This window comes from Oryx dammah, unplaced genomic scaffold (assembly GCF_014754425.2).
Source record: "Oryx dammah isolate SB20612 unplaced genomic scaffold, SCBI_Odam_1.1 HiC_scaffold_18, whole genome shotgun sequence".
Lineage (NCBI taxonomy): Eukaryota > Metazoa > Chordata > Mammalia > Artiodactyla > Bovidae > Oryx > Oryx dammah.
In genome coordinates this window covers 14797787-14941965 of record NW_024070202.1, presented here as the reverse complement: position 1 = coordinate 14941965, position 144179 = coordinate 14797787, and the positions used below count along the sequence as shown (strand labels likewise).

General features: G+C 43.9%; 3 protein-coding genes and 1 long non-coding RNA gene across 5 annotated transcripts in view; 2 read left to right on the top strand and 2 right to left on the bottom strand.

The window, feature by feature from the left end:
• Positions 1–4401, bottom strand: part of SDHAF3 (succinate dehydrogenase complex assembly factor 3) — an 88082-nt gene extending 83681 nt beyond the window's left edge. The window contains exon 1 of one of the 2 annotated variants that reach the window (XM_040260490.1): positions 4156–4401. In XM_040260490.1, the coding sequence (XP_040116424.1) occupies positions 4156–4332 (177 nt within the window). In that variant the 5' untranslated portion in view covers positions 4333–4401. The remainder of the gene's footprint in view (positions 1–4155) is intronic. The other variant, XM_040260489.1, reaches the window with a different exon arrangement.
• A 69620-nt stretch (positions 4402–74021) lies between these two features.
• DLX5 (distal-less homeobox 5) lies at positions 74022–78499 on the top strand. Its single transcript, XM_040260488.1, has 3 exons — positions 74022–74703; positions 76612–76796; positions 77781–78499. Exons 1-3 carry the CDS (start codon positions 74349–74351, stop codon positions 78108–78110), a joined length of 870 nt encoding a protein of 289 aa, XP_040116422.1. The 5' UTR covers positions 74022–74348; the 3' UTR covers positions 78111–78499.
• A 9269-nt stretch (positions 78500–87768) lies between these two features.
• DLX6 (distal-less homeobox 6) lies at positions 87769–92829 on the bottom strand. The gene is made up of 3 exons (XM_040260486.1): positions 92321–92829; positions 90876–91069; positions 87769–89054 (listed from the first exon to the last, which is right to left on the bottom strand). Exons 1-3 carry the CDS (start codon positions 92742–92744, stop codon positions 88803–88805), a joined length of 870 nt encoding a protein of 289 aa, XP_040116420.1. The 5' UTR covers positions 92745–92829; the 3' UTR covers positions 87769–88802.
• A 20762-nt stretch (positions 92830–113591) lies between these two features.
• Positions 113592–129523, top strand: LOC120877976. Its single transcript, XR_005724434.1, has 2 exons — positions 113592–113674; positions 128967–129523. It is a non-coding gene; the product is annotated as an uncharacterized LOC120877976 (long non-coding RNA).
• Positions 129524–144179: the final 14656 nt, after the last annotated feature.

Here is a 144179-nt window from a genome sequence, read left to right as displayed (position 1 = left end):
AATGTTTATAATAATTTAAGATAAATTAAATATTTATATATCATATAAATTATATACTTAAATTAATGTGTTATATTAATATTTATATTGTATTTATACTAATTTATTAATATAAATTAAATGCTTATAAATGTGTTATATATTTATATATTATAACAGTATCTATATAAAATATATAAATGAGTAGTTTATATATAAATATATAGTTACATTAATACATATTATATATATTAGGGTTTATATATATATAAAGTTCTGTAAAACCTTCTTTTTTTTTTTAAATCTTACAGAAAAACTCAAGTGAACTTTTTTCCTACTCATATTTGGGATTACTACATCTCTCCTAAAAGCTCTCCCTGCCTTCAATCTGGCTTAATTCTTCAATCATTCCTTTCTACTCCTGTTGAAATGATCTTTCTAGAATATAATTTGAATCATTTTCATCACCACTGCTTAAAATCTTTCAATGACTCAAAATAAAGACCTAAAATCCTTAGAAAAATATCCTGTTTCTTGTCACCTCTTTAGCTTTAATCACTTTCTAATCTCCCATATAATACACTAAATTCTGATCACTGCAGATCCTGGAAAAACTTTTACTGTTTCTTACCTCAATATCTCTGCATATGTTTTATTTCCACTTTCCCAGGGTCTTTTTCTTGACAAGGCAACTCTGACTTGCCCAAGTGTCCTCTCATACATTACATGTGGCCTCGATTTCCATTCCTTCTTTGGTCCCACAGCATTTTAACAAACACCCTTCCATACTATAAATGTCTATTAACTTGAAACTTGGACACCATAAAAGTGAAATACATACATTATTCATTTTTGTGTCCCACAATGCTAGCACTCTGCCTCTCAGTAAGTGATCAATAACTAAAGAATGTTGAAGAATTTTTGCTTTTTCCAGAAACTTTCACTATCAGCCTTGCCCAGAGACACAGAACAAAGCAGCTACTTAAGGAAAACAACTGAAGCCAGGCAAGAAAGCAATAAGTGGGGCCCAAAAAATGAAAAATTAAATGCACTTTTCAAAGTTGTTCCTGAGAAATGTCTCACATTCTAACACAAACGTGTCATAATTGCTATTTAATTTTCAGTGCTTATTCTGATTTCCAAGAAAATAAGAGGTAAAAAGTTGTTCTCTCTGCAACTGGGTCAGCACAGAAAGAAAAATGGGTAGTATTACCTAAATCAGCTATTCTGCAAAACTGAGCTTAGTTAGAATTTTTAAAGTTCTATAATAAGTAAGAACCCTGCCTGATCCACCCAACCCCAATTCCACTCTATAGAGTTGTCTCTTAAAAGACTTGGGAGTAAGATTACAATGGGTATTTTACTAACCAGTTATCATTCTGTATAGAATCCCAACATATTTTCCTGAACTTAACATTTTTTCTTTTATGGTAAAGAAAACATAAATTCACTACTTTGCAAATATGCATTTACATTTTTATCCTTAAGATAAAATGAAATACTTTCCTCTTACCATCCCTCAAATGGTCCGTGAATAGAAATTTGCCCAGTTGAACTCGCTCTAATATTTATAACAGTTTTTGGGGATCAGAGAAGGGAATAGAGAACTCTCCTCCCAATACTGAACCCCCTAGCATTCCTGACACTCCAGTGTTCTTGCCTGGAGAATCCCAGGGACAGGGGAGCCTGGTGGGCTGCCGTCTATGGGGTCGCACAGAGTCGGACACGACTGAAGTGACTTAGCAGTTAGCAGTAGCATTCCTGATCCTTCCCCTTTCTCTTTTCCAGTAGTACGCACACACAACTTTGCTCTTTCAAGTAAAACAAATTCAAGTTCATAAGTAATTTTAGAAGTGTATGAAAGAATCTCAGAGACCAAACGCCATACAGCACTGGAATATTAAATGTCTATTCTTATTAATGTCTCTACCCTATTATTGGGCTTCCCTGATAGCTCAGTTGGTTAAAAAAATAAACAAAACAAAAAAACATCCACCTGCAATGCAGGGGACCCTGGTTCGATCGCTGGGTTGGGAAGATCTGCTGGACAGGGGAAAGGCTATCAACTCCGGTGCACTGGCCTGGAGAATTCCACAGACTGTATAGTTCATAGGATGGCAAAGAGTGGGACACTTCTGAGCAACTTTCACTTTCAGCCTATGGTATTCTGGGTTCCTATTCTTTCCCTAAAAAGTTTCTGTTTTAGGACCTCCCAAAATGCCCTTATTTCTTTCCAATACAGAGCTAAACTCCTGGTCCTGCCACAAACTGATCTGGCTTAAAAGATGTCACTTATATTTACATACACTAATTTAGAGCTGTGTGAGTGTGTGCTCAGTCGGGTCTCAGTCTTTACAACGCAATGTACAGCCCACCAGGCTCCTCTGTCCACGGCGTTCTCCAGGCAAGAATACTGGAGTGGGTTGCCATTTCCTCCTCTAGGGGATCTTCCCCACCCAGGTATCAAGTTCATCTATCATGCATTGCCTGCACTAGCAGGTGGGTTTTTTTTTTTTTTTTTTAACCACTGAGCCACTTGGGAGGCCCTAATTTAGAGGCGCATATTGTAAATACTGTTATTATTCTGCAGATGAGATAATAAAACTAGGAAAAGCAATATAACATTTACTAAATGCCAGTACTTTAATTTGAATCCAGTTCTTCTGACTTCAAGTTACCATACTAAAATAAAGCAGTCTGCATTTAAAAAGATTCAACTTCCCTGGCTCTAGGCGACCTTATTGCAACTAATAAATATACTTTTTAGGCAAATTCTACATTTCACCCTTGTTCTAAATGTCTCTCTTGAAAGCATCAATGAGGCTTGTACAATAAAAAATTCTGCGACTCAGTTAAAAAGTTCTGTGTTCAACCTTTTGGCATTTTTTTTAAAACAGCCTTCAGTAGTTTCTGTAGTCATCAACTTTTTAGGGTAAGAAATTGCTTAACTCGGTTCTTCAACCAATACTACTACGTGCTTTCAAATACCTGTCCCTTTAATAGTCAATTCCATTCCTTTCCTGCTATTTGCAAATCATATCTGGGGGTAATCCTGCATGGCTCCCAACCCCACGAAATACTCTAAATACTCTGGGGGCTTCCCTGGGGGCTCAGTGGTAAAGAATCCGCCAGCTAATACAGGAGACACGGTTCAATCTCTGATTGGGTAAGACCCCACATGCCAGGGAGCATCTAAGCCCGTGGGCCACAACTACTGAGCCTGTGCTCTAGAGCCCAGGAGCCGGAACTACTGAGCCCACCTGCGGGCAACTACCAAGCCCGCGTGCCTAGTGCCCGAGCTCCGCGACAAGAGAAGCCACGGCAATCAAGCCCACGCACTGCAACTAGAGAGTAGCTCTCGCTGGCCACAACTACACAAACCCCCGCGCAGCAACGAAGACCCAGCATGGCAAAAAAAAAAAAAAATAGTTATTTTAAAACATATACTCTGAATATCTTCTGACTTCAATCAGAAAAAGGAAGGGAAATCAAAGGAGCTAATGCCTCTGTCTGCTTAAGATCTAGTACAATGATGCAAATTTTAAAAAGGTGACTACGTGAAACGAAGTACATGATTACGAAGAAACCAACTTTCACCTAACTTAACTCTGACGAGCATTTTTGCCCACCGCCTGTAATAAACCCCAGGCTTTTCCCATTTCTGTTATCAGTCATGATATAATATGAGAATATTAAGACCCAACAAAGAGCACTGGGATTTCTTAAAATGGTCATTATAGAAACAAGCCTCTAAAACTCTGAAAACTAGTAAGGAGAAAACTATTACCAACAGGCGCTTGCTAAGGGCAAGGCACTGGAGGGGACAAAAAGCTGCCAAACGGGAAGCTCTTTAAAAACTTAACGGTGACTTGGTCAATTTTGTAACCTCCATCCTCACCCCTCCAGCGCCAGGCAAAAGTCAACTGAATTTGACGCGCTGGTGTATGGGATGTGCAGAGGCGAGGACCCGTGGGATAGAGACCGGCTTGGATGTAACTTTGGGAGGTATTGTTTAAACGGCTCTGCGCTGTTCAGTTCAAACGGAACAGGCTGCCGCTCCATCCGAGCTTGCGTGGGACCCGGGAGACCAGCCAGGTCAGGCGGTCTCTCCTAACTACAAACCGGGACACCTCTGAGGGACCCCAAAGGTCTGGGGCGATGAAAACCAGAGTTACTTGCCTCCCATTCCTGCAGGAATCGCTCGGCCTCTTTAGAACCAGCGGTCTTGTGTCTCCTAAATTCGTCCTTCACGTACTGATCGCCAAGGGCTTTGAGGTCTGGGGGCAGAACCCGGTGCAGCAGCAAAATGCGCCGATACAAGGCCCGGACACGCGAGACGTGCAGGGTAGACATAATGCCGCGCGTGGACCCCAGGCCGCGCCTGCGCAGAAGGTCAGCGCCCGCTGGCCTCTTTTTCCAAGCCGGATATAAGTAATCCGAACACAAGCGGAAGAAGGCACGCGACCTTCATCCGGTTTGGTCCGTTCTAATATGAGGACCTTCCTGAAACACGAGCGGGAGCGGCAGGCGGGATACGGGCCGGTCCTCCTTCCAAAGGGGCGTGGCTTTCGCGGAGAGCTTGGGATGCTACCACTCTAGGACTGAGTCCCGGGCCGAAGGGGTCCTCCACCAAGAGTCTGACCTGGACCGCTTGTCAGTTACCTGACCTCAGTTACACTCCATCATCTTGTCCATTAATCTTACCCCTTTCTCTAAAAGCCGTCGTCAAAACCGGGCTCCTCCAGGAAGCCTCCCATGCCTAAGTTCAAGCCGTTTAAGATGTCTTAGAGTGTTCCTGCCTTCAGGCGATGAGATGAATCTCTTCATCCACAAGCCCAACCACCTACGTACCTTGCACAGTGTTGCGCTCCTAATTTGTGCCCCGAAGGAGTGGATTCTTTCCTGTAACTCAAGGGAGACCTGAGCCAGCAAGTAGCAACCCTTAGCTGAAGTCAGGTTGGTTGAAGAAGAATCATTAGGGAACCTTTTAAATGCATGGTTTCCAAGGCCATGATACTGGAGATTATGATTAAATAGTCTGAGAGGAAAATGTAGAATCGGGTCGTACACAAATCTTCACCTTTTACAAAGGCGATAGAGTGTGACCAATGAAAGTTGGCAGCAATTTGGCCTCGTTCTTTCTGTCCCATCACATGTTTGGTCCTTCAACAAACTCCGACGGCTCCCCCAACAAAATGTATGCAGAATTTGATCACTTCTCACTAGTCCCTCCACCACTATCGTCTCTGTTTATTGGATGTGGTAGTAGCTTTTTGTGTTTCTGCTTCTCCCATGATCAACTTTGGTCATCAGTCAGTTCAGTTCAGTTTCTCAGTCATGTCTGACTCTTTGTGACCCCATGGACTGCAGCATGCCAGGCTTCCCTGTCCATCACCAACTCCTGGAGCTTGCTCAAACTCATGTCCATCGAGTTGATGATGCTATCCAACTATCTCATCCTCTGTCATCCCCTTCTCCTCCTGCTTTCAATCTTTCCCAGCATCAGGGTCTTTTGCAATAAGTCAATTCTTTGCATCACATGGCCAAAGTATTGGAGTTTCAGCTTCAGCATCAGTCCTTCCAATAAATATTCAGGACTGATTTCCTTTAGGATTGTCTGGTTGGATCTTTGGTCATAATCCACCTAAATGGTAATGGCCTCTGCTACGGGTAGTACCTGGCTGTCCCTTTCTGGTTCCCATCACTCTGACCACACCTTTTCACACAGCGTTTTATTACATTATTTCTAAGTTAAAGAAAAAAAAATCATGTCACTCCTCTGCTCACCAAAATCCTCTAGTGGCTTCTCATCAGAGTAAAACCTCAAGTCTCTGCATTTCTTAGCTCTCTAAATTTTCTCCTGCTGCTCTCTCCCTAGTCGGCCAATTCCAGCCACACAGTCTTTACGCCTCCAATTCATCTTTGAACAGTCCAGGCATAATTCCAACTGAGTGTCTTGATATTTGCTCTTCCACCTGCTTGGAACGTTCTGCCACAGGTATCTTCTTGGCTAGCACCTTTATTTCATTCAACTTGATAGGCAGGAAGTTAGCTGGGTGCCAGAGAACTGGCGCCTTCAATTAGCAGTCCAATAGCTGCCTAATCAGAGAAGGCAATGGCAGCCCACTCCAGCACTCTTGCCTGGAAAATCCCAGGGACGGAGGAGCCTGGTAGGCTGCAGTCCAGGGGGTCGCTGAGAGTGGGACACACCTGGGTGACTTCACTTTCACGCATTGGAGAAGAAATGGCAACCTACTCCAGGGTTCTTGCCTGGAGAATCCCAGGGACGGGGGAGCCTGGTGGGCTGCTGTCTATGGGGTCGCACAGAATCGTACATGACTGAAGTGACCTCACAGCAGCAGCAGCCGCCTAATCTCACCAAACCATTTATCAGCCTGGCCCCTTCTAGGCCCCCACCAGTACTCAAAAAATAGTCGAGCATCCTAAGTAGCTTCACTGTCCCACTCTTTGTGACCCCACGAACTGTAGCACACCAGGCTCCTTTGTCCGTGGGATTCTCCAGGCAAGAATCCTGGAGTGGGTTGCCATGCCCTCCTTCAGGGGATCTTCCCCACCCAGGGATTGAACCTGCATCTCTTACCTCTCCCGCACTGGCAGGCAGGTTCTTTACCACTCTTGCCACATGAGGGGCCCAGTAGAAAAAAAAAAAAAAAACTCACCAGAGACTGCCGGGACTTTCCCTACTCTGGCACATGCGCTCACCTCACACTATCCTGTACTAAAGTAACCTTTGGCGGCCACTGGACTCTTTAACTGCTCATAAGTATTCCATGAATACATGCATCTAATTATGACCTTTATGGGACGTGCATGGTAGCTAGTGCCTCTTTTTATATAACCTGCAGTTGTCAGTCAAGGCTGTCAATCAATGACCGCCTCTGGATTATGCAAATGACTCTGCCTTAAAAACTGGACTCCAGACCTCTGGGGCCATTTGCCTCCCTTGGTGTGGCCCACCTCTCTCTCGAGTTGTTCTTTCCTTTGAGTGTGCTCAAGTTGCTCAGTTGTATCCAACTCTTTGCCACCTGGTCTTTCTTTCCATATGATTAATAAACTTCCTTGCAACAGGTAAGACCATAGATTCTTCTTTGCATCCCTACCAAGAAGTGAGGTCCACAGGAGAAACGGTCTCTATTGTCTTCTGCTAACAAACTCATTACTTTAGGTCGAGTTCTGATGAGAACCTCCCTGGCAACCATATTTAATATTGCTACCACATCATGCATAAAACTAAGCCCCTCTCAGCTTTATTTTTCTTTATGCTGCTGCTGCTGCTAAGTCGCTTCAGTCGTGTTCAACTGTAGCCCATCAAGCTCCCCTGTCCTTGGGGATTCTCCAGGCAAGAATACTGGAGCGGGTTGCCATGCCCTCCCCTCCAGGGGATCTTCCCGACCCAGGGATCAAACCCCAGTCTCCTGCACTGCAGGCAAATTCGTACCACTGAGCCACTAGGGAAGCCCTATTTTTCTCTATAACACTTACATATTTTACGTGTTTGTTTATTGGCTGCCCTCCCCACTTGCCCCCACTAGATTAAAAATTCCAGGAGGGCAGGGATTTTGTGACTCTACGTGTGTCAGTGACTTAAATGTCCTGCTGGTGATGAAGGAGCAAGAGTGAGGGAATTTATGTGATTCCCTCCCAGATTCCAGACTTTTGTTCATGCAAAGACTTGTGAAAGACAAAAAGACGCACATCTCTCTCCCAAAGGCAAGGGTGTACTCATTTTAGTATTCTTTTCAGGCCCCACACAGCAGCAGTGCCTTACAAATAGTAAGCACTCTAACATTTATTACATTCAATGGACTTTTTCCTTTTGCTGAAATTTTGGAAAAATATTTGTTTAAAAGAGCACAGAAATTTTTTTTAATGGATTTAATTTGGTTTTTTGACAAACCACATTCATGGCAAGGACTGAATGGCAGCATGGTTATTTTACTTCAGGAAATTTTTTCTAACCATACTTCATCTCCTAATATCCCTGTAAATTAAAAATTAATTTATTGTTCCAGTTTACTTTTTTTCTGGTTTCCTTTGGGGTTAAAGTACATGTATAATAAATACTTCTATCAGAGCCAAAGCTCTTATAAAAATGTGGGGGAAATTCTGCCAATAAATTAATAAAAAAAAACAATAAAAGAATTAATTCAGCATAAAGGGAACAGAAAAGGTCCAGAAAGCTTTGGGCAATCAATGCTCAAAAATGGCAAATGATGGGTAAGAGAGAAGCCAAGACGTAATGGTGTGGTTAGGACTTGAGAAAAATCCAGATAACAGTGAGAATAATGGTATATGACCTTTATTTTGTATGGTGGGCTGGACAGTGAGTTATGTTTTGAGGACAAAATTTTCTGTTTCTTTCATCTTCCAGTTTAGGCTGACCAGTTTTCCTTTTGCGGTCAAAATAGCCATGAACTAAAACTAAGATCTGAGTTCTGTTCCTAGCCACTAATCCAGATAAGTACACTTCATGCAAGCCTTTCCTTATCCTTACTCCATGTATTCTGTTTTCCTCTGTGTTATTCGGCAAATCACTCAACCACTCTGAGCCTAGATTTTCTCATGTGTCAAAGTGGGGTTAGGTTAATTCTCAGGTTTCAACTGTTAGTCTAATCACGTTTTGTACCTGGTTCAGTTCAGTTCAGTTGCTCAGTCGTGTCCAACTCTTTGCGACCCCATGAATCATAGCACGCCAGGCCTCCCTGTCCATCACCAACTCCCAGAGTTCACTCAGACTCACGTCCATCGAGTCAGTGATGCCATCCAGCCATCTCATCCTCTGTCGTCCCCTTCTCCTCCTGCCCCCAATCCCTCCCAGCATCAGAGTCTTTTCCAATGAGTCAACTCTTCGCATGAGGTGGCCAAAGTACTGGAGTTTCAGCTTTAGCATCATTCCTTCCAAAGAACATGCAGGACTGATCTCCTTCAAAATGGACTGGTTGGATCTCCTTGCAGTCCAAGGGACTCTCAAGAGTATTCTCCAACACCACAGTTCAAAAGCATCAATTCTTCAGCACTCAGCTTTCTTCACAGTCCAACTCTCACATCCATACATGACTACTGGAAAAACCATAGCCTTTACTAAGCGGACCTTAGTCAGCAAGTAATGTCTGCTTTTGAATATGCTATCTAGGTTGGTCATAACTTTTCTTCCAAGGAGGAAGCGTCTTTTAATTTCATGGCTGCAGTCACCATCTGCAGTGATTTTGGAGCACAAAAAAATAAACTCTGATACTGTTTCCATTGTTTCCCCATCTATTTCCCATGGAGTGATGGGACCAGATGCCATGATCTTCATTTTCTGAATGTTGAGCTTTAAGCCAACTTTTTCACTCTCCTCTTTCACTTTCATCAAGAGGCTTTTCAGTTCCTCTTCACTTTCTGCCATAAGGGTGGTGTCATCTGCATATCTGAGGTTATTGATATTTCTCCCGGCAATCTTGATTCCAGCTTGTGCTTCTTCCAGTCCAGTGTTTCTCATGATGTACTCTGTATATAAGTTAAATAAGCAGGGTGACAATATACAGCCTTGATGTACTCCTTGTTCTATTTGAAATCAGTCTGCTGTTCCATGTCCAGTTCTAACTGTTGCTTCCTGGCCTGCATACAGATTTCTCAAAAGCAGGTCAGGTGGTCTGGTATTCCCATCTCTTTCAGGATTTTCCACAGTTTATTGTGATCCACACAGTCAAAGGCTTTGGCATAGTCAATAAAGCAGAAATAGATGTTTTTCTGGAACTCTCTTGCTTTTTCCATGATCCAGCGGATGTTGGCAATTTGATCTCTGGTTCCTCTGCCTTTTCTAAAACCAGCTTGAACATCAGGAAGTTCACGGTTCATGTATTGCTGAAGCTTGGCTTGGAGAATTTTGAGCATTACTTTACTAGCATGTGAGATGAGTGCACTTGTGCGGTAGTTTGAGCATTCTTTGGCATTGCCTTTCTTTGGGATTGAAATGAAAACTGACCTTTTCCAGTCCTGTGGCCACTGCTGAGTTTTCCAAATTTGCTGGCATATTGAGTGCAGCTCTTTCACAGCATCATCTTTCAGGATTTGAAATAGCTCTACTGGAATTCCATCACCTCCACTAGCTTTGTTCGTAGTGATGCTTCCTAAGGCCCACTTGACTTCACATTCCAGAATTCTGGCTGTAGATGAGTGATCACACCATCGTGATTATCCGGGTCATGAAGATCTTTTTTGTACAGTTCTTCTGTGTATTCTTGCCACCTCTTCTTAATATCTTCTGCTTCTGTTAGGTCCAGACCATTTCTGTCCTTTATTGAGCCCATCTTTGCATGAAATGTTCCCTTGGTATCTCTAATTTTCTTGAAGAGATCTCTAGTCTTACTCATTCTGTTGTTTTCCTCTATTTCTTTGCATTGATCACTGAGGAAGGCATTCTTATCTCTTCTTGCTATTCTTTGGAACTCTGCATTTAGATGCTTATATCTTTCCTTTTCTCCTTTGCTTTTCACTTCTCTTCTTTTCACAGCTATTTGTAAGGCCTCCCCAGACAGCCATTTTGCTTCTTTGCATTTCTTTTCCATGGGGATGGTCTTGATCCCTGTCTCCTATACAATATCACGAACCTCATTCCATAATTCATCAGGCACTCTATCAGATCTAGGCCCTTAAATCTATTTCTCACTTCCACTGTATAATCATAAGGGATTTGATTTAGGTCATACCTGAATGGTCTAGTGGTTTTCCCTACTTTCTTCAATTTGAGTCTGAATTTGGTAATAAGGAGTTCATGATCTGAGCCACAGTCAGCTCCTGGTCTTGTTTTTGTTGACTGTATAGATCTTCTCCATCTTTGGCTGCAAAGAATATAATCAATCTGATTTCAGTGCTGACCATCTGGTGATGTCCATGTGTAGAGTCTTCTCTTGTGTTGTTGGAAGAGGGTGTTTGCTATGACCAGTGCATTTTCTTGGCAAAACTCTATTAGTCTTTGCCCTCCTTCATTCCACATTCCAAGGCCAAATTTGCCTGTTACTCCAGCTGTTTCTTGACTTCCTACTTTAGCATTCCAGTCCCCTATAATGAAAAGGACATCTTTTTGGGGGTGTTAGTTCTAAAAGGTCTTGTAGGTCTTCATAAAACCGTTCAACTTCAGCTTCTTCAGCGTAACTGGTTGGGGCATAGACTTGGATTACCGTGAATGATCTCCCCTCCAAATTTTTTTTGCAAAAGTAGAAGCAGATAGGGCTTCCCTGGTGGCTCAGATGGTAAAGAATCTGCCTGCAATTCGGGAGACCTGGGTTCGATCCTTGGGTCGGAAGATCCCCTGGAGGAAGGCGTGGCAACCCACTCCAGTATTCTTGCCTGGAGAATCCCATGGACAGAAGACCCTGGAGGGCTACAATCCATGGGGTCACAAAGAGTTGGACATGACTGAGTGACTCAGCACACAGAAGCAGATATGTAACCCACTCTGAAATAACTGTGTTGAAAAGATTTTAATTTAAAAACAAAGGGAAAATTCCTCAAAACTTGAATCAAAGAGGTTTCCATATTTTCCTTTGCTACTGCTAAGTCGAGTCAGTCGTGTCCAACTCTGTGCAACCCCCATAGACGGCAGCCCACCAGGCTCCCCCGTCCCTGGGATTCTCCAAGCAAGAACACTGGAGTGGGTTGCCATTTCCTTGTCCAATGCATGAAAGTGAAAAGTGAAAGTGAAGTCGCTCAGTCGTGTCCGACTCTGTGTGACCCCATGGACTGTAGCCTACCAGGCCCCTCTGTCCATGGGATTTCCCAGGCAAGAGTACTGGAGTGGGGTGCCATTGCCTTCTCTGATATTTTCCTTTATGGAGGTGTAACTGACACAGAAAAATCAGGAGGGGAAATTGCTTTTGGAAACACATTTTACTTTAGTCATACTGAGTTTGCAGGGACAGCCTATGTTAAAAGATGCATTGGACAAGTTACCTAATAGTAACGGTGTAACTTACTATTAGGGCTTCCCAGGTGGCTCAGTGGTAAAGACTCTGCCTGCCAGTGCAGGAGATGTGGCTTCAGACCCTGGGTGGGGAAGATCCTCTGCAGCAGGAAATGGCAACCCACTCCAGTATTCTTTCCTGGAAAATCCCATGGACAGAGGAGCCTGGCGGACTACTGTCCAAGAGGTCACAAAGAATCAGACACCACTAAGCAACTAAGCTGCTGCTGCTGCTGCCGCGTAGCTTCAGTCGTGTCCAACTCTGTGCAACCCCATAGACGGCAATCCACCTGGCTCCCCTGTCCCTGGCATTCTCCAGGCAAGAACACTGCAGTGTGCTGCCATTTCCTTCTCCAATGCAGGAAAGTGAAAAGTGAAAGTGAAGTCACTCAGTCATGTCCGACTCTCAGCGACCCCATGGACTGTAGCCCACCAGGCTCCTCCATCCCTGGGATTTTCCAGGCAAGAGTACTGGAGTGGGTTGAGATTGCCTTCTCTGACCAACTAAGCACAGACACACAATTTGCCATTCGTCTAAGCCAGTGGTTCTAACTTTGGCTGTATATTACAATTACTAGGGGAAAATGGTTTTAAAAAATTGATAATGGGGCCCCACTACAAACCACTTGAATCAGAATGTCTGCGAGTGGGGAGAAGCATTGCTTTTGCTTAGAAGCCCCTCCAAATGAGTCTAATGTGCAGCCAGGATTGAGAACCAGTGGTCTAAATTTCCAATTTGGAGACCCTTGGGTTCTAGGAAGAGTATTCAAGATATTAAGACACTGTTAAAAATTGGTTACTAAACATCCAGTGCTTTAATACTAAAGTGTTCCTGCAATAATGGGGATAAAGATTTTGATACAGCTAAAAATATCCTAAAAATAAAATGGAAGTGAAGTCGATCAGTCATGTCCAACTCTTTGCGACCCCGTGGACTGTAGCCCACCAGGCTCCTCCGTCCATGGGATTCTCCAGGCCAGAATACTGGAGTGGGTTGCCATTTCCTTCTCCAGCGGATCTTCCCGACCCAGGGATAGAACCCAGGTCTCCTGCATTGCAGGCAGACGCTTTAACCTCTGAGCCACCAGGGAAGCCCAAAAATAAAATGGAGGCAGCGAGAAACTTGGAAACTGGGATTGATACATACACATTACTATATATAAAATAAAATGTTAATAATAAGGACCTCCTGTATAGCACAGGGAAGTCAATACTCTGTAATAACCTGTATGAGAAAAGAATCTAAAACAGAGTGGATCTATGTATATCTATAAGTGATTCACTTTGCTGTACACCTGAAAATAACACAACATTGTGAGTGAACTATACGCCAACAAAAAATTTTAAAAATATAATCAGAAAGAGAAAGAGGGAGGGGACATACGTATACCTATGGCTGATTTGTGTTGATGTATGGCAGCAACCAACACAGTACTGATACAATTATCCTTTAATTAAAATAAACTTAAAAAAACGATTTAAAGTCATCAGACTCTCTCTTGGGGGGTGGGGTGGGGGGGGAGGAGAGAGAAAGGAAAGACACTAAACGCCTCTGAGAAAGAGAGTGTAAGAGTGAAAAAAGAAACCTGCATACTCCAGGCTGTATGCACGTTTATTGACAGGAGGGGATTAATAACTTAAGGGCCGTCTGAAGAGCTCACGGCAGAGTCATCCTACTTCCCCCATGCCACATCCACAACACTACGGTACTTCCCCAAGGAAATGGTGTAAACTTTCCAAATGAACATTCAAAACACAGCTGTCTAACCCACCGTTGGTGCTCTTAATAAAGATGCACAAAACCTCTGTTCTCTGTACTCTCCTCCAACCCAAGCCTTCCGCTAGAACTCCTGGTTGTATCCCAACTCCTCTGAGAGGGAGCTTCATAATTATCCCTCATTCTTTCTCTCACTGGAATCCTCAGCTATTCCCTTCATCAGATTAGTCCATTCAGCTCATAAACATTCACAAGAATATCTCAACAACAGAAAACACTCCATCTATTCTCCCTCCCCTTCAAACCACCATCCTATCACCCTGCTTCCTTCATTGCAAACTTGAAAAAATATTTCTCCATCTCTCATTCTCATTCGCTGCTGAACCCCTTTCAATCTATTCTGGGCCCCTCTACTCTTTTAAAATCACTTTCTTCAGAGTCACTGGTTATTTGCTTCTGATGGCGCACCTACTCTCCCCTGACCATCAAGAGCCTGTCCATCTTTCAGCTTCCGTAGTTTATATTGTGCAGGTGATCCACTTCTAAGGCCCCCTGGTCTCAGGGTCCTCTGCCACCTGCACTTCTTCCTGCCTCCAAGTGAGAGCACATCCAAAGGCTCAGTCCAAACATCAACGGTCTGTGCCCTTGTCCCGGCCAGCTGTCCTCAGTAATTGCTGAGCCTCTGCTGCCCCCACCTGGCCAACCCCATCCTAACCATTCCGGAGGCCCTCGTAGGACCCTTACCTGGAAAAATGCCAGGGCATCTTAACCATCTCTCTCACACACACCCCTGACATCTCCAGTTTCAACCTTCCTTTTCTGACCACTGAGTAAGTTCAAACTGGATGCTCTGTCAACGTTTCAGAGTCTGTGTCCCAAATTATACTCATCATTTTTCTCCAAAGATGTTTCTCTATCCATTCTTAAATTTACCTAGACTCAAGGCTTACAAAGGACCTGTAATATGTAATATCTTTCACCCTTTTCATATATCTTGTTACTGAGGAACCTCTGTTGAGACTTTTTTTTTAAATCAGTCACTTTTTTTCCATGTCATTTACCCACCTTTCCAGACTCTACCCCTTGTTTAAAAGATTTCAACAGTCTTCTAATTGGATTTCCTTTGTTCAAAATCTTTGCAAGATTTTCCATTGTCCTTTTCTGGGGTAAAATATATGTTCCTAGGATATAAAACTGGATTTTAAAAATCATGTTTCAACCAAAGGCAAGGCTAGTAGCTATTATTAATCCACTTTTTCATTATATTATACATGTATAAAAGTACATTTTTCATTATAATATTGTATATTATCAAATTTTCTTAAAACTGTATAAATTCAGACAGAGATTTCAACTTCATAATGCCATCATATTTTTAACATGCAGAAAGCAAAAGTAAAGTATATAAACAAATGCAAAGAGTAACTGTCCTCCAAGACAAGGCATTCTCCACCACTCCAAACTGGAATAATTTCACAATATGTGTTTTTCATGCTCACAAATTTAAGAGGAAAAAACTCTATATTCATATACAGTTAGGTTCCAGCTTTATTGTTTCTTAACTATGTGGCCTTGAACTAGAGGCTTAAGCTCTCTGGGTCTCGAGTTTCCCTCTTTTAAAATGAGAATAATATCATGTCTCTAAAAATCCTACATGTTTTAGTGATTTGATATGTAAAAGGGATTTAGACTAGCTTGTCTACAGCACATAGAAAGTGCAAAAGGTCTTACGAATAATGATGGTGACATAAAATGACAGCCAGTAAAAACTGTGAATCTTAGTTTAAAAACTATGGTTTTTAAACTTTTTGCCGCTTCAGAATATGAAGCAGCAATATGAAACTTAAATGAACTGAAATGATATAATGCAATTATACTGTGACATCTAAAATTCTGAACCCAAGTGTGTGCCTGAGCTCCTACAAGCATGATGGCTTTCTTTGAGAAACAAGAACAATTGTTCTTGGGGCGAGCATCTCCTGTAAATCTGGGCAGTGTTTACTGATGCAAGATAAATTCCGAGTACCTGTTGTTGTTCAGTCACTAACTCGTGTCTCACTCTTTTCCACTCCATGAACTGCAGCATGGAAGGTTTCTCTGTCCTTCACTGTCTCCCAGAGTTTGCTCAAACTCATGTCCATTGAGTCCACGATCCCATCCAACCATCTCATTCTCTGTCGCCCCCTTCTCCTATCCTCAATGTTTCCCAGCATCAGGGTCTTTTCAAATGAGTGAGCTCTTCACATCAGGTGGCCAAAGTATTGGAGCTTCAGGATCAGTCCTTCCAATGAATATTCAGGGTTGATTTCCTTTAGGGTTGACTGGTTTGATCTCCTTGCTGTCCAAGAGACTCTTCAGAGTCTTCTCCAGCACCACAGTTAAAAAGCATCAATTCTTCGGTGCTTAGCCTTCTTTATGATCCAGCTCTCACATCCATACATGACTACTGGAAAAACCATAGCTTTGACTATATGGACCTTTGTTGGCAAAGTGATTTCTCTGCTTTTTACTATGCTGTCTAGGTTCAAAATAGCTTTTCTTCTAAGGAGCAAGTGTCTTTTCATTTCATGGCTGCAGCCACTATCCACAGTAATTTTGGAGACCAAAAAATAAAATCTGCCACTGTTTCCACTTTTTCCCCATCTATTTGCCATGATCTTAGTTTTCTGAATGTTGAGTTTTAAGCTAGTTTTTCACTCTCCTTTCACCTTCTTCAAGAGGCTCTTGAGTCCCTCTTCACTTTATGCCATTACAGTGGTATCATCTGCGTATCTGAGGTTGCTGATATTTTTCCCAGCAATCTTGATTCCAACTTGTCATTCATCTAGCCTGGCATTTCACATGATGTACTCTGCATAGAAGTTAAATAAGCAGGGTGACAATATACAGCCTTAATGTACTCCTTTCCCAATTTGGAACCAGTCGTTGTTTCATGTCTGGTTCTAACTGTTGCTTCCTGACCTGCATACAGGTTTCTCAGGAGGCAGGTCAGGTGGTCTGGTATTCCCATCTCTTCAAGAATTTTCCACAGTTTGCTGTGATCCACACAGTCAAAGGCTTTAGCGTAGTCATTGAAGCAGAAGTAGATGTTTTTCTGGAATTCCCTTGCTTTCTCTATGATCCAATGGATGTTGGTAATTTGATCTCTGGTTCCTCTGCCTTTTCTAAATCCAGCTTGAACATCTGGAAGTTCTTGGTTCACATACTGCTGAAGCCTAGCTTGAAGAATTTTGAGTGCTACCTTGCTAGCATGTGAAATGAGCACAATTGTATGGTAGTCTGAACATTCTTTGGCATTGCCCTTCTTTGGGACTGGAATGAAAACTGACTTTTTTCCAGTCCTGTGGCAATTGCTGAGTTTTCCAAATTTGTTGGCATATTGAGTGCAGCACTTTAACAGCATCATCTTTTAGGATTTGAAATAGCTCAACTGGAATTCCATCACCTCCACTAGCTTGACTCGTAGTAATGCTTCTAAGGCCCACTTGACTTCACAGTCCAGGATGTCTGGCTCCAGGTGAGTGACCACACCATCCTGGTTATCTGGGTCATTAAGACCTTTTTTGTATACTTCTTCTGTGTATTCTTGCCACTTCTTCTTAATCGCTTCTGCCTCTGTTAGGTCCTTGCCATTTGTCCTTTATTGTGCCCATCCTTGTGTGAAATGTTCCCTTCATATCTTCCATTTTCTTGAAGAGGGCTCTAGCCTTTCCCATTCTATTGTTTTCCTCTATTTCTTTGCATTGTTCATCCAAGAAGGCTTTCTTATCTCTCCTTGCTATTCTCTGGAACTCTGCATTAAGTTGGGTGTATCTTTTCCTTTCTCCTTTGCCTTTCACTTGTCTTCTTTGCTGTTATTTGCAAGGCTTCCTCAGACAACCACTTTGCTTTCTTTGATTTCTTTTTCTTTGAGATGGTTTAGGTCACCACCTTCTGTACAATGTTATGAGTATCTGATAGACCCTTAGCATCAACAATGGGAACAGGACTGTTCAACCTTGTGTTTTGAAATCACTTGAATTGCTATTATTCATGATGGCTATTATTTTTCTGACAAATCAAATGAAAAATAGTGTTTAGTCTCTGCCTACGATTTTGTAGCCATGAGGATAAGGAATGAGGATCACTTATAGAATAAAGAGTGAGGGGCTGGATAATTCTGGAAAATACATAATTCTGAACCAATAACTTCTTAAAAATTAATTTCAAGATTGCAATAAGAATGGTTAAACAAGGAAGCATCTATTCTTCCTGCATAAAACCAGACTTCGGCAGTGAATGGTTATTGTATTTCTTTAAAATGTAACCGCGAATATCATATAGGTGCTAGAATTCAACTCAAATTTTAGAACAAATCATAAATTTGTTTTATTCACTTGTTTAACTGAACCCCAAATGGCCTTTCAGATAGTATAATAATGTTTTTAGGCAGATGAGATTTTTTTTTAATGGACATATGCTGGAATTAGAGCCTCTTTCAAGGTGACACCGTATGCAGTCAGTAATGAAATATCCATTTCAGTTAGGTCAGATAGGGTCTATATTAACATAAATTTTAAGAAGAAAAAGAACACAGGGAGGGGACATGTGTGTACCTATAGCTGATTCATACTGATGTATGGCAAAAAGCATGATATTGTAAAGCAATTATCCTTCCATTAAAAATAAATAAATTTTAAAACCAATGACAACCACAGGAAGTATCAACACCATATTCCAACTGAGGTCCTACTGCTGCTGAAAATCTGAGGGTATGGAAAGCTCAAGAAGGCAAGTTTAAGAGGCAACATGAAGAGGAGACTGGCAAGGAGAAATGAGAGGACACACCCCGCAAAGCAACTCGAGATGAAAGAAAGTCAACATTAAGCGTCAGAGTATGAATCTTAGTCCTTGGATCTGATAAGAAAGTGGCTTAAAATAAATGGGCCTGAAATTGGAGCTTCCAAAACTTATGGTTGGTGGGACATAATCAGAGGAAGGAAAGATGCAACTTTAAAATATGAGAACAGTCTTTTGGACTCTGTGGGAGAGAGAGAGGGTGGGATGATTTGGGAGAATGGCATTGAAATATGTATTATATCATATATGAAACGAATCACCAGTCCAGGTTTGATGCATGATACTGGATATTCGGGGCTGGTGCACTGAGATGACCCAGAAGGATGGTACGGGGAGGGAGGAGGGAGGGGGTTCAGGATAGGGAACACGTGTATACCTGTGGCGGATTCATGTTGTTGTATGGCAAAACCAATACAATACTGTAAAGTAATTAACCTCCAATTAAAATAAATTTATATTAAAAAATAAAATCAATTGTAAAATAAATAAAATTTCACAGTGGAAAAAAAATAAAATAAAAAATAAAATATGAGAACCTATTTGCAGGGCAGAATAAAAACACAGACACAGAAAACGGTCTTGTGGACATGGGAGGGTGGCAGGAGAGAGCGGGACGAATGGAAAGACTAGCATTGATATAGATACACCACCATGTGTAAAACAGAGAGCTAGTGGGAAGAAGCTGTGTAGCACAGGGAGCTCAGCTCGCTGCTCTGTGATGACCTGGACAGGTGGGATTGGGTGTGGGGCTACGAGAGAGGCTCGGAAGAGAGGGGGTTATGTATGCTTAAAGTTGATTCGTGTTGTTGCAGATCAGAAACTAACACAATATGGTAAAGCAATTTTCCTCCAATTAAAAATGAATTTAAAATAAAAAAGACAGGAAAAATGTATACATATATAGCTGATTCACTTTGTTGTACAGCAAAAGCTAATATAACATTGTAAAGCAATTATACTCCAATAAAAAAGTAAAAAAACAAAAAAAATGAAATAAAGGGGAAAATATGAAGAGGGAAAGGATAAAAAAAAGAACATAACACTAGCCTTCCTTTATGGATGTATGATGGAATTATAGCCTTTTTCAAGAACTAAGCAGAATAAAAATTCTACAGAGAATCTACTTTGGTATATACAGGTATATTATACTAAATAAAATGTTTTGCTCACAAGTACTCTATTTAAATATATTCATAAATGCATAGTAAATCAATTTTTAATATACTAATTTCAGTCTAGAACTATTATAAATTAAATTCAGACATAATTAAGGGGGGCACTTAAAACCTTGGGCAGTGATTCTTCATTTTTATTCCATGTAGCACATTTCTAATAAGTCCATAAAAAGGCTATTCAAGATGCCCAAGGAAGAATCTAACCTGAGCGCACAGAACGTTTTCCATAGTCTTCCTGTTGGAGAACCTATATAAAATTTCAAAAGATGGGCCTGAGGGAAGAATGATGTGTCCAGCAGGGAAATTTATCCTAAATGGTTGCTTAAAGTGGTGCCTAAATTGGTGCCTAATTAATAACGTGCCCACTAATCACCTGGGTTTCTTATTAAAGAGCAGACTCTGATTCAGTCAGCCTGGGGATGGCCCTGGGATTCTGCGTCTCCAGCAAGCTTGCAGGGAATGACGCTGATGATGCCCGCTTTAAGAAGCGAAGTCCTAATCCATAATCCATATCACAAGCCAACAGAGAATGACATTTTACTTCCCCAAACTTCATCTTCTTGTTTGGACATATATAATGTGGAGATTTTGGCTGACTTGGAAACATTTTACATTTCTGCAAACTGAAATTCTATTTAGAATATGTTCATTGCCCTCAAAAAGAAGTGGCATGAGAAGCAAAGAGAAAGAAGAATTGCTCTTTTCTTTAAATTTTTTTTTAAGTTAAAATATCATCTGAAAGGATAACATAAATCACTGAGAGCAGAGAAAAGCAAAAAGAAGGCTTGAGTAGGATAACCTTGAGTTAAAGAACCATGGCAGGAGAGTAAAGGGTATTACAAAGGGAGGATGAATCAGTCCAGCCTCAGAGGCATTGCCCTCAGGGGTGGGGCTGGCCCAGCCTCCGTGGGTAACCTTGGTATGGAGCATGGGGAACGGGGGAGATTAAGTCTTAAGTACTTTGGGCTCAAAGTATTCACAGAGGCCTACAGTTGCCTAATCAAATTGCTCTTATGCCTTTGGATCAGCATTACATTACCCCACAGGGAATTTAAACACAACATAAACATGTATTTAAATGAACTTAGAAGAAAGCTTGCTGTCCCGTCTCCCGTTTTAATTAGATATGTCTTATATAAGAAACATATACATGCAGACTCTGTGGTTTTCCTGGCAAGGCTACAGCCCTAAGTAAATCCACTACAGCATTATTTTGTTTGCTTTTTTCCCTTAATTAAGTTTTTAAAGTTTCCTTAGCTCTCTGTGTGGCTGCTTCAGCTTAGGCAGCCGGGTTTGTGGTGAAGGGTTAGGAGAGCACATACCAGCTTCCTCGTATGGCCCTTCCTCCTGTAGAGCTCAATGGGAAAGCAAGAGAAAAAAGAGGGCAAAACCTCCCAACTGTGCGATACATGCCCTTCACAGAACCCCCCCTTATTTCACCTAAGAAAAGCCCATTATTTTCCAACCATATCGACAGAATGGGAGACACTCAAAACCCTTAAAATCAAGTACATGGACAGCCGTCTAAGGCTTACAGAAAACAAGGACAGTGTCCAATTTTCTAGTGCCAATGTACTAGAATATTTCACTGGCCCCGCGCTGTCTTCACCATAGATAGCCTGGAGGCTCCTCTGCAGACCAGTTTCATAGGCGGTAATCACGTCTCAGCAAATGCACAGGACTCTGACCTCTTTCGTTCAAGTCTCAGCCAGGAAGGCAAGGTCTGGCAGATGGTCCCAGGCTGAACAGCTGTTGGATTATTACCAGAAGGCTGAATGGCCTCAAAACGTTGTAAGCTTTTGCGTTTTTGTCGTGGATTTTGAGTTTTAACATTAGACTTGAACCCTGCTAAAACAGAAAGCAAAAATGAACATGTGTATAATATGAATTGTGTGTTGATATAGCAGGCTCCAAACGTGTGATTAAGTGAATGGTGACTCACATCAAATATAGGTATATATTTACATATCATGTTTATGTCTTAAGGATACAGCAGAGAAGAAGACTTAATAAATCTATATGTATGTGTGCGTGCTAAATCACTCCAGTAGTGTCAAACTCTTTGCGACCCCATGGGCCGTGGCCCGCCAGGCTCCTCTGTCCACGGGACTCTCCAGGCAAGAATACTGGAGTGGGTTGCATGCCCTCCTCCAGGAGATCTTCCCAACCCAGGGATTGAACCCGTGCCTCTTACATCTCCTGCACTGACAGGTGATTTCTTTACCACTAGTGCCTCCTGGGAAGCCTGTAAGTCTATACAGTATTATTTAACTTATGCTTCTGTTCTTCAGGTTATGCACTTGGTTTAAACAAATTAGAATTTACACATGAACACAGACGTATATAGAAAAGAAGATGACAAGAAATATGAAAGTGTTAGTCACTCAGTCATGCCCAACTCTTTGTGACCCCATGGACTGTAGCCCACCAGGCTCCTCTGTCCATGGGATTCTCCAGGCAAGAATACTGGAGTGGGTAGCCATTTCCTTTTCCAGGGGATCTACCCAATCCAGGGATCAAATCTAGGTCTCCTGAATTGCAGGCAGATTCTTTACCATCTGAGCCACCAGGGAAGCTCATGGAAGAAATATACTTACATGATAAAGGTGATTACCTTTGAAAGGTAAATTCTTTTCATTATGTGTTTCTTCTCCTTGCCCCCTAAATTTCTGAGCCATTTAAAACAAAAGCAAGCAAACATAAAAGACTATTCCACAAGCAGAAGCATGATTAATGATTTCTCTTATTGATACTTGTTCCACAATTATTTTACATAGATTACTTAATTCAGTCATTCAATACAGTTTATTAGGAATCTCCTATGTCTCAGGTGCTGTGCTTGGCATGAGAATGCACTATTATACATACATGTTTTTATCAAGCAAGTATTAGCCAAATGCTCTTCACTAACCTACGGAGGTGTTAGAAATGCAGGCTCCAACTTACACCTGATCCTCTAGTAAATTTCTCCTTATTCTCCACTATTCTTTATTTTTAAAATTTTTAATTGGAGGATAATTCCTTTACAATTGTTATGTTGGTTTCTCCTGTACAACAATCAGCCATATATGTGTGTGTTTCTGTATATATATATATCCCCTTGCTCTAAAGCCTCCCTCTCCACCATTTCTTAATGTCACTGAGAGCAGACTCACTCTAAGGAAACTTTTTTTTATCACTTTGTTCTGATCTTTAGTGAAAGTAATGTCACTTGATACTGCCAATGTAACTGCCTTTAGCCATGAGAAAACACAAATGTACAGGCCTCGTACAGGCCATCTTTCTGTGGTTTTGTGCCAAGGACCAGTAATGGTACAGCAGTCCCCACACCCCTTTGAGGTAGGGGCATGCTTGCAGAGATGGCCTGTGGACTCCCTGCTCCTCTCCCTTCTGAAGACACTCATATTTAGGAAGCCCCCAACGAAGGCTCTGTGAGACCAGGCTCATCAAACAGGATAAACAAAAACTGATTAAACGCTCAAAGACCAAAGTCTGGAAAAGATGCTTAGCTAGTTAAATATAGATCTTCAAAATGGAACTTTTGTGTATGCCCCAGGTTCCAGAAGAAACCACTGTGATTAACAACTTCCAGCTAACATTTAAATTCTAATGTAGCTAAGTGGTATGCCTTCACTGTCTAGGTGTAGCGTGTTATTTAAAAACATCTGCTGCCAAGCCCACCCTGCTGCTTTCCACAACAGACAGCATATGAAAAAAATTTCTTGAACGGGCATTCATGGTCCTTCATACACTGATGACAACTCTTGTTCCTCACACTCTGTGTCTGCAAAACCTTTCACTCCAGTCAACTGGCATAACTAGCGAGTCTTAGAATATGCCTCTCTCTTCCCCTTGTCTCTTAATCTCAAAAGATTTTTTTTTCTCCATTCTATCCATTCTTCAGGGGACATTTATTTCTTAATGAGGACTTCTTAATGAGAAACTCTCTAAAAGGACTTGAACCTCCAGATTGCCCCCTATCTTTGGACTCCACTGTGCTTCTCTCTATAGAGCTCATGAGGCTATGAGTGGGACTAAGGGGTAAGTGGCTGGGATTGGGTGAGACGGTCAAGTCAGTCCCCAGTCCACACACTCTCACAGCATCTTCTCTCTCCAGCTCTTTACCACTCAGTACTGCTGTTTTTTGGTTTTGCTTATCTTTAGCCTGCATAAGATAGCCCATCTAATAGACAGCTTAGATGGATCTTCAATGGGATGTAGGGTCCTTTTATGTTACAGAGCATGTGACAAGTAACCAAAGAAATGTTAAATAATCATTTATAAACTCATGCCTCTTTAACTTTTCAAGACTGAGTCTACCCATCCAAGTAGACTTCGTGTTCTTTGGAGACAAGTATCATCTCATACTCCTTTTATCTCTCAGGTTCCCAAGGCAACACTCTGCATATTTTTGGTGCTCAACAGATTAGTGCTTCTTGATGTTTTTATTCAATACTATCAATGACAAAATTGTCCCATAGAAATACTCATGACAGTTTTCACAGAACTAGAGCAACTAATCCTAAAGTTTATATGGAACCATGAAAGAGTACGTTTATATGGAACGATGAAACAACAGAATGGGAAAGACTAGAGATCTTGTCAAGAAAATTAGAGATACCAGGGGAACATTTCATGCAAAGATGGGCTCAATAAAGGACAGAATTGGTAGGTACCTAACAGAAGCAGAAGATATTAGGAAGAGGTGACAAGAATACAGAGAACTATACAAAAAAGATCTTACTGACCCAGATAACGATGATGATGTGATCACTAATCTAGAGCCAGACATCCTGGAATGTGAAGTCAAGTGGGCTTTAGGAAGCATCACTACGAACAAAGCTAGTGGAGGTGATGGAATTCCAGTTGAGCTATTTCAAATCCTAAAAGATGATGCTGTAAAAGTGTTGCACTCAATATGCCAGCAAATTTGGAAAACTCAGCAGTGGACACAGGACTGGAAAAGGTCAGTTTTCATTCTAATCCCAAAGAAAGGCAATGCCAAAGAATGTTCAAACTCTGCACAACTGCAATCATTTCACATGCTAGCAAAGTAATGCTCAAAATTCTCCAAGCCAGGCTTCAATAGTACATGAACCGTGAACTTCCAGATGTTCAAGCTGGATTTAGAAAAGGCAGAGGAACCAGAGATCAAATTGCCAACATCTCCTGAATCATCAAAAAAGCAAGAAAGTTCCAGAAAAAATTACTTCTGCTTTATTGACTATGCCAAAGCCTTTGACTATGTGGATCGCAACAAACTGTGGAAAATTCTGAAAGAGATGGGAATACCAGACCACCTGACCTGCCTCTTGAGAAACCTTTATGCAGGTCAGGAAGCAACAGTTAGAACTGGACATGGAACAACAGACTGGTTCCAAATTGGGAAAGGAGTATGTCAAGGCTGTATATTGTCACCCTGCTTATTTAACTTCTATGCAGAGTACATCATGAGAAACGCTGGGCTGGATGAAGCACAAGCTGGAATCAAGATTTCCGGGAGAACTATCAATAACCTCAGATATGCAGATGACACCACCCTTATGGCAGAAAGTGAAGAAGAACTAAAGAGCCTCTTGATGAAAGTGAAAGAGGAGAGTGAAAAAGTTGGCTTAAAGCTCAACATTCATGGAGAAGGAAATGGCAGCCCACTCCAGTGTTCTTGCCTAGAGAATCCCAGGGACCGGGGAGTCTGGTGGGCTACTGTCTATGGGGTCACACAGAGTCGGACACGACTGAAGCGACTTAGCAGCAGCAGCAGCACATTTTAGTTTAATCTGAATAAAATATGCTGTGTTACAGATCCTTTATATGGAGGGCATTAAAATGATACACATTTAAAAAAAAAAAAAGCTCAACATTCAGAAAACTAAGAACATGGCATTTGGTCCCATCACTTCATGGGAAATAGACGGGGAAACAATGAAAACTGTGACAGACTATTTTGGGGGGCCTCCAAAATCACTGCAGATGGTGACTGAAACCATGAAATTAAAAGATGCTTGCTCCTTGAAAGAAAAGCTATGAACAACCTAAACAGCATATTAAAAAGCAGAGATATTACCTTGCCAACAAAAGTCCATCTAGTCAAAGCTATGATTTTTCCAGTAGTTATGTATGGATGTGAGACTTGCACTACAAAGAAATCTGAGCACTGAAGAATTGATGCTTTTGAACTGTGGTGTTGGAGAAGACTCTTGAGAGTCCAAGGGACTCTCAAGGAGAGATCCAACTTTAAGGAGATCCAACCAGTCAGTCCTAAAGCAGATCAGTCCTGGGTGTTCATTGGAAGGACTGATGTTGAAGCTGAAACTCCAATACTTTGGCCACCTCATGCAAAGACTGATTCATTGAAAAAGACCCTGATGCTGGGAAAGATTGAAGGCAGGAGGATACGGGGATGACAGAGGATGAGCTGGCTGAATGGCCTCACCGATTTGATGGACATGAGTTTGAGCAGGCTCCGGGAGTTAGTGACAGACAGGGAAACCTGGCATGCTGCAGTCCATGGGGTTGCAAAGAGTTGGATACGACTGAGGGACTGAACTGATGAAAGACTCAGAATTGCCAAATCCATTCTGAGGACAAAGAACAAAGCAGGAGGCATAACTCTCCCAAACTTCAGACAATACTACAAAGTTACAGCAGTCAAAACAGTGTGGTATTGGCACAAAAACAGACACAGGGATCAATGGGTCAGAATGTAGAGACCAAAAAATAAACTCACACACCTGTGAACAATCAATCTTTGACAAAGGAGGCAAGAATATTTAATGAAGAAAAGACAGTCTTTTTAGCAAGTGATGTTGGGAAAGCTAGAGTGCCACATGTGAATCAATGAGGATAGAACACTTCCTCACATCGTACAGAAAAGTAAATGCAAGATGGCTTAAAGATTTACACATAAGACACGACTCCATAAAACTCCAAGAAGAGACAAAAGGCCAAACATTCTGTGACATAAATCGTACCAATGTTTTCTTAGCTCAGTCTCCCAAAGCAATAGAAATAAAAACAAAAATAAACAAATGTGACATAATCAAACTTATAAGCTTTTGCATAGCAAAGGAGATCATAAACAAAATGAGAAGACCACCTACAGAATGGGAGGAAATACTTGCAAACAATGTGATCAGCAAGGGCTTAATGTCCAAAATATACAAACAGCTCAAACAATTCAATAACCAGAAAAAAAAAATCAAAAAGTGAGCAGAAGACCTACACAGACATTTCTCCAAAGAAGACACACAGGTGGCCAATAAGAAAAGATGTTCATCACTGCTAATCATTAGAGGATTGCAAATCAAAACTACAGTGAGGTATTGCCTCACACCTGTCAGAATGGCCATCATCAAAAAGTCTAATAAATGCTGAAGAGTGTGTGGAGAAAAGGGAGCCCTCTCACACTACTGGTGGGAATGTCAACTGGTGGAGCCACTATGGAAACCAGTAGATAGGTTCCTTGGAAAACTAAAAACAGAATTGCCATATGACCTAGCCATCCTACTCTGGGGCATATATCCAGACAAAACTATAATTCTAAAAGATATAGGCCCCTTTATGCTCATACCAGCATTATTTACAATAGACAAGGCATAGAAACAATCTAAATGTCCATCAACAGATGAATAGATAAAGATGGGGGGGGTATAATGGAATATTACTCAGCCATTAAAAATAATGAAATCATTCCAGTTGCAGCAACATGGATAGACCTAGAGATTTATCATACTAAGCTAAGTAAGTCGGAAAGAGAAAGACAAATACCATGTATCACTTATATGCTGAACCTAAAATATGACACAAATGAACATATATATATAACAAAACAGACTTCTGGTTGCCAAGACGGTTAGGGTCGGGGAGGGAAGGATTGGGAGTTGGGGATTAGCAGATGCGAAGTATTATACACAGAATGGATAAACAACAAGGTTCTACTGTACAGCACAGGGAACTATATTCAATATCCTATGATAAGCCATAATAGAAAAGAATATGTGTGTGTGTGTATAACTGAGTCACTTTGCTGTACAGCAGAAATTAAACACAACATTGTAAATTAATTATACTTCAATACAGTTTTTTTTAAAAAAAGAAATACGACAAAGTAAAAAAAAAAAAATCCCTTGTAAATCTGGAGCTGATCAGCTATCTGGCTTCACTCCTTTTGGACCCTCAGCCAGCCAGACCCCTTTTACAGTCTCAATGCACTCAAATTATACATGGTTGCAGCGGGTCAGGTGAGAATGAAGAGGGCACAGTATCTTCATTGTAAGCATACCTGCTACCAGCATTTCTACGTGGACTCTGCAACTCCATGAAAATTTTGCGGCAGGGACTATTTATTGCCCCTAATTCTATCCTCACTTCTCCCTTTTAGAAATCTCACATTTTAATTGGACACCGAGTTGCCAAGCTGACATCATACTGTCTAGTCCTCCTTACACTTAGGGAGAGGCACATGCCTAGATTCCAGCTGAGATACAATTTCAGATACAGCACCCACCCAGATTGCTGAAACACTTGCACTGAAGCCCTGGGATGCCATGTGAAGAGGTACTACCCTGGGGCAGCCATGCTGTAAAGAAGCCCAAACTAAACCTACACAGTGAGTCCACCTGGAAAGGCCTCCAGGACTATAGCAAGGGACAGATGACTGGTTAGCTTCCAGATGTTCTAATCTTCTACTATTCCAGCTCCAACCACTGTCTAACTACAATCAGATGAGAAATTCTGAGCCAGAAACTACCTAGCTGAGCCCTTCTTGAATTTCTATCCCACAAAACCCACAAAATATTATAAAATATGTTGTTACTTTAAGCCACCAACTTTTGGGGTAGTTTGTTACACAGCATAGATAACTAGAACAGTCATCAAAAGTACAGAGCTCACTACCTAATTCTGCTGGGGCCCTGAGGGAAAGAGATTTTCTGGCCAGAAGCCTTGCAGCCTTGCTGCCTGAGAATTTTCACATACAGACCACAGGGTTTAGAGGTAAGATGCTTAGTCTTTACCCTTTTTTTTGCTCCAACTTGCCTAAAGAGGATGGATTTAAGCAATTCACCTGAATTTTTTGATTGCACATCTACAAAGAGCCTAAGGAGCTTTTAGGAAGGCTGTGAGGATCAACAGGACATAGGAGGAACAATATTCCCAAGGCAAGTGTTCAGTAAATGCCACTGTGGCTTCATAGCCTCATGCCCACTTATCTCGTCAAACAACAGTCTGATGAGCAAACTTCCTGTAGTGCATCTCCACAGACTCAAATAGAGTCAATGGACCCCCGTTCAATTCAATGTCAGTTATCTTCTGATTACAAATGGACAGCACAAGCCCTTCCCATCCTAAAGGCTGCTTCCCATCCTAAATCTCTATTTTGCAACTTCACAGTGGGGCTTCCCCAGTGGCTCAGTGCTGAAGAATCCTGCCAGTGCAGGAGAGATGCGGTCAATCCCTGGCTTGGGAAGACCCCTTGGAGAAGGAAATGGCAACCCACTCCAGTATTCTTGCCTGGAGAATCCCATGGACAGGGGAGTCTGGCAGGCTACAGTCCATGGAGTTGCAAACAGTCAGACACGACTGAAGCCACTAAACAACAACAACAAACTCTACAGCAGCAGGCCCCAGGGGTTTTCAATGGGCAAAACAGCAGAATAAGTCTTCTCTCTAAAAGACCTCTTTTTCTTGGCTTTGCTCTCTGTGAGATATCAGGGAACACACATGGTCAGGATCATTTCTTCCAGCGTCACACCTCTTTTCAAATTTCCTCTTTGGGCAGCCAGCAAGTCTCTTATAATCCCTCTGGAAATAGTTCTTTTTCACTGAGAATAATCACCCTGCCAATGAGGAAGGGAAGGACGCATTACAGTGTCCCAGGAAAGCCTTGTCTGAGGCCATCGTTTAATGCCAGTCCTAGCGTGGTCTGGGGACTACTGAAGGAAAATAGTGCTTTGATATAGAAATCAGGGTCTGTGGCTTCCCAGCATGGGTGGCCAGCCAACCAGGTGGGCAGCAACTGAGGGGACAGTTCTCAATGTAGGTTGCTTCTAATGTTCGATGGTTAAAGGAAAATATTGAAAATTAATTATTTTCACTGTATATTTCAATATTTATCCTGCCCGTACCCAGACAGAAGCAGAACCAGAAATAGCTGCTACCCTAACAGCTAACACTGAGACTCCTTTCTGAAAGATATATGTCTATACTTCTACACATATGCAAAATGAATCATTCAATCATTATAATTTTTGAGTAAAATTCTTGAACAAGCTATTTATTAACAGTAAGGCCAGCCAAGCTCAATATTTTTGAAAAAAGAAAGATGGGCACAGATCATTGATACTGCACTAATTAGGATTCTGGAAAGTTAATTAAAAACTTATGTTGAATCAGAGAAAATGATTTTGATTGCATGAATATAACTGATAACATCCCATAGAAAGATAGAAAGGTAGAAAAACAGGCTGTATTTCATAGGCTATATTTTGAGTAACATTTTCCTCATTTTTAAAATCACTTTCCACAACCCCTTTTTTTTGCCAGAGTAGGAACACAAAGAAATTTTGTTTCTGGCTTCAATTTTTAAAAATCTAATGTGAAGCAAAACTCGATGCTAAAGGCTACTTTGCCTCTCGTTTTTAAAAGTATTAAAAATACTAATTGTTAGACATATGAAAAGATATATGTTTTTGAAAAGATTAATGGATTCAAAGCAATTTTTAATCAGCCTTTTTCCTACGATGATAATTCTTAAGTGTTTCAGGCTTTTTAATGGAAGCTTTCAGAGCTGTAGCCTGAGTCACTTAATTTCTGTTAACAGATCTGTCCTGGCTTCTTATTGGCATTTATTCTTGTGCCACCCACGTAGAACTCCAAATGTGGCTCCAAGGACTGCTGAGCTGTGAACACTCTATTTGTGTAATTCTGCCAATGACCACCCTTAAACCTCAGAAGAATCAAAGGAAAGCAAAGATATGCTGAAATGTTAAAAAAAATTTTTTTTGAGCACACCAGCAAGAATGTGAGTTCTCCTATACTGTACGCTGTCAAAAAGGGCTCCTAAGGGTCAGGACCACCAATGCACAGCTTTTAGCTGTGAGGGCACGATCTGTGGCAAAGTTGTACATGCATCTGTACCAGCCTGCCCAAGGCTCCACACAGAAACCATGACCAACCACAGCTGAGAGAGGAAACCCTCACTTGGTGCACAGAATAGGTGAATTGTGAGCCCTGGGTCCAAATGCCTTTTTTTACCTTTCTCTTCCTTTAATAGGATGTGTGTGTGTGTGTGCGTGTGCGCATGTGTTTGTACCTTAAAGCAGAATAAAAAGACATCAGACAGTAAGGCTTTCCCACTCAGCAACTATGGATTGGGCAAAAGCTAAACAAAAAGAATATAGTAGTCATTTGAACCTTACGTATCAACTTTCTTGCCAACATCACTAACACTAAAAGCTTTGTTTCGTTTTGATTTCAATTTGTAATTTCAGTTTTATTCAGAGCTCTTAAATTAAAGTGAGGGTAACATCAGTTAATTATAAGTTAATTTTGACATAATCTGGAATAAATTAGATGATTGCTTGGTTCACATAAATATATTGTAATCATAAATTGAGACCTTGGACTTTGAAGGGAGCTTTGAAATTATTTCCTATCTAAACCTGTCATTTTAGAGATGAAAAAAACACGGAGGTCCATTGTGATTAAGTGACCTTCCCAAGGTCATACAGCTAATTAGAAGTTGAGTAAGAACTTATGTCTCCAGCTTCCCCATCTGCTGTTTGTTTTTTCCATTACATCCCAACTTTTGATTAGTCCTAGTAAGAGGTAGCAGTGACCTGGATTAAACAAAATAGCAAATCAACTCGGTGTTCCTTTTCCTTGTTCCTGGGCTTCTTCAAATTTTTTTTGGCTACACTGGGTCTTTACTGTGGCCCATGCTTTCTCTAGTTACAGCAAAGGGGGTGCTTCTCTAGTTGTGGCGTGCATGCTTAGTTGCCCCACGGATGTGGAATCTTAGCTCCCCAACCAGGGATCGAACCCATGTCCTCTGCTTTGGAAGGCGGACTCTGAACCACTGGACCACCAGGGAAGTCCCTGGGGTTGTTTTGATTTGTTTGTTTAATTATTTTTATATCCTGTGAAGTATCTAACACAGTACAGGTTTTCAGCAAAAATATGTTCAGTTACATTCACAGGATAATTGGGGGATATAAACTGAGATATCTTTCGAGGTGCAGCAAATTAATGTTAACATTAGCATTATAAATGGTGAAGGAAGGCTGCCAGCCAGATGGAGAATGATGGAAGAAGCTGATCTGGAATTTACATTTTCCATTCCTATACCACAAAGAATATACTTCATGGAGGCCACAGAGATTTAACAGAAAAAATACAGACAGCAGTATTACTTATATTATGCTAACAAGCCATTCCTTTTTCTCATTATCCTTCTCAATAATTGCTCATAAATCACATTCTAACACAAATAACTCTCATAATCTTCTCTTCTTTCTCAGATACACCCTAAGTCATCTCCCCACCGTGTACAGTACAACTAGCTCTGAGCTTCTGAAGATTCAAAGTAGGTTGCTAATTTAACTTGCAGCAGAAGAGGTATCATATATTATAAAAAGCGTCTGAGCTGTAATTTTGAGATGTTTTCTCGTCCTGACCTGTCAATAAGAAGCTGTGTGACTCTATACCAGTAGTGCCAATCCACTGGGATTCCCCATCTTCCTTCCAACTTTAAAATCCTAAGACTCAATAACCTTTCTTAAGGAATCATAAATATTTCTCTGAGACTAGGCTTGAGTTTGGTGTTCTAAAGAAGGGAACTACCTCCTTTGGAGAGAGAAAACTTCAAACACACCATCTTGCCACCACCATACATAGAAGACTCAGGTCACGTGTTCGGCAATGAGGAGGTGATGACAGGCAAGGGGATTACAGAAGTATAAACCAGGGTCTCTGTCCTGCAAGGGGTTAACAAGCCAGCAGGGGAGACAGAACCTTCAGTATAAGAAAATAACAGGTAATATCCACACTGTCTTGAACACCTAAGGGTCTAACTGGTGTCCAGTTGGTTTCACTGGGGCTGTATTTTTTTTAATAAGTACTGAATTAGGTTATAGAATCTTGAATGCCGTAAGCGTACAGAGAGACAGAAACGTGACCCAGGCTGGGACCGCATATCCTGAAACTGGAAGGCTGCGGCAAGATTACCTCGCCCAGGTGCCTCCCGCAAAAATAGTCAAGGCTGTGAAACCAGCGCAGTCACACAGGCCCAGGTGCTGGAAGGGCCCCATAGTTGGGGTTTAACGCTCTGTGGTTGCCGTCTTGAAAGTCTTAGTAATGTTATCTTTGGATGTGGATTTTGTGAGTGAAGTCCGGTGGGGCAACGGAGCATGCGCCAGGATCTTAGCGCCTCAGCTCGAGTGTGATCCCGCCTCCCTGCACCTCCCCAGAACCGGTTCTCAGGCATCTGCTGTTCCCCACCCCCCAACCACACTCCCCTCACTAGGCAGACCCACCTCCCAACTTCGTGCCGCAGGACGGCTGCCACCCTCGCCACTGGCAAAAGCCTGGTGTCAGCAGGGGAGCTGAAGCGATGACGGTGGGCACTGCATCTGCTGGGCAGCGAGCACACCAGAGGGGGTGTCTGGGCACGGGTGAGCCTCTGCTACCCCAGTGCAGATCCGAGGCACATGCCTGTGGTTTAAAGATCTCAGGGGGTCATCCTTCTGCTCTGGCCTCAACTTCCCTAGCGTGCTAAATTGTTCCAGTCATGTTTGACTCTGCGACCCCATGGACTGTAGCCAGCTGGGCTCCTCTGTCCATGGGATTCTCCAGGCAAGAATACTGGAGTGGGTTGCCATTTCCTTCTCCAGGGGATCTTCCCAACCCAGGGATCGAACTTGTGTCTCTTACCTCTCTCGCATTGGCATGTAGGTTCTTTACTACTAGCACCACGTGGGAAGCCCCAGCTTCCCTCGTGAAAGTGAAAGTTGCTCAGTCCAACTCTTTGCGGCCCCATGGACTATTTGTCCATGGCATTCTCCAGGCCAGAATACCGGAGTGGGTAGCCGTTCTCTTCTTCCTGGGATCTTCCCAACCCAGGGACTCAAGCCAGGTCTCCCGCATTGCAGGCAGACTCTTTACCAGCTGAGCCACCGGGGAAGCCCAAGACCCCGCCCCCAACTGCTGCCGCTGGCCTGCGTCCTGGGCTGTCAGGAGCAGAAGGTGATAACTGTCAGGCTTTGGGAGGCGGTGAGGGGCTGCACTCATCCCACAAGTACCCCCAGCTCCTGTTTGGGCGTCCTCTCTTCCTCCTTCCACTCTGCCTGAGTACTGCTGGTATTTATCTCTTCTGGCCCCTAGTAACCAGGAACTATTTCCCCTTCATTTTTATACTGTGCTCTGATGTTTGTATTTAAAATTGGCACTGCACAGTATAAAGGGAGGGCTTCCCCCGTGCCTCAGATGGTAAAGAATCTGCCTGCAATGCAGGTGACGCAGGTTCGATCCCTGGGCCGGGAAGATCCCCTGGAGAAGGGAATGGCAACCTGCTCCAGTATATGTGCCTGGAGAATTCCATGGACAGAGCAGCCTGGTGGGCTACAGTCTGAGGGATCACAAAGAGTGAACACTCACTGAATATAAAGACAAGTGGGAATACTCATTTACTATCTAATTTAATATCTCTTTTGCTCTACTTAGAATGACATTAAAAAGCAAACTAAAAAAAATAAAACACCATGGCAAGGTCAAGAGAGAGGACGGTAAAAAGGAAAATACTTATTGTATACCTGTAAGAGCACTTTTTCACCTGCTTTCCAAACAAGGGCTCCACACTTTTATCATGCTAAGTATGCAGTCTGAAAGAGTTTTTTATCATGTAGGGTATCAGGTATGCATTACGTACAAGGTTTTTTATTATGTGTTACAGGTTACACAGACGGTGACTGCAGCCATGAAATTAAAAGATGCTTTCTCTTTGGAAGGAAAGTTATGACCAACCTAGATAGTATATTCAAAAGCAGAGACATTACTTTGCCAACAAAGGTCCGTCTAGTCAAGGCTATGGTTTTTCCAGTGGTCATGTATGGATGTGAGAGTTGGACTGTGAAGAAAGCTGAGAGCCGAAGAATTGATGCTTTTGATCTGTGGTGTTGGAGGAGACTCTTGAGAGTCCCTTTGACTGCAAGGAGATCCAACCAGTCCATTCTGAAGGAGATCAGCCCTGGGTGTTCTTTGGAAGGAATGATGCTAAAGCCGAGACTCCAGTACTGTGGCCACCTCATGTGAAGAGTTGACTCATTGGAAAAGACTGATGCTGGGAGGGATTGGGGGCAGGAGGAGAAGGGGATGACAGAGGATGAGATGGCTGAATGACACCACCGACTCGATGGACTTGAGTTTGAGTGAACTCTGGGAGTTGGTGATGGACACGGAGGCCTGGTGTGCTGCGATTCATGCAGTCACAAAGAGTCGGACACGACTGAGTGACTGAACTGAACTGAACTGAACAGGTCACACAACCAGAAAGAGCTGTTTTCCCAGAGAGAGAGAAATGCCCTAAAAAATTTTGCTGACTTGCAGTGACATGTCTATGCTTTCAAGAGGTTGACGGATTTCCACCAACCTCTAATCTCCTGATCCTCTTTATTTTTATTTATTACTGCCTCTGCCCATCTCCATGAAGACTCCTTGAGCTTCCGGAAAACTTTAGTTTTAAGATCTGAGGCTTGGGAACAGTTGCTCCACTACTACTAATACACACTTTTGTCATCCATGTTAAGGCAAAGCTATTCCCTAAGTACAAACTGAATGGCAGAAGAGAGACCCTGGAAGAATAAACAGCATCTATGCACAATATGCTGAATGTAGGCAAGCTGAGGCTAGAGGCCTTTGGCCTAAGACTCTGCTAAGTACCACTGGCTGAAACAGCATACCAGAGCTTGGAATAGGCGGGGAAAGATATATATAGTGTACAACAGCTGTTGTTTAATATATATATTTTTTAAGGCAAAATATCATAGAGACAAATTATATTATTTGTTCAGCTGCTAAGTTGTGTTCAACTCTGCAATCCCATGGATGGTAGCAAGCCAGCCTCCTTTGTCCTCCACTATCTCCTGGAGTTGACCCCAATTCATGTCTGTTGAGTCAGCGATGGTCTCTAACCATCTCATATTCTATCATAATATCTCAAATCATATTATAGCAAATCAATTATAACCATAATATGAATGACACTTAGGGACTATGAGAGTACAATTTTTTTTTATTCTGCTTTCTTCACTTGACCTTAAAATGTCAAATGTATCCACTTTAATTTACCTAATACTTTCTTATTTTTGGACAATAGTTGTTTGTGGTTTTGTGCCCCAAATTATTCAATATCTAGAATTATTTTTTTAGAATAGGTTCCCAGTTGTCTGTTGCCAGACAAAGAATATGATACTGACAAAGAATATTAATAAGTATTTTCAATTGTTTTCAAAAAACCATTACAACAGGCATTATGGAAAACAGTGTATGATTCAGCAATTTCACTCCTAGGTATTTATCCAAAGAAAATAACAACACTAATTCAAAAAGACATATGCATCCTATGTTTATTGCAGCATTATTTACAATGGTCAAAATGTGGAAGCAACCTAAGTGTCCATCAACGAATGAATGGATAAAGAAGATGTTATATCTATACAATGGAATATTATGCAATCATAAAAAAGAATGAAATTCTGCCATTTGTGACAACATGGCTGGACCTGGAGACTATTATGTTCAGTGAAGTAAGGTCTTAGAAAGACACACTGTATGATTTCACTTATCTGTAAAATCTACATAACTAAACAGAAATAGAGTCGTAGATACAGAGAACAAACAGGTGGGTCAGAGGGGAAGCTGGGGAGGGGAACAAAATAGATTAGGGAGATTAAGAGGTACAGATTTACAGTTACAAAATAAATGAGTCTTGGGTATGAAAAAAATTACTGAAATTTCTACCTTAAAAGCTTATGTCTCTTTACAAAAATGAATAGACTATGACAGCAAAGATGGGCAATACTAGCTTTAGGCTTACCTCCTACTAGCATAACAGTGCCAGCTCAAAGAGCCTTTCTTTCCCAAACTGACTATCACTGGCCTGGATAGGGTGACAGACACAGAGCCAGTCACCATGGGTAAGGAATAGAGTCGTTGGAGAAGGCGATGGCAACCCACTCCAGTACTCTTGCCTGGAAAATCCCATGGATGGAGGAGCCTGGTGGGCTGCAGTCCATGGGGTCGCTAAGAGTCGGACACGACTGAGCGACTTCACTTTCACTTTTCACTTTCACGCATTGGAGAAGGAAATGGCAACCCACTCCAGTGTTCTTGCCTGGAGAATCCCAGGGACGGCGGAGCCTGGTGGGCTGCCGTCTATGGGGTCGCACAGAGTCGGACACGACTGAAGTGACTTAGCAGCAGCAGTTCATCTGTAAGACCTGGACCATGTGCCAATCATAATGCCAAAGGATGGAGTCAACCCAGCTGAGCAGGGAGCAACGAACATTATAGCCCTGAGCTGGACTAAGGAAAATCACACAGTCCCGAACTCTAGACCTCATGGCACATAGCATAGTATTTCCATGCCTTCAACTGGGTAAATGCTCCTAGGCTAAAGGGAATTGGGGAGCAAATAACCACAAAGTGGTCATTTATAACAGGCAGAATACACTTGCAGGTGATCAATTACCAAGTGCTTTACTGCCCACAGACAAAAACTAATGCTCCCTTTTTAGAACTAGGCAACTGCTAAAAGCAAGCACTGGACTAGATCTATTGTGCACAGTATTCTATGAAAACATCAAGTTGTATCCTTAATGCATGCCCAAACAAACTTCCTTTGACACACCAGTCATTATTATCTTTTCCCCTGAGTGAAATTTGTCTGGCATGAAATTGAACAATAAAAACCTTTGTAAAAAATAATAATGGAAAACTATCTCTTGAAAACAGATACACTTTCCAGCTTACGGGGTTCAGATATATATAAACCATGAGAAGCTGACTGACGTGAATTTGTTCAACAATGCAGGGGAGTATATAATAAAAGAATCCTCTCAAAGTGTAAACAAAAGGACCCTGTTACATAAGATGCGTGCGTGCTCAGTCGTGTCCCACTCTTTGCAACTCCGCAGACTGCAGCCCACCAGGCTCCTCTGTCTATGTAATTCTCCAGGCAGGAATACTGAAGTGGATTGCCATGCCCTCCTCCAGGGGATCTTCCCAACCCAGGGACCGAACCCGGGCTCTCCTGTACCTCCTGCACTGACAGGTGGATTCTTTACCACTGTACCACCTGGGAAACCTTACATACGATGACTTCTTATTTTGTCTGAATAACCACACTTTTTTCAGTTTTGATCACAAACAAACAAGGTACCACCAAGCATCAGTTCAGATTGACTTTTGTTGGCCCTGAAATGTAAGTTAGTATTATATTCTTCCCCTTGATTTTTCACTGCCCCTTTCATTGCTGGGGGGTAAAGTGGGAAAGGGGTACACAAGTTATGCTAAGTAACTTGTCTGAAGTAACACAGACAATCACTAACAGAACCAGAAACCAAAATCCTGTTTCCTCTAGTCTAATCCACTAAATCCTTCCAACAAGCATCACGACCTCAGCAACTGGATCTTTCTGGGTGTGCGTTCCAATGGCAAGCAATCAGGCAAGCTGTAAATGCCACCAGCAAGTGCTAAATATGAACTTGTGAGCACCCAGAGCTGAACCCAAATCCCTGCTCTAAACACTCTGTAGTCAATCCATTTTTCACATATTTCCCTGAGTTCCCCTGGATAGTATTACAGGTCTGGAAAGAGAGTTGGTTGGAAAACTTGGCATCAACTGTGCAAATAAAATGAAATGAATAAGTTTTTCTCTAAAGAGAGTTTATTTCTTCAAAACACCAGCTCAGAAGCTGTGGAAGCAGCCGTATTTAATTAAACGAATGCTAAGAAACCTCATGTTTTCAGCAGAGCAGACATGGGTTTTGCCATCTGTCTTTTTGCAGTTATAGAGTCTCCACATAGTCAATGTGGTAAAAAGAAATCGTGATTTCTTTTCTGACAAACATTTTTCATGAAAATTGTCGTCAACTACTGTCAATAAGAACAAAGTATGACAAACCAGAGGTAAAAGGAGTAGAATTTTCAAGCAGGTTATAGAAAAGGTCCTGATTTCTGCGATATGCTGTCCGTTTCCTCATTCAAAATGTATACGTAGTTGTTATCCATTCCAAAATAAAGAACATTTTTTTAAAAACGGGAGCTTTTGGACAGATAGATGAACATGTGCTGATTCTGAAGACAGCAAGGTACCTGGAAGTGCCTTGAAAACCCTTAATGAAGAAAAATGAGACACCACAGCTGCTATCACACAATATAAAGCAAGCTGAGAATCAACAAGGTGACAGGACTCGTTTTTCATCTTAGATAAAGCACTAAATATGTGCAGATCTTCTCTTTTGCAGAGTTGTAATAATAATAATGTTACTCATACTCAGATGGCTATTTTATGGTATGGGTTAAGAGGATTTTAAAAGCGAATACTGCATAGCATTTCTATAGTCATTTCAGATTCTCACTTCTAAAATTACCTACAATGTAGAATCCTATAAATTCCACATCTCTCTTTTTTTAAAATTGAATTTATTTATTTTACTTGGAGGCTAATTACTTTACAATATTGTGGTGGGTTTTGCCATATATTGACATGAATTAGCCATGGGTGTACATGTGTTCCCCATCCTGACCCCCCTCCCGCCTCCCTCCCCATCCCCTCCCTCAGGGTCATCCCAGTGCACCAGCCCTGAGCACCCTGTCTCATGCATTGAGCCTGGACTAGAGATCTGTTTCACATAAGGTAATATACATGTTTCAGTGCGATTCTCTCAAATCTTCCCACCCTTGCCTTTGCCCAGAGTCCAAAAGACTGTTCTATACATCTGTGTCTCTTTTGCTGTTTCACATATAGAATTTAGAAAGATGGTAATGATGACCACAAACATCTCTTGAATCCACGTTTATCTTCATTTCCATAATCATTACCCTAATTTAAAATGACCTGATCTCACATCAAGACTTTGACACTCTCCAAACTCATATTTCTGTCTTCTTTCTTGCTAAGAGCTGACTCCAGGTCCTGAAAAAGTATGCTTCTGTCTTCCAAATCCATGTAATTTAACTAAAACTGTGCCTTATCTTGGAGAGATAAGTAAACAGATAAACTGTTTCCTTTTTTCTGGTTTTCAAGGTAAGCATGTGACTTGCACGTATGTAAGAATAATGTTGAGACTTCTTGGTGGTTCAGTGGTTAAGAATCTTGCAATGGGGGACGCAGGTTCCATCCCTGGTCAGAGAACTAAAATCCCACATGCCTCAAAGCAACTAAGCCAACACCCCACAACCTCTGAGCCCACGCGCCACAACTGGAGACTTCATGCACCACAACAAAAGATCCTGTGGGCCACAGCTAAGACCTGACACAGCCAAATAAGTAAAAATGTTTAAAAAGAAAAATATCTGATACAGAAGTATCTCTGTGTTTGGGTGTCTGCATTCTGGACCACATTAATCAGAATCTAGAAGTAGGCACTGATGGTTTTTAAAAAAAATGCCATGACAATCATAGCTTCATGGGCCTGAATTTTAATTAAAATTTCATGCTCAAGAATCACTGTGCATGGTACAACAGACATGCTACTCACGTGGCACTCTACATTTTTGCAAGACACAATGCTTTTGAAAAGCACACATCTGTTGTTTTTGCCCACTCAGCACCTACCAACTCTCTGGACGACCAAGTCTCCCTCACTGGCTATGCCCTTGAGAGGACTGAAGTCAAGCAACCCAGCATGTGGCATGTGATCTAGACCAGGCCGACCTGAAGCTTTCCTCCTGGAATCTGAAGCTTTCTTCCTGGAATCTGAATCTCGAGCAAGTAACAAAGGTTAAAATAAATTCAAGTGTATTCATCCTCATGGCAGTGACCTTAAGAACTGTCCACTGACTCCTATGACCTCTCCTCCTGGAGCTGCTCTAATCCCCATTCTTTTAGAGACCAAGCACTTTGAGTTCTGGCAACAATATCCTTCTAATTTCCTTTTTTGTTCAAATTCGTGAGTCGATTTTTGTTACTTGCAACCAAAGAACTCTACTTAAGACAGCTGTCACACTTTTTATATTTAACTACTAATTAATTTACCTAAATAATGCCTAAGTACTACCATCTGCATAATTTCACAAAAAAGAAAATTGTAATAATAATATAATTAAAAAGAAGAAAATCTGTACCAAGTGTGGTTCCAGTCTCCCTTTTCTTTAGTCTTTTCTTTATAGCTAGAAGATGGTGCTAAGAATATTCAAAGTTGTTTTTTTTTTTCAATAAACATACACACACATACACATACCCATGCCCTTTGAGTAGCCACTGAACTTGCTATGAGTCCAAAGTGAGGCAGCTCAAACACACATTTCATGCTGATGTTAAGAGCATCTGTGGGACTTCCCTGGTGGTCGAGTTGTTAAGAATCCACCTTCCAATGCAGGAGACGGGAGTTTGCTCCCTGGCTAGGGAAAGAAGATCTCACTTGCCACAGGGCAACTAAGTCCATGCACTAGAGAAGCCTGTGCGATACAATGAAAGGCAGCTCTCCAAAAAAAAAGAGAGAGACAGAGAGAGAGACAGAGAGAGCATCGACAAATGCGGACTCTTGGCCACTCCCCAGTAGTTCTGGTGTCCTAAGACTCCTTCTCACAACTCTTCCCATAACTAAGGGTCTGAATGCCTCCTGCCAGGTCACCAGAGGAATTTCAGATAGAGAGGGGTAGGGGAGACGGGGGTTCATAAAGCAATGGGGTAGGGAAGACGGGGGTTCATAAAGCAGGGGTCAGGTCCAGCTCAGTTGCTACCCAATCAACCCTCCTTTCATGATTTTCTGAGAGACAAAACTCTTCTAGCTGCACTGCAGACTTACAAGTAAGTACTTTATTTTCCAAATTATTTGTAATATCCAAATTTAGTCATAAAATAGTAAGACTCTGAAAAGTAAGCGGCAAATGCAAACATCCAAAAGAACATTAAAGTAGACACCTTAAGGTTCCATACATTTTGTGATCAGTGCAAAGAAATATTTTTGTAAATCTCATTAGAACCAGTTAGTTTCGTTATCTTTTTGAACACCAAAAGTTCCAGTGCTAACTACTTTTTCTGTCCTAAAATCAAGTTTATCCCCCCAGAATAAAAATACAGTCATTCAAAGGAGGCAAGAATATTCAATGGAGAGAAGACAGTCTCTCTGGGAAAGCTGGACAGTGACGCGCAAATCAATGAGAACAGAACGCTTCCACACACCATACAGGAGAATAAACCCCAAAAGGTTTGAAGACTTGACTCCATAAAACTCCTAGAAGAGAACTTAGGTAAAACATTCTCTGACATATATTGTACCAATGTTTTCTTAGGTCAGTCTCCCAAGGCAATAGAAATAAAGCAAAAATAAACAAATGGGACCAAATCAAATGTACATGCTTTGCACAGGAAAGGAAACCATAAACAAAATGAAAAGACAGCCTACAAACTGACTGACAAGCACTTCATTTCCAAAATATAAAAACATACAATTCAATATAAAAAAAAAAAAAGCTAGCAAGCCAACTAAAAAATGCGCAGAGACCTAAATGGACATTTCTCCAAAGAAGACATACAAGATGGCCAAGAGACACATGAAAAGATGTCATCACTGCTAATAATTAGAGAAAATGCAATTAAAACTGCATCAGAATGGTCATCATTAAAATAGAAAATAATAAATGCTGCAGAGGGTGTGGAGAAAAGGGAATCCTCCTACACTGCTGGTGGGAATGTAAATTGGTGCAGCCACTATGGAAAATACTATGGAGGTTACTCAAAAAACTAAAAATAGAGCTGCCATATGATCCAGCTATTCCACTCCTGGGCATATATCTAGGCAAAACTGTAACTCTAAAAGACACATGCACCCCTATGTTCATAGCAGCACTGTTGACAATAGCCAGGACATGCTGCTGCTGCTGCTGCTAAGTCGCTTCAGTCGTGTCCGACTCTGTGCGACCCCACAGACGGCAGCCCACCAGGCTCCGCCGTCCCTGGGATTCTCCAGGCAAGAACACTGGAGTGGGTTGCCATTTCCTCCTCCAATGCATGAAAGTGAAAAGTGAAAGGGAAGTCGGGACATGGACACAACCTAAATACCCACTGACAAATGAACAGATAAACAGGATGTGGTACATGTGTACAATGGACTACTACTCAGCCATGAAAAAGAGTGAAATAATGCCACGTGCAGCAACACGGATGGACCCAGAGATTCGCATACTAAGTGAGATAAGTCAGAGAGAGAAAGACAAACACCATATGATATGACTTATGTGTGGAATCTGAAGCAGGATACAAATGAACTTATTCACAACACTGACTCACAAACTATGGTTACAAAAGGGGAAAGGGGGTGGGGAGGGATAAATTAGGAGTTTGGAAACAGGTAAACAACAAGGTCCTTCTGTATAGTACAGGGAACTCTATTCAATATCCTATAATAAACCATAGTGGAAAAGGATATGAAATATATATACATGCATAACTGAATCACTTTGCTGTACACCAGAAACTAATACAACATTGAATATCAGTCACACTCAACAACAACAACAATTTGTTTAAAGAATGTGGTCATTTTCCAAAGAATACTCCAAGATTCAGAATGTGTATATAAGATGCCATTCTGTAAAAATATTTACAAATATGTTCAAGACACATTTCTTCCCCCATTTTAATGTAGAAGTGCTTTTTCAATATCCAAAACTTATTATTGAAATAATGGTTTATCATACAATCATTGACATGTGAGAAATGAAAAATATAGATAATACAAATATCCTTAAGTCATAAAAAGAACAAACTAGTGGTTATCACTGGGAGGAGAGAAGTGAGAGGGGAAATACAGAAGCAGGGGATTGAGAGGTACAAACCATTATTGCATAAAATAAGTTACAAAAATATATTGTACAGCACAGGGAACAGAGCCAACACTTTATAATAACTATAAATGGTGTATAACCTTTAAAGGTGAATCACTATATTGTACACCTATAACATATAATATTACATACCAACTATACTTCAGTTTAACTTACATACAGAGTACACCATGCAAAATGCCAGGCTGGATGAATCACAAGCTGGAATCAAGACTGCCAGGAGAAATATCAACCTCAGATATGTAGATGATACCATTCTAATGACAGAAAGTGAAAAGGAACTAAAGAGCCTCTTGATGAGGATGAAAGAGGAGAGTGAAAAAGCTGGCTTGAAACTCAACATTCAAAAAACTAAGATTATAACATTTGGTCCCGTCACTTCACGGCAAATAAAAGAGGAAAATATAGAAACAGTGACAGACTTTATTTTCTTGGGCTCCAAAATCACTGCAGACAGTGACTGCAGCCAAGAAGTTAAAAGACACTTACTTCTTGGAAGGAAAGCTATGACCAACCTAGACAGCATATTAAAAAGCAGAGAATTACTTTGCCAACAAAGTGATGAGTCAAAGCTATGATATTTCCAGTAGTCATGTACAGATGTGAAAGTTGGTCCATAAAGGAGGCTGAGCACCAAAAAATTGATGCTTTTGAATTGTGATGCTGGAGAAGACTCTTGAGAGTCCCTTGGACTGCAAAGAGATCAAACTAGTTAATCCTAAAGGAAATCAACCCTGAATATTCAATGGAAGGACTGTTGCTGAAGCTGAAGCTCCAATACTTTGGCCACCTGATGCCAAGAGCTGACTCACTGAAAAGACCCTGATGCTGTGAAAGAATGAAGGCAAAAGGAGAAGAGTATGGCACAGGATTAGATGGTTAGATAGCATCACTGACTCAATGCACATGAATTTGAGCACACTCCAGGAGATGGTGGAGGACAGAGAAGCCTGAGATATTGCAGTCCATAGAGTTGCAAACAGTCAGACACAACTTAGCAGCTGAACAACAAAAACATACTTTAGTTAAAAAAAATTTTTTAAGTTAATAATGATTTGAAAAAAAAAAAAATCCCCAAGTCTTTCATTCTACTTTAATAGCCCTTTCTAGTAATATCCAAATCAAGTGGCTCAAATTAATTCCCAATTTCTACAGTAGCTATCCCAAGGTAGCTTGGGATTTCTCACAGCCCTTATCATCTTTGGGACCATATGCCTGCTCTGGCTAAGATTTTGATCTACATTCATCATCTCATCCACCCTCCTTTTGTGCCCATCTTCAAGTGTTTCTGCACTGTTAGCCATCTTCATTTCCCAAACATCACTAACACAAAGCCTCACGAGTAAACACATTTTAACTAGGATTTGAGGAAATGGAAAACTATTTCAAGTCAAACAGTAAATAACATTAAATAGAATTTTCTACATCTTAAATATTTTTACCCATCGCAGTCTTTTGGTCATCTGATGTGAACAGCTGACTCATCAGAAAAGACTCTGATGCTGGGAAAGATTGAAGGCTAAAAGAGGAAGGCAGCCGCAGCGGATGAGATGGTTAGATAGTGCGAATTTGGGCAAACTCTGGGAGATAGTGGAGGACAGAGGAGCCTGAGGTGCTGCAGTCCATAGAGCTGCGAAGAGTCAGACACGACTTAGTGACAGAACAACAACAAAATCCCAGTCCTAAGGAATTTCGCAGGGTAGACTTTTCCCCCGGGCCTCACTTTCCATGGGCTTCCCAGGTGGCGCTAGTGGTAAAGAACCCACCTGCCAACGCAGAAGACGTAAGAGACATAGGTCCGATCCCTGGGTGGGGAAGGTCCCCTGGAGATGGCAATCCACTCCAGAATTCTTGCCTGGACAATCCCATGGACAAAGGAGCCTGGTGGGCTACAGCCCACAGGGTCGCACAGAGTCAGACAGGACTGAAATGACTTGGGGGGATCTATTTCTCCTTGGTACATGCATCTTTTTCCAGTTTCCTCCTCTCTTAGGCCTAAGAGGACACCTTAGACCCTCTCTCCCAAGTTGCTAGAGGAAACTCAGTATTTCTAACATATTCTATACAGAATAATCTCTTAACGTTCCCTCCAGGACAGGTACACAAAATATTATTTCATACCAACAAACAAAGCCATGGATTTACTTCAAAACAACTAGGGCATGGTGGCAGGAGTAGGGTACATGCATGAAACAGATTGCACATATATTTATTATCAATGAAACTAGGTGAAGAATTCATAATACTAATAACTCTATACTTATAGATGTAATATACTCATAAAAAGTTTCTAAAAAAGCTAACACTTGTGGGATAAATATAAATATAGGTTGTTGTTGTTTTTTCCCTCAGGGTAGATAGCTCTCTTTTGGAAGTCTGTATGTGTCTTTAAAAAAAAATACCTGTTAAGGCAATTTTGTAAAATACATAAATTCACAATCTATGTGAATTGTGAAGTCTCCCTTTCCTTTCTGAGGTTTTGCACCTGCTAGCCACTTTACCTAGAAGATGGGCCTTGTTGCCTTCCCCTAACATTTACCTGCTAAGCTTTTTTTTTTTTTCTGCTCTCACCTCCTTTGGAGGGCAGTTTTCCCTGGGTTAACTCAGGCTGTCCTGCTCTGCGCTCCCGCAGCCCTCCTGACTGTCCCTTCCCAACACTCATCACACTCTGTGTGTCTCTCTGTCCAGGGCACATGCTCTCCGAGGGCAGGGACAAAACATGTCTCATCCCTGGCTGTAGCCAGGCTGTTCAGCATGGTGCCCAGGATATGGGAGTTACTCAGTGAGTGTCTGCTGAATAAACAATTGAGTGTTTGATTCAGTGAAACTGGGTAAAAACACCATCCCAGTTTCTGGTCAAACAGCAGATACAATCAATACACACATGTTGAGAGAAGGGAGAGACGGAGGAACGGAGATTTAGAATCGGGGCTGTACAGAGAGGAAATGAATTAGTTATGAGTGGAATAAGTGAATACAGAGCACTGAAGCTAGATAACCCTTTCTCAGTAAAGCAGGAGGCTAAGAAAACAGTGAGGAAATGGCAAGTAATAAACAAATCACATGCCAGCAAATTTTGATTATTTTCAGACCTATATATTCTCTTTCCATCACACTGTATTCATGCCTGATTAATCTGTGTTTAAATGTCTAGCAGTCTTACTGTCACTTAGTATTATTATTATATTTAACCCAGGAGCAGACGGCATTAACACTAAATTACTTTAAGATAAGCCTATTTTTATGTGTTCATTCCTTGAAAAGAATGAGAGCCAAGATGATACAGGAATGGATAATTACGTATCTTTTTCATCTGTGAAGTATGTCTCTCTGCATCTTTCTGTGAATCTGTATCAGTTTTTATGACTTTGGGTGAAAATAACCCCCTCACTGGGCTGGTAAGATGAACATTATTTCAATGTTAAAAGTAACATAAAAAAGTATCTGCTTGTTTCCTACCTTAGAATTACTGAGTCGTCAGGGTTTTCTCTGGTGATTTTCTGATATTCCCCCAACCATCATAGCAGGACGGATGTCTTTATCCCTCACTCAGAAAAAGCATTAGGCCTAGCCTTGACATGAAGGTTTTCATCATATTTAATCTCTTTTTTTCTTCTTTTGCAGTAGTTTAAGTCCCATTACCCCCAGTCCTGTCCTTGTTGACTAATGAGGATAATTGATCCCTTTCCTCCTGAAAACATCCTTTTACTTGCTTTGGAGAGTTATTATGGCCCTTCAGCCCTCTCTTCTCTGGGCAGAACCAGCCTGATTCTCTTCACCTTTCCTCACAGGGCTGATTTTCCAAACCTTTGATCATTGTTGTTCTTCCCCTCTGAACCCTCTCCAACTTGTCTGCCTCTGTTAAATGTGGTGCCCAGGAGAGAATTCAATCTTCCCATTGAATCTTAACCAATACGCTACTAATCTGTCCACTGCTAGTGCACGTGTAACCGAATCTTAAATATCACTTATTCAAACTCTGGAGGGAGTTTATTTAAAAAGTAAATTAAAAATGAATAATAAAATAAATAAATAATTCCTCATTTTAGCGTGACAGTCAAGTGCTCCTTAGGTAGACCACGTGAGAGTGTAACACAAGACTTGAAAAGCAACAAGATGTCAAACAACAGTGAACAGAACCTGAGACGGAGATACAGGATTGCAGTTTTAGAGTGGATGGTCTTCCTAAAGGAAAACAAATAGAGATTTTCAGATACTGAGAAAGACCTCTACACGACTCTATGTCGTTGCGCTCGGCTGGTGTAGGGTCAAACGTCTGCAGAATAATTTATCTCATGTTTATGTTTCCTCGAGAATCTCCTGAGAATAAACTTTTATAACAACTCAAGTTGATCTAAGGCTTATTTTACTGATTTGTGTAACAGCTTAACATTATACTACAGGCTATCAATAAAACCTATAGTCTATCAGCTGGTTGAACAAAAGGAAATAGACCTTTGCCACGGAAACGTGAGGAAAGTTTAAGAAATGGTTTAGAAGAGGGTATGTTTCCCTTGGTCTTCCCTGGTGGCTCAGGGGGTAAAGAATCCACCTGCAGTTCAGGAGACTGCCTGCAGGTAGACCCAGGTTCAATCCCTGGGTCAGGAAGATCCCCTGGAGAACGAACTGGCAACCCACTCCAGTGTTGTTGCTTGAGAAATCCCACACACAAAGGAGCCTGCTGGGCTACAGTCCATGGGGTGGCAAGAGTCAGACACGACTTAGCGACTCAGCCACCGCCATGTTTTCCTTATTTTATATCACTAAAAAGCTGACAGTGTACCAAATCATCTACTTAAGTTCCTTTATTTGTACCCATCCTTCAAATAGAGTAATACAGTACTCCTCTCCCCTCAAAGAAAAAAAAAAAAAACCTAAGGAAAATCCAAAAAAACACACTGGACATCAACCATTGCTTTTGCAGGGTTTAAACTCTAGCAAATAAGACAAGATAAAGAAACATGAAATACTAGAAGGGCAGCTTAATGCCAAACAGCGTGGTACTAAGTATAGGTAAAATAGTAATTCAGAGAATGGAGAAACCAGTGTAGATGTAAAAGAAAAGATGGGCGTACACTGAGTCTTGAAAAATAGGAGGCAGTAGAGAAAGGGAGCAAGAACACAGGCGGTAAAGGAGAAATTAATATGCCAGATCTAGATGTCAGCGAGCAAACAGACTTGACTGGAATAGAGAGACGAGTCGGGGAACTGGGAGAAATAGACAAAGTGCACCACTCTGGTGGTTAAAACAGAAAGACAGAGTGGACCACTCTTTGAGAGGTAGGCAGGCATGTATGAATTCAGCGTGATGGGCAGCTGAGGGACTGAGCAGCGTTAGGACGCAGGACGGTTCGTCTGCGGCAGCCTTCTGCGCAGACGGGATGGAGGGGCAGGGACAGTGCGGAAGCCAGCCGGGCACTGCGAGGGTTCCATCCATCACCGAGTGCTTTGGGCTGTCACACTTGTCCTTTTAAATTACTGAGCCCACTTATTCCTCTTTGCTGTGCAGCTTGGTGACTTTCACACAAGGCAAAGAGGTAGAGTAAACCATTTCCGTATTAATCCATCAACACGTGTATTTGAAGCAACTTGGAGACCCAGAAAACCGAGCTGAGTGTGGATAATTAATAGAGAGATTCAACTTTAAACACTTAACTCTGATAACATTGTTTCTTGGGGTGGGGTGGGGAGAAGACAAGAAAGAGAGATCAATATGACCACTAGATGTCACTGTTGTTAGCCTACCTCAAGGTTAAGAAGTCCAGAGGGTTTAAAATGGTTCTCAACACAGAGACAATTGAAAGGTCCTTAATACTTCCAGCCAAAATGTTCCACAACCCAGATCTCCCCCACATCCAATTTCTGCCCAGGAGATAAATTCAAGCTACCTGTCTAAGGGCATACTATAATTTCTAAAATAAGCTGGCTGCCACTGCTGCTTTCTTATTTCTAACACAGCTTTCTTCTCTAGCACCGGGGACTCTGCAGTGCGGTGTGTAGGGCTGGCCTGTCGCTTCTTAAGCAGTATACGCCGCCACACTGACTTAGTGCATTAGTGCTTTTTCAAGTGAGGTTTAAAACCTTTTTAACCACTTAATATCTGACTTGGAGTGTTTCCTTGAGTTACGTGTGTCACAGACCTAGTGCCACAAGCAGAATCTCTGAAGTCTGTGTCACCATTTCATAATGGGGCTTTTAATACGGTGGACAACTTGGAAGCTCAAAGCCACACTTTTTCATGTTGTACACAGTCCTCATTACCAAGCCATTAAAGATATTTGGGATATTTTAGTTATGTTTAGGCTATAGCTTATGTTCTGAACATCACATCTTATAACAATGCTTTGTCTGCCTAATAAAAGCTCTTAAGTAGTACTGTGTATCTCTTTGTAAATAGATGCTATATAAAATACCTTATGAAATATTTAATGACCATCCCCTGTGGGAATTGAATTGTACTTAACCCAAATTCTTGAGTTCTTTTTTCCCTACTTCTCAAAGATATTGTTTAAATTAAGGTGGTGGGAAGCCAGAGACACATTCAAGTGGAAGCAAGGATTCATAAGGCTGCCATCTGAAGCACCCAGGTTCTTTTCCAGCTTGTTTTCTTGGGAGTAAGCAGAAGCATGCAACGCCAGTTCCTGCCTCTATCTCTGACAGTCCTTTCATAAAGGAGCTAAAGATGGGATATCACAAAGTACCATTCAGCTGAGTAAAGGGATTAAAGATGCATAATTGTTCTTCAAATTCATGCGGGTGTCTTTGGTTTTTTTAACTGGAAAGTTAAAAAAAAAATTTTTTTTTTGAAATGTCCAAACCTGATTCTTTTTTAGGAACTCTGGGAGGCATGCACAGCCAAGTCTCCATGCCTTGTAGGATGAATTACCTTTTTTTCCCCCAGGCGTCTGCATCTCTGGAGAACTACTTGGTTACTTCCTCCGCTAGACTCCTAAGAGCACAAAATCAGAGTGATTCATCTCACACGGTGTCCCAGTTCATCTGGCACTGTGATTTCAGCACAGTAGACATTTCAGTTCCAGGGCAAGGTAGAGAATTCAGACGATTCTGAGAGCAAGACCCTCCAGGTTCCAGACATGATGTACCGGTCCAGCAGCGTGCCAGAAGCCAGCTTTCTGAGGGCAGAGCAATAAACAAAAGATGTTCTCTCTCTTCCAACCATCTAATCTAGCTCACTACAAAGACTGAGTCAGGCTGAAAAATTCCTTGAGCAGCATCTTTGCAACGTAGAACTGAACGATCAGAGAAATTTCTCTCTCTAATCTGTACCAAGAAAGTGTGACAAAGTACATTAATCTCTATTTTAAATACCCTATGGATATTTATTGATACTCCTCTAAAACACTATTTGCACTGTGATGAGTTCTTACGTTGATTTTTACACACTGGTTTAATTTCAGCGAATGAACACACATTTCTTTTTGCAAGTAAAAATGGAGACATAAAAAGAAACAGGTATTTATATTGGCAAGGTAATATGAGATATTAAAACAATATGGATAACTTTCTAAAAAAAACTTTTGACACTGGAGAAAATCAGAATTGTTCTGTTTGTCATGAAGTATATACAAATCACACTTATATAAACCACAGGTTTATAAATCTCAAATTAAGCTCATAATCATTCAGTTATCTTCATCGATTCTTTTGTAGCAACAAGCTAGAAAGCTTATGCAATCTGAAAAACACGATAGCATGGAATCTATACTTTATAAAGTAAAACGTTTAACCACAAAGAAAGCTTACATGTTTTTCCATTTGGAATCATGTTAATTCATTGTAGGCCACTTCTGAGCAACAACGACAAAAAGTGACTAATATTCCTCTATTCTATCAGAAGCCATGCAAATTTTCCCTCATAGGATGCAATAATATTTTTAATGTAGATGGTTATTTCCATTTGAGGTCAAAATGTGGTAACAATAGAAAATCAGACAGTTGGCGGAAATCCCAGGTTTTAAGCTTTAAAAAAAAGAACTTTTTGATCACTAGTAACTAGAAAAACAAAACTTTGTGTTTAGTTATGTTAAAATCTGTTTGCGAATTAACCACTTGTTACTGGTTGTGATGTTCTGGGATACTTTAATCTGAACTAAAATTTAGTATTTCAGATGGCACATTCAGATTATCGGGGTGGTGGTGGTGGGGAGTTCAGTTAAAACTCTGGGCAAAAGGTCCCAAGAGATGTGTGTTCTGCGGGATGACTTGTCTGGAGTTCTCTTTGGAAATGCTCTCTGTCCGGATGCTCCCACACTCCAACGTGGGACCCGTGCCAGTTGCACACCACATCCGAGCAAAGAGAAGGGATGTGAAATCAAGAGTTTGGCTCAGCTTTTCCAAACCAAACCCCGCAGTCAGTAAGCGGAGAGAGGGAGCTTGTAGCTGCATAAGGCATGTCTCATAAACTGCTTCAAAGCCTTTAAACTGTATTTTAAATGTGTTCATTTCTACATTCCCAACTCTTTGTCCTTTCAGGTGTTACAGCTTGAGGGTGTACAGCTGGCTGCCACCCCAAAGTCACCCAGACAAAGGTGCTCAGGTGTGAGCAGGTTGGGAGTCGGCCAGGCTCTGGGACCTAAAGGAGGGCGGCTCCTTGCTCTAATTCCAACAAGACCCTCCGTGTGCTCACAGCCGCCTTTCACCCTGTCTGCTGTGCTCCATCCTTTCCAAGGTGCCCCATGCACCTGCAGAGGCAACACTGTATGTTGCCTTGTGTCAATGACAGCAGCTTATTCTGCCCCCACCCCTTCCACAAGTGAGTAACTGAACAACTATGAGATTTCAAGAAATCAGTACATGTTAGAAAGTACATTCTCAGGCTCTGTCCTCACTTGTAAATGTAGACGACTAGAACGAAGGCAAAAACCACAGAGGGGGAAAAAACAGCTGGGCTTTTTAGGTAATAAGAAGCTGGACTAGAAGAACCTCTCCATGAGGCTATGCTTGAAGGAGCCAAAATGCCTGAATAACCACCTAAACACCCCCCCCTCCCCGCGCCACTGACTTCCTGCAGAACATTAACAGTTCATCTCCTCTTTGGTCCAAGTCACATGTTCTTGGGCTTTCCTGGTGGCTCAGTGGTAAAGAATCCGCCTGCCAATGCAGGAGATTGAGGAGACTCAAGTGCAGTCCCTGGGTTGGGAAGATTCCCCTGGAGAACACAGAAACCCACCCCAGTATTCTTATGTGGAGAATGCCATGGACAGAGGAGCCTGGCGGGCTACAGTTCATAGACTCACAAAGAGTCTGACACGACTGAAGTGACTTAGCATGTACACATACAGGTATTCCATAAAGAAATATACTGCTAATTTGAGGCATTAAAACTTCATGGGAAAGGAGATTAGAAAAAGATGTCCATAAATGTCCTTGCAGGTTGACAGAGCAATGACGAAAAATGTTGAGAAACCTTGGATTCAGGCATTTTTCTCAGAAAAGCTCCTTTAAGATTATGCGAGCAGGAACAACACAGAGTCAAATGACTGACCGACAATGTTGAGCAACAATATACGCAGCCTACTTTATCAGGTGTTGTAAGAAAACAAAAGAGACACAAAATTTGACTCCTGTTTTTAAAAGTGTATATAGATGAGCTGGACAGTGAACATTCAGCACAGGATAAATAGATGCTAATGTGGATATCAACCCCTGGATATATAAAGAACTATTTAAAATATTTTAATAATGTGAAACAGTTTATGAAAAGGGCTCAGTAATTACACAAACATAAGGTCAAGTGTAGCTCAAAGGACAGAAAGATGAGGGTGGTGATCTGGGAGGGTTTCATGCATAAAATGAGATGTGAATTGGACCCTAAAAGGTGACGGGGGTTGACACAGTGGACAGGAGATGGGAAAGTTCCCAAAAAAGAATGAAGCTCTGGGCTGAGGACTTGCATCAGAACACAGAGTAAGACTCTCAATTCCAGAAGGAAAACAAAGTCTCCAGGGATCTAGGACAGAGTTTAGAGACCTGTGCCAAGTCCTGGCCAGTTTGAAGGTCTCACTGGGACAGTTTTCAATTTTTTTTCCATTAAAAAAAATTTTTATGATCACTATCTTAGTGCATGTGACGTGGTATCTCACTGTGTGTTTCTTTTAATATTACATTTTTTCCTTTAGTAAAATAAACATAAAAAATTTATCACTTTAACTATTTCAAAATGTACAGTTCATTGGCATTAAATATATTCATATTGTCATGCAACCAACATGACTATTCATGTCCAAAACTTTTTCATCATCCCATACTAAAACTCTATATTCATTAAACAATAATTTCCCAGGAGGACTTCCCTGGTGGTCCAGTGGTAAAGAATCCAATGAAGGGGATGCAGGTTGAATCCCTGGTTGGGGAACCAACACCCCACATGTCATGGGGCAACTAAGCCTATGCATCATAACTAGAGAAGCTTGCGTGCCACAGCGAAGACCCAGCATAGTAAAAAAAAGAAAAAGAAAAACCTTCCCGTCCCCCTCTTCTCCCAATCCCTGCCAATCACTGTTATACATTCTGTCTCTATTTGTTTTCCTAGGTACTTAATATATGTCTAGCTTATTTCATTCAGAATGATGTCTTCAAGTTTCATCTATGTTGCAACGTGTGTCAGACTGTCATACTTTTTAAAGGCTGAATAATGCTCCACTGTACCCAGCTTTTTCTTCTTGTCCCAACTTTCTTGATAATTTAGCTGTGAGACTATAAGTGCAGGCATCCTTTCAAAGGCCTTAGACTACTATAGCCATGGGATGCCATATTATTCCAGGTTGAGCTGTATACATCTGTTTAATATCCTCCCCATCCCAAATATTATCCCTGTTACAGAAATAAAAGAGAAGGGGTCCTCAAGGTTGACTGCAAAGTTTTCCACCTTTGTGATTAGAAGAATTGTGGATTCATCGAAGAGGAGAATCAGAACCATGATGATGAAGTCAATCTGCTTATGTGTGTTCAGCCGCTCAGTCGTGTCCGACTCTGCGACCCCATGAACCGTAGCCCCACCAGGCTCCTCTGTCCATGGGATTTCCCAGGCAAAAATACTGGAGTGGGGTTGCTATTCCCTTCTCCAGGGGATCTTCCTGACCTAGGCATCAAACCTGGGTCTCCTGCATTACAGGCAGATTCTTTACCCTCTGAGCCACCAGGGAAGGCCCCAACCTGCCTGAGTTGGAGGTAATTACGGAATCAACTGAAACGTCCATTGAAGATCCATAACTGGAATTCAAAAGAGAGGCTGGAAACAGAGAAGCAGAACCCAGGCTCGTGGGCATTAAGAGGCTCCTCCGCTGAAAATCTCGGCGCTGAAGGAGCTATCTCGGGAACAGGACACAGACATTCCATGGGTGGGGAAGTCAGAGAGAGGGGTGATTTTAAGTCTGAAGAGTAAGGGAAGACCCAGTTGAGGGCAGGAACCACGCCTTTGTAACTTCTCAGTAGATTGAGGCTGACTTGAGCACTGTGATATAAAGGATTCTGAGGCCAATTCCAGGCTGAGTAAATTCTGTGCTTTAAACTCGCTGTTCACGTGGGATGATGGTGAGGGTGTGCGGAGGCAGAGTACGGCTATGTGAACCACTCATTTACTACCTCTGCAATGTGGGTTAAGGAGGCTTATGACGTAAAAAGATCTGCCATTGACGCTGCATGCTATTTCCCGGAGGAGGAAACATTTGAACTGAGCCTTGAAACAAGTAACTCAAGGTAGAGAAGGGAGAGAGCAGACCTTAGTTTTATGCTCTCTCTATATCTCATATATTTTATGTGTAGGAGAGGTAAGCAAGGACTGGAGTTAAACCATCAACTAGCTCTCTCAAACCCCATCTACTGAACTTATCTGCAGGACAGCAATAGAGATGCAGAGACATAGAAAACAGACTTGTAGTCACAGCAGGGGAAGGAGAGGGAGGGACAAATTAAGAGAGCAGCATGGAAACATATAGATTACCATACGTAAAACAGCCAGCCAGTGGGAATTTGCTGTGCAACACAGGGAGCTCAACCTTGGTGCTCTGTGACAGCCTAGAGCAGTGGGATGGGGTGGGAGGTAGGAGGGAGGTTCAAGAGGGAGGGGACATCTGGCTGACTCATGCTGACGTATGGCAGAAACCAACATGACTCTGTAAAGCAATTATCCTCTAAGTAAAAGAAAAACAAAACTCTGCCCACCGTTTTTCTAGTTTCCTTCATGTACAGGAAGACTCCTTTGCAGCAAGGATTCAGGTTGCAAAGACACACATATTTTTCCATGTAGAAAGCACACATGCAGGAAAGGCCATTTTCATAGCCTTCGGCTCTTTACGCTAGCTACACGGAATGGAAACCAGTCTTTGGGTTTTTTCCCTCCAGCTTCCTTGGTTAAGAGCCAAGTGTCACAGCAGTGATGGCAGCAGCTTTTCATCTCCCGAGACTGTTGTAGAGTTTCTTGAATCAAATCTGTTAGCAGTCTCTATTATGCTCCAGGAGGTGTTTTTGGAGGCCTGGCCTAGACTCTTCCTCCAGACCTTCTGATGCTTTTGTAAGTACCCAACTGTCTGAAATCCCTCACTGCCTAGAACATCTCGAATGACTTCTGCTTTCTACACTGAACCCCATCTGGAATCAGGAGAGTCAAAGATAGTAGGAAAGTATACGCTCTGATTGGGAAACAAGGAGAGCGGCAGCTTGACTGAAGACATGGGATTGTTTGGGGAAACTCAAGATGGAAATATATACTGGATGGATGGGGTCAGAACCAGGCTGTGGAAGCTTTTCATGCCACAGTGTTCAGTTAAGACTTGATCTCAGTTCAGGCTTGATCTCACAGGGAACAGCTATCATTGGTGAGACAGAGTAGAGGTGAGGCTGACAGACTGGAACATGGACAGACTGAAGGCAACTATAATAGCGGGGCTTGAGACAAGGAGGACTTGGGATAACGCAGGAATCAAAAGGGAAGAGTAAATTCAATGGTATAAGCAAAGACTTGAAGTTGTGCATAAAATTAGAAAGATACAATATTTCTGACCTCAAAAGCTCATTTGATTAAAAACATTAGTTTGTCACAAAATAGATATGACTATTAGTAAGTCATATGGACATACATATGGTCCCAGGAGTTATGACTTTATTTAATTAAAGTGAAAATTTGTATTCTTTTCATTTAGTTTTTTCCTTTTATAGGAGGGTGGGGGAAGACTTGGTAAGGTACTAGTCAAAGTTAGACAAACTGGTTCATTGGAAAAAACCCTGATATTGGGAAAGACTGAGGTCAAGAGGAGAAGAGAGGGCGACAGAAGACGAGATGGTTGGATGGCATCACCAACTCAATGGACGTGCAGTCTGAGCAAACTCTGGGAGATGGCGCAGGACAGGGAAGCCTGTCGTGCTGCAGTCCGTGGGGTGACAAAGAGTCGAACACGACTGAGCGGCTGAACAACAACAGCATCTGCTTTCTTCCTTTTACAGGAGGGTGGGGGAAGATTTGGTAAAATAATACTAGTCAAAGTTAGACAAACTGGTTCTGATCCATCTACACAAGTTCATCCACTGACGCTGCTCCCTTTCACTGCTGAATCATTGCAGAGGGTGGCCAAGTAAAATAATAAACCCTGAGATCCTGGAATACTGCCTATCCTGGCAATGTGAACCTAGCAGAAGAAGGGCCAAGAGTGAAGAAATGTCCCCTGAGAAGTCCGGCTCCCCAGCCACTAAAGTTTCTGCCCTAGTTCCCAGGCCAGTCAAGCTCTCTCAAGTTATCCTAATCATTCCTCTTTATTGAGTTATCTACTATGTCCAGATTCTGAGTCAAGAGATTTACCTTTGTCATCTCATTTTACCATCGTGATAATCTTTACAATAAATACTTTTGTAATTATTCAAATTCCAAAACTGGGGCTCAGAAAGCTTATAAAACTTTTGATCAATTCATACAATCAATTTCTTACCAATTCATACAATCAATTTATCACTTTAAAATTAGAAATCATGCGATTAAATAAAAGGCAATCAACCCATCCTCTCCCACCCAGAAAATACTGAGTTTCCCAAATTGGTTAAGGCATTATTACACTTGTGAGATATTTTAGAAAAAAAATATGATGGAAATATTGAGGCTTTTCAATTATCAAAATTTCTATAGCTCCTAAATGGTTTCGATGTCATCCTTCAATCACATGATTTCCTGGTTAGTGGTTAAAAACTAAGGCCTGGTTTTCCCTGGTAGTCCAGTGGTTAAGAATCTGCCTGCTAATGCAGGGGACACAGGGTTCGATCCCTGGCAGGGAAGATCCCACGTGCCATAGGGCAACTGCACCCGTGCACCACAAGTGCTGAGCCTAAGTGCACAGCCACTGAAGCTCGTGTGCCTAGAGCCCCTGCTCTGCCACAGCAACAGCCACTGCAGGGAGAGGCCCGCACAGCTCAGCTGGAGAGCAGCCCCGCTCGCCACGACGAGAGAACGCCTGTGCGCAGCAATGAAGACCCGGCACAGCCAGAAAGAAAGAAAGAAAAATCTTTCTAAAAACTTAGGCCTGAAGAAAAAAGAACAAAGCAGGAGGCAATCCTCCCAGACTTCGGGCCAATCCACTGCAGCTACAAAACTGCAGTAATCAAACTGGCATGGTAATCAAAACAGCACAAAAACAGATACATGGATCAGCGGAACAGAACAGAAGGCCCAGAAATAAACCCACACGCCTGTAGTCAGACAGAATGGAGAAAAGACAGTCTCTTCAGCGAGTGATGTTGGGAAAGCTGGACAGTTGCATGTAAATCAATGAAGCCAGAATACACCCTCACACCATTCACAAAAACAGACTCAAAATTGCTTAAAGACTAAAAGATAAGACACAACACCATAAAACTCCTAGAAGAGAACATAGGCAAAAAGTTCTCTGACATAAATCATACCAATATTTCCTTGGGTTGGTCTCTCAAGGCTAAAAAAGCAAAAACAAACAAATGGGACCTAATTAAACTCACAAGCTCTGGTACAGCAAAGGAAACCATAAACAAATGAAAAACAGTCTACAGACTGGGAGAAAAGTTTTACAAATGATGCAACCAACAAGGGTTTAATCTCCAAAATATTAAAATAGTTCATACAATTCAGTATCAAAAAAAAACAAACAACCCAATCAAAAAATGTGCAGAGATTTAAATAGACATTTCTCCAAAGATGACACACAGATGGTCAACAGGAACATGGAAAGATGCTCATCATTGCTAATTATTAGAGAAATGCAAATCAAAACTACAATGAAGTATCACCTCACACCTGTGAGATGAACATCATTAAAAAGTCTACAAATAACAAATGCTGGAGAAGGTATGGAGAAAAGGGAACCCTTCTACACTTTTGGTGGGAATGTCAATTGGTGCAGCCACCATTGAAAACACTATGGAGGTTCCTCAAAAAACTAAAAACAGAGTTGCCAAAGGATCCAGAAATCCCACCCTGAGCATATATCCAGATAAAACTCTTAATTCTAAAAGATACATGTTCCAATGTTCATTGCAGCACTATTCACAATAGCCAAGACATGGAAGCAACCTAAATGTCCCCTGACAGATGAATGGATAAAGAGGATATAGTATACACACACACACACACACACACACACACACACACAATGGAATACCCCTCAGCCATAAAAAATAATGAAGTAATGCCATTTGCAGCAACATGAATGGACCTAGAGATTATCACACTGAGTGAAGTAAGTCAGAAAGAGAGAGATAAATGCCATATAATATTACGTATATGTGGAATTTGACATATGACACAAACAAACATATTTATGAAACAGAAACAGACTTGTGGTTGACAAGGGGGAGGGAAGATGAGGGCGAGATCAACTGAGAGTTTGGGGTTAGTAGACACAAACTATTATACAGAAAATAGATTTTTTTTTAAAAAAGGTCTTACTATAAAGCACAGGGTACTATAATAAAATACCCTGTAGTAAACCATAATGGAAAAGAACATTACATATACATATAATATGTTATATATAAAATAAGAATTTATATATAATAAGAATGCATATATACATGTATAACTGAATCATTTCATGGTACAGCAGAAATTAACACATTGTAAATCAACTATACTTCAATTAAAATATTAAGGGATTTTTCTCAGATTAACTCAATTCTATTTTCTCAGTATGGATGCTTTCAGTAATTCCAGATTACATATCAACCAGCATTCACAAAACCTGTTATTAACTGCCACGAAAATCACATCAATGGAAAAGAGGTAAAGCAGAATTTCTAGGGGAAATGCAATTTTCTCACATGTCCGGCCTTTAAAGGCAATGACTGGTTACTATAAATCTTCATATCCAACTTTTTTAACTTTAAAAAAGTCGAAGAAGTTTAGGAAAGTTCAGCCAGTGCCTAGTCCTATAATATTGTCTCTTTCCATTAGCCTACTTGGTATAAAAAGAATAGTAAGTTTCACTGGATCCCAGGAGCATTGGGCAAACTAACTAATAGCCATAATATGCTTTCAAATGCAGAACGCTGTATCTGTATGTGCTAACTTTTTTCGCCAGTAATCATGCTAATATCCTATTCACTGCACTGGTAATTGCATAGCGCCATCCCGACAAAGTAATGACGTGCGCCACATGCAAAAGTCAGGTGAGATGATCTAATGATGTTAAGATGAAATGCTGTCAGTGTAAGTCTGTAAAGATAGGATAACACTGTCAAAAATGAAAGGAAATTATGGCACTGTAAGTTCTACTACCATTAAGAGATTCTGGAAGGAAAAGGTTCCACAATCTGGGGCAATGTCTGTTATGACAGATGTGCTCAAGCAACTTAAAAGACAAACTGGCATCCCTCATCTAATTTCCTTTATCCAGAGAGTTTTTATTAAAATTCTCTGTTAATTTCCTACATGCATGTCTTCAAGCCAAGAATAGAACTATGATTCTCAAAAGGAATTTGTGTTTGAAACATTCATTGTTCTTTGGGTCTATGGTCCAACATAATTGCACCAGATAGTCATTTCTTTTGCAAGGGCAATGAGTACATTTTAAAAGTTTTGTGAAAGGTAATAGTCCTCCAAGTTTCACTCTTTGAAGAAACCTTGGCAGGAAGGGAGATATCTTTGTTGCATATGGCACGCCTCACAGAAGAAAAGAAATACAGCCCTTGAATGCATGGTCAGTTTAGGCATAAGCATTTATCCTCTCTATATACCAGATTTTGAAAAGCTTTACGACAGTCTAAGCTTAAAAGAAAACAAAACCTCTCAGTATACTTTTGTGCATTTGGGAGCCTCGGGTTTCAGGCCTCTGCAGTTTTCTATTATGTGGAAGACTCAGATTAAGTGATTTTTTAAATATAGAGGCGTGATTTCTGCCAAGACTATTAAAAAGATAATAATCAAAATGAAAAAAGGGATAGAGTGTCACCACTTCGGAAAAATTGGACAAAAGATGGAATTTTGTTGCACTCGGGGATTCTCCCAGTCTATGTGGCATCTTTGTGTGTCTAGAGACAGATGCACCTTTCCTGGGGCAGACACAGCTCCTCGCTTAGATACATGGCTGGGCAAATATAGTACAGGCAGGACTGGGTTCCCATTCTCCTTTCATCATGGCACCCTTGTGCAGTGCACAACCTCCACAACCTCTGATGATGGTCCCCAACCTCTCAGGTACAGGCCCAGTAGCTCAACCCCAAGGCATCTAGAAAACCTCTGCTCTCCCTACCATGAAAACTCCCATAACGTCAGGCTACTGGATATGACTTCCCAAGGTGGCCTCCTAAAATACTTTGCAGAGTCTCAGAAATATATTCTAAAATTAAGGTTTGGCCAGGAACATTCCAGCTTTTGTCCTAGGGTAATTATTATCATCTTTTAATTTTCAAAAATGTCTGTGTCTGTACACCCGAAACTGACATAACATTGCGTGAATGATACCATACATGGTCGCTACACATAACTTTGGCGCAGTGGTAAAGAATTCGCCTGCCCATGCAGGAGACACAGGAGACCGGGGTTGGGTCCCTGGGTCAGGAAGATTCCCTGAAGGAGAAAATAGCAACCCACTCCACTATTCTTGCCTAGAGAATCCCATGAACAGAGGAGCCTGGTGGGCTCCAGTCCATGAGGTCACAAAGAGTCAGACACGACTGAGCAACTGAGCATACACACATAATCTTGATAAGAAACTGAGATTTTGTTAGAATAGTTTACAGATAGATGCATGAGATGCAAGGCATGGATGTGAAGAGGAGAGGTGTGTGGCGAGCGTGAAGAATGGAGGCAAATGGTAGAATAAGGTCTCCCACTCCGTTTTACATGGACTGTCACTAGTTAGGTCCAGGGACCACTTGCTCATTACCTCAGTTATGAAATTAAGCTTTCCTATTAGAGCAACTTTCCCCTGAATTTTCCTGGTTCCAATCCTGAGGATTGCCGAACACCCAGATCTACATCATATCTCAATTCAACTTCCTAAATTAATACCCACCAATTGTATCCTACTTTTTTAAAAAAATGAGATTCATTAAACGAAAGAAAATTGATGATGCAAACAAACCATTATAGGGACTCCCCTGGTGATCCAGTAGCTAAGACTCTGTGCTTCCACTCCAAAGGACGTGGATTTGACCCCTAGTTGGGGAACTAAGGTCACACACGCCCTGTGGTGTGGCCAAGAAAAAGGATAAAACAAACTATCATAATTAAAAGATGTGTTGAATGTGTCTGAGAATACTAAGAAAAAGAAAAGAAAGAGAAAAGGAACAACAAAAATGTTATCCTGGGGTCTAAAGCCACAATTCTTTGCTCTTATTGGAGGGTGGAGGATTTCCAGCTTTGGAGATGCCCCATGTAATAAACTTGCCAGCTACAGAAGCATAACTAAGACTCTTAACATCTGTCTCACAGTCCCCCATGTGAATGGTGTGAGGAGGTGCCTCCTTGCACGCTGCTATCAAGAAGCGAAAAAATAAACACGAAATAATTATCACACAGTAAATGCCTACTGAATACTGTTATTTTATATATTAAGAGTATCAAATTTGCTTTTGAACAATTTTTTGGTGTGTGTCTACAGACAGCATTTTTTATTGGGGTTAGTTGCTTACAACATTATGTTAGTTTCTGCTGTACAACAAAGTAAATAAGCTATGTGTATACATACATCCTCTCCCTTTTGGGCCTCCCTCCCACTCCACCCCCATCTCACCCCTCTAGGTCCTTAGCACCGAGCTGAGCTCCCTGTGCTATACAGCAGGTTCCCACTAACTATCCATTTTACACATGGTAGTATGTATATGTCAATCCCAATCTCCCAATTTGCACCACCCTCCTCTCCCCCAGTCATGCCCACAGGTCTGTTCTCTACATCTGCGTCTCTATGCTGCCCTGCAAATAAGTTTATCTGCAGCATTTTTCTAGATTCCACATATACGGAAATATGTGGTACATATACAGAATGGAATACTAGCCATTCAAAGGAATAAAGTTGGGTCATTTGTAAAATGGATGTACCTGGAAACCATCATACGGAATGAAGTCAGAAAGAGACAAACAGATATAGACAGCACTTTAACCATGGGAATTTCTGATCAACCTTAGGTAACAGCAGGGTTTCATACAGCATTCGTCCAGTGAGTTAGGAAGTCAGATTCCTCAGTGCTCCGCTTCTCTCTCAAGAGTACTGTGGGGAAAAATATTACAGAGAATTTGCTGAGATTCTTTAATCTCAAAACTCTAAGAAAATTCAAGGTATTATTATTAAAGGAGACTCTTTGGGCCTCAGTTTACTAGTCTGTCAAATAGGTATTTAAGGAATACCTTTTATTCAAAATAAATGTAGTTGAAAGTGGATATTCACTTCCGAGAAAAGAAGTGTTAGTAGCCCAGTCATGTGCGTTGCTCAGTGTTTGTGATCCCATGGGCCACAGCCTGCCAGGCTTCTCTGTCCGTGGAATTCTCCAGGCAAGAATACTGGAGTGGATAGCCTTTCCCTTCTCCAGGGGATCTTCCTGACTCAGGGATTGAACCCAGGTCTCTGCATTGCAGCCACCCAGGAAGCCCATTCATTCCTAAAGAGCTAAACAAATAGAAAGCCCCTAATGGTTCCCACCAGCGCTGCCTCTCTCTGGCCCACCCACTTGGAGTGCAAGGGTCGGGGCAGCGTATCTTTCACAGGCAGACAGCTGAGCTGAGCAGCTCCCTTTCTCAGGTGCTCACTAACCCACAGGAGGCACGGGGTTAGGCAAGCCCAACGCTGAACACGTGGAACAGGGGAAGGCTGCAACGTTGGCAGCAAGAGGCAAAGAGGGATTAGGCCAGGCAGGGGGAGACGGCAGCCCCACATGAGCCAAAATTCCATGCCTGGATGTTCTGAGGCATGAAAGGGGCATTCACTTGGCATTGCTTACACCAAGGCCTGAAACTTTGGTCCCGACAGTAGTGGCTGGCAGGCAATGTCACCACATCATGGCTCAAACCCACCAATAAAGGGTTGGCTAAGAGTGCCAATATGGAATACGAACAAGCTCAAGTTAAAGGAAAGGCAAATATATAAAAGTTGAAGACCACCCATAACAGTCTGACATAGCTACTTCTCAAGGCTACCGTGAAAAGAGAAGTGAATTATACATGAAATCCGTTTGGGAAAAAACCATTTAAAGGCCTATAAAATTTGCAAAAGACAAGCCAAATGTTCACCATCAGACTATGAAGAGGAACGAAACCCAGTAACATACTACAAAACTTAGAGAACATTTTTCTAAACTGTTGAATTTAGGGCCACGTTGAATTTAACGACCCAGCAAAAGAAAGTCACAAAGGCTAGAACTATCATTAGCACCCTCTACCCCATTCATTGCAACCTCTCTGGGAAGTGCTCCCCCCAAAATCAGTCCTTGGGTGGACTCATGTTTTTCCTGAATGCCATCCTCAATGATTGTTCTAATTCCGAAACAGCACAGTGGTCATTTATGCCTGGCAGTTTCCATCCTCATCTTCCATCCTTCTATTTCTCTTCCAATCTTTTTCATTGTTCTTGTAAGATAAGGGGAAATTGCCACACGATTTTAACTACTAAATATCCTCTCGAAAGTTTTACACCCAATTGACTGGCTTCAGGAACGATTCTATAAAAAGTATTATCACTGGAGCAAAGATGAGCTCTTTAGTTCACCTCTTTTTCTCAATGCTAAAGAATTCTCCTTATTCTCCCCAAGTTTACTGTGTAGGTTAAGTACCAGTGACCTAGCACAGCCACTCTATAACATGATCCTGAAAGTGTCTGAAACTCTTAAACAGCCAAGTGTGAAAAAGCTATAAAACAGTACACCCCTGAAGCAGTGACGGACTCAAATAACAAAGGAGGTAAGGGAAAAGTGTAGGGAAAGAATAGCGCATCCATAGTGTATTCTGATGGAGAAGGCAATGGCACCCCACTCCAGTACTCTTGCCTGGAAAATCCCATGGACGGAGGAGCCTGGTGGGCTGCAGTCTGTGGGGTCACACAGAGTCAGACACGACTGAGCGACTTAGCAGCAGCAGCAGCAGCAGCAGCAGTGTATTCTGAATGTTTTCAAAGCTTGTATCAGTTATTCACCAATTTGTTGATTTCCATTTTTACTTTTTTTTTTTTTTTGCTAGGAGAGGATTTAATGCAATACCTGTATATATTCTGTGGGGAGCTTAAGTCCAGAGCTTCAAAAAACGAAGCATCTTTCCCCTCTATAGTTCCAAAGATTCCTAGAACTTGTAAGTAAAATTCCAGAGAGCCCTACACCCCATTTTATTTGTTCTGCTGAGGTATAATTGATACATATATCAGATTCAGGTGTACAACATAATGATTTGATATTTGTATATACAGCAAAGTGATCACCACAATCAGTCCAGTTAACATCAATCACCATACACGTTACACTTTTCCTTGGTATGAGAGCACTTAGGGTCTCCTCTCTTAGCAACTTTCAAACATGCAATAGTGAAAGTGAAGTGAAGTCGCTCAGTCGTGTCCGACTCTTTGCAACCCAGTGGACTGTAGCCCACCAGGTTCCTCCGTCCATGGGATTCTCCAGGCAAGAATACTGGAGTGGGTTGCCATTTCCTTCTCCAGGGGATCTTCCCGACCCAGGGATAGAACCCAGGTCTCCTGCATTGCAGGCAGACGCTTTAACCTCTGAGCCACCAGGGAAGCCCTTCAAACACGCAATACAAAACTATTAACTATAGTCACCATGCTGGACATCACGTCCCTGTGACTTATTTATTTTATAACTTGAATATGTTATCTTCTGGTCTCCTTCACTCATTTCACCCACTCCTCCAACCCAATTTTAAACTAACAATAGTGCAAATTAGTAAATAAATAATGTTTTTTAAAAAGAAAAAACAATAGTGCATGTAGGCAGACAGTATGTTGCCTGCAAAGTGAGCGCTGTTGAAAAGCAGAAGTAGCAACCAAAGTGTTCCCTGATTTCCAAAGTAACCAATTGAAACACATATATCTATTGGGGGTAAAACTGAGAAGATGTTTCAAACCAGGATGCAGAAATAAATGATGTGAATGTATATGTTTATACTACTTCGCTAAATGCATCATCTAAGAGTCTGCTATGCCAACGGAAATTTGCTGTATGACTCAGGGAACTCAAACGGGGGCTCTGTAACAACCTCCCAAGAGTGGGAGGTAGGACGGAGATTCAAGAGGGAGGGGACATATGTATACCTATGGCTAATTCATGATGATGTATGGCAGAAACCAAACCACTATTGTGAAGCAACTATCCTTCAATTAACAATAAATTTATAAAAGCATCTATGTTGAGAAAGAGAAATAAAACTAAGTGTTGCAGAAGCAAAGATCAGCTTAACTGCCCATGGACTATATAAGCTGACTTTACTAAGATCCTGGGTACAAGCAGGGTAATGTATCTTTTCTGTCTACAGTTTTTTGTTGTTTTGTTTTTTGTTTTTTTAAGAAAAGACTCCATTGCTGCGTCAGCTGCACTTCACTTGGAAAGCTATTGACTTTTCCTTTCTGTTGCCTTAATTTTCTTCTGCAGGAGCACAGAGGGATGCAAGTCCAGGTGGGCACTGCGCCTTCCTCTGATTATGCTATGCAACACAGCAGGGAAACCTCTTATCTCAAGCTGAGGGTGCCTGTTTAAGAATCTTTCTCTTTTTAGAAGGTATAAGGTAGTAAACACAGCTGTACAAAAAGGTTTTGAATTTTCTTGCTGTTTGTTTTAAGCTATAAAAATGACATAAATAAGGCAGAGTGCAAAAATGTCTATAAATTTATATTACCTGCCCACATGCATATATTTGTGTGCCAAGTTTTACCCAGCTCAGTGTTTGAATACTCTGAATGGATTTGACTTTAGAAGTGATTTTTTTTTACATCTTTGCATACAGTGTTGTCAGATCATAAAAATACAGTGGCTTAGGATCAATGAACTTTAAAATTCTAAATTGATCTTGGAATTAGAACATTATTAAAAATGACTTAAGCTTCACTCTTGCTATTTCCTTGCCAGAGTTGGATCATTGCTCCAAATCCCTGTCTGCCAATTACTTTTCTTTTAACTCCACAAAGGGTAATTTTTAAATGGGAATATTTATATATCTTTAAGAAGAATAAAGGTTTTGTAAATAGTATCACGGCCAAACCTTTTCAAGAAGATGAAATCTAAGTTTAGAAGGAAGAATATAACTCAATTTCAGTTTGTAAAGACATATAATAATGTAATCCCATTTACTTCCTCCTTAGATGAACTTGAAGTGTTTTCAGCTGTGGTATATTAAATTCATCTCATAGAGAATAGATTTGAGTGGATACTTAAGGCCTTTTCCTAAACAGTTATGTTTAAGTTAAATGAATAAACACATTTTAATGTCTTAATTATAAAAACAAAATGTGCAGAAGTCTATGATCTGCACTATCATTTGGGGAAAAAAAAAACAAAAAATATCTTATTAGGTTGGAATTAAGTGGAAAATAGTTTTCCCCTCTGGGGATTTTTAATTTATTCAGAATACTTATATAATTGCCTGCTAGTGAATCCTTTGAGATGACTTTGTTGGAGATACCCTTTAACTCCAAACACACTTTTCTTGAGAACAGGGGGGCACCGTAATTAATTTCAGCATGGGAGGAATCTTTTTACCTATCCTTCCCATCACTTCATCACACCCCCACTCCCTCACCTCTTCCCCTGGGTAAGCTCACTGTCCATTCAGAGAGGCCAAGCATTTTGGCTTCGGCCTAGTTAGTTCAGCCTCACGAGTGCAAGGGATCACTTAAACCTAGGTGGGGAATTAGACAGTTTTGTCAACCCAGAAAAGGAACCACCTCTGAATGTCAGTTCCAAGCCAGAGTGCCTGGCTCTCTATAGAGAGACCCAAAAGCCACTCAGCTGAGTTGCCAAAACCAATGGCCAACAACCTTTGATACTTTTTAAAGTCTTCACCACTTTTTCAATCATCACTCCTATCTTTTCATCACCTCTAATTCATGGAAATGTGTCTTTTCTAGACAAACATCAAATTTAATATTTGGGGGCTCTAAAGTTACCTTTTAAATTTATTGTTACGCATTTATTTGGCTGTATCCGGTCTTAGTTGCAGCATGTGGGATCTAGCTCCCTGACCAGGATTGAACCCCAGCTCCCTCCACTGGGAGCGTGGAGTCTCAGCCACTGAACCACCACGAAAGTTAAGTCCCTTACCTTAAGTTATTAAATGATCTCTGTGCCCTACCTCAAAGAAAAGTGATGCTCCATTGTAAATAAAATGATCACTCAAATCTATCTCCACAAAACAAACGATATATGTAACCAGCTGCATTTCTGTCTGAGATTCCTGGGATGAAAAGTGCTCTAGATGGATCATGATCATTAAAGACATGGAAACAGTGAACTGCTCTCAGAGCAATTTTCATTGGACAGATGAAGAATAGTAACAGATCAAGCACTGCAAATAAAAACTGAAATAAACCTCAACCCAAGAAAAGGACTTTTCAAAGACAGTTAGCCCACTGATTCAAAAATAATTCCAAAAAGATTCTAGAATAAAGAAGCCTTGTTTATATCAAGTTTTCATGTATAATGCTAGTATCATGCTGTGCGGGCTTCCCCAGCAGCTCAGCGGCCTGCAGTACAAAAGGTGCAGGAGACCCAGGCTCCATCTCTGGGTTGGGAAGATCCCCTGGAGGAGGGCCTGGCAGCCCACTCCAATATTCTTGCCTGGAGAATTCCACGGACAGTGGAGCCTGGCAGGCTATAGTCCATGGGCTTGCCACATTACGGATACAAGTGAAGCAACTGAACACGCACACACGCACATCATGCTATGCGGGTCCTTTATCTACCTGAATTTCGTGCATCCAATTGATGAGTCCCATGTCTTAATTAAATAGTTTACATATTTAAAAGATCTTAAGTTATAAATATTTTCAGGTGCAGTAATTTGAGCTTCAAGCCCAAAGGAAAGGATGTTCTACTTTTGGTACACCTACAAGCAAGCAGACTTCTAGAGGGGCCAGAGGGAGAAAACTGAGTTACCCCTCCTATTAAAATGATCTCCTAGGCTTTCCAAGGCCCTCTCCCTGCAAACTCAAGAGTGGCACCATCTTTCCAGGTCATGGAAGTAGTGAATCTCCCTCAGCATCAAGTACCCCATCCAGTTAGAAAGGAGCCTGCTTCCTCATAACTATCTCCAAAACGAGGCTGCCTCAACTGTTTCTAGTCATCCCAGAGCATGTTATTGTTGCTGTTTAACCGCTTAGTCGTGTCTGACGAAGACACCATAGATTGTCCTCCGCCAGGCTCCTCTGTCCGTAGGCTTTCCCAGACCAGAACAGTGGAGAGGATTGCCATTCCCTTCACCAGGGAATCTTCCCATCCAAGGGATCTTCCGAACTGCAGGTGGATTCTTTAGAGCTGCGCCACCAGGAAAGCCATCAGTTCAGTTCAGTCGCTCAGTCGTGTCCAAATCTTTGCGACCCCATGAACTGCAGCATGCCAAGCCTCCCTGTCCATCACCAACTCCCGGAGTTCACTTAAACTCACGTCCATCAAGTCGGTGATGCCATCCAGCCATCTCATCCTCTGTTGTCTCCCTCTCCTCCTGCCCCCAATCCCTCCCAGTATCAGAGTCTTTTCTAATGAGTCAACTCTTCGCATGACGTGGCCAAAGTACTGGAGTTTCAGCTTTAGCATCATTCCTTCCAAAGAACACCCAGGACCGATCTCCTTTAGGATGGACTGGTTGGATCTCCTTGCAGTCCAAGGGACTCTCAAGAGTCTTCTCCAACACCACAGTTCAAAAGCATCAGTTCTTCAAGGCTCAGCTTTCTTCACAGTCCAACTCTCACAACCATACACGACTACTGGAAAAACCATAGCCTTGACTAGACAGACCTTTGTTGGCAAAGTAATGTCTCTGCTTTTCAATATGCTATCTAGGTTGGTCATAACTTTTCTTCCAAGGAGTAAGCGTCTTTTAATTTCATGGCTGCAGTCACTATCTGCAGTGATTTTGGAGCCCCCCAAAAATAAAGTCTGACACTATTTCCCCATCTATTTCCCATGAAGTGATGGGACCAGATGCTATGATCTTAGTTTTCTGAATGTTGAACTTTAAGCCAACTTTTTCACTCTCCTCTTTCACTTTCATCAAGAGGCTCTTTAGTTACTCTTCACTTTCTGCCATAAGGGTGGTGTCATCTGCGTATCTGAGGTTATAGATATTTCTCCAGGCAATCTTGATTCCAGTTTGTGCTTCTTCCATCCCAGCGTTTCTCATGATGTACTCTGCATATAAGTTAAACAAGCAGGGTGACAATATACAGCCTTGACGTACTCCTTTTCCTATTCGGAACCAGTCTGTTGTTCCATGTCCAGTTCTAACTGTTGCTTCCTGACTTGCATATAGGTTTCTCAGGAGGCAGGTCAGGTGGTCTGGTATTCCCATCTCTTTCAGAATTTTCCACATTCTTGTGATCCACACAGTCAAAGACTTTGGCATAGTCAATAACGCAGAAATAGATATTTTTCTGGAATGGTACTCCCCAAAACTGCTGGGTTTCGTGCTGAAACCCAGAAAAAAAGTGATCTGGTTGGGGGTGAGGGGAAGAGGAAGAGTTTGAATGTATAAGGAGTAACAAGGAAAGGAACGAAGAAGAGAAAAGACCTGCTGAAACAGACGGAAGGAAAGCCACGTGGTAGCCGATTGGAACCCCGGGAGAAACCAGCGTTGTCTAGCCAGGGACGCTGAGTCTGGGAAGCGTTTGCCATTTGCACGCTGTTCCTCGCGGACACTGGGTGGCGCTCGTGGTAAAGACTTGCTCTTCTCTTAGGGTCCGATTCTCCTCCACCCCCTCCCGCCCTTTGCAAATTTCGGCTACTAGGAGATGAAATTACTCACATTCTTCCTACGTGCCACCGCGGGGAGAGCATTTCTGGAGAAGCTGGAAGCCGCGGGGCTGTTTCTCTATGGCTGGGCCGGTCAGTGGGTTTAGAAAGAGGTGACAACGTCCAGCCCGCTCGTCTCCAACCTCTGGGCCTTTGTGTCAGAACCACCACAGTACCAGCAAAAGTTGCTACCCTGTCAGCCAGGCTACCCAAAGCCAGTGTTGCGGGAGGGTGGATCTGAAGCGGCAGCCAGGCTGGGGCCGGGGGGGGGGGGGGGGGGGTGGGGGGGTGGGGGGGGAGGACAGCGGTGCGCAGAGTCACAAAGTACGGGAAATGAAATGGGACCATATCGTGGCCCCTTTTAACTTAGCGCTCCCTCTCCCTCCTGCTTTCTTTAAGGAAAAGAAGGGTACTGGGAAGTGGGGTCAACCTAGAAAAGAACAGGACAAAGCAAGCAAGTCGATGCTCTGGACTCAAGAGACACAACCCAGATTTGGAGGCCTGCAGAGGCCTTTGCAAAAGTGTTTTCCTGTCTGGCATGAAGGCCAACACCTTAGGAATTGAAACAAAGAATTAAATCCTTCCCTTCCGCCCCACTCCTTTTTGTCTTGTGTAAAAACTGTGGGAGAGAATGTCCTGTGTTTTTTTTTTTTTTAATCTGAGGTGAAATTTAGCAAGGTTTAGGGTAACTTGATATTGTAACATTGTGTTGTCAACTGGATTTTGAACTTCTAAATTTTTCCCAAATTCTGCAGCTTCCAATCCATCCAAGTGGGAATCTGCCTTTTCAGCAAGGTCTAAGGACATTGCTAGGAACACTTGATTTAGCATAACCCTATTGCCCTTATTTCCCTCCACATAATAACTTTTAAATCTGTAATAAATAAAAAGTACCAGGGCAGGGCTGTGGCGGTAGAAGGAAGGGGGTGCTGTGGAAGGGTGCCTGCTCCCTGAGTCCCTTGCCTTTGCCAGGAGATGCTTTGAACCGTCCCTAGCATTGCTTTGGGGAAGCGACTCGTGTAATTAAATGGCAGGATGTGTGTAAGGTGACTCAATGGGCACCGACAACTTCTCTGGAGCACAGGCCAGGACTGCAAGCCTGCTGCTGGTGCTAGTATTCCTCCAAAGCCCTGTGGTCCTCCTCAGCCTAAAGCCAGGGGGTGGACAGCCAGGCTGACACCCACAGCATGGGGCGAAGATGGGTGGCCAGCCTTGCCTCTCTTCACGGGGCATCTGTCTCAGAGAAGTCCAAGGCCCAGGGCACTGTGGACCTGGTGACACCTTGCCTTCCTTGTCCACCCCCCACCAGCTGAAGTTGCCCCCCAAGGGCCCAGCGACCACAGCTGTGGTTTCTCCATGCCTAGAAGGCAGAGGCAGGGAGTCAGTGCACACGTGGTTGCTCCTCAGCTTTGGAATTTCAGAGCCAGGCTGGCACCCGGCTGGCATGTGGCTGGCACCCAGGCACGGAGTTCCACACCCGCCCCCACCACTGAGCTCTCCTGCTAGCATGTTTTGAGCCAAAATAGTTCCCCAGTTAAACTAGGACAAGACACAATTAATGGAGGCGTTTTATTCTTCAATTGGCAGTGGGGGGCAGGGAGGAAGCACTAATAAGAGGCCATCCACCCTGGAAGTGGTGTGAAGATCCCAGGCTCCCAATCTCCCGACCCCTGGAGGAAGATGCTGGGAGGGCCCAAATCAGGATCCAGCTCCTGTAGTGAGTGGCCTATTCGAGGGGAGAGGCAGTGGGGAGTGGTAAACTAATATTAAATTTCTAATCTCCCAGCTATATCACTGCTAGAGCAAGAATGACATGTCATGAAAAGCAAACTCTGCATCCCAAACACCAAGGGTTTGATTCCTGAGCCTTTTCTCTCTTTGCAAGGAACCCAGACCTGGGGAAGGAAAAAGCAGGCCCTTGGTTCTACCTCCGTGGAGCCGGGAGAGGGAAATCCATGAGCTTCACCCAACTTCCCTAAAGAGCTTTTATCTCTACTTTCCAATGTTCTAGGCGAGATGAGGTGAGGTGAAGTCGCTCAGTCGTGTCCAACTCTTTGTGACCTCATGGACTACTGCAGCCTACCAGGCTCCTCCGTCCATGGGATTCTCCAGGCAAGAATATTGTTCTAGGGGTTCCCATTAAGTCCCTGAGGACAGGTCATAAGTAGGCCGTTCACTTTTGCAGGAGTCTTTGGCCACTGAACACAGAATTATAGATCCTCTATTCAAATAGTATCCAAATAGACTAGAATATTGAACAAAATGTGGGACTGCCTTCGCCTTTGGGGGACTAGCACTTTGGGAGTCATTAAAGTATTTGTGCTTAAGGCAGTGATTTTTAAAGTCACCATGGGCACCAGGGGTTGCACGAACTCTTCCTGCCATTTATTGTGCATCTTGAGTGCCCTTGTCTCCCCCTCAGAAATAAAACGCATCTCCGGCAAACGAAGTGCTTGCTCCAGATTTGTCTGTCTTTCCCCAAGTCGCAAATTTTCAACACATGTAAATTACAACTTAGCTCCCAGTATCCCACTAAAAGTATTGTTCTCATCAGTTTCTTTTTGCCTTTGTCCCACATCCCCACTGCCACCACTTCACTCTTCAGTGTTCAATTCCACATTCGCCCCTGGTACAGCTGAGAAGCAAGGAGAGACAGTGGTCGACTTCATCCCAAAACATGTGCACTTTCTGAGGCTGCTCATTGGAACACATTGTCTCCAGACAGTACAGAGCTGGGTGCTGGGGCTTCTGCGTCGTCTCTAGAATTCACTGAAAACAGATTGCCTGAGACACCCCTCCTTCCCCCAACAAGCAACAACTCTGTCTCTCTCTCTCTCTCTTCCCCCCACCCCTTCATATTTTTTTCTCCCTCTTTTTTTTTTTTAAGCAATGCTTTGTTGTGCTAAAACTAGTTGGACGAGTTAGGGTGTTGCTGCTGCTCCGGAGGCCCTGGCCAATGGAACCCGATCCACCCCGCTGTGCGTAAGCGCGCAATTAAGGATTTAACCAAGGCTGTGCTGCGCTTCAGCCAGCAGTCAGCCTGCCGGAGACAGAGCCTCCGCGACTCCCAGCCTCCTCCTCGCCGCCTCCGCCGCCGCCTCTCCTCCTCCTCCTCCTCCTCCTCCCTCGCTCCTACAGCCATGTCAGCTTAGACCAGAGCAGCCCCACAGCCAATTCGGGCCGCCGCCGCCAGCGAGCGATGACAGGAGTGTTTGACAGAAGGGTCCCCAGCATCCGATCCGGCGACTTCCAAGCCCCGTTCCAGACGGCCGCAGCTATGCACCACCCGTCTCAGGAATCGCCAACTTTGCCCGAGTCGTCGGCTACCGATTCCGACTACTACAGCGCCCCGGGGGGAGCCCCGCACGGCTACTGCTCTCCTACCTCGGCTTCCTACGGCAAGGCGCTCAACCCTTACCAGTACCAGTACCACGGCGTGAACGGCTCCGCCGGCAGCTACCCCGCCAAAGCTTACGCCGACTACAGCTACGCCAGCCCCTACCACCAGTACGGCGGCGCCTACAACCGCGTTCCGAGCGCCACCAGCCAGCCAGGTACCGGGAGCGGGGGTGGGAGTCAGGATTCGGGGGGAGCCGCGCCATCCACTGCAATGGGGAAGCGCCCGGCGGAAGGGAGTAGGGGCCGAGTTTACAAACGAGAGCGACTCCCGGGCCAGCGTTTTAGAGATTCTTAGCAGAAGCAGCCTGAGGGGGGTGTTCGGACCAGCGTCTCTTCTCTTCGGTCCCTTCAGGCGACCGCTCAGTCGCTGGATTCTCAGCTTGCCCGGTCAGGAAGCCAGCTAAGCTGGAAAAGGCTATTTGTTGGATTTGGGAGCGGGGACGGGGGGAGGGGGTGGGGGTAGGCGAGCTCGATCGGTGGGAGTCGGGATGCACGGCTGCCTCAAAGACTCCGTGGGGAACAGTCTGGGAGCAGCTGCGAGCCAGCGTGGTGTGGGTGCCCGGAGCACACGGGGCAGGGTGGGGGCCCGCGAGCCCTAGCCCGCCAGAGGAAGAGCGCGCCGAGAGCTTTGCGGTTTATCCAAGGCATTTCCAAAAACAAAAAGCCATTTAAAGGTGGAGGAGGTTTGCTGAAGGGTCACGTTATTGGAGCAATATATTTTTTTCTCCATTGGGTGCCTAAAATTTGTTTCTCCTTCCCATCTCCTTTTTCAAGGCGTCTCCTTTTTCGTCTGCCTTGAAACTTAGTTGGAGAGTTTGAGGGTTAGTGAGTTTGGGCGGTAAGAGAGGTATGAGGTCTCCTTGGAGAGGTTTTGCTGGTCAGGTTTGATCTCTTCCCACCAGCACATTAATAATCCTGCTAATATTAGCATCCCCTGCTCTGGCAGAATGGAGACCACAGTCCTCATCCTCCACCCTTCTCCCAGGAGCTCGGCGCGCGCGCACACACACACACACACACACACGCACACGCACACCCCAAGGAGAGGGTCTCCGCCCCTTTCAGAGATGGGCACTTTTGATAAGAAGGTACTTTTGTGAAAGGGGACTTGTGGCCCCAGGGCACGTTTGGAAAACACGCGTTCGGAGAGTCTCCGCTCCGCCCCCACCCCCCACCCCCCGCCAAATCTATACTACCAAGTCTGCTAAATTCGTCCTGACCTGCCGCCCCTTTCCTACGAAAACACCCCACCGCAGATTCTTTTGCAAATTGTAACTCTTGATAAACTTTAAAAGATTTCCAGGGTGGTGGGTGGGTAGATGGGGGCGGGGGGAGGAGAAGTGGGATGTCTTCGTTCCTTTCAGTGGCTCTGTGCTTCGTGCATACATGAAAGATTTTTTTTTCCTTTTGGCCAAGAACTTATTAAGTCTATTTGTAAAAGAAACCAGACACATCTGTGCCCTCGCAGATCTGCAGGGAGATTATGGGGGCTGCATAATCGACCCTCTGTCTGCGGCGGCTCGGACCGCTTGCCTCTGAATTGAAGGAGCAGTTTGCTTGTGGGTCTTTGAACTTTGGAGACCTCGGTTAGCGTCTTCCCTGCCCAAGCGTCTGGCCTCTGCGGGCGCCCGAACAGACGCTGACATAAGGGGGACCACAGTCCGGGCTTCCTCGCTTGAATCCCCGGGAGAGACGGGCCCAGAACTCACCCTAGAGCCGTCGGTGAACACAGGGTGGGATTGAAAACGAATCCGGGTGAAGCAAGAACCGCTGCAAGGGCTAAATCCCGGACGCCGAGAAGGGAGTTCTGCTGTGCCAGACGCTCTGCAAAAAACCAGGAGAACCTGAATAAACAGAGAAGAAAATTAATCAGGCTACCTGGCCTTTTACATGATGAGGGGCCGGGGGGAGGGAGGGGTGCTGTCCCGTGAAGTAAAGGTGGTGATATGGGGAAAAGAGAGTGAAGGCTGCGTGGTAAGAATTTCAAGGACTGTATTCGCAAGTTCTGCAAAAGGGCCATTGTCTGCCAACGAGTTCTAACCGGGTCTGTTTTGATTATTTAGAGAAAGAAGTGGCCGAGCCCGAGGTGAGGATGGTGAACGGCAAACCAAAGAAAGTTCGTAAACCCAGGACTATTTATTCCAGCTTTCAGCTGGCCGCGTTACAGAGAAGGTTTCAGAAGACTCAGTACCTCGCCCTGCCCGAACGCGCCGAGCTGGCCGCCTCGCTGGGACTGACGCAAACACAGGTAAATCCGGCCGCGGCCTGGGCCAGAGCCCCGGTGGGCTGCAAGCCTGGCTGGACCGCGCGGTTCGGTCCCGGCGGGCTGGAGCCGACTCATCAGAGCCCGCGAGAAACTTGCAGACACATAGACACTGACCCCGCGCCCTCCCCTCTAGGCCGGGTGGCGTCGCCGTGAGTGGTGGGGACGGCAGCGAGACGTCGTTCATCCCCAGAAGCAGCCCCCCGCCCTTCGAGTCTACGGGGGCTGAGGGGCCAGTTCCCTAGATTGGGAACAAGGTGGGGGGGTTGTCTCGAGGACACCCTCGCAGCTTTAAGAAACTGTCTAGTGCTCCGCACAGTGCAGAGCAGCGGGGGTGAGCAGGGCCCGGCCCCCGCGCGGGGGTCTCAGGCCGCGCGCTGGCGGCCGGAAGCGGAGGGTCACGCCCTGCGCCTGCGGCGGGTCCGAGGTGGGGGGCGCTGTGGCTCGGGAAAGTCTGCCCTGGATGGGCCCCTTCACTCCCACCGCAACCCCACGGGGGCCGACGGAAGAATAAAGAATGTCCTCGAAACCGAGCAGGAGTGGGAGGGAAAGGAGGCGGTCGGGCAGCGGGGAGACCACTCCTTGGTCCCCCTCCCACCTCGCGCGGACGCGCCCCTGGCGCGCGGCGCTCAGGCGGTTGTTTTGGAGACGTTCGTGGCGCCGCGTTGCGTGCTTCCCGCGCTGGGTTACACGTGCGCTCTCGCGGGCGTGGACACTCGCGCCTCCTCCCCCAGCCCCAACCGAAGACTGAAGCCTGGGGTCCTGCCCCAGCGGCGGCCCCTCTGGGGCCCGTGATCCAGGCTGTGACCTTGGGTCCAGCCCCTTCACCATAGGCCGCCAGCTGCGGGGGGACGCCAGTGTCCGGCCTCCTGGGGGCCGAATTAAGCCTCTGGTCGCCGCCCTGGGGGAGGCGCGCGGGCAAGCACCTGAGCGTCCCGGTAACGTGTGCCTTTGTTCCCCCCCACCCAGGTGAAAATCTGGTTTCAGAACAAAAGATCCAAGATCAAGAAGATCATGAAAAACGGGGAGATGCCCCCGGAGCATAGCCCCAGCTCCAGCGACCCTATGGCGTGTAACTCGCCGCAGTCTCCAGCGGTGTGGGAGCCCCAGGGCTCGTCCCGCTCGCTCAGCCACCACCCTCATGCCCACCCTCCGACCTCCAACCAGTCCCCCGCGTCCAGCTACCTGGAGAACTCAGCTTCCTGGTACCCGAGCGCAGCCAGCTCAATCAATTCCCACCTGCCGCCGCCCGGCTCCTTACAGCACCCGCTGGCGCTGGCCTCCGGGACACTCTATTAGACCGGCCGCTTTCTCTTGCTCTCTTTTTTGGGACTACTGTGTTTCTGCTGTTTTAGAAAATCAACCTTTTTTTTAAAAAAAAGGAATTCATATGGGAAAGTTTGGAAAAAACAGAAACAAAAAAAATTCATGTGTAAAGCTTTTTTTTTGCATGTAAGTTATTGCATTTCAAAGGACCCCATCCCCCCTTTTTTTACAGACGAACATTTTTGCGCAACTGTGGACACTATCAATGGTGCCTTGAAATCTATGACCTCAACTTTTCAAAAGACTTTTTTCAATGTTATTTTAACCATGTAAATAAGTGTAGATAGAAGAATTAAGCTGTATATTCTGGATAAATAAAATTATTTCGACCATGAAAGAAAAATGTTTCTAAAAGATACTCCATTTGCCCCCCTTACAATGCGCTAGTGACATTTTGTGCAGGCTATTAAAGGAAGACAAACTGTAGAGATACAACAAAGCAAAAAGGAAAACAGAAAATGGGGATGCATGCTTACAGAACGGTAGATGTGTGTATGTTGGATGCTGTACTTTATATGTCTTTATACATATGTGGCCTGTTTAGAGTACTGCCATATAATATATATTTAGGTGATTTTTTTGCCTAACCACAAAAACATTTAGATAATTTTAAGTTTAACCCCAAATTGTTTCAGGTAGAAAGTAATGCTGAAATCTAAATACAGCCCTCCCTCTCTGTGTGTAATAAAGAAGCAGAAATCCCTCAATAACCACTCTGAATTCTAAGCTCAAAGCAATTATGGTGGAGCCTACCCACCCCCCCACCTCCATCAGCCTCAGTGTATTGCCAGAGCAATTAGACAAATTACACTCCCTTCAAAGGGAGCTTCCAGAGATGAGAAAATGAAAAAAAGAAAAAGAAAATTCCCCTCCTATTACATTTTTTTTAAAAAATCTGAAATCTTTGCAGTGTGGCAAATGGTAGTGCCTTGGACTCCCTAATGTATGATTATAAATTTATCTGAGTTCTTTCACAAGAGGAAAGGATCACAGGACTTGAAAACAATGATGTACCTAAATCAGTAGGCCACGCAGGGCATGGGGGGGTGGGGGGAGGTGGTGATGGGGGTGGGCGGTGGGGGGGGTTTCTTTCGGCCAGGAAAGGGAATTGTGAGGTGGAGGAAAGGAAGGAAAGCATTGTGGCCCCATGTTGATTTCACTTCGTGTGAGATAATACTCCAAACATAAGTTTATTTCCTTCAGCCTCTTTACCACTCTGGTTTTTTCAGGAAGGAGCTCCCCTGCTTTGCTTTTACATAAAACAGTGGCAAAGCAGGTTCCAATCGTGGGAAGTTGAATCTGTTTGCAGGGATTTCTCTTTTGTGAAGCCTTCTCCGGGGCGGAGAGGACGGACTTGCAGCAACCCTGGCCTCTGTCCCGTCCTTCTCCCCGCACCTCTGCACATGGACGTCAGCAGTATGACCACAGAGAGCTACGGCTCGGGTCTAGAGTTTCGCTCTCAGGCCAGAATTCTAGGTGTCCTTCTGACTGTCCCTTAGTCCGCCTGATTGTTTCCTTGGGACACCAAGGGAAATCATTTGTTGGAAATTACAAGATGCATGAGTTATATTTTACAGCTAGGAAGTCAGCAGTAATAAATTTGACAAAAGAGTCTTCTTGGGGGTGGGGAGTGGAGATTAGAACGTAAAAAATTACATCCTGTCATCTGAGGATTTCTGAGGTTTTTCCAGGGCTGGGAGACTAGACCTGAAAAGGCACGCTGTGTGCCCTGAGGGGAATTTGCCTGTGTGTTCTTTCGCCTCTTTCTCTCTCTTTCCTCTGCTCGTCTCCTTCCTTCTCTTCCTCTTGCCTTTCTAACCTGCCAGTTTGGAAAGGCCTAGAGGGGGGTTCGAAGGTTTGCGTGTCTTGTAGGGACACCCGGCCTGGCTCCAACGCGGCTCGTGGACCGTGGCCAGGGCTGTGGACCACCCCCTCCTCGCCCACCTCCAAAGCGGTTCCCTTTTCGAAGTTGCCTCCGCCTTTGATACCCTCCAGCTAGTCTTTCTCGAAAGAAGGTCCGGGTGGTGACGCGCCTGGGGGAAAGCCATGCGGAGCCCACTTTGTTTTCTGCCCTGGCAGAGAATAGGAGGATGAGAGGGAAAGGTAGAGGGCTCCGTTTCCTGCTTTTCATTCTTGGCTTGTAAGTCTTTCCGGAGTTTCCATTACACCGAAAGCCTGCGTTTTATATCTGGCGGATCCGGCTGGGAGAAATCCCGCGCCCGCGGTTGCCGAGTACCAACTTCCCCCAGCACGGGCGCCCCTGGCAGCCCCAGGGTGCGTGCTCGGGAAGGTTGGAGGGGGCGGGCCCGCTGGTGGCCTGAGGGGGGCAAGAATGTGCCTGGAGCACACTCTTTACTTTTCTACACGTGGAGAGGGCAGATATTTTTCCAGGCGTCCCCATCATCTCCCCTTCTCCTTCCCTGGCTTTGAAAAGGGGATTCCTTCACTACCACCCCACCTCGTCCGTCGTGGTCAAGCAGAGGCACGGGCGAGTTCGGACTCTTCCCGGAAAGAAGAGGGAAGCTCTTCTTTCCTGACCACCCCGCCACCCCCAGCCCTGACACTGCTTGTCGTTAAGGACATCGGAGCCTCGTTGCGATGCGGGCGGGCGGGCGGAGCGCTGCGCGGACAGACTTGGTTTCAGGATTCCTTCCCTTGTGCTAACCTCACTTCTTCCACTCGCAATGGCCTCTTCTCTCGCGCGGTTTTTTTTTTTTTTTAAACTTGGTCTAGGAGTCGTGGACAAAAATATTCTGGCAAACCAGTCTGCAGCGGGTTTTCCCTGGCACCGCGGGGATTCTCCCTGGGGAATTTAACTCCCTGCAGTCCTGCGCCCAAGGATATAAAAATAACATCCTCAGCAAAGACTAAAAATATCCGTGTGATGTTCGCCTTCCTCCCACCCTCCCTTCTTCCTCCATTGTTTATTCCTATATCTGATGTAAACGTGTACCACTCCCCGCTGGCATGGTCCCCAAATGCCCAAGCCCTCTCTCCTGACCTCTGCCTGCCCCTTCCGATCTCCACTTGCCTAGCTGTCAGTCTACTGCTCCGGAGATGTCAAGCTCACCCCCAGATTTCATTTTCCTTCCCGTGGGCTTCTTCACGGCGCCCCTGTACTCCCAAGCCCCTGTGTCTATCTGCAGACCTCCTCACAAAGCCCAGGAGGCCGAGGGCATGCTGCTGGCACGCCTGTATGACTCTTTGGTGCCCTGTCCTCCTCCCGGGCCCTCCTGTAAAAGGTGAGATAAATTGGCCTTTGTTTGAGGCTCGTGTTGGGCTAGGCGGATTTCTGCCCCTTTCCCCCCCTTTTTTCCTGGCGGCCACCTCCTTGTGGAACAGGGGGCGGCCGGGGGAGCTGAGAGAAGCCGCATTCCTGTGGGTGCCAGGCGGCTCCAGTGCTGAGCCACAGGGCCTGAGACACACACACACACAGGAACCCGCAGACCTCGTTGCCCTTGATCTCGCTCTCTCGCTCTCGCTCCCGGTGGGGCACCCACCCGAGAGCCCGTCCACCCACCCTCGGACCCACCCAGGTCTTGGCCTCGGGCAGGAGCGTGTTGACCTGCACACCAACACAGGCACACACCCCCTTCCGACGACACGCAGGCCAGGCCAGGCCAGGCCAGGCTCTCCCCGCCCATGCCAATCCTCTCTCTCCAGCCCCTTATCCCACAATCCCAGACGCGCCGGCTGGCCTCCTTTGGCTTCTTTGATCCCACCGGACGCCCCACGGCTCGCGGCGTCCTGGCCGCGCCGTCCTGGGAGTCGCCCACAGCGCGCCAAGGCCGGGCGGCGCTCGCCTCCTCGCAGCGCGCCCTGCAGTTTCCTCTGGGCTTGACACCATTCGGTCTCCGGAGCTCTCCAGCCCGAAGCGCGAGGGACGTCTCCTGGAACACTACCCCTTGCCCCTCTCCTGCCCCCTCCCCAGAGCTTCTTTTATTCGAAGAGAGGGACCTTTAGGGCTACCCAACCACCACCCCCTCCCCGCCCCATCCCGCAGCCCCCGGGATGGCGCGCCTCCCCCTGGCCACTGGGATCTCTCCAACCCGGAGCGCTCCAGCCCTCCCCTGAGGCACGCCCTGAGGGCAGACGCCCTCCGGCACCTCTGGGAAGCGCGCCACGCCGGCGGATCCGCCTGCGGTCACCCCTCTCCTCCGCCCAGAAGCACCCCCTCCCACAGCAGCTGGGCGGAGGCTTCAGCCTCCGGGGAGTTTGGGGAGGGGGCGCTGCGGCTTGCTCCCGCCCTCCGCGCTCTCCCAGGTTGCCTGCGAGTGTTGCACACTGTACGTGGTTTTTTCAGAGTCATAGCGAACTCTGGGCCTCGAAAACAGCCCCAATAGCGGTAGCACATGTGGGATTGGCTAAATATTTTTCTACGCAGTCCGGTCTCCCACCCCCCGCCCCATCCGTTTTCTTTTGCATCTGACAAGCTTTAGGTTACCGGGTGGTACAGGGCAGAAAGTACACGTAGTGTCGACTGCGGAGGGGCGGGGGGAGACTTCCCTTTCAATCATCCAGGGTTGTCGGCTGTAATGTAATAACCTGTTTTATAGGTCGAGCTCTAACCGTAAAGATAGGAACCGAGGGAATTTACATGAGTCTCTCTCTAAAAGAAAAGAGTCCTGATTTGCAGCAATTAAGTGTCTTTGCTCTTTTGTTCGCTGGAACTTCGTATTTACTTCTGCTTTACCGGGACCCGAAGGAGTCTCTGCCAAAAGCGCACGTATCATTGAGTCTGTTCCACATCCTAAACCAAGATTTATATAAAATAGTGAAATACCACACATTATGACCTTTCGCCACAGGAAGGGGAAAAAAGTGGCTTCATAACATCATTCTACACACACACACACACACACACATGCGCGCCCGCGCGCACACACACCCCCGTCTAAGTTTCAGCCAGGATTCTCTGTCAAACCTCCACCATGCACAGTCTATATATATATATATTTAAGAAGTAGGTGAAGGTGAAAGGCGGTAAACAGTCCAAGCTATGATTTAAAGTTGTGTTTTTTTTTTCCTTGCAAAGGCGAGAAAACCCTGGAAGCTTTGTCATTCAAGGACTATTTCTGCCGTTTGCCATTTGCAAGGTGGGAGAAGAGGGCGGGGCAAGAGGCAGGATATGGACTCAACTTTCATCTGTAAGCAGGGGTCACTAAACAGGGGACATTTCATTATTGCCCTTAAATTCACAGGAGCTAAGGAAGCCTGCTTTCCACCCTGCAGGGTGGGCCTGGCTGGGTAGCTCCAGGGTTTGCTAGGTGGTGGGAGGAGAATCATCACACACTGTCCTAGAGGCTGGAAAAGATGCTTAGGAAATTCTCAGTTCTTATGGTGGGAAAAATGAGCTACTGGGAGTGTACCAGATTTAGGTCTCCCTGACCAGGACGTCCCCACCAGGAACCAGAAATTTCAGCCTGGTCAGGGTTTACCTTCCAGAAGGCAGCAGCTGGAACCCAGTCTGCTCTCACTGTGGAACCAGCACAGTGCTCCAGTGTCTCTCCAGACTCTCTTGCTATAATTCTCTAACTCCCTCTCTCCTCTGTGCCTCCAGTTTAAGGAGACTGACCTTGCCCTTTAACAGCCATATCTGGGGGCAGGGCCAGTTCTTTATCAAAAACACCAGACTTTCTGGAATACAAAAAGAAGTACATCAGTGACTGGTAGCAAAAGAAGCAGCTGGACTGCTTGACATGAGAAGGGGTGGGTTAATTAATAAAAGTTAATGATAGGATTAAAGCCTATAGCCAACCAGGGTGAGTAGAGAAGACGGCTTCCCATCCAGCTTTATTTAATTAGCAGCAATTAATACATTTTCTGCTAATATCCTTTAGGACTCTCAATGACTTGTTCTCAGTGAAAGAGAATGGAGATGAAGCTCAGGAACACTTACAAACACCCAGGGCATTTGGCTCTGATGACAGGAGAGAATGAAAATTCATTTAAGAAAATGTTCATAAACAAGTGACAGGCACTTTCTGAGGCTGCCTTGGTGGAAACAATGATGAAACTGACAAACGTTCTTTGCTTGGGGGAGGGGCACTTTTTTTTTTTTTTTAAGGAAGATAATGCTTTAGGAGAGAAAAGGGGGGGAAAGACAGGTTTAAAAAAAGAAAAGAAAAGTATTTCAGACACCAGGCAGCAGCAGATGTAGAAGCCCTTGCAAACACATCAGCCCTCCACATATTGAAGATTTGGACACGTAATGCTTCAGACCACTGATTTGCTATTTTCTTAATTCCCGCTCTTCTTTTTCCATATGAATCAAACAGTCTTTTGTCCTTCAGGGTTTGATTTGATCGCTACTGTTCACATTTCACTTTTGTATTTTCCTCTTCCTATACCATTACTCATTGAGTGCCCTGTGAAATTACAATCGTACATTTTCAACTCAGCAACCCATTTGCAGTACAAAAATAGGGTCTAAATAATGGCTGAATTAGCCCTACTGGACAGTTTCAGATGTAACACTCTGTAATAATTATATTGCAGGCTGGATTAGGATGCTATTATCATAATCTGGACGTTTACAATTATCTGTAATTTGCAAAGATGCGCCAGGTCTTGATTACAGCAGTTTTTTTTTTTTTTTTTTTTTGTATCACGCTAACCATCACTAAACAGTGACAGTAATAACAGCTAATTTTGCTGGCAATATAAGAGGTGCTGGGGTGTGCAAACAATTTCACACCTGGATGTGCTCACTCAACCAAGAATATAGAGAAAGAGCTTCTGCCCTGAGACTCAGAAAAATATTCTCCTCTGCTTCTGTTCAGTATAGATTTCTAGACCCTGATCATTGCTTAAGAGAGATTCACTGGGGGTAAGTTTTTATTTCTTGCATACTATAAGACACAGCTCATATTTCTATTCTCACACAAAGCTGTATGTATTGCTGTTGTAATTTGTTATGGACTGCAACTTTGCTCTAGAGATGGTTTTCATTTCTGACCTTTTATTCCACTTTAACAGTAAAAGGGTTGTGGTTCTGATGAGTGACAATGATTTGGGTGAGAATGGGATCCTTAAGAAGTTGATTTGTCTTTTTTGCTTTCTGTGCTGTTGATGCTTGGTGCAGCTTGTGACTGGACACTCGGACGTGCAGGAGGTTTCTGTAAGGTATGAAGGGAAGTCTCCTGGAGATTGCAGGCTGAAATATACTTTGAAACATTGTTACTCAAAACTAGTCCTAGACACACCCATGGAGGTCTTACACGTGGTGATGGTTTTAAGTTTGGGGGCGTTGAGTCTGCAAAGGGAGCTCGCTGGGGACAAATGCCCCTTTAGCATCACAGGTATGCGGCCATTAGCAACGGCAGGTGCAGTCTGCATCTTTCCGACTTTCTAGTCCCTTTGACGCCTTCCTATATTGGGGAGAAAGTTTCCGGAATAACTGGCCTCCAAAACCACTGCTTTACAGTGTCTTTGCCTCAAGCTGGGGGCGGGGGAAGGGGGAAGGCGTGGGATGCTGACCGTAGAGCAGTGGCCTGAGAGGCCCCAGTGCCGAGACCTTGGGATTGGAGGCCCGATTGGCTGAGATGCAGAATCGAGCTGTGGAGCCAGGGAACCCGTTTGATTTAGGGACATGCCAAGGAAGACTCTTGCAGACGCGGTGCAGTTCTATCTATAGATGATGCTCCTTCCTGACCCTGTAGACGCTGGAAGCAGCTAGAGAGTTTACGGGTAGGAGCCCTGAGAAATTTTTGTTTCCCTCACCTCAGCACAGAAACAGAAAGGCCTTTCTCCGGAGGAACGTCTGTGCTAAATTATGTCAAAAAATAAATGAGATGCTTATTGGCACCGAGAAGAAATTTCTCCCCTTCACTCTCACTCTTCGTAACCATTGTTCCTTTTTTTTTTTTTAACTTGAAAAATATTGTCAGAACGAGGCTCTAGAACTCGAACTCTGAGAAGTTCGAACGTGGGGAGGCGTAGTAGGTGCTGAGACTTCACCCACGCCCCTCCTACCAATCCCTCTCTGGGGAATCAGTTTACTATGGGGTCAATACCTTCTAAAGAGCAAGAATTATTAACCCTTGCTGTTCAGAGGACCCAGAGGAAGCCCATTTCCAATGCCAGTTCCTGGGAGGACCCCTTGATAGAACTTCCTGTTTAATTAAACTTGTATTAAGAGATAGATCCACACTGGAGCATCATGGTAACATCTCCAATGTGTTAAAATGCATTTTCTGGGTTTCAGAATTCCATGCACTCTCAGTGGTTTGGCATGTGTCTGGTGATTTTTTTTTTAAAGAAAAATCAGTGTTGGTTTCGATGTATGGTAGCTTTCTCTCTAACGTAATTTGAATAATTCAGCAAAGCCCCACTACCAGCTGTACTTCTGCAGCCTCTTCCATTCTTTTCAGCATTATAATTTTGGTTAATTTTCAATTTTAGGTCCTACGTCTCTGCAATTTGTGTATGAATAACAGAATAATTTCCCTCTTTTGTTTCGCCTTTCCTGTTCCTGAATCTAAATAAAGATGGCTTTTTAGTATTAAAAGTGGAAGAAAATTACAGGTAATTATCTTTGACGGTAAAAACGCTGTAATCAGCGGGCTACATGAAAAATTACTCTAATTATGGCTGCATTTAAGAGAATGGAAAAAAACCTTCTTGTGGATAAAAACCTTAAATTGTCCCCAATGTCTGCTTCAAATTGGATGGCACTGCAGCTGGAGGCTTTGTTCAGAATTGATCCTGGGGAGCTACGAACCCAAAGTTTCACAGTAGGAAGGGGGAAAAAAGAAAAGAAAACATTTTTCCTAATGTAACAATACGAATGCTAGAAAATGACAAGACTGATCGGTTTTAAACCATTCTGAAGACTGACTGAGCGTGGAAGTTGCTCAACAAAAAAAGGAACGGGTATATTGGTAAGTAGTCTTTGCTTTGTGTCTAATTATAGTGACTGTCCTTTTGCACGACTGTATGTCGCTGTCATTATATGGAGCACTCTGAGTATCTCTATTGACTTCTGATAAATGGCTCAGTGGTTTCAAGGTTCATAATTTGAAGGATGCCCAGGTCTGTAGCCATTAATTCTCGCAGTATGGGGCTTCCTGCTTGCATGACGAAAGGACTTTTCATTTTCATTATTTCTGTGCTTTCTACAAGATCAGAAGGAAGGATGTATTTCATCCAGGATTGTGTGTTTTCCTATCTAGTTAGCTTGCAAAGGGTTGTAAACGTGAAATAGTCATAACTGTGCATTTAGTTTCTATTTTTTTCCCTCTGATTCTTTCCTTTTTTGTTTGTTTGTTTAAAAAAAAAAAACACAAAAAGCTGCTTCCAAACAAAGACAAATACAGCTGTATTATCTTGGCTGAGGAAAGGGAAAGGAGAATACTCAGTTTCAGCGCTGGAAACTACTGGCTGTCTAGAGGTTAACCTGGGGTTAGATCATTCTAATGATTCTTAAAAATAGATAAATGTGTAGAAATTACAATAAAATAGAATATATAAAGGAAGTTGAGAAAACATCTATGGTTAATGTTAAAGTACTTAAGACAAAGGTTAGTGCTGCAAACTGGTATCTTTGCAGGCACTTGATGTTTATATATAGGGTTTCCCATATTAGGAAATAGGAATTCTTTTAAGAGTGATAGAAAATATACTGGGGGGAGGGAGAAGGGGGTGGTAAGACAGAGACACACAAAGAGAAATATACAGGACACTCTTAGCGTTTTGTGGCTTTTACTCCATATATGAAAGAAGACAAAAACATACAAAGTATATGTACAACTAAAATTCAACAATATATACAGAAATGTTTCTTGATATAAATGTCCCTATTAGCTTAGTGAATGCCACCAATTCACCTAGTAAAGATATCAAAGCAATAGCATGGTGATTTTGGTTGTTTCCTCTGTCTTTCCTGATTCCAGTTCAGGGTTTGGGGGTAGGGGTGGAGGGAAAGTGGTTTTGTTTTGTTTAAATCATCATTCGTGTTCATTGCATTTTGATAAAACATGCAGCATTCCTTTCGTGGCAATGTTCTAATCTTACAGCCGATTTTTCCTTTTTTTTTTTAGAGAAGGGCTGTTAGGGTTTCTTTTTCTTTTCTGTTCTTTTTTTTTTTTTTTTTTTGGTCAGTCTGGGATTGTAAATAAAAATGCAGGAGTCCAAACTGCTTCTTTTTCATCGTGTAATGTCTTAAGCTCATTAAACAAGTAAAAACGCTGCCATGTTTGCACAGATTCTTCTGGTGGGGGAAAATGTCTGCTTTAAAAAGTCGTTTTGATGGATACTCCCAAAGAGTAAAAGAGGCTCAGAGCCTGGATCCCAAGGGGTGAGGGAAAATATCCTTACAGTGAGAGGCTTCAGGAGCACTGGCTTAGAAACCAGTCTCTCTGTTTCTCCTTCTCTCTAAGATTCAAAATCAATTACTGAGGCTGCTCAAGGGAAAAGGCAGATAGAGAAAGGAATTTAAAAAAGAAAAGTGGGAAGGAGGGAGGCAAAAAAAGAAAAAGGAAGAGTGTGAGAGAGAGACCGAGGGGATGGGAGAGGAGAGAGAAGGGAACAAGCGCCCAGTCTGGCCACACATAAGAGTTCTCCCGAGCCTGCTCCTTCGGCTCGGTTTGGCAGATGCAAGCAGGTCCCGGATCCTCCTTGCCTTGTTCAGACGTCTCCCTAGGGTATCTTTTGCCCTTGGATAACTCACATCATCTGTGGTCTCTGCATCGTGTCCTGGTGTGGAGAGGAGTACCAATGCGAGTAGCTGGGCATGTAGCTGTTGGGGGGCATACTGACGCCCTTGGCCGAGGCGGAAACGTCCCACACCGGAGGCAGCGCCGGCGAGCGCGGCGACAGGGCCGCGGAGCCCGGGAGAGGGTCGCTCTCGTGCGGGTTACTGCCCTGCTTCAGCAGTTTCTTAAACTTAGAGCGTTTGTTCTGAAACCATATCTTCACCTAGAAAGAAACGCAGCAGCGATCATTAGGCCCGAAAAACATCGAACCGGTGCCTATAGTGAAAAAAAAAAAAAAAAAGACAACCCGCAAATTCGAAGCCCTCAAGACCCCGCCTTCCTCCCTTCTTTCTGGCCGCTCCCCTCTCCCTGCCACTTCACCCCACCCCACCCTATGCCCCGCCGTTTACTTGGTATCTTGTCCGGATACCTAAAGTCATTGTAACTCCTCAGTTAGATGAAAGCCTAGGTTTGAAACAACAGCATAAGTAAGAATAAAACTAGAATAAAGGCCAAGGAGATAGCCAGGTTCAAACTCTAAAGGAGGATTTTCACACGGTGAATTTTTCAGATTAAAGCTAACTGGATGCACTTCCTCTAACAGTCTGGATGTGCCCTGAGCAAATGACTAAGAACAGATTAAAACTCAAACGCGTTGAATATACACACATAGGCATACACTGCATATGCCACCCACTGTACATGGAGCACCTTTCTTCTGACATAATCCTGCAGCGATGAGGGACTGTGCCTCATTCATTCCCTACTTGGTATGTTGTTTAGTCAAATTGTGGTCATGATTGTTAGGGCAGGCACTGAAAGTCAAAGGGCTCCTGAATATTAAATGTGAACCAGGAGTCTAGGATGGAAGCGTATCCAAGCTAACATCCCAGATCTACTTTACGTGAAGGACCTTCTATGGTACAGCTTCTTTTACCTTTAAAATTACTTAGCCTTAGGAATCTGCTTTTCCAAAAAGAGTACAAGTTACTGAATAGCAGGAATCCCTTCATCTCAAGCCCCAAATATTTCCAGTGGCAACATGGTGAGAGAAAGCAGGCTGAATTGAGAAGAGCGAGCTTAAGGAGCATCTGTGCCGAGACAGCCTCCGTCTCAGCATACAATCAGTCCCCAGCCAGGGTCTCAGAAACCTGACGTCCCCTTGCTGAAGAGCATCCATTTCAGATGAGGCCTACCACCCCATGCAGCCAAGTTAATCGACAGGGACAAAAACCTCAGGTGTCTGCAGCCTGGCTCTATGACAACGGTCCTAATATACCTATCTAAAACCTCTTCCTGTGAAGTCTAAAATGCCCCCTCAAATTAGTAAGACCGGAGAACTTCAACTGTACTTAACGGAGGCTTCACCTGCTATAATTTGGGTACCTTCCTCTTTGATCTCCAGCTCTGCCATTATGCCCAAATTCTGTGAACCAGATTCCTTAGCCTGCACCAGCCAGTCAACCAGGATGATTTAACCAACTGAACTGAGGACAATTTTCAGAAAGACTCACCTCACCCATCCTAGGATGAACAGTTTTCACCTTGGTCACTTTACCAAATCCTATTGGAACCTGTGCATGTCTGGCTAACCCATCCTTTGCACTTCATAATTCTTTCAATGTCAATGAGTTGAAATCCTCATTAAGTCCCAGGGCCCACAAAAGGATCCTTAAGAAACATGGGTCTTATACTACCCTCCTGGTCTGAATATCTTTTCCTCCTTCTCCTACTTGTTTGCTCTCTTTTGTGTTGCTCTACTGGAATAGGACTTGATTAAATAACGAGTTTGATCACCAAAGGACACTAGGCTGGGGCGGGGTCGCTGAGGGTTGTGGGGGAGGATGTGCAAATCCAATCCAGTGTTCAATACCAGGTCATTTATTCCAAACTGTGTTGTCCCAGAAAAGTGCATAACGGGAGCAAAGGCATTTGTCATTAAGCTCCTTCCATCTTTGGTTGACTAGGCCAAGAATTCCTCCTGATGAGCTCCCTGCCCGATCTGCAAGTGAGGGTCAGCATTTCAGGGCTTCTCTGGAATTACCTGTGTTTGTGTCAGTCCTAAGGAAGCTGCCAGTTCAGCTCTCTCGGGAAGGGCCAGGTACTGAGTCTGCTGAAAGCGATGGTTTAAAGCCTGGAGCTGCAGGCTGGAGTAAATGGTCCGAGGCTTCCGAATCTTTTTCCCTTTGCCATTGAACCTGATTTCCCCGTTTTCAATCACTGTGGTTTTTTGTTGATCTGCAAGCAAAGGATACAGAGGAGTGATCACCCGTGAGGCTACTGCTGCAGTCTCCCCGAGCTTGGCCTGGCCTGTGCCGAGACTCATCAAAGCCATGAATAGTTTCCTCGAAGCGTCCCCAAGCCATCCTGACCTCTCCGTGTTCCCAGTGCCCGGGTAATCCCGGCGGCTGCAAAAGCTACTTTCAGACCCTGACTCTGGCTCTAATAATGTGCGGTGGTTGGGTGAAGGGAGCGCCCTGGGCCGAGGGGCAAACAACCTAGCTCCGCCGCAGCGGAGGCGGCGCCGGCCGCTCTCCGGGGTGCGCGGCGCCGCGGGGCGGCTGCTCTCTGCGCCGAGGAGCAGGGCCCCCTCCGTCTGGCTTTACAGTGCCTTCAGGTGTGCTTGAGCCACCCTAGTGATTTTGCGGCCAGTTGGCTGGATGTCACTAGCTCGAAGCCGGGTGCATCAAGATACCTCGGTGTGTTAGAAAATGAGTCTGCCGAGAGGGACCAAAACCCAAACAAAACACTGCCAGGGGCTCAGATCAGCACCGGAGCGGGTTGAGCCTCACGCGGCAACTTTGTCCCCCACGAGTGCTGAGCCCTGGGCTGCACTTCCAGGAACAAAGGAGTAGCCAGCAGCTATCAAAAACCCAAGGGAGGGGGGCCCCGTAAGGGGTGGGGGTGGGAGACATCTCAAAGTCCGCGGGAGAGAGCCCAATTGTCACCAGTTTAACCAGAGCCGGAGGCCATGCCAGCTTCCCCCCGGGTCACCGAAGCGCACCGGGCGCCCCACGCAAAGTAGGCCACCGGCTGCCCAGATTAGGTGGGATAGCAAAACACGCTCCCCAATTCTAGCCCAGAAATGTCCCCGGTCCTGCCAAACGTGGGTCAAAACCCGGAGAGGAGGAGAAAGGCAAAAGGGCGCACAGACCCTGCGGGCTGGAGAGCGCGGTGCGGGCCACTTATTCGAGCGAAGCCTGCGCCGACTCGGAGGCGCGGCCCGAGCGACGCGCCGGAGACGAGGGAACGAGGCGGGTCGAGCCGCAGGGAAGCCTAGGGTCCGGGGCGGCGCGAAGGGGCCCGGCCCGGCGAGGCCGGCAGGCAGGCGCCAGGCAAGCGGGCGCGCACCAGGCCTGGCCGGGGGCGCGCCGGGCCGCCTGGGGGAGGGGGCCGGCGGAGGCCCGGGCATTGAGGAAGTGAGCGGGGCGGGCGGGGTGGGGGGCAGCCGGGAGGCGGGAGAAGCGAGCTGCCCCAGCGGCCTCTCACCTGTGTCGTCCCCTCGCGTCTGGGCGGCCGCGCTGCTGTTGTGGTAGGACTGGAGGTAAGGGCTGTGCTGCGAGTGGCTCATGTAGGGGTAGGCGGCGAGCGAGCGGTGGTTGTAGGAGTTGCCGCCGCCCGACGCGTAGGGCGAGCCGTGGTGGTGGTGCTGGTGGTGGTGGTGGTGCGAGCCGGCCGCCGCCGCCGCCGCCGCCGCCGAGTGCAGGCAGTGCAGAGGGTAGTGCGCGCCTGCCATGGCCGGGGAGCTCTGCTGAGAGTGCGGCGGCGGCGGCGGCGGCGGCGGCGGCGGTTGCTGTTGCTGCTGCTGCTGCTGCTGTTGTTGCTGCTGCTGCTGTTGCCCGAACTCCATGAAGGCGGATTTGGACGAGTCCTGGCCTTCCAAGCCGTCAGCCATCGTAGTCATGGTCATCATCAAAACTTTGGGGGCTGGAGAAAGCCTTCTCCCGGGTTTCCTCCACCCTCCCCCACTTGGCTCGCGCCGCTCTCCCCTCTGCAGCCACCTTAGCTCTTAGGATCCTTGCAAAAAAAAAAAAAAAAAAATTAAAAAAAATTTTTAAAAAGAGAGGGGGCGGAGGTGGTTCTCCCTCTCCCTCGCTCTTCTCTAATATATATATTTTTAATATAAAGAGATATAGTGAGCGGGGCCTTGTTAACTCAAAGGGAGGAGGAAGGGGGAGGGATGGGAGAGGAGAGGGGGGAGGGGGGACTCTGCTCTCCCCCCCTTCTTTTCCCCCCTTGGATTTTTTGGGGGCTGGTGCAGTTTAAGGCAGAGATTTTAAGGTGGATTCTGCGAAAGTTGCGCGTCTGCTTTCAGACTTGATGCAGACGCCACGAGTCGAATGGTTTGTCTCCAAAGGGCAGCGCCTCCCCATTGGTCAGTCGCCCCCTGACGTCACAGGCGCACGGCTTCCACTGGTGTGTGCGCCGCTCGCCGAGTTCTTCGCCTACCTTCGGCAACTCCAATCCCTGCCCCGAGCTGCAGCCGGGGGCCGCGCGGCTCCGCGCACGGGGCCTCCGAGGAGGGAGTTGCCTCGGAGGAGGGAGTTGCCTCCGCCCGGCCGGTCGCCGACGCCTCCCGCCGCAGCTCGCACCCCCAAACCCGGAGCCTCAGTTCTCAATACCGCAGCCTTGGAACTGCCTGGCAGAGGGCTGCTCTCTCGCAGTCCCTTCGCACCCTAGCAGGCTGCCTGTGTTCCGAAGCAGTGCCCTCTGCATTTAAAGCAGGGGTCCCTCCCTTGACCTACCCCCCCCGCCCCCAGTCCCCCTGCAGTCCCGCGGGAGCGCCCTGTCACCGTGGATTTTTCTAGACGTACTTTATTGAAACCACAAAGGAAAGAAAAACCTCACACCTGGTACCGACCCCATGGGTGGGGTGGGATGAGGGGGTAAAGAAGAAGAAAAATTAAACCCTGTTCTGGTGAGGTTCTTGCTGTTTCAGGCTGTATTTCCTATATAGTGAACAAACAAGGGGGATAAATCCTTTTTTCCCCCTCAGAACGCAGCAGCTTCTTCTGAAAGCACGTCGTTGGAGGACTGACAGTAATGCATTTTTTCCTATTGAAAACAGAAGCTACTGTAATGCTTTCAAATATATGCAAATGATACATGCGGTTAGTGGTTTGGCAAATCTTGATTACAATATAAACTACCCAAGTAAAAGTGCCTTCGTCCTAAATTTGTCTCTCGATTACAATTCCAATTGATTTTATTTTATTGTCAACATTGTTAATGATAAAAATAGAGTCGTTTTACAGTTATTTTTACTTTCTGGAAGGAGGCAATTAGAGTTCTAATCAGGAATACACAAAAATCTCCCATGATTAACTGCAGTACTTTGTTCAAATTGCTGCTATAAAATTCAGAACAATTTGCCTGTAATGATTATGGACTGGGTTTATTTTGGGAGGTGGAATAAAAGTGGATATAGCATAAATTATCCTCTAATTATACACCAGTGTCGCCTCAATTATCCTCTTATCAAAATGGTTGTCTAACTGCCGCATTTAGTTTCAATTCTCTCCTTTTTTTCTATAAAAAGAACTTCATACCTTGTTATTATTAATCCATTTATTATTTGCAAGGGGATTTATACCCGCACATCCAGGTGGTAGAACCACTTCTCTTTCAAAGATGGACTGGGGAAAGACATTAAGTTCGGAGCAGCCCAGGGCTGCGGATCTAGCCTCTCTCCCTCTAGTCTCCAGACTGAGCAGAGTCCGAAGAGCCCCAGCATGCCGCTCAGGCCCGGCCACCAGGTAGGAGAGCTGGACTGGGGATCGGGCGCCGAGGAGGGCAGCCTGGGTGGTGCCTGGGTCAGGGTCCTGGGACCTCGGGGAGACTCCGGAGTCGGCACTGCCAGTGGACCGAGACTGGGTGGGCAAGGCATGCAGACCCCGATGGGCTCGGCGCCAACTTTTAGTCTGCGAATAGATCCAAGCCCCAAGCCTTTGGCCACACCAAGAAACATACAATCTAACAACTCCGGGCCAACGTGTCTAGAGGTTGTGGGGACATTGTAGGTCTGCCTTTGGGAAAACTACGCGAGCCTTCTTCTTTGCACCTTTCTCGCTTGAACTCCATAGGATGGGTGACCCAAGGGTCCTGAGAAATGAAGAATTTCGTGGTGCCATTCGTCCGGTAACTTCAGAAAAGGTGACTGCAGACCCGCAGCTCCAACTCATTGCGCAGACCGATAGCGGCTTATGCTAATTGATTTTCCCAGCTCCCAGCCCCGGGTCTCAAGGCAGGGCTAGACTAGTTTGTCTTTTTCTTCTTCTTTCTTTCTCTCCTTCCTTCCTCCATCTTATCAGATGACCTGAAACTGGCTGCCTGAGAGTTTTCCAAGGTTCTCAGGGCAGCAGCGTTTAGTCGCCTCTCCCCCTCCCTTTCCTAGCCTGCCGCGCTTAACTTTTGGAGTCCTGGGAGCCGGTTCAGTAACTCTGAATTCATTTTTAAGTGGCCTGCCTTGTTCCCCTCCTTTTAACAAGAGGTTCTCTTTAACACGCGAACCCGTAACCCGATCCACGCGTTTACAAATCGGCAATGAATTAAAACAACAACAAAAAAGCTCCAAGGAGAATGAAAGGTGGGCTGGGTGAGGGGGAGAAGTGTGTAGGGTGTGCATCTGTGGGGGACTGCGGTGGAGAAGGGAAAGTCAAAGAAAGAGAAGGTCTTCTCCTCCCTCCCCTGGTGTGAGCACGGTGCACCCGGGCTGTGCGCCGAGCTTGTTTGTAAGGTCCTCAAAGCCAGCAGGTAGACGTGGCAGTTTTATTGCTTTATACCCTGCAGCTTGCTGTTAACACGGTGAAGGCCCCCCCCACCGGCCCCCGCCCCCGTGCATGTGTGTTTCTTTCTGTTCGCAGGTGCTCTGCCTTCCTCGCTGGCTTCCCCCTGACTCTGGCGGCACCCGGAGCCGGGCGGGTTGTGGCCGGCCGGTCAAGGTCCCCTCACTGGGCACCAGATCCAGAGCATAGCAGCCTTTATTGGCAAAGGATTTCTTCTTCTTTTTCTTTTTTTCCTGTTTGCTTAATACCCAAGAAAGCACGGAGGGCTGGAAATGTTTGAGTAGCTGCTACAGGGCTCTTATCCCTCACCCATTAGAGGATAAAATCTCACCCCTGTGTCCCAGAGGAGCAAGTGTGCAACGGCATCGAGGTGGCAGTTTTTGCATAAAGACCTACTGAGCGACCCAGAGTGGGCTCAGACAGCTGCGGGCTGGGGAGCGGAACCAACGATGAGGGAACCAACCCTGCATCACTGAGGTCTCTAAGTGTGCTTGCAGGGTAGAATCCGAACTGCAAACTTGAGCACTGGGCTTTCCAGCGGGTCCTGGGAAGAGCTAGTGTGGCCCGCGTGCCAAGGTGGCCCGCGGAGGGGCTGCCTGCCACGTGTAGTCTCGGTGTGAGGAGTTCGGGGCTCAGTGGCTGGCTGCAGGCTGCCCGCCTTCTCTTCTCTCCAGATAAACCAGGCTAAATCCTTCGCCCAGGGTCTTGAGCGGCAGTAGCGCGCTAAGGCTTGTCACCCCCGGTTTGTTCCTGTCCAGCCGGCACCTCCAGCCCATCCTCAAGAGTCAAGAACTCCCAGATCCCTTATGGCTTCCAAGCGAAGGTGCCCACTTCAGGGACTCTAGGCTCCTGCGCCCTGCTGGCCACCAGCCGGGTCCTGGCTCTGACCTCTTTGTCTTGCCGGTGGTGGAACCGAGCCAGCCCTGGGGGAGTGGTGGGAGGAGGAGCACAGGTGAGGCCTAAGAAGTCTTTATCATTCAAAATAGAAGTAAAGCCAGCGACGTGGAGACCTTTAGGGCCTATAGGAGGTGAGGGTCCCATTCACTAAAACGTTTAAAGAGGGAGGGTTGGAGGCCTAAGATGCCTTTTGCTTTTTAAGACATCGAGGTGTTGGGGCTTGTATTCCGGCTGTCAGTGTTATTTAGAGAGAAATACCAACTGATTGCCAGCACAGGACCCTGTGTGGGGGTCAGCGTGCCCAAGGCCACCGTGGGAGGAGGCTGCTCTTCGGGTGGGAAAGTGCCCTGCTGTTCTATCGATGGACCAGTGTTTGAGCAGCACATGGGTCAAGGTGTGGGTTGGGTACCAGTGGAGGGTTTGCAGCCTCTTCAGGCTGTAGAAGTACATTCAAGCCAGGCAGGGCCTGACTGGTTTTGGTTGCTAAGTTGGGCTCAGTTATCACGTTAATTCTAAAGAAATTAGACCTGGATAAATAGCCTTTGAATTCAGAGAAATAACTTGGTATTGATTTACATGGCCATGCTAAGAACCCCCTTCTCAACGGGAGACATTAGTAGGGGGAAAAAACAATTCTCGCTAGTCTTTTCCCCATTCAATGTGAAATTTTGTTTGTGTACATGTGTAGGAAAAGAGTGTTTCATATCCTGCAAACCCAGGCACCTTTCCCCCCCTCTCCTAACACATACACCCGGGAAAGCTTGAGGGGAGAACATGAGAGCTGCCCTTTTCCAAACTTCTTGGCCCAGGCCAGTGATGGTATCTTCAGGAGGAGTCAAAAGTATCAGACTAGTCAAGAAAGCACTGATTATTGTGGCATTGTTTTCTCTAGGGATAAAACTATAATGCCTATAATGCCGTGTTAGCACCCTCAGCTCCCAGGCTTCCCCCAAAAGCAACTAGAAAGTGGTCCCTGTTTACACCTTCCACAGAAGGAGGCTCACTGAAGTCTGGGGACAACATCTCTCTCATCTGTCCAGTCCTGGGCCTGAGAACAGTTAGCTAGAAGACCACAGCACGGATGGCAAGGACCGGTGACACCTACTGGGGGCTTCACAGACTTTTTCTAGACTGTCCAGTTTGGAGACTATCAACTAAGGATGTCTTAACTTGGAGGCTCCTCTTCCAGATCTTTTTGAACCTGGTTTTCAAATTCAACTCCAGGTTTCAAATCCGACTCCAGGTTTTCAAATTCGACACCTTCTGCCTCTCCCTGACCACATTTCCAGGCTAAGTGATCATCCAAAGTTTTCTTAACACAGAGAGTCAATATGCTGGGCCTAGTATGGATGGGGGGTTGGGGGGGCGGACAATACTTACTTCTGTCTTCCTCAATTTGAAGATTGTATTCGGTCTTTCTCCCTCCTCCTTCCCTTTCTTCCTCTCTTTTATCAAGCCTAGGACCATCTCTCATACACAAATACTCTTCTTTCTCTCAGTCCAAGGAAAAAAGAACTCAACAATGTTTAAGCACTTAATAGATTAAAATTAGATGCTGTTTGTGCTGTAAGTTGCTGTTTGTAATCTGTTGATAAACCAAAGCAGAGCCCCTCATATTTGCCTTGCCAAGAATTGCAGCTGGGGAAGTGGGAAGGCAGAGATGTTAGAAGTCAGCTTCATTCAAGGCAGTCTTTGGAAACCAGGACCCCTGACCATTGGAGGATAATGCTGCCCTGAGTGAGTGGCAGGGAACAAGCATCAACAGGAAATGGCAGACTATTTTTAGGCATAATAAGGAGTTAATATAGCTGGCCAAGCGTCTTCCTAAATGCCTTGAAGCACCCTCTGTTTTAATTCCTGCATCCCTTCATCAGCAGTAACAATAACAAAGTCACAGTAGATGCCTCAACATTAAGGGAGAACCAGGCTTGGGACAACTTCTCAGAAAACCTGGGATGGGAACTTCTGGCTATCATGTGAGTTCTTAGATGATTCTCTACTTACAACAGAAAAAGAAAAACCATTTTCTTTAGAGAGTTGTTCTGTACCTGACTACCCTTCAGTTGTCAATGCTCTGGTGAGTTTCATGCTCATGCCAATACATATTCCCTTTATTTTCTAACATCCCAATAAAAGGAAAGGTAACTTATTAGATTTTTAGCAAAACTTTCCTTAGAGGACAACTAGTTTGAGAGCCCTTAGAAGTGAAGGTTATTAAATTCACTCCCCTAACTCTGCCTTTTCTCTTTTGTTCAAAATAAAATCCTTTTTACATAAATCTCAGAAAAAGAAAGCCTCCCCCCTCATCCCATCCAGGAGAATGAAATAGTGTTTTTCAGTAGTTTTCACTGGTTTTGTACAGAGAGCAAAAATGCTCCCTCCCTCTGCGTCAAGGGAGCCCCTTCCCTTGGAGCTCATTGCCTTTGCTGCTTTACACACTGACTTTTGTCCATGTGGACACACGTTTGGGTTCATATTTAGGTTCATCATCTTTCTTCCCACAGGCTTTGTGGAGGGGGAAAGCAAAGAGAGTGGCAAAGCAGAAGCTGTAGAAAGAAAGGGACTTCGAGAAGGAAAACAAGAGCAGGAGAATGAGTGTGAGTCTGCTTCATTTTGAGAGTACCTCTCATCAGCTTTTCTTCCCCATCCTGTTCATTGGCGATCACTGTCCCACAATGTTAGTTGTTCAGCAAATAAAACTAAGGCTGATGGAAACAGCCCCGTCTGGGGAGAGGTGGGGGGATGGCAGAACAGCAAACCTGCTGTCCCACCTACGCCTTTTCTCTACCTCTTTCTCCCCTCTGCCCCTGCCCCTTAGCCTGCTTTTCCTTCAGACATCTAGGGCCAAGCTGGAGCTGGAGGACACTTTCAAAAGTTACAGCAGCGGTTACCCTCCCTGGAGGAACGAGTCATTTTAAGAAGGAGGCTCTGGAGGCTCAAAGGTGTTGGGCCCAAGAGTTTAAAAGCCAGTCTAGCCTTTCCGGATATCAGCACAGCCAACAGACAGGCGGGCTTCCAGGGCTCTCCTTCAGGCTGGGTTGAAAGAAGGGCCGGGGGAGGACAGGAGCCCCAGAGTGGGCAGAAGCAGAGGGCAACAGGACCGCTTGCATCGGCAGCTGGCTCCCACGCGCCGCTGTCTGCGGGGGAACGTGGCGCGTGGGGCCGGATAATGGAATTCAGGAGGCAGAGATCCTCCCCGAGCCAGCCACTGTCTTGTACAGATTTGTAGAGAAAGCCTCACTGTAATTAAAACCGTACAGTCAGATTAATTCAATGTGTTGCTCGGCAGCGTTTTTAATAGTAAAAATCCGCTTTAAAATTGAATTAGGGTCGAAGAAAATTTCTGCGAGACTCGCCGGATTTGCCAGCTTTCATTGAAGCCAGCCCGAGTTGGACTTGACGGTGGCTGCACAGTGTCGCCCCCACCCCCTTCCGTGCCCCTAGACAAGGGTGGGGGAAGGAGGCGGAGATAGGGATGGGGACGCGGATCCACCTGGGGCCCCGTTTGGGCCAGAGGCTGGGCGGCCAGAGCCAGGCCCAGACAGAGCGCAGGGCCTGCGATTATTACCCTTCTGATCCCCCCCCCCCCCCGCCCCGGTTCGAGGCAATGAAGATTTTTGACACCCAGGACTCCCCCTTCCCTCCCAAAGTTCACGGCTCAGATAGAGTTTGGGGAAAGAAAGCCCTAACTGTATCTTGAAGCAATTTCCCACTGTGTGTTCTCCGTGTGGGGAGGTTGGAGCCCTCTCTGTTTGGACGCTCCGGTGACAGACAGGAGAAAGCTGTGGTTCTCTCCACCCCACCCTCTTTCTCTTCTTGAAAGCCTTCCAAAAATTAAGAGTAATGTTTCAAGCGCTCTGTCAAAATGTCTCCCAAGCTTTGATTTGGCTAACCGCCCCCCCTTACCCTTCCTCCTCACCTCCTACCCTTTGCATCTCTGGTGGTGGTGAAATACGCGTTGGTATTATTATGTTTTTACCGGTTAAGGTTAGACACCTTAGAGCTGAAAGCTTGTCCCAAAGTTCCTGGAAGAGGTGGCGGCCGAATGCTAGACAGAGGCTCTCGCTTGAGACCGGCTGGCAAGGCAGGGGGAGCTGGTCCTGGCTCTTTCCCAAGGCCAAACGGGTTTTCAGGGCCCAGAAACAGTCCCAGGCTGCCCGCCCCCTACCCACGCACCCGGCCCTTGCAGTGGCCTCCTTGGCTGCTGAATACGCGCGCGCGCGCGCACGCAAACCCCCCCACACACAGCCAGGGACAAAAATTCCCTCAGTTAGTCACATCATCAGGCCTGGGAAAACAAAAACCGCTGTGGGTCCCTGCTCCTCCAGCAACATGCGCAGACGCTTTAATTGCCGCCAATTGTCACTCTGTCCCCTTTTCATTTTCTCGCTCCTTCATTTATTTTTAGTACACTTCAAATGCCTACACACTTTTCCCTAGTAAGGAGAGCGGGGAGCAATTATTGCCTTTGCCTTCAGGGCCTGTTTTGCCAATCACTGAATGAGGATGGAGTAAACAGGGCGAAAAGCTTGGCGCGTTATTGGTCTTGCTCATTTCAGGTGGAGGACGGTAAATAACACTCCCTACCGCGCTACCCCCCTCTGGTTTCGCCGACCCCAATTATATGAAAGAAAGGAGATGCGTCCCCTTCCACCTACCACCACCGCCTTTTCCTCCCATCACACCCCACCCCGTGGGCGCCAAGTTCTACTCGAGCCCAGCAAATACCGCCAGAATTGGCCGGATCCTCAGAGAGTAGTTAAGAAAAGGGAATCCCTCAAGGGCCCAGCTCTTAATTCTGTGCGGAATAGAAAGACGCAACGTGCGCCAGCTCCTTCCCCGCCCCCAGGCGGGAAAACAGGGTCCTTTTTCTCTGAGGGCTACCTGGAAGTTAAACGCCGCCAGGTAGGTGCTAGAGAGCCTTGGGGGAGGCGTAGGGGAGTCCTCCGTCCAAGACAGCTTTGAGATTGCTTTGGAACAGTTATGGACAGTTCTTTAGGACGGCTATCGATCAACATTGCTGCTGTTCTAAATATTAGTCAGGACTTCTTAAAGGAGGACTTGGACGTTCGAGATGAAGTCCTGTCTGCAGTGCTGCTTTGGGGCCCTTCTGCACCCTCTCCTCTCCTGTTCAACTTCACCGGACGGGCGCAGCGGCCCCGGGTGGAGAGGGAGGCAGGTGTCTGCAGCAGCAGCTGAAGGCGGCGTCCGGCGTCCTGCAGATGGATCCGAAACAAATCAGTGCGGGATTAACTTGTCTGACTGCTGAATTGTCTCCAACTGCCAAAGCTGCTGGGCCGCGCCTGCCGGGGCGGGTTCGGGTTACTCGCGTGTCTTGGGCGCGCGGTCTCTCCTCTGTCCCGGCCCACTGGCGGGGCGGCCTGGGACCTGTCCGGCGCCTGGGCCGGCTGGCAGGACGCTTTAAAGAAACGCAGCGAGTATGAACTGTTCCATTCTCTCACACACACCCTTTCTATTTCTTTTTTTATGAAAACATTTACAAGGTACCTAATTTCAGATGGTGGAAGTAAATTTCATGCTAGGATATATTTTACAAAACATGTAATCTTTTAGGACCGGAAGATGTTTAATTAAAACCACACTTTGACAAGTTGCGTTTCAAAACGGAGTCACACCAGCGCAGAAGGCTAATTCATATTCAAGACGCAGCCTGTAATCCAGGTTGTTTGAAAATGCCAGCCCTGGATAGGCGTGCTTGCCCTGTTCTCCTGCAGACTGGCTTGGGTTAGCTGTCTAGTCTTTGGAAGACAGAAGAAAGCTTCCTGCAGCATCTTTAATGTCCTTAGAGTAACACCTAAGGCATGGTCAGAGGGTCCCAGGCACCAGAGTTAAATCGGGAGAGCAGGTAGAGACAGACGTTGAGACAGGGTTCCTGGAAAACTTGGAGCAGGACTGGGAGTCCCTCCCTGCCCTGCTCCCTGGCTGACCTGCACTAGACAAAAAGGAATCTTCCCCCATCCCTTTAACCAGGAGGAGACCCAAAACAGGAAGGAGAAGGTTTCTCTGCCCCAGCTCACTTATGGGCATAGCTCTCCTCCGAGAGGAGGAGGTAGCATTGGTTTCCAGAAGCCTTCGTGCCATCAACTGCATTTTTGTAGTTGTCCTCAATATCTTCCCTTTTACCCGCCTTTGCCTTTGCTATTTCCCTATAACTTGACAAGTCCTCACTTAAGAGGGGAACAACTCCATATGAGAAAGAACATGCTCCCAGCTCAGCTGCTTTACCAACAAGCCTACTGACACCTGCTGGGATGGGCAGGCGCCAGGAAGTACCCCAAGGTCAGCACATGGGAGACAAAGAGACTGCGGGACAGTCTGGTTTAAAGCTGAGAACAGCAGCTCCAGAGGCTGAGGCTATGGCAGAGGCTGGGTTCAGGTCACTGTCCTGTCTGCACCTCAGTCTTTCCCATCTGACTCCCAGTCTGCTGGTCTTCTCCCAAAGATGACAGTGAGTTCTCATCAAAGTTCTGGGACATGAGTTTGAGAATTATGTTGGTTCAGTTTTATCCAAAACCTCCTTCACTTTTCACAGCCACTCCCAAGATAGGGATTTTGCTTCAACTGTGGGCAGTGAAAATTATTGATTGGATAATGGACTTTCCCCCCCCAGGTTTATATTTTCTTTCAAATACACCATTATTTTCCTAAAGCACAAAGTTAAGTCAGCTTAAGAGAAACCCTCAAAGCTAGTGTTCAAAAGTATTTTATACAACATGGCTATCTCATCTTGAAGCCTGTTTTTATTGGGGCAGTTTAGGAGAAAGCTTAATTTCTGCAAAGCAAAATTGTGATAACATTTTTTTGCTCTATTCAGAGGGTATCAACCAGCACTTCTGAAGGTTCAGTGGGTATCTCCTTCACAAATAGACATGGATGTTGGCACTAAATGCTTAACAGTATGTCAACTTAATGCTTATTGATTAGATACTACTGATCTTAGATGAGCAGATAAGACCTTGTAGTCACTCTTTAGTGGCTTGCACCTCGGAGGGCTGGGATGGAAATCTGGTTCACATCCTCAAGAACAAAAAAGAGTCTACGTTATAGTGGAAGGGCCTAGAGGGTGAGAAAGGTGGAAGAAGAGGCAAACAGAGGCACTGCTGGGATGGTTTTAAGTATGTGATTGTCTGAAACAAGTACTAAAAAGTATGTACCTGACCAAATGCATTTGAAGCTTAATCCTACACTGGAGACTTGTGAATTACACAAAAGGGGAGAGGAACTGCAAATAATAATCCCCACCTGTTTTATTTCAGTGATAGGAACAAGCAGTTTTCCTGTCATGGACAGAAGCACTCTTGGGATGCTGAAGGCCCATTTGTGGGCAGTAATTCTGGCAAGGCTGTATGGTGGGAAGAGGACAGGGTGGTTGGTAACTGTCAGGACAGTGCTGCGAGGGCAGGCAGCAGCGCTGGGTGCACAGACCGGGCACTGCTAGGTAATGTTTCCCAGCTGGCCCACCCCTTCTGCAGCCCCAGAGAATCAACCTCATCCCTTCCAGCCTCAGAGCTTGGGTGGAGGTGGGAGAGGCCCAGACAGGCTGGAGATTCATGTCACGTTTCTACCTTTCTAGTTCCTTCTGCCCTAATTAGCCCCATTTCACAGATGTGGACGCGCTTACCCACGCATTTCACCACACAGACCGCTTCCGAGAAAGTCTGAGAAAAGGAGAGGCTTGGAGCCACAGGTGTTCTAGAGCCCCAGGGACGATGGTTTAAGGATAGGGGTGGAGAAGGAGGCCAGTTGGGGGTGGTTTTCTCAAACCAGGCTTGTACATGTAATACTTCTGCTTCTGAGGCTCATTTGATCAATGAGCTAGGAGTGATTTTACAGCGACAGGTCAGGCTGGGCAGATAAAATACTGACACAAATCTCAGGGCTCTGAAGGCATCAGTCCCCAGGATTCCTTGACTTCCCGCTAGTGCTCTTTGAACATACTCTTTTTTTTTTCCCTTAAATTGTGAATACTTTAACCCTTGCTTGTAGTAAATGTATGTGCAGTTATAAAAATGTCTTATTTTCCACAGAAATCTAGCGTGCCACGGCGAGAATCAATACTAAAACACTCCTTTTATTTTTAAAGTGGGTTTTAAAGGCCTATTGTGGGGGGACCATGATGTCAGTGTGACCCGGACACGCAGTAAGAGCAGGATCCTATTGGCCGCGGGCGGGGGCTCCGCCATAGTTGGCTCACGTGTGCACCTTATCATGCAAATCCAAAGACTGGGGCATGCGCACTGCTTCCCTGGTGGGGGGGCGGTACCCGCCTACAGCTTGTAGTTGGGACCAGGACTTCCAGATGCGCAATAATTAGGTTTCCTCATTAAACAAAGGTTTCCCCATCATTCCCCTCCTCCCACCGTTCTCAGCCGCAGAGCTCTTTACAAACCAAGCTGATTACTCGTCATCCGCCCCCGTCTCCCCCAGCACCCATCTCGTCCCTGCTAATCCTAACTTCGGTCTGCTTCTTAGGATCTCCGCATTTTAGGATCCTTCACACCTTTACATACCTTTCCTTTTTTTTTTTTTTTGCCTTGCTCTAAAGGATATTAAATGGAGTCTCTCTTCATCTTAGATCCGTTTCCTCATTTCTACCTCCCAATGAGATTAAAAAAAAAAATTCCCTAGCGATCGCTCTAAGAGGAAGAAAGGGTCAACACCGCTACTCCCCATTCCTTTGGACCCCCTGCCCCTCCCACCACGCTCCCGCTCCTGAGCCTTGGGGGTTTCAGTCCAAAGCTCAAAAGTGTGGATGGCCCTGGAACTGGGCAAGCGCTAGAGCCGGTTACCAGTCAAGCCCGACCGTCCACTCTCAGGCATCAGGCCGCTATGAAGAACCAAGGCCAGCATCTGCAAGCACGCCTGGATGTGTGGGGTGCTGCTCTTCGGCTCTAAGCCTCCACCTTGCTGGAGAAGTGCACGACTCGGGGATCTCCCCCAGGGTGTCCTCTGGACCTCTCCAGGACAGGGACCCCAGGGATCTATCTCCTTAGAGCAGAATGCCCTTTTCTGGAAAGACATCGCAGTAGGCGAGAGATAGCCACCATTAAGTTCAAAGCCTCCTGCGGGACGGTTTCGTGGCTCTGCTGGGAGCTGGGGCTGACCCGCGTGCCGCGTCGCGGCGAGGACCGCGCCCACACGCGCTCTCGGTGTCGCAGTCAGCTCACTCTCCCTGGTAGAAACAGGTATCGCTCCTCTGGCTTTCAATTACTCTCAGCTTACCTGCAGGGCGAACGGATTTGTATTTTTCCACCAAAAAACCTCCTGCCCTGGATTCCCCCAGGTTCCCCCTACCTCCTCATCCGACCTTAACCATAGAAGGGGAGATAAGGGTTTGATTCTCTGATATGACACGAATAATAGTTGCATCATGTAACTTCCTACATCTTGGCTTTAATTTGCAGTGAACCAAACAAAGATATCTGCAATTTAAAAATAAGCACTCGATTTAATAAATGGGAACATTGTGCAGAGAAGACTATGTCCTCCCCCCACCCACCCCCCCAAACCCCTTCAGAAGACGTTATTAGCTCTGACAGCATGCCGCTCAGGTTTGTGGAGAGGATTTTGTAAAGGGATGACAGACAGGAAGGCCAGCAATCATGGGCTCCTTGGGCTGAGGCTTTTTTTTTTTCCTTCTTTCCTTTTCTTTTTTTTTTTTTTTTTTTATCAGAATGTTCTGTTCGATGCCATTTATCCTTGATGATAGAAAATTGCGCTGTTGCCAGGACGCTGCCGCCGCCGCTGAAATAGAGGGCAGGAGCCACATTTCCATTTTCCGGCTTGAAAGCTATTCAAATGAATTTGCAGAGAGGGGGGAACGTCTAGCGATAAACAAATGAGAATAAATCGAGTTCCCCTTTCCATTCTTTTCTTTAAATGGGTAGCTCTTCATTTCCGATATACAGATTTTTGTTCATCAGTGTTTGGGAATACCTGGGAGATAGTGTAAGCCAACGTACCATTTATTTTGATGCTCTTAAAGTGACTAACCACATAAACATTTAAAAAGAATGTATGTCTAAATATATATAAAATATAAGAATTATATATACATAGATCCCGTACATATATATACCTTCACACAATTCCAAACTACAATGGAGGATAAACTTTTAGCAGAGTTCCAACTGAAGATAATTTACAGGCAATGCTGGCTGGCAATAGGGGTTATGGACTTCTTACTAGTTTGTATATATGTGTAGTTAGATGGAGTCGTTTTTTAAAAGCCCTCTCCCTGTGTTATATATTTTAGGACACTGTAGTTTAATTACCCTGATTTAAATACCCTCCCTGCTCCCCAATAGATAAAAGTCACCCTCTTTCTTTCAAGTTAATTTTCCAAATCTACCTTTAAAATCTTGTTTCTAAGTTGACAAATACAAGTCTAAAGAGTTAGTGCACACATATTCTTTAAAGAATATGAAACAGAGGTACACTGAAGCCTTGTGCTTCCCTTCCTAAAAATTTACATTCTTTACTAGATTAAAAAGATCATATATTAATAGGAACTTAAGGGATCACCCCCAAAACATAGCATTTAAAAAATGAAAACTTAAGTCCAAACCACTCGAATATATATAAAAACACTAGCAATGCCCTGACAGAAACCATAAAGCTTGTATAGCTCCCACTATATTTTAACAATTGAATAACTTTTTATTGAATTCTCTCATTTTTTCCCCCCAAAGTCAGATACTGGCAGTTAAAAAATTCTCTGTAATATAAAGGCTTTTAAAATACAGCCACGAATTGTATATGAGTTTTTACTTTAAACTTGTAAAAAAAAAAACAACCCTACCAGGCAATATTAAAACAACACTTTTTAACTGAGTCGTGAGTCTCCAACTACTCTGCTTTTAGCTACAAGATTGTTTCCGAGTGATAGGTAACCGTTGGCCAAGCCAGGACTGCAGAGAGAATCATAGTGTAAAATCAGAAGAGACGGGCAGAGAGTGAGTTGATACTGATGTTCCGAACTTTTCCGGTTGAATTTTCGAGTTACTCCCCCCAGGCATACTGATTCCTAGTTACGGATTCCGGAACAAACCTTGTTCCAGCTGAAAATGTCCCCATTAACAAATTAGCACGATGAGGAGAAAACAATTAACAACACCGTCAGATGACGCTACAGAAAGCAAAGAAACGGCCTAAGAAGGTCCAATTGGCTTCTGTTGTGGTTAAAACAAAGAGGTGAAGGTAGAGTGTTTAGGCACTGAAAGACATTCCTTTTCCCTTATCCTTGGCCCTGGGAATTGTGTTCCGGACAGAAAGCTCCACTGGCCGGCTGCTTTTCTAGTTGAGACAATTCACAAGGTTCCTCGGTGGGTTCCCCTCCAGGTACCAGCTCGGGGCGGGCAGCGGGAGTCCGGCGCCGCCAGGACGCGCGGGCGACGGCGTGGGCGCTGGGGCGGGGCGGCTGGGCTCCAGCCGAGGGGACCCCCACTCCCTACCCCCCAGGTCCCCGCCCCGCACCCCTTGCCAGGGAAAGAGCCTAGCTCCACGATCCCTGCGGCTCCGCCAGGACGTTACGCAGAAGGAGGTGGAACCTCCGTGGGTGCCAGGGCGGGGTGCGCGCGGGAAGGACCTCCAGTTCCTCAGGGTCGGGTGATGTCGAGACCTCTCTCGGGTCCACCCTGCGGCGTCTTTGCCTAGAGCCACTTCCTGGGCTTTGGCCACGAAGCGTGGACCGGTTTGGAGAGTGGCCTCCAGCCGGGGGCGGGAGGGGGAGGAGGTGGTGCAAGGGCAGAAATGGTCTCCGAGTGCTGTCCTAGAGGATCTGGGAAGAGTGAACGCGACGGAGCCCGAAGGCAAAAGCTGGGCTCAGCTGGGTGAATGGGCTGTCGGTGTGGGGAAGTAACTTCTCGTTGTGTGTAGGTGTCTGTGCGTCAGGGCGGGCAGAGTTGCGGGAAAGTTGAGTGGGGTGGAAGTGGATGAACCAGGAGTGGAGACCGTGGGGGTCACATCCCTGGCTGACAGAGCCTCCGCTCCAACCCCCGCCCTCACCACCGCAAGCCGGTTCTCCCCGAGTCCCTGTAAAACTGCACGTTGAGCTACTCTCTGGCGCGCCCTCTTCTAGGTAATGCAGCTAAAAATCACAGTCAAGTTTGGAGGAGGGGAGCATTTTCTCCCCCTCCAAGTGATGTGTACACTAAGCGTTACAAAACGAAAGCGATTTTTTCCCTTCCCCTTCTGAGACTCCGGGAAGAGGGGACTTGCCTTTTTTCTCAACAAAAAGCACAAGCACTCAGAAACGGTGGAAAGGCTGTTGAGAGGTTCCACCATCCAAGAAATGCCACACGGACGGTGGAAACATAAAAGCTCAACATTTTGATATTTTAAAAGATCTTCCCCTCTTTTAAATCCTCTGCGGAAAAGCTGGTTGTAAGGTGAAAGTGTTTTCGTGTGAAAACACGCGGCAGGATCCCCTTCCTTTTCATGTGTCCTAACAGCTGCAAAACATTCCAAATGAGCTAGAAGGTCATTGTGGAGACTTACTAACATGGCATTCAGTGCTGGCCTCGTCCACTAGCCAAAAGCCTTGCCCCAGAAAAAGAGAAGAGAGAAAGCAATGTGGGTAAAAATACAAAATACTCTAAATTCTGTATTGCCTTTCAAACCCCAAGTAACTTTTCATAGCTAGCCTCTGCCGCTGTTAACCCTCCCCATTCAAACTCGGTTTCTCTGGTGTTCTGAGGCTGCATTTGTACTTATTGCTTAACTCTCCAGAGCTTTGAGATGTGAAATGCAAACAGTAAAGAATCACATTAATCCTGCTTTGATCTCTGAAGGGAGATCACGGCAGAAATCAGGTCACCGCACAGATAGACGCTGCTGTGAAAAGGAGCTCCCTTCCTTTATTTATTTTTTCTTTTTTTTCCAGTTGTTTCTCCACAATATCTCTCGGCTTCAGGACAAGCATTTTGGCAAACTGGGAAATGTCACTATGAACTATGAATAACTTTTTACTTAAAAGCTGGGTTATTAAACTTCTTAGATGGAGCCATTTTTTGTCTTATAGATCCTGTTACTGGAGTTAATGCACTCATCTTGTCTACCTGATTATTTACAAAAATACCTAAGACCGTGTTTCAGATACATGCTCCCAACGCCACCTCCACAGGAGCTTAATTGCCTGGGGGAAAAAAAAAAAAAGTTGTATTTCCTTTGCTTTCTTTACCCTTGAGTCCTGTAGGCATAGAATAATGGCAGTTAATCTGCTTAGATAATTCAAGATTTAAAGATTAGAAGGCCTATACTGACAATTTCAAAATTCAAGTCTGAGTGCTTTGGCTAAGCAAAGCTTAGGAGATGACAGATGTGATAAAAGAACTGCCAAAAACTAGACTTTATTAAAACTAAAAGGTGTGATGTTTTTGTGGCTTTTAAAGAAATTCTTGTTATAATGCTTGCTCAATCCAAATGTGTCCCTAAACAAACATCTACAGGGATATTTTATTTTATGCTACCTGATACTTATGTACACAATACGGTACTTCACTTTGCTTGCATATATACACTCAGATAAATTTTACAGTGCTTTTCAAACCACTTCTCATATATATAAAGAGAGTTAATCAGTTAGTTAGTAGAGTTGAGCTACATACTCAACACAAGTGATGTGTACATAATCATAAACGTTTGTGCTATATACACATCCTTCTTATTTCTCAATTTTCTGTCATATCTTCAACATTATCTTGCAGGAGATTGCTTATGAAGTTATAGCTGCCACCCAGTTTTCTTCAGAACTTGTTGAATGGGAGGAACACATGCAGATATCTGAATTTGTTTGTTTGTTTGTTTGTTTTAAATAAACCCTTTTCTCTTTCCAGTCATTCCTATTATAGTTGATTTTCATTTAACCTCCATGGGTCAGCCTCCATGACAGCCCAAATCACACTGACACTGAGGCTACCCAAATGCTTTGATAAGTAGGACAAAGTACTTTAGACTGCTTTGCATCAAATGTGTCCTTTGAAAGTGATTTTAGACAACTGGCTTGGGAGCACAGCTTGAAAGGAGGACTGAAATGGGAAGAGAGAGTTCAGGAAGGAAGAGAGCAAGGAGAGAAAGTAGACGAAGGAAAAAGAAACCCAGGAGTGATTATTTAAGCAGAGAACTCTTTAGTCGCCGCAGATTGTGTACTGTGAGTTGTTGAGGTTATTTTCAGACTCACTGTCTACTCTCACCTTGGTGGCCTCCCTCTTCCCTGATCCATTCCTCTAAACTCATTCTGCAACTACTAAAACCAGGTTCTAGAAAATTTGTTGTGGAAGCTACCATACTATTTCTTGACAAGATGTTAGAGATATTTTATTGGCTGCAGACACATAAAGATGCTTGCATCAAGCATCCCAGGAATGCTCATTTTGGTGATGTTAGCTGAAAAATATATTGTCACGTTCATATGAGCTGATTTGTACATTTTACTTATGACTTAACCTGCCTCTGTGGCTCACTTTGTAAGCTTACTTTACTTGTATTTTGAAGTTGAAAATACTTTCTGGAAAATCAACAAATGTTGATTACTTGCCAGTCCTTAAAGATGGAAATAAGCATTGTTTCTTAATTATATTTATTTTGCTAAAAATTCTCTCTCTTCAATCTGCTCTTTTCCTTTTTCCCAAATCCTAAGAGCCTAGCATGTCTCATGGGTGTAAAAAGAGAGAATAGACCTCCTTGTCTTTTAAACTAAAGTTTATGCAGTTTGTAGAAAGTAGTAATTTTCTAGAAAATTAGATCATTTTCGGTCACCATGGCTCTACTCTTATATCTTTAACATGGTTCTAAGCAAATCTTGCCCTTTAAAAACCATCAGTTAAAAGCAAAGAAGAAGTATTCAGATTTAAAGTGTTTGGATTTAGAAATCTGACCCTACCCCCACAAGAATAGGAATAAATGATGGAGTCTGCCGTATATGCCCTGTGACAACTCACATGGGTTTCCGTGTGGCATGTCGGAGTAACATGTGGCAGTAGCCGTTCCTGCTTGTTGGAGGCAGCATCATTTTTACTTCCTGATTCTGGGGTTATGATTCACGTGCACAAAAGGACCTTTTAAAGTCACTGATCTTTTTCTAAACAAGGTAGGAATCAAATTCAGCTAGATGTAATAAAGGTATTGATTCAACAGATTTTAAAAACCCACAACACTTGGCGAAGAATGGGGGTCTTTTTCTTATGAAAAACTGTTAGCCTTACTTTTTTAGGAGATTCACCTAAAATTTCCAGGGGCTCTCCACTGCCTGTAGAGGAAAGGCACACTCTGTAGTCTGCCATATCTGAGGAGGCTTCAGAACCTAGGGTAGCCACGGAGGGCTCTGAGTCCGACTGCTGGATAATCTTGAGCCTCAGTCTCCTTTCTGTGTAACTAGAAAAACAATAGAACTGACTTATCTGGCAATGGTAGAATAATGTGAAATGCCTACAAAATGTTTAACAAGGTGCTTTGTGAAAAGTAGGTATGTGAAGAATACTAGTTAATGCTTAACACTGACAGTAATATAAAGCTTAACAAGGCCTTTCGGCTTCTGTGTCTGCATATGGCATCCCTTTATTCCAGAAAGCTCACCCTGGCTAACTGCTCACCTCTCCACCTTAGGTATCATTTGTAATACTGTATATTATTATATTATTTGTAATACTGTAATATGATAACCTATGGTATAGAAAATGTTTACACAAGCTGGGGACCAATAATACCGGGAGTCTTTTCTGATGTTTGAAATTAGGTGTCTGTATTTATGCCTCTGTTTTGTAGATTTTATTGTCATTGCTGCTTTATCTGTCTCCCTAATTAATTAGATTACAAGCTGTGCAAGCACAACATAATATTTATCTTTCTTTCTCAGAGCTCACAACTGAGCCTGATGGACAGTAAATATGCCATATATATATGTGTGTGTGTGTTTAATGAATAAATATTCAGCCTTTTCTTCCTGTTTTTCTTATTTGTAAATGAGTTATAATTGGGTGAATTCTTCTACATTTAGTTTTTCACGTAGTATTCCTCAAGGAGAGTGCTCAAAGGAACATAACTTTTATTCCCATAATTAACTTTATGAAGAATTTACCTGAAACTCTGTAGTGAATTGTCAGCATTTTCAGGACAAAATATCTTCATAAATTTCCCATTTTAACTGACCAACTCCTGGACAAGCTGGGTTACCTGTTGAATCCTTACGCATTTGACCATATGACATGTTCCTTGAATAGTGATATGGATTATCTGTATGAGTGTTAACAATGAGGTTTTAAGTCTCACGATACCCTGGTAAAGTGGGCTCCCAATGAATCCAATTATTTCCTTAGTTTAGAGGACATATGTATAAGAAAAAGTCATTAATAGAGATTGGAGGGATCAGGATCATAAACATCTTCAAAAGACTATCCAGGCTTATTTTACTGATATCTTTGCAACAACTCTTGAAAAGAAATCCAGGGAAACCCTCACTATAGAAGGCTAATCTGATGGAAGAGCAGTATAAACTATGATATATAAGAACACAGAATATTGTAACCTATGATATAGAAAATATTTACACAAGCCAGGGACCAATACTCTGCAGCTGAGCGCTGATAACTGGGTCTGCTTCAATGAGTAGGTCAGAATTCTTTGTAATCATTTCATTAATTGTCAGAAACAGTTATTACTGGAGTGTTTGAAAGCAGTTTGTTTTCTTAAGATTAATCACCCCCTGCAAAGCTTATTTAATTAATTTGTAAACTCTCCTCCACCAAAGGAACAGTTAAGCTGATTCGCCATGTTGGAATTATCAGATATTTTAAAGACACAAGGTCCAAATTAACTAGATTTTCCTGGAATAACAGTAAATACATGGGTTAAATGATAATAATGATGATTCCTGCTGTTCTGCTTAGGTAAACTGCAACTATTGTTTATAATCTTTCTTATACTCCCTCAAAAATAAAATAAGAGTGCAAGATTTAAAAATAAAAAAAGTAATTCCACCCCATTGTGAAAATAATAGATGATGATGAAGGGATGTTAGGCTCTCTAAACTGAAGAACAGAGTAAATGTTTTTATTTGGTTGCAGGTCCAGAGAAGGAGCCTCACAGATGCTGCCAGAAAAGCTTGGGAAAGGTCGTGCAGCTTGTTTTCTTGCACTCCGGCAAGGTACTCTTATGCCATCCGTCCTACTCAAAGGCCAGGGCAGCCCTAACCCCACACTCACACATTCCCATAAGGCATTTCAGTTACCTACCCAAACAAAGGAGATCAGGGAAAGGGGGGAAAATGGAGAGACAGAAATTTGTTTTTTACATCACACATAAAATGATATTGAGTTTTAAAGATGCCATGGAGTTTTAAATCACAAGTAAGGGAAATGGTAAGATTTGCCATGCATGTGGATCCTTCCATTTCTGCCCCTTCTTTTGTGCCACTTCCTATTTATTTATGCTCCACATATTTCCGTGAAGAATTTGCAGTGACTTTAATAACTGACATATAAAAAAACAAATATTTCACTCCTCCCGGTTTCACTCCAGATTCAAGTGATGGAGTTGCTCACAGCAGGCTGACCAAGAAACTTTTGCCAAGAGAACTAGTCATTCACTGACTTTATGATTAACACAATGGCATGCATAAAACCCCCTACTTTCTTGTTCCTATGTAGATAATATGAAAAAGACAGCCTCTTTCCTTCCTTCAAATATCAAAGTAGTTTTTGCTACATAAATATGGCCTAACTGGTTCATCTACCAACCATATTTAAAAGATATTAAAATAAGAGTCAACAACTTCTCTTGGAAGGCTATTTCTTGTGGTTGCTGAAAGGATAGTGTGAAAACTTTTTATTGTTTCAGATTGGACCTCCCAAGCTTGACTGTGAATTTTTATGCCTGAGTACCTAAAAAAACTCCAAGAAAAACACTGCTCAAACCACCACATTTTGCTTGCTTTCAGGTTCAAACCCTATAAAACCACCACATTTTGTATGGTTTCCACCCCAAACCATAAGTTGGCATGGGATCCCACTCTATGCTCTCTGCTCAGGTCTAATTGAAATGTTTACCAACCTTGACAACATTTTCAGCTGACTCGTCACTAACTTGGAATGCAGGTGAAACAAGCTGAGTTCTCAGCAATAATTTCTTCACTAGGATCCTTTCACATGACCTTCTGCCACCCAACTGGGGACACAGAGTCATTGCATTATCTCTGGTCAATCATTGTTACTTCCTCTGTGACATTCTGCTCATGTGTGCCTTGCCTTGAACCTTTCTAACACTTCTTTTCCCTTAAAAACAAACCTCTTCTGTATATTATTCCATCTGTTTGTGTACTGTGAAGCTAATCAGAAAAATCAGCTTGTGCATTAAAGAGTTAATGGGTTTAAAATTTTTTAGGGAATGCATAGGGCTTCCCTTGTTGCTCAGCTGGTAAATAATCAGCCTGCAATGCAGGAGACCTGGGTTCAATCCCTGGGTTGGGAAGATCCCCTGGAAAAGGGAAAGGCTACCCACTGCAGTATTCTGGCCTAGAGAACTCCATGGACTGTATAGTCCATGGAGTCACAAAGAGTTGGACACAAGTGAGCAACTTTCACATGTGAGAAACTTTCACACGTGAGCAACTTTCACACCACACGTGTCACAGAGGACCCTAGGTTATAAATGCATTGTGGTCAGGCATTATCTCTTGCTGACCATTTGGAGTTGCCAGGTAAAATATGAGATTTTTAGTTGCTAAATCTGGCATCCCTATGACTGTTGTGTCTCTACCGTCTAGACACTCCCCACACAGGTGCTTGATGAATACTGGCTGATTGAATGAATAAATGAAAGTGGTTTGTTATATATACCCTGGAATCTTTGATTCTCTCTAAATTATATCACATGGGGAGCTGGCTTGCCTTCTAGGCCTGGCCCTATGTGGTATGATCTTAAGTATCTGTGTTTTTGAGAGAGTTTGGAGTAGACATGGTATTGATTTTCTTCATTCTGCTTGTTTCATAGGACCGTTGTTCTTAGAAGGGCATCCTTTTTCCTGGAAGGAGCCTGTAGGATAGAAAGGGGTGAGAAAGTGCACACCTGCTGTTAGCTCTTAGTTCGCGGAAGGAAAAGCAGTCGTGACAGTGGGTCAGGAGGTCTTGAGAGGGTGGGGATGTTAACTGACTGGTTCCTGTGGTCATTCTTTCTCCACTAGCAGGGGGCACTCCCCTGATAACCACATATACAAACAGGAACCTCCTGGGAATCCTTGGGCACTTGGCGTGAGGAATAATAATAGCAGTATGGGCTGACTAGAATCTTTCATAAATAGTCCTAATATCTGCAAAGTCATCATCTTGAAAATTCTCAAGGTGAAAAAAGTGTCTCAACATGTTTATTTCGTAATTATGTTATCAATTATATTTATTCTTGAAACTGCTGTAAAATCATAAGGGTGCTCTTACTTTAGGAGCTAGGGGCCCTCGGACATAAAGGCAGTGTTCACTTTGTCTTCGTTTTTGGATCGACTGTTTTCTTCAGGAAGTTTCCAGAACTTTGCTAAGTGCATTGCTATACCTCTCCTTGGTGTCAGTTCATCAATATCTTTCATGAAAATGTGACTTGGAAAGTGAAGAGCTCCTGTCACATGTTAATAGGCTGCCTGTTTATTTAGAGCTGTGACTGAAGTTCATGGTGGATCTATTTTCATGTATTGGCTGCCCTTGAAAGACAGGGAATGACTTTACCTTTGTGATAAATTAACTCTGAGCCAGACTGAACCCAGAATTCACATCCCCTCCCACACAGTCCCTCAAGTTTTGTTTTGTGAGTGGGTTATCTCTGATGCTTGTTTATCTGACTTACTAGAATCTTTTTCTGGCCTTAGGCACTGACAGAGGATACTATGTGCTGTCTGGCTGCTGAATTCTATTCCTCCAACAAAACAAGGTCAAAATGGCTTAAAGTCCTATGCAGAAAGAGTACTCTTAGAGCTGTAGAATTTTGGTTTTCTATACACAGTGATCAAAAACATGGGCTTTGGAGTCAGATCTATGTGGAATGGAATCGTGGGATCTGCCTCTTTAGTAGCTTGAATCAAGTTGCTGTACTGTTTTCAACCCCAGTTTCCTTGTATGTAAAACGGAGAGACTTACAGTGCTTGTTAGATTCAATGACCTACTGCGTGGAGAGTCTAGTTCACACACCATAAGGGCTCAACAACGGACAGCCATTATTGCTCAAAGTGTGTTATAGAATATTTCCTTTTTAAACAGACTCTCTGAATGTTTCTGTTCAACAAACACACGTGTATGGCCTGGGCTGTGCTTGTGAGCCATGATGGAAACTGTGGCAGTGATGTCCTTGTACCTGGTTGTTCACATTCCTGGCCCTTCCCCTGAATGTCCAGCTTCTGGTTTAACTGGAAGTTGGGAGGAGGGTCAGGACACTCTTGCACTCTCTGACGTAGCCAAGACTGGAGCCCTGTGGGAAAGTGGGTGAGGCTTCCCTGGTGCCCACCCAAATTGCTCCTGACATTCCTGGCTGCTCCTCCCCCGGAGCTTTCTGGAGGTTGTTTTGGGAATGGTGGATTCCCGGCACTGTAGAGGTGGTGGCTGAGGCCAGCGCTGTGCTGAGTTTCTGGCCCTGCTTCCAAACTTCCAGTGCTCTTCTGGCTCAACCAGAAGTTCAGGTGTGGGATGGCCTGGTGGTGTGTGTTGGCCTGGGAGAGTGGGTGGGGCACGGTGGAAAGCACTTGAGCAATGAATCTAGAGGCCCTAGGGACATTGGATTTTTTTTTTAAGAGTGGAATTTTTGCTTCATGCCATTCATCCTTTCTATCTACCCAGAGCTTTTGAAGGGTTCAGTCCCACCAGGAGTCCCACTAGCAGGTGACTTGTGGAAAGAGATTAGCAGAAGAGGAGGAGTCAAGATAGGTTACTTCCTTAACAATGTCTCTTCTCCTAGCATCTCTCCAACATTCTGTCGCCTCCTAGCAATTTTTCCCCGTTAGTCTTTCTAAAATGTCCATCCATTTCTGGCCATCCACAAAAAAACAAACTGAGGTTAAGTAAAGCCTGAGGAGCCTCACCATTCTTGTATTTCCCTCTTTGTTCACCCTTCTAGTCTTATCTTTCTTTTTTGCTCGTCTTAGAGCATGGAAAAGGGGGGCTTTTAAATTCATCCTAAAAAATTGGGGAAAAACTTCAGAGGAAAGTAAAACAGAGGCAACAAGGCTAGTAAGGCGCGGAAGATGGACAGCAGGAGTTGTGCTGCCCCGCAGTCCCAAGTTTGCCAGAAATGGCCCAGAGTTAACCCAGAACAGGCAAGGCCTCTTGTCTTGCTTAAACTTCAGAAAGGAATGTGCTGAAATTGGATGAAAATTGAAAGGAAAATTTGAGAGTGCGAAAACCTCAGCTACGAGACAAGTGATTATATTGAACAATTTAAAGTGTTGAGGAAATCTGGCCATATGTCTGCAGATGATCCATCCAGGTAGACCAAAAGGATTAGAACTATCTCCTGATATTGGTGAATTTTTTTTTTTTTTGGTGATAGCTGTAATGTATTTTATATATAAGGTAAGCGTTATAACTATAGTCTTGCTGTAATAAACTTTTTTTTAAATTGAGCATACATTTAGTTCACACTTATTTTGAGAATATTTGAAACAGAAACAGTTCTGGTAGTCAGAACAAAGTAAAAAGATATTTCCTCTACTTATGGAAGCTGTAAATTAAGGAGGAGACCCCCTCAAATAGGAAAAAACTAATTAAGTTATGATGAGGGTTGTAGAAATAGGGAAGGGTTGGTAACAAGGTCTAGGGATCTAATGTGTAACATATTGACTATAATTGATAACACTGTGTTGTATAATTAAAATTTCCTATCTCTTAGAGATATTTAATGGAGAAGGCAATGGCAACTCACTCCAGTACTCTTGCCTGGCAAATCCCTTGGACGGGGGAGCCTAGTAGGGTGCAGTCCATGGGGTCGCTAAGAGTCTGACATGACTGAGCAACCTCACTTTCACTGTTTACTTTCATGTGTTGGAGACAGAAATGGCAACCCACTCCAGCGTTCTTGCCTGGAGAATCGCAGGGACAGGGGAGCCTGGTGGGCTGCCATCTATGGGGTCACACAGAGTCGGACACGACTGAAATGACTTAGCAGCAGCAGCAGCAGCAGCAGAGATATTTAAAGAACTTAAATGTTCTCACCAAAACAAACAAAAAAGATGAATATATGAGGTGATAGAATGTGTTAATTAGCTAGATGGAGGAATGCTTGCATAAGATATGTATGAAAGTGTTAGTCGCTCAGTCATGTCTGACTCTTGTGACCACATGGACTATAGCCTGCCAGGCTTCTCTACCCATGGAATTTTCCAGGTAAGAATACTAGAGTGGATAGCCTTCTCCAGAGGATCTTCCTGACCCAGAGATTGAACCCAGACCCCCTGCAATGCAGGCAGATTCTTTAGCAACGGAGCCACCTATACGTATATCCAATCATCACAATATATAAATATCTTATAATTTTATTGGTAAATTATACCTCAATAAAGCTGGAAGAAAACTATTAAGAAGAGCAAATGTTTTCTTTTTATAGAATTATATCATCTATAAGCTTTATATAATAAGTTTTCTGGGCTTCCTAGGCGGCGCTAGTAGTAAAGAACCTGCCTGCCAATGAGGGAAACATGCAAATGCGGGTTCAGTCCCTGGGTCGGGAAGATCCTCTGGAGGAGGACATGGCAACTCACTCCAGTGTTCTTGCCTGGAGAACCCCGTGGACAGAGGAGCCTGGTGGGCTACAGTCCATAGGGTCGCAAAGTCTCGGACACGACTGCAGCGACTGAGCACACAGGCATGCATAAGCCTTCTAACTGCTGCTGCAGTGGGAACAGACAGCACTTAGAAAGAATCCCGGGGGTGCCATTCCTCTAGCAGGAAGTCAGCGAGTGGCCACGTTTCTCTTTGTGTCTCCTGTGGTACACACCAATGTTTCTCAGGCCAAACTGAACTGCGGTAGAGCATAGTGAAGGAGAAAGTCATTTGTTTGTTGACTTATTTCAGCTTTCTTATTTTTTTGGTAATCTGGTTTAGGAATCTACTTGCATTTTTTTCCTGAGACTAAACTCTCAGAATATTCTGATCAAAAAATACTTTTGACCCCCATTTGTTAAGCCCTTTTTAGGTATCAGGCCCTTTAAATATCTTGAGTGCTCAGTACTCCTCACAGGTGATATCACTTAATGCTTGCACAGTCCAGTGACACAGGGATCTGGCTGTTGTTCACAACATCATGGTCATTGCAGGGCTCAACACAGCTTCAACAACAGCAGCAACAGCTGTGAGATGAGTCCAAGGACCAATTTGTTGGAATAAAACAAAATAAGGCTTTACCATATGGGAGATATATCTCAGATGGGTTTATTAGATGTGGGATGATTTTTCTTGTAGCCTAAGGGCTTTCTTGAGGGAATATGAAATCTTTTCACTATGCCTGCATCATTGCCAGATGTGGATGTAGTGAAATAGACCTTATCCTGTGTGTGTATGAGTCTCAGCACGCAGATGTGCATGTGTGAAAGTGACGAATTCTGGCTCATAAACTGAATTTCAGTTTATCTCACCCTCACTTTCTTATGCAAAAATGTCTTCATGTGACTTCTAAATATGCAGCAGGACTCCTGTCCGCCCTCTATTTGAATAAACTATAGGTTGTATCATGTTCACCAATAGGCAAAACCAGAGGCAGTAAAGTAACAATAAACACGGTCACGGTCATTTCATAAAAGAGCTTGTTTGGTCTTGTCCTTTACTAGTAGGATACAATGGAGTGCTCCACCAAAACTTAAAAATTTGTAACGATTATTGATACCGTTAATCAGAATTTGCCCTATGGACAGCTCAGAGCTCTACTGTATTAAGCTGTCGTGTGGTTGCGATCATACTTTTTAAACAGCCATCAGAGGCAACTGTCAGCAACACCGTATCTTCTCTCTTTTACGGCTTCAGGTCCCCAGGGTTCCATCCTGAGTCCAGGGTGATTTGTATGGGATTTGCTAATGACCTGCTGATTGTCTGCACAAAAGCAAAATCTTACAGTGTTCAGGCAACACAGTGATTCCACATAAAAGCAAAGGACTATCTGGTGTCAAAATAGTACCATACTCTTACCTTTGATGAAAGTTTTTAACTGACTACAAGGTACTATTTGGTGCTAAAACGAGTGGCAGAAATAATGTTTATTCAAATAACTAACAAGATGGCAACAGGGAGGAAAATTTCAGGAGTGTGTGTGTGTGTGTGTGTGTGTGAAAAGGATACTGTTTAGATAGCTGTTACTGTTCAGATTTTTGGTTCTAATTTTGAAACGTACAGAAACTAGCAAATGTCTGTTTCAACTGGATATTATTCATGTTGGTGATTATTAATATATTTAATATGCCACCATAGCGTTTTCTTTCCAGGTAGTGAAAGTATGTGGTGAACACTGTGTTGATCTATCTACATATTTATTTTTTGACCTCGATCGCCTGCCTCAGGGAGCAGGTTTGGAGTTGTAGCAGGCCAAGTGAAGCCATCTCAATACTCTACATGGGCCCTTTCTGCCCACAGCATCTCCCCTCTAAACCTGAGGGAACAGAAGGGAACGATTTAAAAAATTTTACCCTGCTCCTCTTTCCCTGCCCCCATGCTCCACTGACTCTGTAGGCTGGTCAGTATCTATGTGTGTCTGATGGGCTGGTTCTTGATAAGCAGACTTATCACCAAGTCATTTATCTGTTTAGTGATGGAGGAGAACTAAGACTGTGACCCAGTTTCCAAAGCTTTATTCCAAGACTTGACTTATTTGATTGTTCGCTTGTCCAGGTATTCTTTCACTCATTTGGTGATTTTTAAACCTCTTCTTATATATTAGGCCCTATATAACCACTGGGATGATAATGATGAGTAAGATTTGGCCTCAGTCCTCAAGCCTGCTGTGAACCTCTAGGAGTCAAATGGCAATTAACAAAATCTTGATAAACTTGATAATCCCAAGTCATTTGGGCCTTAGAAGGATTTAAAGAGAATGTGTGTTGCAACATGTCGGCGAAAATGAAACCTCCTCCACTAGACTGTAAGCTTGTTTAGGGCAAGAAGTGAACCTTGTTGTTGGAATTATTTGTAGCCCTGAGCACAGGAAGCATATAGGTCATATGTTCTAAAAAATATCAGTGAAATTTTCAGAATGTCTAAGAATCTTCAGCAGTGGACAATAAATTGCAAATGCCAAGAGTAGGGCTTTTGGGGTTTGGCTTCCACCAATGTAACTTCACTTAGCAACTAGCGATGGCCCTTGCCTTATCAAATTATTATCCACTTCAAAATATACGTGTTTAGTACTTGATAAGCACCTGATGGAACAAGCTGGGTGTTGTGGATTCAAGAGTAAAAAAGATAGATACAGGGTCATTCCTCCTGCAGCTAATTGACAGGAGAGGACTCACAGAGGAGGATACAGTACAGGGATCTCAGAACAGATAAGAGAGAATTCCAATAAAATGTGTTAAGTTTTGTGAGAAAATAGTATACTGTTATCTAGACTACCTAAAAGAAGAGATTAGGAGATCAGGGAGAAGAGTGCTCCAGGCATTAGGGATAGTGTGCAAAGGTCTGGAGGTGAGAATGATCCATGGTGCATTCCAGAGACTTAAATATATTCAGAATCATTGAATTATCACCTGCAATGAGAAGAGCTTGAGATGAGGCTGGGGAGGTGAGCAGGGCCAGATCCCAAGGGACCTTGTAGGGAATGCTAAGTAGTTTGGACTTCACTGAAAAATCAAAGGGAATTTATTGGGACTTGAGCAAGGCAGTGCCACGATGAAATTTGTGTTTTTGAATGATTGCTCTTGCTGGGCTACATATTGGATGTGGAATGGAGAGGGTGAGCTGTGCCTGTTGGGAAGGCTTTTGCAGTAATGTGGGTGGAAGATGGCCCATAGTCAAACTGTGGTATAGTGGAGAATGCATGGGCTTGAAAATCCAGTAAGACCTGGCTCATCTTATCATCTATGTGGCTTTTAGTAACTATTTTACATAGTGCATTTTATACTTTCTCCTGCCAAATGGAGTAACCTTGCCTCTCTGATGTGGGATTTAAATACTGTACATAAGCTGCCAGGTATTATATGACCCACACTTCAGTGATAGTCACTTTTTACTGCTTTTTCCTTTCTCCTTGTATTTCTACCCCTTTAATGTACACCTTTATGCTTTTAAGTAAGATCTTTCTTGGTAGTGGTTCTTTTTAATATCTGGACCGTGATTCTGGTGAAGGCTCCTCCTTTTAAAGACTCTGCCTCTGTGACAGCTGCAGTTCTTTTAGAATGTTCTGGACTATCACAAAGTCACCTCTGAAGAAGCTGGTTCTATGGCACACTTTATTCTGGTCTGGGCCACACTATAACCAATGAAATGCAAGCTTGGTAAAGATGAAATTTTTCATTCCCTTCCCATTTGGAACTTTCTGATAGCTCCATTCTCCCCCTCATGCCCTTGGAATGTGGCTTTGGTATTATCTTTGGCCATCCTAGGGCTGCTTCTTAAGCAATTGTGGAGAGAGAACTTTGGATTTTTTTCTTTCTTTCTTTTTTACAGAATAGCCCTTATTTTCTCTCTGAGAATATTCCAAAATCCTGTCATATTTTCCTTTCTGACATCTCTAAAATTCATCTTTCCCTATTGATCTCCAGTAGCTAAAATGCTTCCCTGTGTTTTGGCCTTCCTTTTCTTCTCTTCTATTCCCTGCTGCTGCTGCTGCTGCTAAGTCGCTTCAGTCGTGTCCGACTCTGTGTGACCCCATAGATGGCAGCCCACCAGGCTCCGCCATCCTTGGGATTCTCCAAGCGAGAACACCGGAGTGGGTTGCCATTTCCTTCTCCAATGCATGAAAGTGAAAAGTGAAAGTGAAGCCACTCAGTTGTGTCTGACTCTTCTCGACCGCATGGACTGCAGCCTACCAGGCTCCTCCATCCATGGGATTTTCCAGGCCAGAGCACTGGAGTGGGTGCCATCGCCTTCTCCGCTTCTATTCCCTGTGAATACTTATATTGTGGTCTCTATTCTTGAGTTCTGTCTCTCTTAAAGCAATCTCCTTGGTGCCTTTACTATAGTATCTTTTAAAAATGCCTTGCCTGATTTCTCTCATCTGCATTAAATATGGACTTAGGGACTTTCACTGATCTTCATTGCCTGATTCATTTTCCTCTGCTGGTTTCCTATATCTTCTTAATTTTTAAAGACCTAACCTCCTCCTGTATGTGTTCTTCTTTTCTTGTTCTCTTTTGTTTTCCTAGGCAGTTTTCAGACTGTCTCCCCTCTAGCCAAGAACATTTTCTTTCCTTTTTACATGCCAAACCCAGCCTCAAACAAGTTGTATCCTGAAACCCCTCTTATTTCTCCCATAGCTCTCTTTGCTTTTTCCTTCTTCTTGATGATGGTCTTTTCTTTATGAAGTGATGCTATAGCTATATGATAGGATATGGATATGCTCTTTTGATATAAGGAGATCTATCATTTATTAAGGAAAGTCTTTGCTTAGTCGCTTTAAGTCATTCTTTTGCTTTCATTGGCACCACTTTGGTTTTGGGCTACAATTGTAGTTGTCATCAGTTTGGTCTCAGCTATCTTCCTCACATATTTTGTCCTTCGTGGTTCTCAGAAATGTCTTTCTCATCTAGTCCACTTCTCGTCTAAAACAAAACAACACAGCGTCTGCTTTCCCTAGCCTGTAGAATGAGATTTACCTTCACCCGGTGTGCATCAAGGATTCTCATACCATGGCCCCTGTTCACCCTTCCGGACTCATCCCGTCACTGTTTTATCCTAAATTCCAGTCACATAGAGCTGCTGGCGGAGGTAATTTACTTTATTTGGAGGTTGAGAGTGGACTACTACAGGCCAACTACAGTCTGTAGAATTCTTTGCCATTTTTAAAAAAACAAAAGATTTCATGTAAAAGTCTTTTGAAAATTTCTCTCGGAAAATAGGGCACTACTGCACCGTTTACCCACCTGGCAACAGAGAGTTGAAGGGTGGCTGCCCCTTTAGATGAAGCATGTTCTTCCTCCAACTTGACTGCTGTCGACACTCCTTCTTATGTCCCCAACGTTGAAGCAAAGTGTCATTTGCCATTATTACTACTCTTTTTCTTTGGACTGTTTAAGAAATAAGAGTGTTAAGGATTAACAGTATTAACAATATTAAGAGAAAACTGTATCATGTCTCTGTGTCTACAGACTTATTGATAGATAAATACAAGATGGGTAGATACTGTTTTGGAGAAGGAAATGGCAACCCACTCCAGTACTCTTGCTTGGAGAATCCTGTGGACAGAGGAGCCTGATGGGCTGCTGTCCATGGGGTCGCACAGAGTTGGACATGACTGAAGCGACTTAGCATGCATGCATGCATTGAAGAAGGAAATGGCAACCCACTCTAGTATTCTTGCCTGGAGAATCCCAGGGACAGAGGAGCCTGGTTGGCTGCCGTCTGTGGGGTCACACAGAGTCGGACACGACTGAAGCGACTTAGCAGCAGCAGATACTGTTTGGCATTTCAAGAAACATATGGAGCCCAATTCATTCTTTCATCCTCAGACCCTGTAGGTATCTAAATTTGGATCTCTGACAAAATGACTTGGCTCTAAGGATCTGTGTTCAGATCCTGGCTCCATCACTTACGAGCTGTGTGGTTTGGGGCAGATTATTTAAGCATTCTCTGCCTTACTTCCACCTCTGTAAATTGGGGATGACATCAGCATCTACCTCACAGAGTTTTTTATGAAGATTATATGAGATAATAGAGGTAGAGAATTTAGTAGAGGGATTGGAACATGAAATGCATTCAATAATTCTTCACTACATTCTTATCACTATTACTATGATTCTATTTTCCCCAAATATTAATGGTGGGAATATCAGATCCATGAGGGACATGGTTTTGGGCAGAGTCTTTTGGTGCGTATTTAACCATACCTTCCTAGTGCTCAGTTTTTTCCCTTATTAGCTATGGGCCTCGGAGAAGGCAATGGCACCCCACTCCAGTACTCTTGCCTGGAGAACCCCATGGATGGAGGAGCCTGGTGGGCTATAGTCCATGGGGTCGCAAGAGTCAGACACAACTGAGCGACTTCACTTTCACTTTTCACTTTCATGCGTTGGAGAAGGAAATGGCAACCCACTCCAGCGTTCTTGCCTGGAGAATCCCAGGGATGGGGGAGCCTGGTGGGCTGCCGGCTATGGGGTCGCACAGAGTTGGACACGACTGAAGAGACTTAGCAGCAGCAGCAGCAGCTATGGGCCTGGTCAAGTTATTTAATCCCACTGTCTCTCCATTTTATCGTCTGTAAAATGTTGACAATAACAGTATAATAACAGTATTCACATTTTTGGTAATCTGAGATGGCCACATATTATGTATTAATATTATGGTATTTGCCACATAGCAAGTGTGCAGTAAGTGGTGCTGTTATCGTCATCAGCTACCCTGGCAAAATTTTGCCTTTGTTTCCCCGGAGATGTTACTTGGTAGTTGTGAGGTCCCAGGGAGCCAGGTGATCCACCTGTGTTTGATATATGGGGCCCATCCTTCTACATGAGCTCTTTTTCTTTTTGGCTGCACTGCGCCCCCTGCAGTGGAAGCACAGTGTCTTAACCACTGGACTGTCAAGCAAGTCCCTACACGAGCCTTTCAATAATTGAGTTATAATTCACATACCATAAAAATCACCATCTTAAAGTGTACAGTCCGGTGGGTTTTGATATATTCACAAAGTTGTGCAATCATCACAACTATCTAATTCCAGAATGTTTATATCATCCCCCCAAGGAAACCCTGTATCTCTGTTAGCTGTCATCCCTCAGACTTCCCCACCCTCTGCCCCCAGTCCTTGGCAACCACTAATTTGGTTTCTATCTCTATCAATCTGCCTGCTCTAGATGTTTCATAAAAATAGAATCATACAACATACGGCTTTTGCCCATGTGTTTCCCTAAAGAATCAAGCTGCCCCCCTTACCAGAAAACAAATTCCTACTGGGAAGAAGGAAGCTCTAAACAGGAGGAAAAAAGGAGGAAGATACTATAAGCCAACACTGAGCTAAGAAGAGCAAAGCCAAACAAACATGCATCCAGGGGTCAATCTGAGTAGGCTAGGAATGTTGAGACATTATAAACCATGACTATAAAAAGCAACCAAGCTAGATTCCTTTGGATTCTTCACAGTCAGCCCTCGAAAATGATATAAGAACCTCAAATGCCCATCTGTGGATCTACCTGGGGGTTGGTTAAAAATGCAGATTCTGGGCTTTTCCTCAGACTCACTGAGTCAGAATCTCCAGGATGGAGGTTTAGGAACTGCCCAAAGCTTCTACCAGGTAGTATGCTGGGAAATTACTGAATTACATGGAACATGCTTGTATGATACTGATCTGCGTGGTCTTGTTCTATCTTCAATGATACAGCCTGTATTGTTGATGCTCTTCCTACATATACTTGTTGATCTCCTTTTCTTTGTGCATCTCAGCCCCTCTGCACAGTGATCCACAAAGTAGGGGCTCAGCACATTTTAGAAGATTGGTTATACAAGAACCTTGAGGGTATAGTTGGGATACTGCTGGCCACAAATCCATTCAAGTCAACAGGGCCTCAGAGGAGAATGTTCTGGTACATTCTGAGCATTCTTTCTTAGAGATTTCAAGGCTGGTGTTTGTCTTCAGGGCTCTGACTTGTGCCCCAGTGGTCAAGAGCCCTTTGATCTCTGGGCTCCAGAGGGTGTCCCCAGAACTGCCCCTCCGGGGGGCTTTCCAGCTATCTGCATGGTGCTGATAGGTAGAGAAATGACAACAGAAGCACAGGTGGTTCCTATACCTCGCAGATCTGAATCTCCCAGGGCACCTGGTAGCATTCCTATGCCTCCCTGAGACCCACTGAACCAGACTGTTTTCCAGGAAGGGGAAATTATTACTCAGACACTACCCAGATACTGCTCTAGAGTTTGAAGACCCTCATCCTCCCATCTATGTTTGGAGTAGAAAGAATGGGTTGTGCTCACGGGGATTTATGTGGGTAGGGTGGTGGGTAGGGTAGGATTTGGGAGATCTAGGCTTAGTGTTGGCCCCACTGTTTAGTTGGGCTCTGTGTCACACTGGATGAGCCACTTACCTTTCAGCTTGCCTCTTTGTAAAGCAAGGGCTTTGGGCCAGGAGAGACATCTGGAATGCAGCCATGATCAAGCCTCTGCAGGAGGCTTCTCTGTAGGTTTGGATGTCAGCTCTAAAGGATCCTTTCCTTCATGTGCTCTGAGGATGGACCTGCTTCCTCTGTCTGGAGTTAGCAACTGTTCAGTGTCATTGGAGGCAAAGTTGAAGAAACCCACTTTTGGAGGCTGGGGGTTTGTGTGGAATGGTGGTGAGATTAGATAAGAAGCATGGCCAGCCCTGCCCCTTTCCTTGCTCACTCATGCCCTTCTCTCTCTTCTTCCCATATTACACTAAGTAAGAGCTTCATGTACATGTTTGTTTTTAAATTGCAAACATCCCATAGGAATGTTAAAGCCAATGATTGTTAACACTCTGCTATGAAATGCTCAAATCTAGACACTAGAAGACTTTCTCTTTAGTATTTTGTGGGATTAAAAAATTTTCAGTGGATGGGTACTAGCACATATGCTTGGGTTCCTGGAGCCTGAGCAAATGAGAACAAGTGTACAGAGTGGCCCAGTATGGGAGGGGATGACAGTCAAAGGTAGTCATTGATTTGGCAGCTGTGCCTAGTACCTTGCAGGAGTGGTGCAACAATCCATTTCCTGTGATGTTTTGGGCAGAGATGCCCTAAACTAGTGATGCTTCACCTGGACCACCTCTGCGTACAGTTCTTTTCACTCTTATTTTGTTAATTACACTGGCAATCAATCATTTTGGTTGCCCAGGAACGGGGTAAAGCTTGGGTCACTGTACTCACTTTGCAAGGCATCTTAAATCCAAGGTTATCCCCAAATACTATTTGTTACTCAACTCTCACTCAGGCCACAAAATCAAACTCCATTCAGGTCAACTCTGTGAAACACTGTGAAGAAAGAGTGGCTGGTTTTGGATTCTGCAGGCTCTCTTTCCTTTCCCCTCGGTTTGTCCCTCCCTAGCACACTCAATCTACATTCTTTCTACATGCAGATTTAGTTGTATTTAATAGCATTATAATTTTTCCTCTTTCTTTGGTATAGCAAAATAAACAAAGGTACAGAGAATCCTTAGCCATACTTTGTGTGTTCCTGTAGTCTCTGCCCTATTGTCTGAAAAACCACAGACTTCACTTTGATGCCAATGAATCCGTCATCGGGTTTTGTTTAAGCCTTGTATTTGCCAAGATCCTCACTTGAGCAGTGGCTTAACTTTTTAATCTTTGATTTATAATTTTACAGCTGCTGAGACAGAAAACCTACTCCTTTGGAGGAGCGTGGCCTTTTCTTATATTGCTTCCCACCGCTGCTTCTGAGCTTCTTGAACTCTGGCCCCTGGACACCACCATCAAGAAGTCCTTATGGATGAGCTACCTATCCCCACTGAGAGAGGAGGAACATCAACTGCAGTTTCTAACTAGATTGCCTTCTTCATTTCAAGTGATGGCTGCCATCAGGGTCAGATTAAGGATGGACCAGCTGGATGGCTGCTTGGAAAACTAACCTATAAGGATACTAAAATGGTCACAGTGTGCTTATATAACCAGGAAAATATAGCAGCACTTCTTTTAGGGAGCATTCTGTCTGGGGCTGGAAGAAATGGTTTGTGAAGTTCCTCAGGAGTCATCAGAACAGAGGAACAGAGGGATGGCTTATTGCAGGGCTCCTGAGATTTGTAAACTGGGTGCCCCAGCTGGATTGTTTGCCCTTGGAGGGCAGTGGTCCTGCTCAATTCTTCCTCACACAGAACTCAGTCTGTCCTCTACTAAAGATCCTACAAGTAGTGGTTTGAAAGACACCAATTTATTAGCCTACTCATCTCTGTTCTGAACTTTAGGGCTTGGAAATGAAGACACAGTCATTGATAGTTTCTTTTCCAGTTGTAGAATATTAGCCCTTAGTGTGTCTTCATTCACTCAGAGTAAGGATTGTTAATTAACAGAGCAGATCAGGACAAATGGAGCTTGAATTTTTGTGGGTTGGGTGATCAGATCCTGTGTTCAATTAATTAGATGGAGACCAAGTAGAGTTGAGATTTTCAAAAGCATTTCACTGAAGGATGATATTGTCAGTTATTTGCAAAGGAGGACATCAAGAAATGTTCTTGGAATAATGAAATATAGAACTTGCAGTCATGTTTAATAATTTAAAAGATAGTTAAGTACCTACTGGACACTGTGGAGACTTAGGACCAAGATAAGCGTGATTCCTACCCTCATGGAACTTACATTCTAGCTTCTCTTAAGTGTGAAGAGCAGTGGCTACAGAAAACAAATGGGCACAAAAATATTCTCAAGTTCAGGGTTCCAATTAATAGAGGATTTTCTGTTGCCTTAATCATGCCTAGTGAGCAAGCTTTTATAAGAGTTCTAAGTCTGCATTCTATAAATGCTCTGTGAACTAGTGCAAACTGTTTCCCTAGCAAGCTAAGTCCCATGGTATTAAGCGAAAGGGTTAAGGTTAGTAGGACTTCTGGAAGGGGAGATATTAAGTGACTTGGGTAAGGAAATATGAAGGGATAAAACCAGCTATTGCTTCTGCCTTAGATAGGAAACCTGCAGTGTGAGACATGCTGGGCTGGAAACTTTGAGACCCAGGTTTTAGTCTTTATTCCAATACTGACAAGCTATGTAACCGTGGTCAAGTTACATACTACAGTCTACCTGGAGCTGTCTTGAATGACTTCAAGATCCCTTCCAGCTTTGAACACGTTAGTATCAAGCCCCAGACTACAGGACAACTGGCTAGTTTCTAATCCAACTGTTCATAAGTTGTCAGGTCAAATAGCTCTGCAATTGTCATTTATTATTTTTTTGGAGGGGTGTTTATCAACCTTGTAGGACACGGTGAATCTGTCTCTCCCCTTTGGAACTGAGAAGGCTCTAGAAGCATATCCTGTAGAACTCATAGAGGCTTTATCCCCCTTTTCATCCTTTCTTCTCTTGCTGCCTTCCTCCCTGTCCTTTCCTTCATCACATTTCTATGGAGCATATACCACACACTTGGTGCTGGGTATGGGCTCAGTTTGGAGATACAGGATAAACCTGACATCTTCCCACACTCCAGAAGCTTTCACAGGAGAGGAGACAAAATCCTCCTTCCTTTCATCTGCTGGCTTTCCTTTGGATGATGCCCCAGGGGGGTGTGCTGGTGGGTAAACAGCTACAGGCAGAGTCCCCATTCTGCCCAAGCAATTTTGGAACACACATCCAGGTAATTCTCTAGTCCCAGGGTTACCACCAAAAGATCTATGTCCAGATAAAAGGAAGAGATGATTTTTTACTTCTTGGGATAAATCTGAGATAATCCTCTATACAGTCCTGTCACTGTCTACCCCATCCTCTGCAACACATCTTTGCTCAGGTGAGGAGACTCTTAACTAGCTCCTAAAATTAAAAAAAAACAAAACAACCCTCTCAATAGACAGACATTTTTCATTTATATTGTGTTTCATATATTCACTATGACTGGTGGCCTCTTTAAAAGGAAAGAGAAAACACTAATCAGACCAAGAGATTTTATTATAGATTCTTATCTCATTGTGAATCCTATATAAGTAACTTTTCTTCATCTTTGTTTCTTCCAACATTAGCAACTCTGTTTGAAAGATATCTCTAAATATAGATATAGAAAAAGAAATCAATGGAATTTCACATTCAGAATTGCTGACATAAACTTTTTTTTTTTTCTTTTTAGATTTTTATCCTGGGAAATAGTTTAAAGGGTTCAATGTCTGGCTTAAATGCTTGAATTAATTACCCTTGACTCAATTTTTCTTCCCATCTGAGGTTGAGGATTGTACTGACACCTCTAGTTAATGCTTATACCTCTCTGTGGCCAAGAGCGTAATTTTCTCTATCGCTTTCAGTTTTTTGCAGCTCTACTGTATTGCTAAATGGATTGACAAATACTTCATCTCTTCTCCTTGTTCTTACTTTCCCTCTTGTAAATATACTAAAGATCAGATGACTAAAAGGACTTAGGAGAGAAACAAAGGGCATGACAACTCACATCAGTGGAAAATTGACCCTGGAATAATTGGCAGCATATTCAAATATTTTAGTGCAGTGTTTCTCTCACTGAGGAGAAGTGGTATCAGTAAACCTATATGACTCTAAACATTCTAATGAAAAGGGAACATTTTTTTTCTTTTTTTCTTACATGCTGGAGGAGCTGTAGCAGAAAAAGGAATATTTTGTCAAACATCTCATATTTCCAATTATCTGGATATTGGCCATTGTGAAGAAAAAATACAAATGACGGACTACCTCTCATTTGCCTAGTCTGAAGACTTGTAGCTCCAAGCCATTGACTCTAAGGCAATTTACATTTGTTTTCTCTGTCCTTCTTGAGAGGAAACAAAAATCTTGTGTTTTTCAAGCAATTAAAATTCTTTTGCTTCAATTAGGATGAAAGAATTAGGAGTTCTGTCTCCTTGTACATAATTGTATTTTTCACCTTTCTTATTTAATGATTGACAGAGAAGAGACAAACTGAAACATCTCTGAATCAGGGTTGAATGTGCTCTTAGTGGCCCCATTGCTAATTTGTTTGACTATTTTGCAGCATTTCTTTACTCTGCAATGGAAAGAAGAAGTGAAGTAACTCAGTTGTGTCTGACTCTTTGCGACCCTGTGGACTGTAGCCTACCAGGCTCCTCCATCCATGGGATTTTCCAGGCAATAGTACTGAGTGGGTTGCCATTCCCTTCTCCAGGGGATCTTCCTGACCCAGGGATCGAACCCAGGTCTCCCACATTGTAGACAGATGCTTTACCGTCTGAGCCACCAGGGAAGTGATGTTCTGTAGTGGAAAGTTTATTAAATATGAGGGGTGCAGAGCTTTCAGAATACAAATGAACTTATTTGCCAAAATTTAAATGCTCCTTCTTATCAGTGAATGTCTGTCTCACTTAACAGGATCCAAATTGAATAATAAAATTAGATTATATTGTACCCTCAAGAGAAATCCTGTGTAAATTGTAATATAACAGTGATGGGGAAGGGGTCATGTTTTCGAAAAAAGAGTAGATAGTTTGGGTCATGTGAAAAACGATTAAGTCATAGGAAATGAATGCTTTTCAAAGAAATATAGTAATTCAATGAGCAGGATTCCATGCACAAGTGATCTGTACCTCTGGCTAGCTTAGGATGTTTTCTTTTCTTTGTTTTGACTGTGAAGTCCAGCTTGTGGGATCTTAGTTCCCCAATCAGGGATTGAACCTGGGCCCTCGGCAGTGAAAGAGCAGAGTCCTAACCACTGGACCGCCAGGGACTTCCCAGGCTAGCTTAGAATGAAATTCATAATTATATGGAAATGCATGCTAGGTTTCAGTGGTTACAACCTTATTCCATCATATACCTATGATAGAATTGAAAACCCAATAAGCATTCACTGAAAAATGAACACAGCTCTCCAGAAAAGTACAATATAGAGGTAGTTAGGATTTGAGAAGTTGGCCCAATTCTTTCTTTAATCATGGTGTATAATGCACTGTCCCTTGGTCAGTATGTTTACTCACATTGCCTTGGTGTTCTCAATAATAAAGTTGATGATCCCAGTGCCTTTCTCTTGCTGGCATTCGAGGGGCACTATGGGAACAAGAGAGCAGCCCTCTGACCAGGGAGACAGGCTGGGAGAACTTCAGCAGCCACTCAAACTCTTGACTGTGCTCACGGATGGGAACAGAGTGCATGTATGGAGTAAAATAAAGCGATAGAGGGGGAGTGAGAATGAACATAACAGTGGGACTGTGCAAAAACAAGAACTGGTCCCTGTCATACACTTGCAATAGGAAGGTATCTGTTGGAAAAGGATGAGGTGAGGCAGGATCCTAAAGCAGAGAAAATAAAGGGAAGAACGAATGTCTCTAGAGTTTGCTGAAATTAATTATCCTGAGATTTCAGAAGGAAGAAAGAGAAGGCGGCTCTGAAGGCTGTGAAGTTTTGAAAACAAAACAAAATGCAAACAGAAAGTTTAAAAAATAAAATCATGTTTTTCTTGGAGGAGAGGCTGGGCATTAACAGACAGTTTGATGACAGCAGGATTTGAATTAAGGGGTTTACTTTCTAAGAGGAAAGGTTTATATGACATAGATGCAAAAGACATTAGTGGGTCTTTGGGCCACGATACTGGGTTTCAATTGCAAAGGGGAAAAAGAATGATCAGCACATGTCAGAAAAATACCAACTAACTGTGCAGTATTTTATTTGAGATTTGTATTAGCCCCAATCAAGAAAAAAAAAAGGGATTTAGTGAATTTGACTCTGTGGGAATCTTGAGAATTATAAACCTGGATTTTCCCCATGGAATAATTTGATATTAACAATAAATAGAGAGTCTGGGGACATTAAGATTCATTGCCACCATTTCAAATCATGATCCACACCATCAGAAAAAAAGAGCCTGGAACTTGGAATGCAGGAAGGAGAGGGGAAAGAAATGACTGATGGATGGGTGAGTAAGAAGGGATGGAAATGAAAGCTGCAAACCAAATAACTACACAAGCTGTGAGAAAATTAAATGAACAGTAGAGTTTGAAGGATAAGTAGGTAATGAGGAATATGAGATAAGAAGACATTGATGACCCAGAGAGATGTTGTGGGGAGGGGGGTGGGAGGGGGGTTCATGTTTGGGAACACATGTACACCTGTGGTGGATTCATGTCAATCTATGCCAAAACCAATACAGAATTGTAAAGTAAAAATTAAAAATAAATAAATTTAAAAAAAGAAAAGGAAATTACTATGCAAAGTGAGGATGAATGATGAATTACATGGGAGAAGATTGAGGGACACAGGAAGGCAAAGAAGAGAGGAGGCAATTGTGATGGAAACAAAGCGTGATTAATAGATGGAAAGGGCAGACGTGAACCCCAACCTTTGGAGAAAATGCCTAACCTAGAAATAAAGGAGGAAAAGAAGAAAAGAGTTCAGGATTAATGTGAAATCATGCGGACAATAGAGGAAGCAGGAAGTGTTATTAGTCTTCAGGAAAGAATGCATTTCTAGAGAAATGTATTAGTCTGGGTTCTCCATTCATCTATGAGCAGAATGGCAGCCCACTCCAGGACTCTTGCCTGGAAAATCCCATGGACAGAAGAGCGTTGTAGGCTACAGTCCATGGGGTCGCAAAGAGTCGGACACGACTGAGCGACTCTACTTCTACTTACCTTTTACCAAATGTTGAATTACAAAATGAGTGCTATTAAAGGAAAGAAAAGCTAAGCACTGTTAGGGGAGTTTGAAGAAAAGATTGTATTTAGAACAACTGAAGTGAAGACTCAGTGAGCCAAGCTATTCACAGTCTTTTATATAAAATTTGGAAATTCAGCCTCTTAATGAAAAAAAACTGGAATTTATCCAAATAGAAATGTGGGCCATGATGGCAGAGGGGCGGGGGGCGGAGAGGTGTTAACTGTTGTAAGTATTTTAGAATATATTCTTCTACAACATTTTTTTTTCCTCATAAAGTGAGTGAGATTAAGTTACAAAGCTTCTGGATATTGCTTGAAACACATTGGATGAGAGGGTTTAGAGCAATGTAAAGTATTCCCAGTAGTAGAAATAGCATTAATTTTTCAAGAAGATTAATATCTGGATTAGGTTTAAATGCCTGTGATTATCGTTTCGCTTTCTCATGTTTGTACAGTGGATTCCTTTCAGCCAGCCAGTACCAGACCCCCTTCAGAGGGAAGCTGATAAAGTAATTTAGGTGGAAAGGCCTAATGAGATAATGATGCGAAGGCCAGTTAACACCTAATAAGAACATAACCACCAGGGATGATATTGTTGCTTATTAATTATAATGATGATGTAGAGGAAAGAGACAAGGTGGCACTCATTTAGCAGAGAGCACTCAGGAGTAAAGCTGTTTTCTCAAAGGGCGACTTGCAGGCAGTTAAGAGTTAGAAGTAGGGCAACATGTAGCCGAGTTTGAAATTTATGGCCGTTGGCTTACACTGGCAGCCACAGAACGGGAGGCCGCGCGGGAGGTAACAGATGCCTTCCTGATGGTGACCGGAGCTGGAATGGAGACCGCTGTGGTTGCAGGGCTGGGCCGCGCTCAGAGGCAGAGACTTCAGGCGGGGCTCTGGGGGCTGTCCGCTTGCCTCAGATTCCACAGTGGTCATTCGTGGGCAGACAGGCAGGTGTCCAAAACTGGACTGGGTGTGCTTCCAGCTCTGTGACCTTCCCCTCCACTGCGCTCGGTCCTGGGGAATCAGACTCGCAGCACGGCTCTCCAGTGTGTGTTGGTGCCCTGCCCTGCTGAGGGAGCCCAGGAGATCCTTCAGGCACAGACTTGATCTGTTGCCTTCATCTGCCGACTTGAATGTAAGATTTCTTGGTGTTAGTCACTGCCCCTGCTCTGCTTTCTGAACTCCCAGTGGGTGTGGTCCACCCAGGGCAGGGAAATTGTATCAGTGCGTGTTTGCAGATACATGGGTGTCTGTATTAGGCAAAGAGCAGGAGTCGAGAACGTTAGGAAGAAGCAGCCACGAGAAAAAAACATGAAGATTTCGGAAATTATGTGAATCCTCAAGGGAGACATAGAAGCTTGAAGTTCAGGACTGGTCTAGGGAAGCAGATTTCGGGCCTCAAGGAATACTGGAAGCTCGCCTCCTGATTCACAATCTCTCCCCTCAGTGCAAGTCTCTGGACCCTAGAGCTCAGGGTGTCACTCACCCCTCTCTCAGCCTTGGATGCCACCTCTGCAATAATAAGATGTAGTTTTCCACACCTTCCTCTGCTATTAATTTTATTGCCTGGATGAGGGCCATTTCACAGGATTTTTCTTGTTCTGTGTGATGATGTCACTGACCCTGCCATTGAAAGGAAATAGCATTCTCATCATTAACTTTTTAAAGCAAGTATTTTTTATATTTATTAAATGTGTGATTCGAGAGGCAGGAAGTGAGGAGTACTGGATGGGAGGGCAGAAGACGTGGCTGTAGTTCTGACTCTTCTATTACATATCTCTGTTATGCAGTTGCTAAGTTGTGTCCAACTCTGCGACCCCATGGACTGTATAGCCTGCCAGGCTTCCCTGTCTTTCAACATCTCTGTAATCTTGGATAAATCACCTGCCTTTTTGAGCCTCCAGTTTCCCCATCCACAAATTAAGAGTTTGGTGAGGGTCACCTTTATAGTTTTAAAGTTATTTCCAGCCTTAAAATTCTACGTTTAATTGTATAGATGTATAACGATCCTACCTCTGCCGCTGCTATTGCTGCTAAGTCGCTTCAGTCGTGTCCGACTCTGTGCAACCCCACAGACGGCAGCCCACCAGGCTCCCCCGTCCCTGGGATTCTCCAGGCAAGAACACTGGAGTGGGTTGCCATTTCCTTCTCCAATGCATGAAAGTGAAAAGTGAAAGTGAAGTCGCTCAGTCGTGCCCGACTTTTAGTGACCCCATGGACTGCCGCCTACCAGGCTCCCCCGTCCCTGGGATTCTCCAGGCAAGAACACTGGAGTGGGTTGCCATTTCCTTCTCCAATGTGTGAAAGTGAAAAGTGAAAGTGAAGTTGCTCAGTTGTGCCCGACTTTTAGTGACCCCATGGGCTGCAGCCCACCAGGCTCCTCCGTCCATGGGATTTTCCAGGCAAGAGTACTGGAGTGGGGTGCCACTGCCTTCTCCGATCCTACCTCTATTAAACCTTTATGAGAGAATGACAAATAAAACCTTAAATCCATGGTTCAGCGTGGACAATGAAGTTTGGAGTTACCAATGGCAGAACTATTTACTGAGCAGTAACTAGCTACCTGGCAGCCACACACTGACCTGAAAGGCAGAGGTGTTTTACAGGTGAGGAAAGGTGGAATAGATTGTTCCAAATCCTACAGTTAGTGAAGGGATGGGGTCAACATTCAACTTAGCTCTTCCTGAAACAGAAGTCCTTGACCATAATGACCGTGGATGCATCTAATACTTATGTCCCATACCTGCTGGAACCAGGCACTGAAGTTTTCTCCAGTTACAGCGGTTCCTAACTGGTGATGGAAGGAAAGAGCAGTGCAGGGAGTGGCTTGAAAAATCTCCCCAGTCGGTTCTGGCATGCACATTTCTCTGCCTCTAAATCTACCCTGAAACATCACCAGGTCAGAATCACAGTAACGTGATGACGGAAACAGTACCTTACTGGAAAACTTCTGTCCTGTGGCAGCTCTCATTTCTGCTTCTCTCAGCATGGCCTGTGGGTAGGCAGAGGCACCAGACACCAGTTATTTCTCTTGTCTTCCAAACGGGAAACTGAAGCAAAGAGAACTGAGTAATGCAGCTTCACACACCTAGTGGTCACAGAACAGTATGAGGACCCTACTCTGAGACTCCAGCCACCGTAGAACATTGTCTTTTAGACAATTCAATTAATAGTGTATTTTATATACAAGGAAAAGTACCACTTTCCTCCCCTGGGGTTTCCTAGTGGATGTGTCATTTCAGTGACATTAATCTATTCACAATATCTGTAAAGCCAGCCTCTCTGAATAGTATCAACTGTAATAGCCATTGACAAATATCAAATGGAGGAAGATGATTTCTTCACCAGGCATTTTTATGAACAAAAATGACTTTCTAGAACTTCACTGACTTGTCTCAGAAAAATGCTTCATCAGGGTTGTTAAGAGGATTTAGGCATCCAAAACAAATAGATGCTCTCATTTTTATATCTTTGAACATACTAAAAAGATTAATTCCTCTTTGAAAATAAAAGTATTAGCACCTAGAATTTCAAATTGCTTTTCAAGAATTTATTTTAATGCCACACAGACAAGGCCCCAGACTTAGTTTTAATCTACAATTCTTTATAGTGTAAAATGCCTTCTTTTGGTCTTTCTATAGTTTGGTTTTTCTCTTTTCTTTTGATGAATGAATTCTAAATTTTACTCATTATGGTTGATTTCACTCCATTGCAAAAAGGTAGAAATATCAGTTATAAGATGTGATTAAGAGAAACAGTGGAAACAGTGTCAGACTTTATTTTTGGGGGCTCCAAAATCACTGCAGATGGTGATTGCAGCCATGAAATTAAAAGATGCTTACTCCTTGGAAGAAAAGTTATGACCAACCTAGATAGCATATTCAAAAGCAGAGACATTACTTTGCCGACAAAGTTCCGTCTGGTCAAGGCTATGGTTTTTCCTGTGGTCATATATGGATGTGAGAGTTGGACTGTGAAGAAGGCTGAGTGCCGAAGAATTGATGCTTTTGAACTGTGGTGTTGGAGAAGACTCTTGAGAGTCCCTTGGACTGCAAGAAGATCCAACCAGTCCATTCTGAAGGAGATCAACCCTGGGATTTCTCTGGAAGGAATGATGCTAAAGCTGAGACTCCAGTACTTCGACCACGTCATGCGAACACATGACTCACTGAAGACTTTGATGCTGGGAGGGGTTGGGGGCAGGAGGAGAAGGGGATGACAGAGGATGAGATGGCTGGATGACATCACTGACTCGATGGACGCGACTCTGAGTGAACTCCGGGAGTTGGTGATGGACAGGGAGGCCTGGGGTGCTGCGATTCATGGGGTCGCAAAGAGTCGGACACGACTGAGCGACTGAACTGAACTGAACTGAACTGAAGTAAAGGTAGAATACAATGTTGCAATTTAGAAGAATGAGGCAGCTGTAAGTGGAATGATTTCCAAGATATATAGTTAAAATTTTAAAGGCAAGATATACAGTGAGATATATGGTAATTTACCATTTATATAAATACAACATATCTGTGTTTATACATAATACCCAGCTGTGGAAGAACATTTAAAGACCTAGTAATAGTGGTTGCCTCTGGGAGAAACCACTGGGAGATTGCAGGGAGATTCTATATATACCCTGTTGTCCCTGTTATATAATGTATCATGTTCCTGTATTACATGCTCATATTTGTTTTATAAAGACAGAGGTAGAAGCCTTTTTTATTGAGATGGAAAAATACAAAAGACATCGTTAGGTGTAAAAAGCAAGTTGCAGAATAGCATGGATAGTACATGGTTCTATTTTTGTAAATTAATTACACATACATCCATGTATGTATATAACTACACCCATTCACAGCTCTAAGGATATGCATCAAATTGTTAATGGTGGTTCCCCCTAAAGAGTAGCATATGAGAAGGGTGTGTGTGCATGCTTCCATTTTTTTTTGTCCTATGTATTTCTATATTGTCTGATTTTTTTTTACACAGAGTACATACTAATTCACAATGGTGTATAAACTTATAAACCCAACAAAAGGATTGCACTTGACTTCTACACACCTACAATCAAAATTTCCCAGAATAGCCCTTGCAGTCAGCCATTTTTTGTTTTTTATATCCCACAGATTGACTTCAGATCTCTTCCTTGACCTCTTCTCTGAAGTTTATTGAACTTTCTGTTCCTTTATCTTTGCTCTCCTACATTCCCCCTTTTGAGCAGGGCCCAGCTAAGGTCATGACCAAGGAATGATAGTAATACTAGTGGTAGTTCCTCTATTTGCCCTTTAAATCAATCTAGAATGATGCAGCTAAAATCCCCCTCATTCCTACTTTAGAGACTTCAAACTTGGATTAAATCTAACCACCTATTTCAAGGAAATTTCTATGCTTTCTAGGTCAGTCCTATCAGCATACAGATATGCTATAGCTCTCAGTTCAGTTCAGTTGCTCATTCGTGTCTGACTCTGTGACCCGTGAATCGCAGCACCCCAGGCCTCCCTGTCCATCACTAATTCCCAGAGTTCACTCAGACTCATGTCCATTGAGTCAGTGATGCCATCCAGCCATCTCATCCTCTGTCATCCCCTTCTCCTCCTGCCCCCAATCCCTCCCAGCATCAGGGTCTTTTCCAATGAGTCAATTCTTCACATAAGGTGGCCCAAGTATTGGAGTTTCAGCTTCAGCGTTAGTCCTTCCAGTGAACACCCAGGGTTGATCTCCTTTAGAATGGACTGGTTGGATCTCCTTGCACTCCAAGGGACTCTCAAGAGTCTTCTCCTAGTCTCAAACAAATATTTGTTTTATTTTGTTTGCTTGGTTTTAGTGGTGAAAACTCCATTTGACCTCTAAACTCCACAACTTCTCCAAATACTTTCCCCATTTCTCTATACTCCTTTACATGAATTTTCCTTGAAAAATTTGCCTTTCCTTTTGTAAAGATACTTCCTCTCCTCACTTTCATTCTCCCCCACCCCCATTCATTCTTTTTTTTTTAATGTATTTGTTTTAATTGGAGGCTAATCACTTTATAATATTGTGGTGGTTTTTGCCACATGTTGACATGAGTCAGCCGTGGGTATACATGTTTCCCTGCATCCCAAAAGCCCCTCCCACCTCCCTCCCCACCCCATCCCTCTGGGTTGTCCCAGTGCACTGGCTTTGAGTGCCCTGTGTCATGCATCGAACTTGGACTGGTGATCTATTTCACATATGATAATATACATGTTTCAATGCTATTCTCTCAAATCATCCCACCCTCGCCTTCTCCCACAGAGTCCAAAACTCTGTTCTTTATATCTGTGTCTTTTTTGCTGTCTCGCATACAGGGTTGTCATTACCATCTTTCTAAATTCCTTATATATACGTTAATATACTGTACTGGTGTTTCTCTTTCTGGCTTACATCACTCTATAATAGGCTCCAGTTTCATCCACCTCATTAGAACTGACTCAAATGTGTTTTTTTTTAATAGCTGAGTAATACTCCATTGTGTATATGTACCACAGCTTTCTTATCTGTTAGTCTGCTGATGGACATCTAAGTTGCTTCCATGTCCTGGCTGTTGTAAACAGTGCTGTGATGAACATTGGGGTACACATGTTTCTTTCAATTCTGGTTTCCTCGGTATGTATGCCCAGCTGTGGGATTGCTGGGTCATAAGGCAGTTCTATTTCCAGTTTTTTAAGGAATCTCCACACTGTTCTCCATAGTGGCTGTACTAGTTTGCATTCCCACCAACAGTGTAAGAGGGTTCCCTTTTCTCCACACCCTTTCCAGCATTTATTCTTTGTATGCTTTTTGATAGCAGCCATTCTGACTGGTGTGAGATGGTACCTCATTGTGGTTTTGATTTACATTTCTCTGATAATGAGTGATGTTCAGTATCTTTTCATGTGTTTGTTAGCCATCTGTATGTCTTCTTTGGAGAAATGTCTGTTTAGTTCTTTGGCCCGTTTTTTTTTTGACTGGGTCGTTTATTTTTCTGGTATTGAGTTACATGAACTGCTTGTATATTTTTGAGATTAATTCTTTGTCAGTTGCTTCACTTGGTATTATTTTCTCCCATTCTGAAGCTGTCTTTTCACCTTGCTTAGAGTTTCCTTTATTGTGCAAAAGCTTTTAAGTTTAATTAGGTCCCATTTGTTTATTTTTGCTTTTATTTCCTACTCTGAGAGGTGGGTCATAGAGGATCTTGCTGTGATTTATTGCAGAGTGTGTTCTGCCTGTGTTTTCCTCTAGGAGTTTTATAGTTTCTGGTCTTAAATTTCGATTTTTAATCCACTTTGAGTTTATTTTTGTGTGTGGTGTTAGAAGGTGTTCTAGTTTCATTCTTTTACAAGTGGTTGACCAGTTTTCCCAGCACCACTTGTTAAAGAGATTGTCTTTTTTCCATTGTATATTTTTGCCTCCTTTGTCAAAGATAAGGTGTCCATAGGTGCGTGGATTTATCCCTGGGCTTTCTGTTTTGTTCCACTGATCTGTATTTCTGTCTTTGTGCCCCCTGATCTGTATTTCTGTCTTTGTGCCAATGCCATACTGTCTTGATGACTGTGGCTTTGTAGAATAGTCTGAAGTCAGGCAGGTTGATTTGTCCAGTTCCATTCTTCTTTCTCAAGATTGCTTTGGCTATTTGAGGCTTTTTTGTGTTTACATACAAATTGTGAAATTATTTGTTCTAGTTCTGTGAAAACTACTCTTGGTAGCTTGATAGGGATTGCATTGAATCTATAGATTGCTTTGGGCAGTATATTCGTTTTCACGCAGTCATTCTAACAACTGCTCCTCTCAGGCCTTTAGCCTTAACATTCTCCCTCAATTATCTAGTAAATGTCACAACATTTACTTCCCAAATCTAATGGTCGATTTTTAATCCTCATTTTCTCTAACTCTCAACTAACTAGCTACAGTTGATCACCTTTTCCTTTTTGAAGCACTTTTTTCTCTTGGCTTTCTGGACACCTTTCTTGGACTTACTTCTATCTCACAATCTGCTGCTTCTTCATTTCTTCTTTATCCTCTTCATCTTGAAGTATCAGTACTGCTCAAGGCTCAGTTCTTGTGTCAACCTGCCTTCTCTATTTAAACTCTTCTCTTGGTGATCTCATCTAGCCTCTTGACTTTGAGTATTATTTCTATGCTAATGTCTTTCAAGTTTTATATCCAAACCCCAAACTGGCCCTAACCTACAGACTCCTTGTCTTCAAAGCCTGTAATACCTCCTGAGTTCTCCCTATCTATGTCGCTGAGCTCATCCTCTATCACCCCCTTCCTTGCTTTCAGGCCATACTGACCTCCCTGCTGCGTTTTGAACATGCCAGGAATGCTCCCACCTCAGGACATCCACACTTGCTGTGGCATCTGTCTGCAAAGCTCTTTTCTCAGATATCCACATGGCTGTTCCCTCCTTTTGTTCTGCACAAATGTCGCCTTATCAGAGCGCCTTCCTTCAACCCTTATAAAACAGTACTTGCCTATCTCACTGTGCCTCTTTACTCCGTTTATTTTTATTTTTATTTTTTGAGCAGTTACTATAATCTGAAGCACTGTCTATCTATTTGACTCATGCTCAGCTGCTCAGCCCTGTCTAACTCCTTGTGACCCCATGGACTGGAGCCCTCCGGGATCCTCTGTCCACGTGATTCTCCAGGCAAGAAAACTGGAGTGGGTTGCCATTTTCTTCTCCAGGGGATCTTCCTGACCCAGAATCAAACCCACATCCCCTATTTGACTATTATTTCCATATTATATATATGCCCTGGAATGTAAGCTCCTCGAGAACAGGAACTTTATTTTGTTCACCACAGTATCCTCAACATTAAGAAAAGTGATTATTATAGAGAAAAGTACTCACAAAATATTTCTTGAATGTTGAGTAAAGAATATTGAAAGAGTCACTATAGCTTCCTTTAGCATATTCAAATTACATGAAATTTGTCTTAAGACAATTTACTTCTCCATCTCAACTTTCTCATTTTGTTTTCTTTTTTAAAAATCTGTTTAAACTTTTATTTTGAAATAATTATAGACTCACAAACTGTGCAAACTAGTACAGGGAAGTGTCATGTATCCTCTACCCAGCTTCTCTCTGAAATTACATCAGATATAACTATCCTTTAAAAAAAATTATTATTAGTTCCTTCATGTCTTTTCCTCAAGTTTTACCTGTTTTCTTCTATGAGCATTTCTACACAGACTTCCAGAACTCTTCATCTCTTACTTCTTGCCAAATCATTGATAAACTTTCTTCAACACCATTGTTA

Excerpts from the sequence above, each read along its gene's own strand:
- DLX5 (XM_040260488.1), top strand. The coding sequence starts at position 74,349 with ATGACAGGAGTGTTTGACAGAAGGGTCCCCAGCATCCGATCCGGCGAC. Across the intron at positions 74,704-76,611 it reads GAGCGCCACCAGCCAGCCAG|AGAAAGAAGTGGCCGAGCCC; the intron begins GTACCGGGAGCG and ends TTGATTATTTAG. Across the intron at positions 76,797-77,780 it reads TGGGACTGACGCAAACACAG|GTGAAAATCTGGTTTCAGAA; the intron begins GTAAATCCGGCC and ends CCCCCCACCCAG.
- DLX6 (XM_040260486.1), bottom strand. The coding sequence starts at position 92,744 with ATGATGACCATGACTACGATGGCTGACGGCTTGGAAGGCCAGGACTCG. Across the intron at positions 91,070-92,320 it reads GACGCGAGGGGACGACACAG|ATCAACAAAAAACCACAGTG; the intron begins GTGAGAGGCCGC and ends CTTTGCTTGCAG. Across the intron at positions 89,055-90,875 it reads TAGGACTGACACAAACACAG|GTGAAGATATGGTTTCAGAA; the intron begins GTAATTCCAGAG and ends GTTTCTTTCTAG.